This window comes from Panthera onca, chromosome D4 (genome assembly GCF_046562875.1).
Source record: "Panthera onca isolate mPanOnc1 chromosome D4, mPanOnc1 haplotype 2, whole genome shotgun sequence".
Classification (NCBI taxonomy): domain Eukaryota; kingdom Metazoa; phylum Chordata; class Mammalia; order Carnivora; family Felidae; genus Panthera; species Panthera onca.
In genome coordinates this window covers 24,763,743-24,907,921 of record NC_138351.1, presented here as the reverse complement: position 1 = coordinate 24,907,921, position 144,179 = coordinate 24,763,743, and the positions used below count along the sequence as shown (strand labels likewise).

General features: G+C 40.8%; 1 protein-coding gene across 3 annotated transcripts; it reads left to right on the top strand.

The window, feature by feature from the left end:
• Positions 1 to 25,293: 25,293 nt before the first annotated feature.
• RASEF (RAS and EF-hand domain containing) lies at positions 25,294 to 104,280 on the top strand. Of its 3 annotated transcripts, XM_060609984.3 has the most exons (17): positions 25,294 to 25,973; positions 59,057 to 59,203; positions 62,375 to 62,465; positions 67,726 to 67,821; positions 71,269 to 71,346; positions 73,908 to 74,023; positions 76,084 to 76,152; positions 77,991 to 78,075; positions 79,474 to 79,562; positions 82,832 to 83,066; positions 83,368 to 83,505; positions 83,611 to 83,758; positions 85,062 to 85,143; positions 86,801 to 86,915; positions 91,702 to 91,821; positions 94,435 to 94,511; positions 101,020 to 104,280. In XM_060609984.3, the coding sequence occupies exons 1-17, from the start codon at positions 25,543 to 25,545 to the stop codon at positions 101,123 to 101,125; spliced, it is 2,223 nt and encodes a 740-aa protein (XP_060465967.1). In that variant the 5' UTR covers positions 25,294 to 25,542; the 3' UTR covers positions 101,126 to 104,280. The 3 variants fall into 3 exon arrangements, with proteins under 3 accessions (XP_060465967.1, XP_060465968.1, XP_060465970.1); XM_060609985.3 differs by lacking the exon at positions 76,084 to 76,152; XM_060609987.3 differs by lacking the exon at positions 91,702 to 91,821.
• The last annotated feature ends 39,899 nt before the right edge of the window (positions 104,281 to 144,179 follow it).

Below are 144,179 nucleotides of genomic sequence, written 5' to 3'. Positions count from 1 at the left end.
GCCACCACTAGTGAAAACACGGGGGACAGAGTAACAGTTGGGAAATCCATCAATATGCCACCTCTTTAACAATATTGCCTTCTAGGGGTGCCTAGATGGCTCAGTTGATTAAGCATTCAACTTTGGCTTGGGTCATGATCCTGTGGTTCGTGAGTTTGAGCCCCGCTTTGGGCTCTGTGCTGACAGCTCAGAGCCTGCTTCAGATCCTTTATCTCCCTCTCTCTGCCTCTCCCGGCTCACACACACTGCCTCTCTCAAAAATAAATAAACATTAAAAAAATAATAATATTGCCTTCTATCTGATGGGCACTTTCACAGACACATATATTTAACCACCATAATAACTCTAAATGATAAAGTTATTCCCATTTTTCCCCCAAGGGGAACTGGGGCTCAAAGGAATTGAGTAACTTGTCCACATTTGCCTAATCAGTAAATGGCAATGTAGGCCTCCACACCAAGTCATCTGGCTGTACATCTGTGCTATATTTTCCCTAGCAGGAGAACTGTTTTAATCTTTAATATGCAACATAAATAGATAGGGGTACCCTAATTTGATGGAAGTTTGCCTTGTAAGGACAAACGAATGCATCAGAGGACAAGGGCATGAAACCAGCATTTTTTACTCCAGCACCTGAATCCGTCTAGTGGGTTTTCCATTTCTTAAGAATGTCTGCTTTCCTTTAGAAGAAGGAAAAGGGGAGAAAAGGCAAGCAATGCCATTCCTGCTGCCATAAATGCACCCCTTGTTATAGGCTCCTACTGATGGCTTCCAGGCAAGCCCGGCAGAGGCATTCAGAATTGTTTATTTGCTTCCTTGGAGAAGCAAGGCAGGTACCATATGGTGGTTTCTGGAAAGACTCTAGAAAAGAAGACCTTGGGGGTGATTTTTGTCTCATAGGCTTGAAGAGTTATAAACTGACTCTCCAAGGTGACTTAGAGATTAAATTAAGAGATTAATAACATAGAATACAAATAATGTAAATAATAAGTTAAAATATAGTTGTTATTATATCTGTGTAGACATTTCTATTACAAGCCCTTCTCTATTATGAAAGCTGAAGCTGTTTTTGCTCTTGCAAAAATTCGACAATGATTTCTCAAATAGTTTTTCATTTAGAAAACTATTCTTTTTCTTGATTTTGATACTTAAAAATGCTTAAATGAAAGCAGCAAAGACATCTGATCTTTATTTGAACTCTGGTCCTGGAAACTTTATATTATCTTTAATGCCTCTTAAAATAACTCTCATGATCAGAACAGTCTATGAAATTCTAGGTAAGACTTAACTTGTTTAGATACTTAGAGCTCATGGTACTTAACCAAGTAGATACGGGGGGCACAGTAGACACAGTTCTATCTCTAGGAAAGTAAGACTTGGGTAAAGAACAATGTGATTTAAATTGCTTTGTTATGTGTTTTCTTTATAAAACAACAAATTCCATTGAAGTGTCTTCTCTCAGCTACATAAATACGAAGCTAATATTTCTCCATATAGAAACACCAACTCTTAACCTGCTAGTTAGGAGAGGGTAAACTGAGGGTGCCAATTTATGAAAAGCCCCTACTAAATCCTTTTTATTTAAACTCTACAGGTATCTTGATGTGAGTGGATGCCGGCAGATAACCAATGCAGGAATCCATGCATTGGCAAGAGGCTGCCACCAGCTCAAATATCTAGACCTGAGCTCTACAGGAATAAGCAAAAGAGGGTAGGGAATTTGCAGATTCTTTTTTTATCCCGTTGCTTTAAGAAAATGAATCATGAATTAATTGTCCATTTCAGTTCATCATTTTAAGGGTACCTATGAGTCTACAATGTAGACTATGATATGCTAGGCCAAAAGGAATCTCTATAGATTCTTGTAAGAGAAAATCCATGATAAATGAAAATATGAATAGAAGAGATTTATCCAATCAACTGACAGAAGAGTTGTTTCCCAAGAGGGATATATACAAACGATATGTATAGTCTGGTATGAACTACTTCACAAACTTTGAATTAAAAATATGGTCGTAATTATTTACATTTCTTTTTAAACATTTTAAAGTTTATTTATTTTGAGAGAGAGAGAGAGAGCACGAGCATGTGAGTGGGATAGGGGCAGAGAGAGAAGGAGAGAGAACCCTAAGAAGGTTCCACACTCAGCTCAGAGCCTCACGCGGGGCTTGATCTCACAACTGTGAGATCATGACCTGAGCCAAAACCAAGTGTAGGTCACTTAACCAACTGAGCCACCCAGGTGCCCCCATTGTAATTAATTTCTTGTTTAAGCAATCCCTGCCTCATTGATAAGAAATATATTTTCTTCTTCTTTGGTTGGCCTCCTCACTAATTATCCTGGAACCCTGAAGGCTTATATAATCAAAAGAGGAGGGAGTTTATCCAGCTTCACGCAGGTGAAAAGACCGGAAGCCAATGAGCCCACTATGGCCATTGCCTCCTGCTGCCACAAGGGATGATGCTGAAGATGGTTCAGTGGATTCCAGTGTCCTCTACTGCAGTGATGCTTATGATTCCAGATCCCCACTGCTGAGGCCAACTGAGTAATCTTTGATGGAGAATGATCTCAATACCTTATTTCTAAGCAGTGTGCCCCAAGACTGACATCTCAATATTTTCCTGTTGGTGTTTAGTTCCTTCAATTCCTTTGCACAGCTACCTCCCAGGGAATCATTTTACTGATTACAACTGGTCCTGACACCCGTCAACTCATAGTTCCTGAATTGCCACCTTTCTTTTCTCCCCAGTCAGCATTTCCTCTTAAACTCTTGAATCATAATTACCCTTCCCCAGAATATTGGAACTCACAGACCAGTCTTCCCATGGAGGCTATATTCCAAGGGTCCCAACATTTACCAACCTGAGGGAGAGTGTCACTTATGCCATGGTGTGGGGTTACCTTCATTAATGTTGAATAAAGTCAATGTACAACATATGTAATATATGTAATATATTATGTATCTATCTATCTACACACACGCACACATGCACATATATAAATGGTATATTCAGAACCACTGCTCCCTTGTGACACTCTGGCCTTACAGTATAGCTTAGCATAGGCTAACCTACTGCTAACTTAGGGTGTGCATAGTTTGCTTGGGCTACCATAACAAAATACCATAGATTGGGTGGCTTGAACAACTTAATTTTATTTCTCACAGTCTTAGAGGCTGGAAAGTTCAAGATCAGTGTAGCAGAATTGGGTTCTGCTGAGAATTCTCTCTTCCTGGCTTGCAGATGCCTGCCTTTGTGCTGTATTCTCATATGATGAGGTGGGGGGAGAGCAAGCAAGCTCTCTGGAGTCTCTTCTTATAAGAGCACTAATCCTATCATGAAGGCCTCATCCTCATGACCTAATCTGAACCTGTTTACCTCCCAAAGGCCCCGTCTCTAAGTACCATCTCATTGGGAGTAGTGATTCAATATATCAATTGGGTGGGCGGTTATGATTCAGTCCATAGTAGGGTGCCTTCTTTTCATTTTTGTCTTCAATGTTTCTCTCTGTAATTTTGCTTCTACTGCAATGCCTGCCCCTTATTGGTCAGATATATCTACTGTTTCTTATTGCATTTCTGGGCCCCAAACAAGTCAAGGGATGTAACAAAATACCTGTATTAGTGACACTTAATATTCGATCACAGTTAATATTAGATAGATCATATTCTACCATTGTAGTAGCCAGCTCCCAAGGTAGCCCCCAATGATTCCCAGCTCCTGGAATTCATGCCCTAAGTAGTCCCTTCCAACACTGTATTAGCATTGGTCTGCAAGATCAACAGAACACAGCAGAGGTGATAGCATCTCACATCTGAGAATAGGTGATAAAAGACTGAGACTTCTATCTGGGGCAGCTTTCTCTCTGGTTTTCTGTCTCTTTCCCTCTCTTATTATTTCTTGTGCAGAAAGCCAGCTGTCATATCATAAGGACACTCAGGCAATCTAGGGAGAAGTCCACATGGTGAAGAACTAAATTCTCTGGCCAATAGCCAGAAGAGAACAACAGCAATGTGCCAACAACCAATGTGAATGAGCTTGGAAGCAAATGTTCCCTCAGCCAAGCCTTTAGATGAGACTATAGCCCTCCCAACAGCTTGACTAAAATCTCATGAGGCACCTAAAGCCAGAACCACTCAGCTAAGCTGCACTTGGATTCCTGGCCCAGAGAAACAGAGATAATACATGGTTATTATTTTAAGCTTCTAAGTTTGGGAGTAATTTATGATGCATCATACAACTAACACACATGGTAAGTGTTCACGGCTGGTATTATTATTTCCACTTACAAAGTAGGACACTGACGACCTCTGGACAGTTGCTGCCCAAGCCCACACATCACGTCTGGTCACTTTTGTGGATGTATATTTTAACAAAGATGTTCTTGAGCTCTGAATGGTCATCTTGTAAAAATACGATTTTAAGAGATTGATTCTACTTCTTTACATCCCTCATAACACTTAGTACATTTAGTATGCCACAAGGTCATTAGTGGGTAAGCTCTACCCACTTGGTTGCTTAAAGCATCTTCTTTGCCAAAGATACCTGAAAATATTTTAAAAAATAAAAATGTTGAAATAAACATAGAGGGGGTATTGGTTTGGAATGTACGCAATGTGAAGGGTCACATGCACATCAATAATTACTGTTGGAAGTTCTGCAACATTTTAAATGATGCTTAAATTATTTAATATCATGAAAACTGACATTTTATATCTATAAAATAATAACAGTTCAGAATAAGCAAACTTATAGAGAATCAACTTCCTAATGATTATAAGAAGTCAATGGATTCTCCAGCTTCTAGATATGACTATTACTATTCTTAGTTTGTAGTGAAGCAGGAGGGCATAGTGATGGCTGTGCCTTTACTGGAAGCAATTTTACTTTCCTGGTAAAATCAGATAATGTTCTTGTACCTATTTGCCATTACTGGTACATATCTTTAAAATTTTTCAAGTCAAAGATTGCTTTGTGGTTAAGTCTTCATTCCCTAGAATCACAAAGCTGAATATTCCTGGAATAGATGCAACAATGCAGTTCCTGTCATTTAGTTTAATGGATCATTTTAAACATATAATAAATTCAAAATAATTAGGTGAGCTGTTTGCAGTGAGGGATAGCAAACAGTATCCAAGACAAGTATCTCCTCCAAGGTACTTCTCACCTAATTTTGAGAAAAAATAAATGGCATACACATCCTTTGAAGAAGAGATTTCTGTAGCCTTAAGAGTGGGGTGACTTCTGGAAAATAATACTTCAGATAATCCTTGAAGCATTGGGAGGATTTAGGTGGGCAGAAGGGAGGAAAAGGAAGTCCAGGAGAGAACAAGTTCTTCCATATTGTGATTTTTTAAAAAAAACAGGTTATATTTGCCAAAAGCTTCCCTACAAATCAGATACCACAATCCAACAATGTGCTTAGGGCAGGTGTTGTTAATAGTTCCACTTGCTGAATATGACATAGTAAGCCAGAAAGAACTTAAGAAGAACTTTGCAAGTTTGTTAATATAAGAGGGGGCTTGAAAAATTGTAGCCAGCTGCCTGTTGTTGTTTTTTTTTTTTAATGACCTGCAAGCTAAAAATGTTTTTTTTACAACTTTAAATAGTTATATTTTAAATGCTTATATAAAAAGCCTATATGATATCTTTGATTTTACTTGTTAGCCTGTGATTAAATACAAATTAAAACCTGCAAAACTTCAAATATTTACTATCTGGCCCTTAAGAGAAAGTATTCTAACCGCTGTCTTAGGATCTTCAAAATAAAACATTTTTAGTTTATCATAGTAAAATCAAGATATGTCACTATTACAATACACTTAAGTATGAATCATCTCATAAATACAGTTTTGTGTCTGTTGCATTTCCATGTAAAGTTATGCCATCTTCTAATTAACCATCATCTTTCCAAAAACACTATTCTGATGTTTGCTTGATATCCCCTTACATAAATGTGATCTAATTAATTTAAATATTATCTTATTATTGGGCATATAGATTGCTTCTAATTTTACTTATGAAAAATAACACAGTAAAAAATATCGTTATACCCAAATATTTGCATCTTTGATTTTTTCATTGGTATAAGCCCTAAAAATAGAATTGCTAGTTCAAAAAGTTATGAAATTAACATTTTTAAGGCTTTCTAGTGAATATTCTGAATTGCTCTCCAAAACACCGTACAGTATATTCTTCCAATAGCAGCATATAGAAGTGCCTGTTTTGCAGCACCACTGGAAACCTCAGTGCTCTGTCACATACATAGCCAAATTATGGAGGGCGTATCTTATTTTGATTTGTTTTGCTGCTGATTCTTGATATTAAGTTTTTATTAATATTCATAATGGCATTTTGCATTTCTTGATCTATTTTATTTTTGTGTGTGTGTATGTGTGGGGTTTTTTTTTTTGCCCCTCTTTACTATTGAAACATATATCTTGCTTCATAGATGTATAATAAATCTTTATAGATATTATGGTATTAATGCTTGGTTTTTAAAAAATTTTGTGGGGATTTGTCCAAGTATACCATTTTATGAAAAGCTTTCCAGTTGATTCTCTTAGGTTTTCCTGATATATTGCATACATTTTAAAGTAGAATACATGAATATGTACAAAATATACATACTTTACAGTATGTTACAATAATAAACACATACAGTTCTATTTTTCTAGAGCTAAACTGCTTGAGGTATTTATTATTAATTTTTAAAATTAAAAAAAATGTTTATTTATTTTTGAGAGAGAGAAACACAGAGCATAAGCAGGAGAGGGTCAGAGAGAGAGAGGGAGACACAGAATCTGAAACAGGCTCCAGGCTCTGAGCTGTCAGCACAGAGCCTGATGCAGGGCTCGAACCCACAAACTGCAAGATCATGACCCAAGCTGAAGTTGGATGCTCAACTGATTGAGCCACCTCAGGCACTCTTATTATTAAATTTTTTTATTGAGATATCATTGATAAATAACAGTATATTAGTTTCAGGCATACAGCATAATGATTCAATATTTGTATATATTGCAAAATTATCTCCACAATAAGTCTGGTCAAAATTTGTTTTTTAAATTTTATTTTTATTTTTACTTTATTTTTATTTTTAGCGTATATTTATTTTTGAGAGAGAGACAGAGACAGAGAGAGAGAGACAGAATGTGAGTGAGGGAGGAGCAGAGAGAGAGGAGACACAGAATCTGAAGCAGCCTCCAGGCTCTGAGCTATCATCACAGAGCCCATGTGGAGCTTGAACTCATGAATCGTGAGACCATGACCTGAGCCGAAGTCGGACACTTAACTGACTAAGCCACCCAGGTGCCCCCAACATCTGTTAAACTTCAAAATCTCTGATTAAAGATAATATATGAAACAATCATGTATCAATCTGGGAAAGTCACACAAAGCCCTTTTTATGGAACTCACTTGTTCTAAGGTGGTGTTTTAGGGTGTGGCCCATTGATGTTCTAGAAAAAATACAAAGATTATACTTGGTTTCTTCCTGTGAACCTGCATACACACACACACACACACACACACACACACACACACACACATAAATGGGTCTGAATGGAAAAAATAGGGTCATATGGAATAGACAGAATTCAAACTACCCAGGAATTTTTCATTCATTTACTACAGATGTATTATCTGTAGTACATACAGATATATGTCTGTTTACTTGCAGATCACTGGGCCCATGCACTTCCATTAAATTTACAGAACTTCTAAGTGATTTAGTCAGGCAGAGAAAGACAAATACCATATGATTTCACTCATACATGGAATTTAAGAAACAAAATAGATGAATGTAGGGGAAGGGGGAGAAAAAGAGAGAGGGAAGCAAACCATAAGAGACTCTTTTTTAAAAAAAATTTTTAAGGTTTATTTATTTTTGAGAGAGAGAGAGACAGAGCATGAATGGGGGAGGGTCAGAGAGAGAGGGGACACAGAATCTGAAGCAGGCTCCAGGTTCTGAGCTGTCAGCACAGAGCCTGAAGCGGGGCTCGAACTCATGGACCGTGAGATCATGACCTGAGCCGAAGTCAGACACTCAACTGACTGAGCCACCCAGGTGCCCCCAAGAGACTCTTAATAAGAACAAACTGAGGGTTGATGGAGGGAGGTGGGGGGGGATGGGCTAGATGGGTGATGGATACTAAGGAAGGCACTTGTTGTGATGAGCACTGGGTGTTGTATGTAAGTGAGGAATCACTAAATTCTACTCCTGAAACCAATTCTACTCCTGCACTGTAGGTTAACTAAAATTTAAATAAGCACTTAAGAAAAGAAAAGATTTACAGCACTGACATGCTTCCTCTCCTCTTTGCAACTTCATGAATATTATCCCTCTTTCTAATTACACTTCTATCCATGATCTACTTCATACTTTGCAGCAGTTGGTTGACAGAGGACACTTGTCAGAGTCCTACAGATTTTTCTATGAGAAAAATCAGTCAAAGCAAATAGAAAGGAAGACATCATGAATTTACTTCATTATAGCCTTGAAGCCTACTTTTCCTTTAGGCCCCATTTGTTATTTATGATTAAGCCAAGTTACAGATGGAAATTGCCTCTCTCTCTCTGCCTTTCTTTCATTTGTCTTTCACCTAGAAATACCTGGATAAAGACTGGGCTCATCATCCCATTGATCAGCTTACTGTACATGTTTGAATTTCACTTACAAATGTCTGACTGAGACATAATGAAGAAAAAAGTGAATATATGGTATGGTGGAGCTAATGATAAGTCACTGTCACACTTCTACTGATTTTTGTTTATGAGACAAAAGTAGCTCCTTTGTGATGTGGAACTAACAAAAGGGTGATTCAGCTAGAACCATAGTCTCGCCTGTCTTACCTCTGGTGGTGGGCCTACGTGAATCATAGACAGCTCTGGTCAATGCCCTAATTAGGAGACTATCTTCATTTTAGAAGGATACTATGTCTCTAATTACACTAATATGCAACAGAGGCTTCAGAGTGAGTTTCATAAGGATGAAACTTACTAACAGGCAGAATTGAAGACATTTTTTTCATTCTGGCATGTCTCCAAAGGCCAAGATTGTACTAATTAAAGTACAGAGGAGAGAATGACCCCAGACCTAAGAGCTTATTTTGCTTATTTTCAATATCTTACTGACATGGAGATTGTAGGCTGTGTGTGTGTGTGTGTCTGTGTGTGTGTGTGTGTTTCTTGGTAACTATGGCAACATCCCCATTTTTGTTGGCTCTCCTGGCACTCTTACAGGATTATCTGTTTCATGCCTCCTCAGTACGTTCCTTTTATATTTTACTTCCACATCTTAAATAAAATATTCAATTAATTCAAATGTGAATTCAAAACCAGTTACATTGCATTCTTTGTTGCACCCAAGCCAGTACTTCAGTAGCTTAATTTATAGAGAAGTGACCAAGTAGGTAAATATATGACAGGCAGCTAGACACTCTGTGTCTTATTGTTTTACTGCAACTCTTAGAGCATGGGTACCTCTACAGTAGAGCCTATTTTAGCAGGATTTATTCAATTATAAGAGAAAAGAATGATCTACTCTAAAAGCGATGGGTACTTCCAATGGTGGTTGAAGAATTTGAGAAAGAAACATTTCCAGCAATATAAAACCTGTCCATTCATTGCCTTCCTCACATAAGTGAATTTGTTTTCTTAGAAGAAGATGTGGGACACCATTCTTGTGCTCATGAAAACACTCAACAGGAACCTGTGTCTGTATCCTGGGGTGCAATCATGGGGTTTTTATATTATCCTCAAGGTTTGGGCCAGAAACGATCAGGAACAATTATCAAACAGAGTCTTGCCCACTCATTCACAAATAGACTATCAAGAATGAGAGGCAGATTACTTTTTTCCTGTGAAGCAATAAGATTTTTCACCAAAGTGTTCAGGAAAACACCCATTTAATTCTTGTGAAAGTAGTCTGAATCTTTTCTTTCATTGCAGAGGTAAGATTGATATAGCATGGACTTTGGAGCCCAATTCTCTGGCCTAAACCCCAGCTCTTTTATTGGCTGGGTACGACACTTAAACCTCTTTGTGCCTCAGTTTCCTCATCAGTAACATGAAGATAAAAATAATGGCTCCTGTCTCAGGAGCCTTGTGGGGATTAAGTGAGTTAACACAGGAAAAGATTTAGGGGCCTGGCACATGAAAAGCACTCTGTGTTAGGCATTATTATTTGTTTATAAATACCATTAAATTTTTCTTTATTCAAATAATAAGTATTACTCATAGACCTAAAATCATGTTCCTTATTTTGGGTGTCTATTTTTTCTCTCAATAGTGTATTATTAAAAAGAAGGCAAAAATTATCATTACTCAATTTGAATAAACCCACTATGAAGAATTTTGAATTTTCATAATTATTATAGGGGAGACTTAGTTCTTCGATAGCACTGGCCTAATCACTCGGTGGAATCCAAAGAGATATCAGAATTTCAGTATTTATGGATATCATCATGACATTTAAAGTCCTCCAATTTTTGTTATTAATTGGAAACTAGAGAAAAAGTCCATTTTAAATGCAAGGACAGAAATTAGAGGTTTTATATGTATATTGCTCTCACCATTATGAAACCTGGAGAAATATTTCAAGGACAGTCTACAGCAGCTTTTCCTTGCCCTTGTTAACATCAGGAGCACTCTCCATGGTGTGCTATGTGAAACACTCACAATCTCCAACCCACGTCATCTTTGATAGTGCATATAGGCCACACATACCATCCGGGTCTATATCTGGAGAGCAAAGATGATAACACTTAGGATTTAAGTTTGAAATTTACTTTGTCTTTAATGTTGGCATGGCCATATCTATACGAGACCATCTTCTGTTTCTGACATTGATGATTGTCCCATTTGTGCAATAGTTCTGGGTAAGTGGAAATATGTTTGCTACAACCTACTTGCCCTAACTTGCCTTCCTTCTTGCTATTCTCTGCTCTTACCTGCCTTCCTACAGCTGCCCCCCCCCACCCAATTTTTCTATGAAAACCTGGTAACTGGACTAACAGGAAAGGTTGAAATGGAAAGAAGAATTAATGCTTTTGGAGGCCATAAATACTGAACGTGGATTCTATTAAATCAGAATTACTATTTTTAGGAAACCCGGCGATAAGGTCAATTAAAAGTGCTGCTTACCAGAGATTTTTGACTTTATAGACTTATTCTCAACAGTTTGTTTCTTAGAAGTATAATTTGTTTAGGTTGGTAGAATCACTGAGAATGATTCCCTGGCATCAGCATTTGCTAATCATGTCAAAGATGCATCTGATATGTGGCCAAGGCTGTGAACCACTGTTCAACGAAGGTCAGTTTCTCAATGTTTATGTGCGTCAGGATCACCAGGAAGACTTGTTAAAACACAGACTGGGAGCCCCACCCCTATAGTTTCTGACTCAGTGGGTCAGGAGTGAAGCCCTTGTGCCTCTCCCCACCCGAATTTCTTTTATTTTTTATTTTTTAAATGTTTATTTATTTTTGAGAGAGAGAGACAGAGTGCAAACAGGGGAGTGGCAGAGAGAGAGAGGGAGACACAGAATCCCAAGCAGTCTCCAGGATCTGAGCTGTTAGCACAGAGCCTGATGTGGGGCTCAAACCCATGAACCGTGAGGTCATGACCTAAGCCGAAGTCAGACGCTCAACTGACTGAGCCACCCAGGCACCTTGCTGATGCTGATGCTGCTGGTCTAGGAGCCATCCTTTGAGAACTAGTGATTTATGGTATACAGGGATCCCTTGTCCTAGAAGAGGCCTTTTTACCCCCAAGATCTAGGTAAACATCTTGAGGTTGTCAAAATTCTATGCCCATGATTTTGACAAATTCTGGGGGAGACTTATACCCTCACGTTCCCTCTTGTCTTGCCTTTTGGGGTCCTGCTCCCTCTCACATGGACAACAGTAACTCAGCCTCTTCTTTGAGCTCATCTGTGAGCAAAAGTCAGGAGAAATGTTTCAGGGAACCCTAAGAAGGGCCTACATCACTTTCACTAATCCTCAAGGGTCTCAGCAACAGCCCTTCTCTCTGTTTTTCTACCTTCTATCTCTCTCCCCTCAATGGTCTTCTTTACCCACATATCAGGGGGAAGAAAAGCCCATCCCGGTCCCTGAAAAGTGGCAGAACTATCATGTGCTGTCCTGTAGATTCTTTCCTCTACAAGTCTAACATTATCCCAAAGATGGTTCCCTTCTGGGAGTAATTCTGGTGTCAGATGTTAACATAATAATTACTTTTACTTCATTATTATTAAATACACATCAAAATGATAACACTCTCTGGACTTATCTACTATTACCATTTCTCTAAGAATCTCAAAGTAAAATCTACATCTTTAGATCTTTGTTTCTGTCATCTTTACTGTTTTTGTTTGGTTTTGGTCTGGAAATTTTATTAGGTGTGTTCATTGTGTGTACTTTTTTCAGGGAGTTCTTTTTGGAGTCTCAGCCTGGTTGGGAGGGCAGGACCAGGAGGTGAGGAGGGATAGGGTAGGGCTAGTGGACTTGCAGGGCCAAGGTAAATTTGAGGGCTGAATTTTTGAAAACTTTGTAAAAAGTGCATTTAACTATCTTTTCTAATAACTTTTTATTCTCTTTTTCCTTTCCAGAGTTTGTTCATTGGCTAATTATTGTCACATTTAGTTTGGAATGTGTGAAACTCAGTTTCTGCAAGAATGTCACCCTGGATGTGGTTAAAAAACTTTGCAAAAACTGTAGACGGTAAGAGAATATTGATTTTTGCCCACTGTGTCTCTTTCAGTCTTAAATGTCATCATAAAATAAAGAGGAAACTTGATATGAGCTGTGCACTGGTTTATGCTTATTTATAAATCCCCAGGGTTGTTATCATTTTATTGACACAGAGTTCTAGCAATCATTAAATATTTCCCAGAAAATAGCTTCTGGTAACTTTATTTAAGACTAAACCAAGTTTTCATGACCTCTCTTATTGCAAAAATTATATTAGTTCCTTTGTACTTTAGTAGTCATTAAAAAGTTCAGGAAAAAATACTTAGAAAAACTTAGATACCTTTCAGTTATGTTGGCCTCTGTCCTTGGAACACCATTTACCAGAACAATATACAAGCCAGGGAAAGAAAAATATTCGAGGAGTTATCAGAGTTGAAATTACCATTTCATATGTCCCATATTTCAAGAACTATTTGGTTAATCATAGTCTAGTCCATGAAATCTGAGCTTTTTGAATGAAATCTAAGATTTTTTGTAAGGAATTAATCTTTCAGGAAATAGAGGAATCCATAGAACAAATGGGGGAATCCCTAGAACAAATATTTCTGTATGGAGTCCTGGAACTTTTCAGGTTTTGAAACAAACAAAATAATGGAACAGCCTGAGGAAATCTGGTGTGCGGATTGTAATATCTTATAAAATATTAACTAATTGATTACTAGGAAATATGAGTTGGGACCTTAAAAGATATAATGGAATCTACATTATTTTAATAAATCATCTCTAAAGAAATGGTATTCTCAACAAATATGTTGGTTGGCAAAGAATTCTGTTTTCTTCCACTATCTCACTGCAAATGTGACCTCTTACTTTTTACTTTATTCACCCATCTTCTTTAATATTAAAGATTTTCAAATTAAAGAATACATGTAACAACGTTACAAATCCTGATTCTGTATTTCCAATTACTACATTAGTAAAAAAATTAGTGTCCTAGTTCACTGCTAAGCCGAGACTCCAGGGTATCGGTGAAAAGAGCCTTATTTGAGTATCTCATCATTTGAATACTGAATTACATAACGCTTTCCAAAGGAATAGGAATGGTTTTAGAATTTTATAGATCTCTATCTGACTGATCTAGTTTGTCTCACTTTGTACTTTTGGTAACAGGAGCTTTAATCTTTCTTAGTCTAAAAAAAGATTAATATTTTAACATCTTGCATTATAAAATCGGGAACTACTTTCATATCACATAGAAATGTACATTTCTCCATTATTTTGGATGAATGTAAATGTATCTCTGATATAACAATGCACACATTGCATTCCCTGGAGCTAAAAGTAATTTTTGAGCATTTGAGATCAAATTCATAGGCTTTCTTAGGAAGAAATCCATTGTGGTCTTAGGACATGATCTGTCTTTTGTTAGAATACAAGTTTGGGGAAAAGTTAAGCCTGTCCTAAGCAGCTCTAAAACAAGTGGTAAATTAAAGGAAATATTGACATGATTATCATTCCAATATTGCCAACATTAAAATGCACACAACTGCCTAATAGGTGTTTATAATTATTCCTAATTATTCATAATTTTAAGTCCTGCCTACTTTCCAAAAGGCTTTGAGACTTTTTTATAGCTAAGTGCACACATACACACACACATGTGCACACACAAGCACACCTCTCAACAATTCAAAATTATATTTAAAAATGATCAGAAACCAGGTGGAGAAAAAGGAGAAATGGAACTGAGGTTAAGGTGAGTGCCACAGTTTAACACTAAATGTTAAGCTGGAATTTCTGGCAGGGAAGGAAAAATGGAAAGCACCATAAAATATGGCCCTTTTGCCTTCTAAAATGATGCCTGGTAATTCTGAGAAGAATTTATCATAGGATTCTTCTAAAATACTGAGAAACTGAAAACCTTAACAATGAGACAAACCAGACAATGGCACAAGATTCTGGTTGGTCCGTGTTCCTTTATTTTAAAAAATGTTAAAAAAATGTTAGGGGCACCTGGGTGGCTCAGTCAGTTGAGTGTAAGACTCCATTTTGGCTCAGGTCATGATCCTACGGTCATGGGATTGAGCCTTGTGTCGGGCTCTGTGCTGAGCACTGACCCTGCTTGGGATTCTCTCTTTCTCTCTCTCTGTCTCTCTCTCTCTCCTTCTGCCCCTCTCTCCTGCTTGTGTTCTCTTTCTCATTCTCTCTAATAAAAAAAAAATGTAGGGGCACCTGGGTGGCTCAGTCAGTTAAGCATCCAACTTCAGCTCAGGTCATGATCTCATGATTCATGGGTTCAAGCCCTCTGTTGGCTCTGTGATGACAGCTCCGAGCCTGAAGCCTCCTTTGGATTCTGTGTCTGCCTCTCTCTCTGCCCCTTCCTGCTTGTGCTCTGTCTCTGTCTCTCTCTCTCTCAAAAATAAACATTAAAAAATTTTAATAAAAAATTTTAAATAAGTCACCATCAATAGAATTTCCATTCTTCCTTCATGCTACCACTGTTCCCTTGTGATGACTACACTTCTTTTCCTGTCTGTTGAAATATTATGTTTTTATTGGATCTGCGGAATTTTTAGAGGCATAAAGGTAGGGGAGTAGTTTGACAAGAAGGAGCTTCTTTGCCAGGGCATTATGTTAACTTGTGCTATGAGAATACGTGAAACATGTCCTTCTCTCACTTCTTCATGTAGAGCGGGGTTGGAAACATTTTTCTGTAAAGGGCAAGAGAATAAATATTTTGGGCTTTGCAGGTCATATGTGTTTGTTGCAACTCCTCAGCTGTGCCCTTGAAGCATGAAAGTGAACAGGCATGACTGTGTTCCAATAAAACTTTATTTATGGACAGTAAGTATCCCAGTAGAACTGAACACACCCTTTCCTTCAGAATGCAGCTGGTCTTCAACTTCAGATATTCTTACTATTCCTCACTAATGTGACAGATTTTTAAAATGTACTTGTTATTCTCAAATTTGATGCTATCTTTCCCCTTGAGAAACATAAAGTACCAGTCAAGGTTATTTTAAAGACTTTTCATGTGCTTACCATGCTTAGGATATAGGCTCCACTTATTCACTCCACATAATCTGGGGTCTTGTCTTTTCCTTTTTTTTTAGGTTGAAAATTCTCCATCTTTATGGCTGCGCCATCGCTTCTGACCTGTGTAAAATAAAAGAGGCTTACAAAAGAGTCAAAGTATTTCATGACACTTCTGCCCTTACATGCTAATGTTTTCAGGAAAATAGAATTTCTAGCAATAGTCAATGAAAATATTCGAAGTAAAATATGCCCAGAAAATTCTCCCGCTTAAAGTGAGATATAAATTATTTTTGAGCTAAGGTGGAGATAGATAATCAAGGAATAATTCCATGTGAAGTGTTGGCATCTCATCAAAAATAATACACTTTTGTATGCCACACAATTATACCCCCCGTAATAATAAAGTAAAAAAGTACAAAATTTTAAATATTGGTATTTTTCTTGCTTGTATTATTCATTTATAATGTATAATTATAATTTATGATGTATTTAATTAATTGCAATCCCAACCTTCTGGGAGGGATATTTTCTCTTTCATATCTCATACATATTTAATTGTATGCACCATTGTTTTATATGTAATACAGCAATGCCAAATGTGTTGATTTCTTTAGGACTTGTGTCAGGGCGTTGTGGTGGCTTCCGAGGGGCCCATGTATCCCACGGGATCCTTTCACAAACTCCAGACGAGGCCATGCCCTTTGACTTGAGTCTCTATAGAGAGTATTTCATGCCAGGGAAGTAGTTGTGCATGGCTTTGGCTGGGTTACCTGGACACTGGGATGAGGATTCATGTGCATGTGGAAGGCGAGGGGAGTGGGGTGGGTAACTGTGAAGGGAAGGAGGATAAGCAACGGTGCAACACTGACACCAAGCAGTGTCACCCAGTGGGGGACTTTGTCTCCGTCCCAATGCTGAAGGTTGTGCAGGTCAACTCGGAGCTGTTCTACATAGAGAGTGAGGGGCCTTGAACACCACTACTTTCAGAGAAGATACAAATTTCCCAGGCACCTGCAGCTCTCTAGACACACAAGCCAAGCAAACTCTAGCAGCCTGAGGGCAGTCCTCCAACATGTGACACAGGGGCTAGCTGTGAACATGCCCAGGGGAATCTAAGGGGATGGGGCAGAGCAAGACAGCATTTGCTACTTGCACTATGGGGGGAAACATGCAGCAAACTTGAGTAAGATGATCTGGGTTTGAATGCTAGTTTTAGTAGCTGTGTGATTTTAGTCCTGTGATCACTTTGTCTGAGATTTAATTTTCTTGTCTCTAAAATTTGGAAGTCTAACCTCGTGAAGGATATGTAAAGGATGAAATATGATTGTATGGTGAGGACTCTTATTGCGAGATGAGGACTACTTACCTTTCCTTTGAGTCTGGGTTGGCCTTAGTGATTAGCTTGGTGAATAGAAGGTGGCTGAACTAATATTCTAAGACTTCTAAGGCTAGATGAAAGAAGTCTTGCAGCTTTGGCCCAAGACTCTTTGAATGCTCATTCCTGGGAGTCCTGAGGTACCATGTAAGAAGTCCAACTATCTTGAGGGAGAGACCATGTGAAGAGTCCCTGAAACCCTATGAAAGTAAAAGTAGGGTTAGAATTGGAAAATTCATCAATATAAGACATCACATTAACAAGATAAAGGAGAACAAAAAACCACTATCATCTAAGTAGATGCTGGATGCATCTAACAAAATGTAAAATCCACCCGTGATAAATATTTTCAGCAATGTAGAAATAGAGGAAAAATTCCTAAGCCCTATAAAGAACATCTACAAAAAAAAAAAACCCTACAGTTAACATTATAATTAACAGTGGAAGAGTGAATGATTCCCCCCTGTGATTAGGTACAAAGCAACGAGATCTGTTCTTACTACTGTAATTCTACATTGTACTAGAAGTACAAACCAGTGCAATAAAGTAAGGAAAAAAAACCACATACAAATTGGAAATGAAGAAGTAAAACTATCCTCTTATTCCCATAGAAGAAGCATAGCATATGGAGAAAATGCTAAGAATTCTACCAAACAGTGACCAGAACTAATTAGTGAATTTAGCAAGGTCTCAGAATACAAGTTTGTGATAATTCCAAAATCAATTGCATTTTATATGCTGGCAACAAATAAACAAGAGATACATCATATTCTCTGATAGGCAGACTTAATATTCAGATATCAGTTATCCTAAAATTGACTTACAAGATTCAAACACAATCACAATGCCAGATATATATGTATAAATTGAAAAACTGATCTTAAAATTTATATAGAAATCCCTAAGACCAGGAATATCCAAAACAAATTTGAAAAAGAATAACAAAGCCAGAGGACTTATACTACATGATTTTGAGACTTGCAATGTGATCAAGACCATATGGTATTGGTGAAAGGGTAAATGTACAAACCAATAGGATAGGATAAAAAGTCCAGAAATAGACCCATACATGTATGGTCATTTGATTTCTGACAAAGGTGATTCAATGGGGAGAGGATTACTTTTTTCAAAAAGTAGTGCTGGAAGACCTGGATGCCCATATAGGAAGAAATAAACTTCAACTTTAAACTCATCCCGTACACAAAATTAACTTGAAATGGATCATAGATGCAACAACAGTAAATGAGAAATCTGTATTTCTAGAAGGAAACATAAATATCTTTGCAACTCTAGGTAGATAGAGGTTTGTTGGATGGGTCACAAAAATATAAATACAAAATACAATATTGATACATTGGATTTTATCAAAACTAAAACCATCTGCCCTTCAAAAGACACCATCAAGAAAACGAAAAGGCAAAGCACAGAATGGGAGAAGATTTTCAAAGTACATTTAAATGACAGAGGACTTGTTTCCAGAACACAGAAAGAACATGTACAACTCAGTAAGATGGCAACCTAATAAAAAATGGGCACATGATCTGAACAGACATTTCATTAAAGAAGATACAAGAATGGGTGATAAGCATATGAAAAGTTATGCAATATCACAGTCATCAGAGAAATGCAAATTTAAAAAATGCTTTTTCAACGTTTATTTTTGAGAGAGAGAGACAGAGTGTGAGTGGGAGAGGAGCAGAGAGAGAGAGGGAGACACAGAAGCCAAAGCAGGCTCCAGGCTCCGAGCTGTCAGCACAGAGCCCGACATGGGGCTTGAACCCACAAGCTGTGAGCTCATGACCTGAGCTGAAGTCAGCCGCTTAACTGACTGAGCCAACCAGGTGCCCCGAGAAATCCAAATTAAAAGCACAATGGGATACCAGTACACATCCCATAGAACGGCTAAATTTGAAAAGACTGATAGCATTAAGGGTTGGCAAGAATATGGAGCAACTAGAACTCTCTTATACTGCTGGTGGGAATGTAAAATTCCAATCACTTTGGAAAACACTTAGTCAGTTGCTTGTAAAGTTCAACATAAACCTACCATGTGATCCAGAAATCTCACTCCCAGGAATTTACCCAAGGGAAATGGACACCTATGTTTCTTCTTACAAAGATTTGTACAGGGATAGTTACAGCAGCTTTATTCATAATAGTCAAAATCTGGAACTATACCAAATATCAATCATCAAAATAATGGATAAAACACAATGTGGTGTATTTGTATAATGCAATCCTATGCATTACCAGAAAGGAATGAATTACTGAAATATGAAACAATATGGACGAACCTAAAATAATTATGCTGAGCAAAAGAAGCCAGGCATGTTAGAGTACATGCTGAATGATTCTATTTACATGAAACTCTAGAAAAGACTAATCACCTTAAATCTAATCTCTGAGGTCCTAGCCATGGAGTCCTGTCATGACATGGTGGCTACTTCTTCAAGATGAGTAGGAGAATCTCACTCCAGACTGCCCAGTCTTATATAACATAATGTAATCACAAGGGTGATTATCCTATCATATTCATAAGATCTGCTCACTGTGAAAAAGAAGGGATTATATGGAACATATACAGCAGTGAATGGGAATTTGGGGGCTGTTGGACAGTTCTGTTTATCACAGTTGGCCTTTTTTTTTTTTACTGTCCAAAATTTGAACTGAGATGGATGTATTTTCACTGCACTGAATTTCTCTTTCCATTACCTGCATGTATAATATAAAATGCAAACTTTTGTCTCGACTGAGTGAAACAAGATGTACGTATGAGACAGTTTTTTTTTAATGTGGGAAAATGACATATGAGCTTTGCTTGGTCATCAAAAAATGGGATCAGAAGTTTGAAACTCGACACTTCTCACCCAATTCTAGTACCGAATGGTCTACCTTGCTCTGGTTTGTGAAATATTTTTATACTGTTTAGAGCATTATAGAGATATTTAATTTTTTTATAATGAAAGACCTACCAAAGCCTGTTAACTGCCACATACACACACACAACAATGCTGTATACTGATTACAGAAACAACATACAATCAAAGAAGACGTTCAACTGGTTCTGTAATGCTATATTTTCTAAAAAAAAAAATAGATCTGATAAAATGTTCACATTTGCAATTTCTTGGTATATGGGTGTTACATTATTCTTTTCTTTTTTTCAAGTTTACATAACGATTAATTAAGTCACCACGATGTAAATTTGCTGACACATTCTTTTTTGTAAAATCTTCAAAAATTTCCTGTAACTTCCTTTGGAACAGCAAGCCATGGCAAGTATTCATGAGAGAACGCAGACTCAAGGTCTCGCAGGGTGCATATGTTTGAGAGACTGTCTGAACCTACTAATTGGTCCCTCAGTGGTATGCCATTACTTGGATATCTAGTTCCATCTTAACAGGCTTACTGGATCTTTCTGAGAGTAACTGCAGTGTTAAGTGACTTTGAGGAACGCTCTTGTACCTGAAGGAAATCCTATAGGATAGATAACAACAGGCTTTCATTAAAAACCTCTCCCATTTACTGGGTGAAGAGGAGGTTAAGGGGTGGGGCTCATTCCCCATTATAGGAAATTGGGCCAATTTTGATACTGTGGCAAGGGAGAATTTCTCATGATTCATCACCCTGGTCATTGTCTATCGAGAGGTTTCCCAAAGTATGTTCTCAAGATCGATAACTTGGTGGAGAGCCCTCAGAAATTGAAACAGAACCAAAACAAAACCAAAAACCTTACTTCCATAGTCAAATACATTTAGGAAATTTTAGATTAAACAAGTATAAACAGCTTTCTTTATCTCATCCAAGAACAGATATAGGATTCTTTTCCAATTTTTTTGGTGTGTATTTTAGAACTGTATTTGCTCACAATAATATCTTTTAACTGTTTTGAGAAACACACTCTAACAAGATTATCTCTGATTTTTAAAATCCTTGAGCAGACACCGAGCAAGCTGATCTATCTCAAAGTCATGCTGATAAATACAGGCAAGCTCTCTTTACCTACTGATTCACTGGCCTCAAAGGTTGCTCTGTTATCTCCAATTTCTCACTAGCTGTTTCTGGATACTAAAATAGAAAAGAAATGCTTCCTATTTCTTTCTTCCCTCTCTTTCTTGAAAAATTAGAGACAGATTATATAACCCTGGCCTTCCCCTGAGTATATTGCTGGTATATTCAAAAGCATTCCTCAGTAACTTGTTGAGTGGCTTTGCAGAGGCATCTCACATTTTAGATACATAGGAGGTTCCTTACTCTTCCCATACATCAACTTTTTTTCTCACTGATTTACATGACAGTTTCAGATGTATTATCAATTTGTGCTTGTGCCTCACAGATTAGTCCTAAGCTTCACTGCCTCCTTCTCTTTTCCATGATCTTCTCTGCCATGTACTTACTGATGTATAAACAAACACTTAAAAATACAAAAGACGATCCAATAGGAACTTTAGGAATATTTTTGTAAGCCGAAGAGTCCTTTCAAAATATGAGTGATTCTTTTTTTTTTAATTTTTTTTTTTAATGTTTATTTATTTTGAGACAGAGAGAGACAGAGCATGAACGGGGGAGGGGCAGAGAGAGAGGGAGACACAGAACCGGAAGCAGGCTCCAGGCTCTGAGCCATCAGCCCAGAGCCCAACGCGGGGCTTGAACTCACGGAACGTGAGATCGTGACCTGAGCTGAAGTCGGACGCTTAACTGACTGAGCCACCCAGGCGCCCCGAAATGTGAGTGATTCTTGATAGAACAGACTAGAAAGTCCAGAAAGAAACCCAAATAGAAGAATTAAGTATATGCTAAAAGTGACATTTCAATCCATGGGGAAGAGATAGTGAGAGTTGAGACACTAGGTAGAAATCCAGAACAATAGTGAAGTTAAATCTACAAATCACTCACACCTGACCCAAATTAAATTCCAGATGGATTACAATTTTAACTTGAAAAATAAAACCATATTTGAGCTGACATAATACAAACTAAGCAATGTCCTTGTAAGTGACAGGTCACAGTGAAATTGTGGAAACTTTGGTAGGAAAAGCAAGATTCAACTCTTCCACTCAGTCTGGGAAATGGTTTGGTAGACCAAAGAGAGGAAAGCTAAAGGGTGTTTGATATTTACATTTTGTGATGACAATAAGACACTATTAACATAAGTTATGTAATCAAGGGTGGCATATTTGGGGATTGTAGGAGCCCTGGTGAGAGATTAAAGGTAGATAGAGGACTATGAATGACCAGATGAAGAATTTACCCTTGGTTCTCTTTCTACTGGGGAACCTCTGGGATTGTATGAGCTAGGTTTCTTTTTTTTGGAGGGGGTGTGCAGACTTTCTTATCCGTATTGATATTTTCGGCCAGATAATTCTTCATCATGGGAAACTAGCCCTGTGGATCACAGGATGCTTAGCAGTATCTGTGGCCTCTACCTACTAGATGCGAGTATCATCTCCCCCTTTACAATTGTGACAACCAAAAAATGTCTCCAGACATTGCCCAATGTCTCCTGGGCAACAAAATTATCATAGTTTGAGAACAACTGAGCTCTAGAATGACAGAATAATTGGCATTTTAAAAGGACTATCCAGTTGTGGTTATGTAGAATGGACAGAAGGACAGCAGGACAAGAACCTGAGAAAATGTATTAATGCTGTCCCAGCCCCCTAGCTATGGTATATTGTAATAGTAAAGGGCCTCTAATAAAGCACATCTCCCTGTATCTGTGCCCTTGCATAGTCCCCTCCCACACTGATGTAGGGCTTGCCATGTGACTTGCCTTGATCAAGGTAACATCAGCAACCATGACACAAACCGAGACTGGAAAGGCATTTGTGCATGGGGACTTATTCTCTCGGAACACTGCCACCATGTAACAAAGCCCATGCTAGCCTCCTGAAGACACATGGTCCAGCTAAGAGCCAGCACCAACTTCCAGCCAGACAGGAGTGAGGCTTTCTAACACCACGCAGCCACAGTGAAGCCACCATGACTACATGATCCCAGGAAAGCCAGCAGAAAAAGTATTTACCTGAGCCCTGACCAAGCTGATGACAATGAAATTATGAACAAATGAAATGGTAGCTGTTTTAAATCACTAAGTGTCTGTTGTGTTGTTATGCAGTGATAGATAACTTGCAGTAGGTCTGGAGTAGATCACTATCACTGGAAATGAAAATATGTGTACACAAGGCATTTGGAAGAATCCGTATTTCTTGATGATTCTTCAGTGAAGAGACTCAGTGAAAGGGCAGAGTAGGTCAAAAAATATGTGTTTATAAACCGGGTGCAAAGGTCAAGGGAATTCAGGAATGAAGTTGCATGAAGAGTTTTCAAGAAAGCACTTCTATCTAAGCAGTTATGAATATTAACTCATCTGTTTTGAAAACTACAGCTATTTAGTAATTGCTAACAGTATAATCATAATAATACTTCAAAGATTCAGTTTAATACATATATTTCTAAAGCTTTAAAAGCATTACCAAGCTAGCCACTTTTTACTTTATATGGAAAAATCAATCTTTAGACTAAACAGGAAAGAACATAAACTCAAAATCAATAACAATTTATATTGCACTGATGATAAAATTCATTTCAATGTATTAGCTGTCCACTTGTATGGAACTCTATTCACTTAGCAATTAGATTGCTAAGACCGGGGCCTCTAATAGAATGCCTCTCATAATTTACCAGTTGGATTTACAGATGGCGATTATCAGTGGTATTTACGGCTTGATAGATGCTGAGTGTTGACCCTGTTTATTGTACTATTCAGGAATTAACAGTTTCTCAGAGGGTTAGCGCTTAGCTTTATGTTTAAGAACACCAGCCTGAGGGAATGTCAGTCAAATCCCCTACTTTATTTTAATCATATATAAAAAATCAAAGTAATAAGCAATAAAGAAAATCCATAATGAGATAAAATGGAAATACAGACTCATAACTAAAAGAACTGGCAGTAAATAAAAGAACGTGTAAAGCATGGAGGGAATGGACAAAGTAAGTAAAGTAGGAATAACCAAAATGCATTTTTACAGGCTATTAGAATCACCAAAGGGAACATATGCATAAGTCATATAAGACAGTGAGGGTCTCTTGGAAACAGGACAAGATTTAAAAAAAAAAAAAAATCAAAATGACAGAATTTTAAAGATCTTGTACCCATTAAACAGTCAGTATTAAAGAAACAATAGTATTGTTGAAATAAGTGTTTAAGATCAAAGGGTAACATGCATTTGGATATAGAATTTCCATAAGATTTGTTTAAAAAAAGGAAAAAAGCAACTCCAGTCTTTGTTTAAATGTTGCTGCCTGCCAAAGTATTTGGGTTATTAAATCTTTTTTTTTTTTTTTTTTTTTTTTTTGAGAGAGAGAGAAAGAGCATTAGCAGGGGAGGGACAGAGAGGTGGGGGGGGGGGGGGGCACAGGATCTGAAGCAGGCTCCAGGCTCTGAGCTATCAGCACTGAGCCCCACACAGGCTCGAAGTCACTGAGGGTGAGATAAGGACCTGAGCAGAAGTTGGATGCATAACCGACTGAGCCATCTAGACGCCCCGGTTTTTACTGTTTTCTCAGGTTGAGGAAACAAGGACTGAGAAAAAATTATTTGGATGTGGGTATCTGGAAGATCTATGTGATTTCTAGTGTGTATTAACCAGTTGTACCTTAATGTTGGAAGGACCTGGGTTAAGGAAAGCTGGTAAAATCAGAAAACGGGGTCTTCTGTAAATCGTCTAGTTTACTTTGTCAAAAAACTTGTATATGCAGAAGTTTACCAATTTTCCGGAATTACAAGAGAATAAAAATACACATAACGTTCACCAACTTGGAATCCTACACCTATCTTCCTTTTCTCTTTTTGTCCGATTAGCTTTGCACACCTCTGCCAGCTCTTGGCTTTACTGAGCAGTGTTTACGCGGAAGGGCCTGGGGACTCTAGTGCCAGGGTTCCGGCCGGGCCCCTAAACCAAAGAGCCCCCCAACCCAGGTTCCGCCGACTGGAGCTTGGCGCGGAAAGCAGAGCGGGTTCCGGAGGCGTGGGAACCGGAGCCGTGCGCTCCTCCTACCTGGCTGGGCGGAGCCGGCCGGCCCGGAAAGTGAGGGCCGCCGCTCCCCCGCGCTCAGTTGCGGGCGGGGCTGCGCGGTGCGCGGAGTTGGGGGGGCGCACTTAACACTGCTCCTGGGCAACTCCGCGCACTTAACACTGCTCCTGGGCCGGTAGGGGCAGCGCGTGGGACCAGCGTCGAAGCGCGCCGCCCCCAGCCCGCCCAGGAGCCTCGCCCCGTCCGGACATTCCTGCAAGTGGCCGAACCAGCCGGACGAGCCCGACTCTCCGCGGTTCCCGGCGGCAGCAGGTGGCCCCGGAGTTCCTGCCGTCACCTCAGCCCCGGCGGGCAGCGCGCCCCGTCGCGCCCCGGAGCTGTCTGGGCTGTCCCCGCCGGGCGGGATGGAAGCGGACGGGGACCAGGAGGAGCTGGCCCGCTTGCGCTCCGTCTTCGCTGCCTGCGACGCGAACCGCTCGGGGCGCCTAGAGCGCGAGGAGTTCGGCGCGCTGTGCGCGGAGCTGCGAGTGCGGCCGGCAGACGCCGAGGCCGTGTTCCAGCGTCTAGACGCCGACCGGGACGGCGCCATCACCTTCCAGGAATTCGCGCGCGGCTTCCGCGGGGCCCGCCGCGGGGGGCGGCACCGGGGCTGGGGGCCTCGGGAGCCCGCGTCCACTGCGGGCCAGGTGGAGCCCGACCGCGAGGACGGCGAGGAGGACGAGGGCGACGAGGACGCTGCGGAGACACTGGCGGCACCCTGGGGTCGCGCGAGCCCGGTCCAGGCTTGGCAGGACTTCCAGGCGCGACTCGGGGAAGAGGCCAAGTTCATCCCCAGGTGCGTGTGTGGGTTGGAGGGCCGAAGGTGAGGATGGTGTTTCCTGTATTCCGGGTCCACGGACTCTAACTTTTTCAAGTCGAGACCCCCTAGAGTTGAAGAACGGGAGTGCGTTCAGAGTTCGGGTTTGGGGAGAAAGTTTTGCTTGCTCATTTCTGAGCCCTGCACAGGGCACTTTGTTAATTACCTGGGTCACAGTGAATTCCGCAGGGTCCAGAGTTTCTTCCCAGGCAAGGGTTTGGGAGCGCTCTCTACATTTAATCGCACTTTTTACCAAGGCCTCCAGGCTGCACCCCGGAGCGTCGCTGCGATCTGCATACTCTACAAGTAGTTTTTGTATTTGTTGTTTTCTTACAACTACATAGAAGATCAAACATGTTGGGCATTTATATTCCTGGATTCGCATATTCATTGATGCGTACTATGTTTTAGGCATTTTACAGAGTTCGTTCATTTAATTGTTGCAACAACCCTGGGAAGTGGGTTTTCTTATTTCTGATTGTTGGAGAAACTTAAAGACTCAGAAATTTAAACCTGTAAGACATTAAGGGACTTGACTAGTTAGTAAAAGAGCAGGGACTTGATCCCAGATATTGTTGAACTGAAAAACTGGTTTTATACAATGGAATCAAATGATAAAATCATACAATTAATTCTCTACTCCTATGGCTCCGACAGAAATAATATCAAGTTACTAACTTACTTCTTAGGGGTTAAGGGAATGCCTGCAGGGGCAGGGCAGGGAAAGAAAGATACTCAGGTTTTATGCAAGAGTAATTTGCATGTGTCCCTGCTTTCCTGCCATGGTATGTCTTGAGCTGCCAGTTTCACTTCTTCCTCTGGCACTACAAACACGTGAATGCTGTAAAAAGTGTATTTCTGCTCTCTGTTTGGATTTTTGGTTGAAAGCTTATGGAGCTGTGTCATTATTAATAACTGAAAGGTGTCATTCTGACTGGCAATTCACATATCTTAGACTTAAGACTCAGAGAAGCAAGTAGCCCTGGGAGGGGACAGTGGTCTGGCTCACTCATTCACAGCGTGCACCTGCAGACCTGGAGACCTGGGTTCCACTTCCTCCTTTGCCCAGCTCCTCCCTCCAGTTTGGAAAGTGAGGCATGGAGAGTGACTCAGTGCAGTATGAGACAGATGTGTAGAGAAAGTGGGTGTGATACCCATTTTTCTGTTATTTACAAATGAGTTAAAATGCAATGGCTCTACCAGGAAAGTAGAAAAATGTAAACATTGCTATAAACAGTATTCTTTGCGTTATCTCTTATCTGTAACTTGGTTTAGGTCTGCCTAATGAAAAGTAACAATTTTAGGAATAAGGAAAGGTGAACCCATGCCATGCTTTATATCCACACGCGGATCTACTTTTCACAGTTGTGAACTCTCAGCAGTCAAATGTATGACACTTAACCATTAAGTGATTTAGATTGATCTTCTTAGAGTCAGTATACAAACCAGGATTTAATATTGGTGATATTGTTATTATCATTTCCAAACTCTTCAAAGGTTATTAAATTTTATGGGCACCAGTGTCACCAGTAGACTTGTTTTAAGCCCCACCCCCTTCTGATTGGAGATTAACAAGTACAATATTTGTCTTCCTGTACTTGTTCAAGTGGAAAAGAACTAAACTGAGCTGCTGCATCTGATTGTTACCATGGCAGCCATTAACTGTTTTTGGTAAATTGAATTGCTTCCATTCCACTTTCCTCATACAGCTGTTCACCTTCCGTTCCTCTCATCCAAATGTGATAACACTCTTTTGTTATTGATAATGCCATCAGCATTATTTCAGCCAAATTAATTCTGCAAACATTATTGAGTGCTTATTTTGTGCCAGGCACTGTTTTAGGTACTGTTCTAGGTCCCTGGGGACAAAGAGAAGTATGTAGTGTAGTTCATGACTTCAGGAAATTTATAGTGCAGGTGAAACATTTCTCAAAAAATTCATGAAATAACATTTAAAGGTGAGAGGGTTTTTTTTGCAAGAAATTCCATACATAGAGGACAGTCCAACGGACTACTATAACCAGGAACTTTCTTTGAAGTCTTGAGTTTTTATATTTAAAAAGGTCATGGGGGTGCCTGGGTGGTCAGAGCATCTGACTCTTGATTTTGGCTCAGGTCATGGTCCCAGGATCATGGGATCAAGCCCGTCATTGGGCTCTGCACTGAGTGTGGAGCTTGCTTAAGATTGTTTCTGTCTCTCCCCCTCTCTGTCCCTGTCCCCAGTTAGTGCCTGCACGTGCTTTCTCTTTCTCGCTCAAAAATAAAGAAACAATAAAAAAGGTCATGTATTTGTTCATTTTCCCCCATAATACATTAGGGCTTATTTTAATATAAAATACTATATTTTCCTCCAGTGGGAACATTGTTTTTGTAGGAGGATGTGCCATTTTGCCTGGTGGCTTTATCCCATGCTTACCCAAGGGGTTTTCATGCCTAGTTTGAGAAGAACACATATAGATGTAAGAATGTTGGGCTCCTTTAAAGGCACAATGTGGTAGTGTTGACAGAGTTTCCCATTTGTAAGACCATTTAAGCTCCTGGTGTAAAATATTAAGCAAGTTTGGGTTAAACTCCCCAGTCGTCAGTAATTGTGATCTTAGAGAAGAAATAATGTTGCACTGTCTGAAAGGATGAAAATGGTCTCTGGGATGTGTGTCAGCACACTCACAAATTGGTTTTTACTTAGCAGATTAAAGGGGACTGTCCAGAGTAGTCAAGTGACCTGTTAACCTGAACTGGGCAGCTGTAAATGGTCTTCAGGGTCAGGATGGCCATCACCACTTCCTAGAGAACTGGAATTAGGTCAGCCAGCAGGTGAAACCAGAATGGGCATGGCCATGTGGTTATATAAGAGAATCCAGGAAGGGAAGATTGTACAGGGCCAAGAAAACTCCACGAAGTGGGAAGAGAAGGTTGGGTGAGAGATAGAGAATAGGCTTGTAATAACCTAGCCTGGCCAATTTCTTGTGCCAGGTGTGTTATGAAAGAGAGTTTTGTACCTAGTACGTAATAAATGTGCTCACTAAATGTTTGCAAAAACGAATGGAATAAACCTCTGTTCTTTGATTCCTTGGTTCATATATTGAGAATGCAGTTAGTTCATGTTATGTGCACTTTCTTCATTTGTTTTGTTGATTCCTTTTTTTTTTAATATCTGGTGTGAGTTGTTTATGGTGTTCTAAGATCAGCAAAGAAAGAGAGAAATAGGGTGTGTGTGTGTGTGTGTGTGTGTGTGTGTGTGTGTGTGTGTGTGTCTACATGCATGTGCCTGTGGGTGCATTGAGCATTTGACCAGGGGTGGGGGGATGGCAGAACTCTTTCCTCTAGTTGGAGCTGAAGCTTTTCAGAGCTTCCTTAACTCCATTTGCTGCGAATTGTGTTGTGATTTGATTTCACATTGATAAATCAGTTTAGAGCCCCATGTTTTCACAAACAGAAACATGAGGATCCAGCTGCCACCAAAACCACAATGGATTTGTGCATGGGCACAGGTACTACAATGGCCAGATCAGGGACAGACCCAAGGTGGTGCTTGTAAGGTAACAGGTGTTAGTGTGATTGGTGACCCACTAGGCAGGACAAGGATGCCATTTGTTCAGGCACCCAAATCAGTCCTGTGTGGTTTCTTATGGTTTGTGGCCTTTCTACACACACGGTGTTGAAGGGGAGACTTTTATATTGACAATTTAGAAAGAATAAATTTAATTGAGAAGAACTGAAACTACCGACCTGTGAGTTGTGTATGGGGTGTCAAAAACAGTGTACTTTAGGGACCTCTGGGTGGCTCAGTCGGTTAAGCGTCCAACTTCGGCTCAGGTCACGATCTCGCGGTATGTGAGTTCGAGCCCCGCATCGGGCTCTGTGCTGACTGCTCAGAGCCTAGAGCCTGGAGCCTGTTTCAGATTCTGTGTCTCCCTCTCTCTCTGACCCTCCCCCATTCATGCTCTGTCTCTCTCTGTCTCAAAAATAAATAAACGTTAAAAAAAAAAACAAAACAGTGTACTTTAGCATCTCCATATAACTGTAGGGATGATTATGGAAATTGAGAGAAAGATCCATGGCTGAACACCAATCCCATTTAAGCAGGACATTTTTAAAACATGTAGCTACAAGTAGGCTGAAGTATAGTTTCCCTACTGCTCAGGGTTTCTTTTACATTTCCCCTTCTTGGGTTCCACGTTAGCCCTTTCCAGTCTGGTTGCATGCATATATATATATATATATATATATATATATATATATTTTTTTTTTTTTTTTTTTTTTTTTTTTTTTTTTTTGAGAGAGAGAGAGAGCATGCACGCACAGCTGGGGAGGGGCCGAGAGAGGGAGATACAGAACCTGAGGCAGGCTCCAGGCTCTAAGCTGTCAGCACAGAGCCTGATACAGGGCTCAAACTCATAAACCGTGAGATCATGACCTGAGCTGAAGTCAGATGCCTAATGGACTGAGCCACCCAGGCTCTCCGTGGTTGTCTTCTTTTAAAATAGCATGGTTGTTTCATGCAGCCCCTTCCTTTCCATGGTCTGGTACAAGATCACAAGATGGGGAGGCAGAAGAGAGATAAAGGCAGAGAAAGAAAAACTCAGAGGGCTGGAGACTTGGAGCAAGAGAGGGTACAGGTGAGGGGAGAGGAAAGACAGAGATCAATAGATAGATGGACAGATTGGATAGTGCCTCAGTTTCCCCTCTCTTTCCACTGAAGAGGCCATGAGCCACCTTGAGACGGGAGAGGCAAATCAGCTTTGCTCAATCTAATTTTAGCTCTTGAGTATCTCCAAAATGTGGGTATCTTGGTGCTTTGGACTGTGTGTTTGTAGATAAGTATATGTTTTTTACTCATGTGGCCAGGAATATATCTGGTGCTCATCCGGGGAGATAAAGATTTGTTCTAGCCTTGAGACATGACAGTGGGTTGGATCCTAGTCCTGGAAAAGGATTAAGGGTGATTTTGCCTGTGTCTGATATTTACTTCTGGGGCTGGCTTTGGGATCTATCAGTGTAGTAGCCACGGGCTTTCCCGAATTCTCTGCCTTTTCTGGGTTCAGAAGTGGGGTGTTTATATGTATATTTATTTTCTAACTGTTGCTGGTCTTTCGCTTTTTGTTTTCTCCTCTTTAGTACATCTTCTGTTGTAATTCAGTGTGTCATTTCCCTGCTGCTGAGCGGGAGAAATGTGTCTGTTAAGAAAACTGCAGCTCAGCCTCGAACCTTCCGAGACTTGCTCCTGGGCTTTGTAGGGGTCTGCTGGTGGCTTGGCTTTTATGGACTCTACTTGATGATGGTCCCTTCTGGTTTTGATATTTGAATTTCATCTCAAGGTGATAATTTCATTTAGGTCTCCTGGCCCCAGAAATGTATTCTGGCCTTCCTGTCCTTGGAAGACTATCTGTTCTGGCCATGTGGTTAAGTGGCCTGCTCAGATTGTGAGATCTCACTGATTGTTCAGGTCTTTATTCTCAGGTTTTGATAAGAGATGATTTATCCCGCCCTTATGAGGTGGGCATAAAGAAAAAGGCTTAAAATGGGGTGTCCTTGGGAAGACTGCACTCCAAGAACCATAGACTGTTCTCTTAGCTTGTCTTTTAACCTGAAATTTTGATTTACTCCTCTCCCAAATCACTGTTCAGATTCAGGGTCATACTACTCCTATCACTGTACATATAGATATCTTTACCTGTCTCTGGGGGCACCTGGGTGGCTCAGTCAGTTAAGTGTCCGACTTTGGCTTAGGTCATGATCTCACGGTTTGTGAGTTGGATCCCTGCATTGGGCTCTGCAGTTCGTGTGGAGCCCACTTCACATCCTCTGTCACCTCCACTTTGCCCCTCCCCTGCATGCACTTTCTCTCTCTCTCTCTCTCTCTCAAAAATAAAGAAAAAAGAAAAAAAAATAAATCTTTACCTGTTTCTTCATTTCCACCCGGGTTACACAATTATTTCATTTGAAAAATGGAAGTAGCGCCATTGCACTGACCTGCCTCCAATGGAGGTTTGGAGGCTGACAGCAGAAACGGGACCCTGTAGGTATGGGAGAGATCGGAGCGCCATGGGCATTCAAATGCCTGGGTTTTTTCCTCCTAAGATGGTGTATGCAGTACACATTCTTGGTTCATGTGTAACTTGTTAAAGCTGAGGCAGCTCCTGACTGCAGTGTGTAGTTGGAAGGAAGAAGCAGGAAGAGATTCTTTATCGTGGGCATTCAGGCTGCTTCTGTTTTATGACATTAGTCTTCTATCAGGTTGTAAAATGGAAAGTAAACACTGCTTTCTACAGGGAAGTTGTAATGGGGGAATATATGTATGACACATGATTTTCTTGGAGTTAGTTACTCAAAAAATTCCATTGCTTCAACTTGTAAATATCCAGGATTTTCCAAATTATAATTGCTTTTGTCAGAGCAGTTATAAAAGGAGAATAGTGAATTGTGACCTTTAAGGACTTAGTTTGTACGTCTTATAAAAAGATAGACAGATGCAGTAACTCAAACATGTTTCTGTAATTCTTTCTCTCATTCACTCAGTGTGCCTGCCAGTGTCCTAGGCACACTAGAGAGACTTTGTAGGCTTGACCCTGACCTTCAAAGAGCTTTTGTCCCACCTTAAATACATAGGAGTTTCTGATACCTGAAGGACCTGGGATGAGGTATAATCTGAAAAAATACCTCTTGGCACATACCCTACGCTGTGGACGTTTCATGTCAAGAGTGTTTCTGAAATCAGACCCTTTGAGGTCTTTCCATGTGTACCTGGGAGTCTTAGAATCCTAAAGGTTTTTGTTTTCATTTGGATGAAATATAACACAAACTGATTTGCACACGTTTGGAATCACCTGGATGACTCCTACGTCAGAGATTTGGCCGCTCTGTTTCAAAGCCTGCCTTTGTGGTTAAGATTGTGTGGCATCCCCAGCACTGCATTCATAGGCAGAACAGTGCATGGTGACATGTTCATGTCAAGTGGCTGACAACACAAAGCAAACCTATGCCTGACACTTGAATTTACCAGGGTACCTTCTCAGGTAAGAAACAGAGGATGCGCAAACTAGAAATGGTAGCTTTCCCAACTCTGTGCTTTGACCTTCAGAGTCTGAAAAATTGGAATTTCCACTTCAAATCTGAATTTTTCACCATCTTTTATAAGCTGGCATCACTCACAGCACTGAGCCTACATCCAGCATGACAGTTCACTCATGAACTGTCCAAACTGTTGGATTGTCTGTGGTCTCAGTAGAAAGTGATGGGAGAGTGGGGTTTTGGTTGTATCAGTGTGTTCCAAAGAGCCACGTGCAAGCTGTGCTACCATATTGATGCTGGCTATGGTGATTTAGTTTCAGACGGAAGTGTATCCCCTGTCAGATTAGATGAATGTTATTAATTCTGACTTCATTGATTCTGTAAATGCATGTTTGTCTTCTAAGTGTTTTGGAGCTATAAGTATAGGAAGTTTATATATGGTTTATGTTTGTTCCTGGTTAAGCAACATGGTATAAACAATATTTATGTCAACCCTGGAACTCATAGGAGATATTTTTAAGTAAGGTCTGCATGTTAATCAAGTGTGAGATACACTGTTCTAAAAAAGACTTGAAATTCTCAAGAACAATGTAGGATTGGAAATGTTTATTTATCATTGCTTATCGATCTTGTCTGTCTCTTTTTAATTTTTTTAAATGTTTATTTTTGAGAGAGAGAGAGAGAGAGAGAGAGAGAGAGACTGCAAGTGGGGGAGGGGCAGAGAGAGAGGGAGACACAGAATCCGAAGCAGGCTCCAGGCTCTGAGCTGTCAGCAAAGAGCCCGACGTGGGGCTTGAACTCACAAACTGTGAGATCATGACCTGAGCCTGTCAGATGCTTAACTGACTAAGCCACCCAGGCACCCCAGTCTTGTCCATCTTCTAACTTGAGGGCATAATACTGTTGAAGAAGTTCATCTTGAATGGTTCCCAATCTTGTCATTTATCCAACAGAAGAAACTTACCTTTTTCTATGTCTGTCCATCCTTCCTCCCTCTCTTCCTCCCTTCCTTCTCCTTCCTTCTCCTTCCTTCCTTCCTTCCTTCCTTCCTTCCTTCCTTCCTTCCTTCCTTCTGCCCATCCTTCCTTCCTTCCTTCCTATAACATGTTTTTATATCCACATGTGCCTGGGACTGGGCTAGATACTGGGTGTTTTAAAATAGTACCCTGTCAGGGGCGCATGGGTGGCCCAGTTGGTTGGGCATCCAACTTCGGCTCAGGTCATGATCTCACGGTCTGTGGGTTCGAGCCCCACGTCAGGCTCTGTGTTGACAGCTCAGAGCCTGCAGTCTGGTTCCGATTCTGTGTCTCCCTCTCTCTCTGCCCCTCCCCTGCTCAAGCTCTGTCTCTGTCTCTCTCAAAAATAAATAAACATTAAAAAAATTTTTTTAAATAGTATCCTGTTAGAAATCAGAGTTTCTTGGCCAGTTTGTCTCTATTCAGAGGTGATAGCATCAGTGAGGTTATAGAATGGGAAGAATCATGGGTGGATGGTCTGAGTTCAGCTCTTACTGGTGGTCAGAAATCAAACAGGTAAACTAAAATTCAGAGTTTCTTCCTGTCTTCGATACAGAAGTCGTATCCTTCTAGCTCCTATGATGGTGTTACAGTTCCATTGAGGGACTCTAGGCACCTGTCAGATGACCTCCAGGTTCCCTTCTCTTACCATCCTGTGGGTTGTGACTGATGTCATGGAGGTAGGGGTCACAAACTCAGGGGTCTGGGGCCAGATGAGTAACACTGAGCTGGTGGAGAAGAGTCCGGGCCCAAAACCAGCCTCTCTGAACTGTCATGCTGGATGTAGACTCAGTGCTGTGAATGATGCCAGCTTATAAAAGATGGTGAAAAATTCAGATTTGAAGTGGAAATTCCAATTTTTCAGACTCTGAAGGTCAAAGCATAGAGTTGGGAAAGCTACCATTTCTAGTTTGCACATCCTCTGTTTCCTACCTGAGAAGGTACCCTGGTAAATTCAAGTGTCAGGCATAGTTTTGCTTTGAGGATCCATGTTGATGTGAGCATGTGATTGCACGGTACCCTAAATTAGGACTTGGGCTGCTGCTTCCACTTCCCAAGTTTGTGGGCAGTATTTTTTGACCCAAAGATAGTCTCTCTCTACCACTGTTTTTTTTTTTTTTCTCCTGGATATTGTTGTACTTTTCGGAGTCACCTTGTTCAGGCTTAACAGATGTTGCTTGTACGATATTTTCTGCCTCCAGGTTTTGCTGCCATGATAGGTGCATCCTTGGGGGAGGAGGGCTGAGTTCTGAATGCATTGGGATGTCCAGAACCCCTTTTACCCTAATGTCTTTCTCTTCATTTGAAGCTAGAACAACATTTAAGGCATGTCACAGTTTTTAAGCATATAATTTTTAAGACTTGTAACAAAGTCAATCAGAATGGAATGACTTCTGATTAAAAATAAAGGAATTTGGGTATAAGAGGTACTGCAGTGGTATTATCTTTTACTGTTGGAATACTTTGTCCTTCAGACAGAAAATTTTTCACAGATGAAAAGATGCTCAACATCACTAATCATCAGGGAAATGCAAATCAAAACCACAATGCGATACTGTCTCACAGCTGTTAGGATGGCTATTATCAAAAAACCAGAATAACAAATCCTAGTGAGGATGTGGAGAAATGGAACCCTGGTACCCTGTTGGTGGGAATATAAAATGGTGTAGCCACTATGGAAAATAACATGGAGGTTTCTCAAAAAATTAAAAATAGAACTACCATATGGGGTGCCTGGTTGGCCCAGTTAGTTAAATGTCCAACTCTTGATTTCCACTCAGGTCATGATCTCATGGTTATGAGATCAAGCCCCATGTTGGGCTCTGTGCTGATGGCACTGGGATTCTCTCTCTTTCTCAATCTCTCTCTCTCTCTCTCTCCCTCCCTCCCTCCCTCCCCCCCCCCTTTCTGTCCCTCCCCAACACGCATGCACACTCATCCTCTCTCTCAAAATAAATAAGTAAACATAAAAAAAAAAACCCCAGAACTAGCATATGATCCAGCAGTCCCACTTCTGGGTATGTATATAAGAGAATTGATTAAAATGAGGATCTTAAAGAGATATCTGCACTCTCACGATTATTGTAGCATTATTCACAATAGCCAAGAGGTGGAAATAATCTAAGTGTCCACTGACAGACGAATGGATGAAGAATATGTATATAATACAATGGAATATCATTTAGCTTTAAAAAAATAAGGAATTCCCACAATGTGGGACACCGTACATGAACCTTGAGGAATTACACTAAGTGAAACAAGCTAGTCACAGAAGGACAAAGACTGCATGATTCCACTTATATCTTAAGTATCTTCAGTAGTCAGACTCTTGGAAGGAGAAAGTAGAAGGTGGTTGTAGGGGCGGGGGGAGGTGACAATGGAGAGTTGCTGTTTGATGGGTATAGCCTGTCAGTCATTCAAGATGAAATCATTCTGGAGATTTGCTCTACAATAATGTGCAGTACAGGACTGTCCACTTAAAATTTTGTTAAGAAGGTAGATTTCATGTATGTTTCTTACCATGATAAAAAAAAGTTAAAGAAATATGAATTTTTTTCAGACAGATAAGAAATTTGAAGAGTTATCAAAGCTCTGTGCCTTGATTTCTGTTTGTATCATTTGTTTCTGAGCCATCCCAAATACAGGGTCTGTGAAGCTTTGCCCCTTGAATGTACTCATACTGGCTGTTTTTAGGCAAGCAGGCAGAAACACTTGAGGTAATGACACATTCTAAGAGCACTCTCTCACCACACACATACACCAAGGGCAGTCACTATTCAATTTCAATTTTTTTTAAATTAGTTTTGGGACATTTTATGAGAATGTTCAACCACGATACCCCATTGTGATTATTTATAATTATAAAATTATGGAGCATGTTCAGGTGGCCATTTTGTCATAATATTTTTGACCAGGAATATTTTTTAAATGTCTGGATATAAAGCAAACATGTGCAAATGAGTTATTCATTTTGAAATCCGAATGCAGTGGTGAGAGTATCACCTGCTGGCAGAGGTGGAAGGGCTCACGGGAGCTAGTGGCACATCCACTGACTTGTGGCTCATCTACGGGGCATGGCGGCTGTGCCATTTCATCCCTTGACGTGACACGATCACTTCGTAATTCTTGCTTCCGTAGAACAGAGTTATAGTCTGCTCTGGGCTGGGGTGGAAGAATTCTGGGAGAGTCCATCGACATTTGCTTAGAAAATCCATGTTTTAGGATGTTCATATGTCATGTTTTCTGACTGAAATGCTATAAACCAGTGTTGGTGTTTGTGATGCAAAATATTTTTTCTTTCCTTCCTTGGGGATCCCTGGCACAGCATGTACTTCACAGTCTGGCAGAAATGGTTAGCTTGGGGATGTTAATGAATGAATTACAGTACCGGCATTCAGCTCTACCATGGTGTATGCATTCCAGAAAGACATAATATTCTGCAAACACATAGGACGTATGAAGAAGGATAGGATGGGGCCGACCACTCAATATTGTACACCTTTGTAACCAGAACACTGGAAAAAAAAACCAGTAACAACTCTAATAAGATACCAGCACAATAAAAAAAGAAAGCCATGTTAGATTAAAAAAAATTTTAATGTTTATTTGTTTTTGAGAGAGAGATAGACAGAGTGTGAGCAGGGGAGGGGCAGAGAGAAAGGGAGACACAGAATCTGAAGCAGGCTCCCGGCTCCTAGCTGTCAGCACAGAGCCCAATGTGGGGCTTGAACTCATGAACCATGAGATCATGACCTGAGCCGAAGTCAGACGCTTAACTGACTGAGCCACCCAGGAGCCTCAGTCATGTTAGAGACATAGACATGGAAATACAACAGCCCAGGAATACCTGCACATGTTTTAAAAAACAAAAATATAGGATATTACAGTTTAATTTTTTTTTTTTGAAGATTAAGGTAGCTTGATGGAGGAGGTATCTGGTTGTGGCTGCTGAGTTATAGGGACAAGGACAAAATGCACAAAGCTCTGAGAGAACCAGGACAAAGCATGTGGACCATCTGTGCCAAGAGGAAGGCCCCTGGCCGAGTGGGCATTGTGTCGGCTCTGTATTTACCTAAGCTGCTGCTGCAGCTTGGGGAATGGACTTGCATTTGGTGGCTGTTACTTGGGGGCACAGAGCCTTAATATGCTGGGAAACACAGCTTCCACTTCAGCATCACTCACCTGTTGACCTAGGAAACAAGCTGGTTGGTGCTATAGGAACACGCATTGTGGTGGAGCAGTCCTGGTCTTCAGTACAAATTCATGAGGGGGCAGGGCCAGGCACAAAGCCAGCGCTGAGTGGGAGGTTGGTTCTGTGTGTACAGATTCAGAGGCTTTGTACTGGTCTAAGGGGATAATGCATTGCCTTGCTGCTAATAGATTATAGTGAATAAGCTGTCTTTAGGCCAATAAAAATCCATCAGTCCCCAAAAGTCTGCAGCTTTTTCAGACAGGTTATTACAATCCTAATGAGCCCTGTGACAATTAAAATGTTACGATATAGCTGAGCATTTGGAGCCCTTAAAAAGTGACCTACTCCATCGAATGACACTTAAAGTTCGTATTTGCCAACTGAAAAATAATTCAGTTCTTACTGAATTCAATTTATTCAACTGAGTAAGTTGAATAATCTTATTCAGCTCTTTTAGGCAGTGCTAGCTTGTATATGCTATGAAGCTGATATATGTTTGTTTATGTGTGATTAGCCCCAAAGTGCAATGATTTAAACTACCATATTATTTAGGGTTCCCTAGAGAAACAGAAACTATAAAGTGTGTGTGTGTGTGTGTGTGTGTGTGTGTGTGTGTGTATGTGTATGTGTGTATAAGAGAGAGAAAGGAATTTATTTTAAGGAATTGGTTCTTAGATTGTGTAGGCTGGCAAGTCCAGAGTCTGCGGAGGTAGACCAGGAGGCTGGAGACCCCGGGAAGAGTCATTGTAGGCAGAGGGAAGGGCAGAATGCCTTCTTCCTCCAGGGAGGTCAGTCTTTAATCTTAAGGTCTTCAGCTAATCGGATGAGGCCTGCCTGCATCATGGAGGGGAATGTGCTTTACTCAGAGCCTACTGATTTAAATGTTAGTGTCATTTACAAAATGCCTTCACAGCAACATCCAGACGTGTATGACCAAGTGTTTGAGTACAGTAGCCTCACCAAGTTGACACATAAAATTAACCACAGCCACTAAGAAACTTTTTCAGATGTTCCCAGTTTCTGAGATTCCCGATGTCTTGGGAATCAGTTTTGAAAAGATCAGAGACCATTTTAAAAATGCTTCTAGGTTATAAAATATATACCAGAAAACTTGTGGATATTTACTTGAATCTGGAAAAAACCCCGGTACATATGTTATATGCCTCCCGCACCCCTTCCAAATGCCTAAACAGTCCAAAACAACATACCAAATTTCTGTGACAGCTTTCTGTGGTTCCTGTTATTTTTCTGTCTGCCAAGAAAAGGCTTGCCCTGCATGTGTTTTTGGCTCTGAGATGCCCCCGGGGGGGAAATGGGCTTCCTCTCTACCGCTCCGTCCTTACCCTGCAGTCCCACTCTTCATCACAGTATCAGTGAGTCTGAACCAAGCACCAGAGAGAAGAGGCATTTTGGATTGAAGCAGCCTTGGCCGCATCAAGCCACGCCAGCATTCCACACTGTTGCCCTTTCCCGGGCAAACCATCTGCTTGCTTGCTTATGTCTTCCTTCTCTTCCTTCGCCTTCTTTCCCTCCTTCCCTCTTGCAGATGCTGTGGAAAAGTCATTATGCCAAGAAGTCCAAAGATAATGGGAAATATTATGAAGTTCCTTAGAGTAGGGAAGTAAGTAGAGTTCCTTAAGTTCTTCCTCTACTGTCCCCAACTACTAGTTTTAGTCCCTGAATTGGTAGCTCCTAACAAGGATGCAATTTGAGAGGCATAGGGAATCCCAGAAGTGTTCCACCAGATAAAAGTCCTAAAATTCAGCCATAAGAAAGCTGCTAGTTGCATGCTCATTTTTCAATTCCCAGGAGCTCAACAGACACTGCTTTTGTTATTATTTTTTTTACTTTTTTAAAGTTTATTTATTTTGAGAGAGAGAGAATATCCCAAGCAGGCTGCTGGCATGGAGCCTGATTCGGGGCTTGAACCCACAAATTGTGAGATTGTGCCCTGAGCCGAAAATCAAGAGTCGGTCACTTAACCATCTGAGCCACCCAGGCACCCCAGCAGATGCTTCTTTTAAATCACACCTTTTCTCAGGCACTGCTACTCAGCAGTGCAGACCAGCAGCACTGGCAGCACCTGGTAGTGGTTCTAGAACCGCAGACATGAACCTGCTGAAGCACTTGCATTTTAAGAGGGTCCCTGGGTGATTTGTGCACATTTTAAACTCTGTTAGGGAGGAGCACCTGGGTGGCTCAGTCCGTTAAGCGTCCGACTTGGGCTCAGGTCATGATCTCACAGTTCGTGAGTTCTGGACCCGAAATAGGCTCTGTGCTGACAGCTCAGAGCCTGGAACCTGCATCGGATTCTGTGTGTACCTCTCTCTTTCTGCTCCTCCCCCACTCGTCCGCTCCCCTCTCCCTTCTCTCTCCAAAATAAATAAATATTTAAAAATTGTTTTAACTCTGCCAGTAAAATGAGAAATGAGAGTATGGGATTTAGCCACTTTTGCTTGGGAGTTGCTTATAAAGAGGTAGAGAAGACCCAGAAAGAGAATGTTGAACTTAGGTAGAAAATAAGAACTTGACGTATGCCAGAATTATGCCTTGTGTTGCCCCTGGTTGTCTGAAATCTGAATTGTGAAGTGTTCCTGACAGAATTTACCATGAAGATAAGTAATTGATACTTCACTGAATATATTGTGTATTTTGTGAATGTATTCTTCAAAGACGTACACATACAGAACAGTTCACAGAGCTTAATCTTCCTTGATCTTCCCAGATGGAATGCTCACGTAATCGGCATCCAGATCAAGAACCTGAACATTTTACCAATTTTTCCAAAGTCCCCAGTGCTCCCTTTCAATCCCTGTTGTCCTCAGCCCCAGAACAGTCATTATCCTTTGCCTTTTTTTTTTTAACATCTATTTATTTTTGAGAGACAGAGAGAGACAGAGCACAAGTGGGGGAGGGGCAGAGAGAGAAAGAGACACAGAATCCGAAGCAGGCTCCAGGCTCTGAGCTGTCAGCACAAAGCCCGACATGGGGCTCGAACCCACAAACCGTGAAATCATGACTTGAGCTGAAGTCAGACACCCAACCGACTGAGCCACCCAGGCGCCCCTGCCAGGGTTTTTTTGTTTTTTGTTTTTTGTTTTAATTTACATACAGGGCCCCAAACAGCGTATCTTCCTTCCTGTGCTCCACATTGCGTTCATGAGCTTGGAGTTGTACATCTGTCACTTCCATTGCTATAGAGTATCCCTGTGTGTAGAGTATCCCATAAATAAATGGATTTACTTATCCATTTGGGAAATTTCTACTTTGTGGCTGTTACTGTACAATGAGCAGTCTGTTACATGTCTTTGGTAAACACATGGACACATACAATGCATTGCTCTTAATAACTGCAAAATGATTTAAGATTTCCTTGCTAACTCAGGGACATCATCATGAAGTCTGGTTTCATCCTGGGCTGTAGTATAGTGATATCCCCAGGATTTGTGGAGATGGTAGTTCAGCGTGGCTTTCTGAGTTCCTATATACATTTTCTCTTCTAGCTGTCAGGCTACCCGGTGACACTTCATGACTGTCAGTTCTTCCTTCCTGGGTACCTCCATCTGCTGAAGATTCACAAAGCAAATGATTAGAATTGTGTTTTCAAACCTCTGTTTGAATGCAGGTTATTCCTGTACTGAGCAGGGGTGTCGTAGAGGCTGTTTTTTATTCTTTCTTGGCTTTCAACCTTCTTTGGATTCTTCTTGGTGCCAGATCCCTGAATTTTAGGTGGCTGGAGCGCTGTTGTCATTTTGAAATTATTATTATTATTATTATTATTATTATTATTATTATTATTATTTGCAGTCTTAATTTTTATTCCAGTTAGCTCCTTTTCCCATGTTCATTTTGAAAGTTCTGCAAAGTAGACCTGATAGTTCTAAAGTATCTTTGTAGAAATGATGATACTTGGATAAGCACAAACATTCAATTTTATTATTATGAATACATGTGAGAAATAGGTGTCTAGTCAAGAGTAGGAGTGGGCATATGCTTGGATGAGCCCATGGGAGTCTGGCCAGGTGTAGGGGCTTTCACCTGTGTCATGGGCCTCCAGGCCAATAGCTGGTCACTGAAATTATTTTTCATGCTCTGTTTTTTTGAAGTTTATTTATTTATTTTGAGAGAGAGAGAGGCTGAGAGGGGAGAGAGAAAATCCCAAGCAGGCTCCGTGCTGTTAGCACAGAGCCAGGTGTAGGGCTTGATCTCAAGAACTGTGAAATCATGATCTGATCCAAAATCAAGAGTCGGACGCTCAACTGACTGAGCCACCCAGTCACCCCTTTAATGCTCTTTTTTATGAGTCTTGGGGAAATGCTACAAAAACTATCCATGGAGGTAAACACATACTACAGCTTTGTGCATTCTCCTTATTCACTCATACGAATTTTTATAATAATTTCATTGCTTATGTCATTTTATTAAGCCCCTTCTTTAGTACTTGGATTGAAAGCAACCATTCAACATCTATTTCCATTTTATTTAGTAGCGTTTGGGCCAATTGTATTGCCCAGAGGGGATGTTTTCCACGCACATGAGAGCAGAGGGCAGCTCATACCACAGGGAACCAGAACTACAAACCAGGGAAGAGTAAAGGTTTGGGATGAAAAATATAAACTGAGATAAATGTAAATACACAGCTCACTGAGATTGCCTTCTTTTTTTTTAAATCTGATGAACCAGTGAGTTAAGATGATGACTCAATTAAGAGGCCAGTTGTTCTTTTCTTGGCTCTCCTGAGGGGCTGAGGTCAGATTCCTTTAGTAGATCGTGTTTGCAAATCTGAAGGTTGTTTGCTAGTGGGCTGTGGCTCTGGAAACTCCTAAGTGGATTTGTTTTCAGGACAACTGATCCTGGTATAATGTGAAAAAGTCAGATTTTGATAGGATTTTTGGCTGCTTTCTTTTTTTTTCTTTTTTTTTTTTTTTTAAATCACATTCCAGAAAATCACCCTTTGGGTGTTGAGAAAATCAAATGAAAAAGTAATTAAACTTTCCTGCAGGATGCTGGGAAAGCATTGAAATGGACAGTTGATGAGCAGTGGAGTGTATCTCGGGAAGCTTCTCCCTTGTGGAAAACACGCCCCAGGCACCACTGAATGAGACCAGCGGTCTCTCAAAAGGTCTTAGCTGTTGAAATGTCAGATTAATGCTATCAGCAGCATTTGACTTTAAAAGGGAAATGTGTTCACAAACATTATGAGGAAACCTCTACAGCGAATTTAACTTTAGTTTAATATTTTGGATCCACCTCTTTGCGTAAAACAGAGAGACTGGAAAGCCATTATTGACTTATCTTTATGTTTGATGGTTAGGTAAGAAGGTATGTAGGTAAAAATCAATGATACTTTAAAAGAAGTAGATTAAAAAATTCTTTGCTATGCTTTTCATACAGTAACTAAACAAACATTGCCATGTATACAAATAGTTTTAAGGTAGTTCAAGGATGCCGTAGAAAAAGCTTTCTTATTTAATTACATGATCTTTCAGAGAAAACTGTAGTAACCCTCGAGAGAGGTTTTTAAGAAGGCCAGAGCGGGTTGTATATGATGTACAACAAAATTTCTTGCCCATATCATCCATACACCGGCATAAGGTCAAGATTTAACTGTTCAAGAAAACGTGACTATAGCTTTGGCACCAGTTATCTTTCCATGATGTCAATAATAATTTAGCATTATATGAATAATCAGTAGTAGGTTTTTAACATATACTAAATACAAATTCAAGAAATATGTTTGCTGCTGAGTAAACAGGTAGGATGCACTTATATCCCAGAATATGCTAATTTTAGGAGAGAAAAAATATGCTCTTTAGTGGTACTCATGATTCTGAAACCAAAATGTACATGTTCGTTTGTTACAAATGCATCCTTGTTTATTAATGAGAAAATATAGTCAGGATTCACAACATCAGTTCAGCCATTCAGCTGGAGTTCTGATTTCAGCAACCTCAGAACACAGAAAGGCAGATCTGAGGTGGATGGACAACGAAGGCACCTGTGCCTATTAGAGATATTAGTGACAAACCTCTGCAGGACAGACAGTTTCTGGAGTAGACAATTTTGGACTCTTTCCTAGTATTATATGGTAAATATTGGGCACGCCCCCTGTTAGAAACAATGCAAAATGAGAAAAGGGAAAAATAAATGAAGGGCAGCAGTGGGTTTAGAGTAACAGTGTACGCTCTTGCCTGTAGGGTTGAGATGTGCTTTCTGGAAAGCCCTGCTTTCTCACAGCGTTCAGGAGGGGATTGGCCCTTCTTCCCTGGCAGTTCGATTTCCCTTAGTTAGTCTCATCTCTGACTCTGTGACCAGCAAGGTTCATCTGCTCCCTCCTCAGCATGGACTTCCTCAGCCAACCTCAGATCCAGCACAGAAGTCCATATTCTCTTCTCCTCTTCAGCTCCCACTGAGTCCTCCTTCTCTAGGCTCTGGCCTCCTTTATTCGTTGATGCAAGATCTGTGTCAGGTCAGCTCTCTGGTGCTGCAAGGGATATGGAGGCTGATAGGGTAACAGGGAAGGTAAACATTCACAGAAAACAGTCCACAGGGGCGCCTGGGTAGCTCAGTCGGTTGAGCGTCCGACTTCGGCTCAGGTCATGATCTCATGGTCCGTGGGTTCGAGCCCCGCGTCGGGCTCTGTGCTGACAGTTCAGAGCCTGGAGCCTGTTTCAGATTCTGTGTCTCCTTCTCTCTGTGACCCTCCCCCGTTCATGCTCTGTCTCTCTCTGTCTCAAAAATAAATAAACGTTAAAAAAAAATTTGAAAAAAAAAAAAAAAAAAAAGAAAACAGTCCACAGAGCTTCAGGTGAAGTGTGGCAGGGGATCTGAAGGGGAAGATTTCTTGTGGTTGAGACAGGGCAGGCTTCATGGAGGAGGCAACTTTTGGGAGAGCCTTGACTGATATGCAGGGTTCACTTTCTGAAAGAGCTTTTTATTTATTTGTTTGTTTTGAAATTTATTTTTTTGAGAGAGAGAGAGAGAGAGAGCGAGCACGCAAGCAGAGGAGCAGCAGAGAGAGAGAGGGAGAGAGAGGAATCCCAAGCAGGCTTCATGCCATCAGCAAAGAGCCCAGTGTGGGGCTCGTTCCCGTGAACTGTGAGATCATGACCTGAGCCGAAACCAAGAGTTGGACATTCAACCAGCTGAGCTACCCAGGTGCCCCAGGGTTTACTTTCTAGATAGGAAATACAAAGGGTTTTGATTTGATCAGAGAGCAATATCAAAGTACACTTTGACCAGGAAGGGATGCATGTGTTTCCAAACCCTTTTTCAGTCTTAAAATTTGAAAAAAATGGTTAAGGAATGGGATGATGTGAAATCAACCAAAGTGACATATTTGATCTGAACATTGTCTCCTTTGTTGAAAATTTATGTATTACATGTTGAGCACTGTCAAAAATATTTGAGGACAGTAAGCACCTAAGAGTGCTTAGAATATGAGCAGGTTGAAGGAAATGAGGTAGGAAGTAGAGTGGTCAGAGAATTGATCCTCAAACCCAGAATTTTCCTGTGAATAAAATGAGAGAAACGAATATGCTTGAGATTATCTAACTTTCTTGGAATTGTATTTTATTGTCTGACAAATTGCTTTTATTATATATGTGGTCCTTGAAATAGTTCTACTCAAAAAGTTTTAAAAATAAGGTTATTTCTAAAACATATACACATTATATATACATTAAGGCAAAGAAAATCTTTTGATCAATCTTGTGACTGTTAAAAAATTGTGTAAGTGGAATAGTTAGTTTTGGAAAATACTTCAGCACTTTAATCAGTTACTTATTCATCTCTACTTCTTATATTTCCACGAAGAATATATCTTTCTTCATTGTGGTCTTTTATGCTTTTTCTGCACCATAAAATTGTTTGTGATCTTCTTTAGAGTTCCATTTTATGATTATCAAATTTGAAATTATTGACATCAGCATTGAGGCTTCTTTGAAGGTCATCATGTTTTTAATTGAGAAAACATTCTCTAAGCGCTGAGGTACAGTCATAGAGAAAATTCTGCCATAAGCTTAGAGCAAATTCTGATAAATGGCAGATATTCTCAATTGTATTTAGTTTTAGTATGGGGAAGTGTAAATATTGACATATGTAAATATTTCCACCCTTGATGGTCACAAGTTCTATGCTTTCTGTCTTCAAAGTACTTTCAAAGTACTTTCTTTGGCAAATACTTTGACAGATTTCTTAAGTTTTACAAGATAAGACTTGTCAGATGAGTTGTCTCCTACTATGATTCTTAGGAATGTTTTTCAGTACTGAGATGCTCCAGAATTGTAGGCCTTTTCAATTTCATTTTATTTTGGTACAGAGTATAAATTTAATCAAGTAAAAATAGGAGGTGGAGATATTCCAAATCAGAATTATGGAATTTTAGAATTTAATTTGTGCAACATTTGAGCTCTTAATCTGTTTAGTTCATCAGTGCCTTCCTGTTTTCAGGCTTATTTTTCAGTGAATTCCAACCTCTAACAGCTACAGAAGCTGAAGGTAGTTTTTTGTTTTTTTTTTTTAATTTTTTTTTTTCAACATTTTTTATTGATTTTTGGGACAGAGAGAGACAGAGCATGAACGGGGGAGGGGCAGAGAGAGAGGGAGACACAGAATCGGAAACAGGCTCCAGGCTCCGAGCCATCAGCCCAGAGCCTGACGCGGGGCTCGAACTCACGGACAGCGAGATCGTGACCTGGCTGAAGTCGGACGCTTAACCGACTGTGCCACCCAGGCGCCCCTGAAGGTAGTTTTTATAGCTCCCATTGTTAACTAATTTGATAAAAGTTTTCCAGCAGCTTTTGAACAAAATGTAATGCCAACTTAGGGGACAGGTTTACAAAAAAACCATAGGATGATTTGTTAAGTAGTTCTCGAAAGGTTCAAATGCTTCCAAAACTTGAATGATGATAAGCCACGAAAAAAAGTAATCTCCACAAAAATGTTTAGATGCTGTAATGATATGTGTGAATATATTTGAAATTCTGATAGCTACAGCTTCTCTTTCAGTTGGTAAGAATATCAAAGCCTGTTTGGGTGCAGTCATATGCACCACTGACAGTTCCACATGTATTTCTACTCCATACATTTCTTAATTTAGTAAAAATTTAATTTTTAACTAAAAGATTTTTACTAAAAGTGCTTTCGTTTTATATTGCACTGAATTTATAGTCACATTTGTAATGAGTTTGGATGTTTTACCTTCAACAAAATGAAGTTCCAAAAGCTTTACTCTGCATGAAGTGGATGGAAAAAAAAAATCAAACCATTATTGGAATTAACTCCACTGATTTTCTTTTAGAAGCATTGATGACACTGATATAAAACTGGCCTCATTTATCTCTGCAGAGTTCCTTTTCTGCTAACCAGAGACACATAAACACTTGTTGCGTCACCATGTGCATTTGTACAAGAAAACTTGGAAGTGAAAATACACAGAATCAATTTAGAAAGATAGTCTTTTGATCTAAGGGAAGGGTCATGCTTTGCATGCTTTCATTCTGCAGCTGCATGAATGAATTGTAGACCCTGAACAGTTTTCTTAAAAGATGTAAATGCGGGGCGCCTGGGTGGCTCAGTCGGTTAAGCGTCAGACTTCGGCTCAGGTCATATCTCACGGTTTGTGAGTTTGAGCCCCGCATCTGGCTCTATGCTGACAGCTCAGAGCCTGGAGTCTGTTTCAAAATCTGTGTCTCCCTCTCTGTCTGCCCCTCCCCCTACTCATGCTCTGTCTCTCTGTCTTTCTCAAAAACAAATAAACATTAAAAATTTTTTTAAAAAAAGACGTAGATGCTTTTAGGAGATTTGTTATTTATTATCTTCTGGATTTCTTGCGGTTAATGGTATCGGTCTGGTCCACCATGGTGGAGGCTAAATGTTGACAAACTTTTTTTTTTTTTTTACAAAAACTTCTTTTGTTTAGAATGTTTTTAGATTTACAGAAAAGTTGTGAAGACAGTACAGAGTTTCCTTATAACTTGTACCCACTTTCCCCCAGGATTAACATCTTGTGTTGGTGTAGTACACTTGTTAACAATTAGTGAACTGATCCTGGTACATCCTTATTAACTTAAGTCCATACTTTATTAATATTTCCTCAGTTTCTCCCCAGTGGACTTTTGTGTTCCAGCATCCCATCCAGGACCACATTCCGTTTAGTTGTTATATCTGCATCGGTTCCTCTTGGCTGTACAGTTGGCGAACATGATGATCAAGTTACACATTTATCACCATCATTTTTGTAGAAAGGAGATTTGGTACTTACCTTTTTAAAGCATGAACCTTTGTTCTTTGAAGGCATTGCTGCTAGAAGGGTGTATTGCAAAATGTAAAGGCATTACCATTCAATAAAATAAGTTATACATGTAAGTTTTACTAAAATGGTTCAGTTACAATAGCAAGAGCATTCTAGTTACTTTCTGTTGCTGTGGGGCAGGGTGGTCCGACTTCTGTTTTCTGTACCAATTTCATGTACACTGTGCCTTTAATTTCCTAATTTCCCATTGATTTGGCCACACAGCCGCCTGGCTGCCCTGTGCATCTTGCAGATAGTGGCACAATAGGCTGGTTGCCTGGATGGCCAGCAGGGCAGCTGTCCCCAGCCTTTCTCCACCACCATCTGAGATCCACAAGAGTTACCTGTCTACAGCTTCTCTTGTCTGAGCCTAATGTGTCTTATCAGCGAGCATTCTGTTCCTTAGTCCTGAAAGAAAAGGCTTAGTTACACTGTGTCTGAAAAGGATCAGGAAAGGAGAGATGGGCTTATCACTGATTGTCTTCTGATTTAGCCACCTGTTGGTGAGAAGTTTCTCCACTGCACGGGTGGGGTATGTCACACACCACTAGGTGACAGCAAGAGGTAAAAGGGTACAGATCCACAGCTCACCCTGGCTTATTGTAATGCAGCTGTTAATAACTTCGGTGCATAGTTAGTACATAGTTTAATAATAGTTACCTACTGTTAATGTAGCTTTTTGATTAGCATTTATCCAGAATTTTCCTTTTTTTTAAGTCAAGACAGAATACAGGACAACAGGATAAACTGAGATTGTCCCAGGCAAACCTGGGAAGGTGACAGATGTCTTCTAAAGGAAAATTTTGAATAGGAACTGATGTGGCACTCTTTTATTTTCTCGCTAACTCCCATCTTTCTTACCAAAACAAAGAGATTTTCAGTGAAAATACACCAGTTTGCACTAACATTACTAGATTATGCCTACATTTAACTTGATGCCAGGTAAATTGATAGAAGAGAAATACTGGGGGTATGAATGTGCAAGGTCAGTACTCTTAAGTAAAGAGGTATGTATTCTCACATACACCTGCACACATATAGAGCACGCTGACAATGTGATATCCGTATATAAAAAAAATTGTTCTGCACCTAGGGGCAAGATGTGAACGAAGGCCCGCCCGTTCCCTTGTGTATAGAAAGCTAGGCCTGCATTGCCCCATGCTCATTACTGTGCTCAGGGCCTTCTGTTAATAGACTTATAACAGGCATCAAAGGAAGGTCCATTGGCCCTCGGCCTGTTTGTGTAAATAAGGTTTTATTGGAGCATAGCCAAGCTCATTCATTTATGGTTTGTCTATGCCTGTTTTCATGCTACAATGGCAAGGTTGAGTATTTGCAATAGAAATCGTAAATGTTTTCTGACTGGTGCTTTACAGAAGACTTTTACTGACTCTTTTGGAGCACTTGGACCCAATTCCAGCATGGGTGGGGGCTGACCTCTGCACCCCCTCCCCCACCAAAACCAAGCAATCCTTGAACACCAGCAGGGTGTTCAAGAATTCAACTCAATTCTGACAGTTGGAGATAACATCAGATGCCACAGGTTAAGGGTTCATCCCCCATCCCCACTGCAGATGCCAGTCACAAGCCCCAGGCTGTTACCTGTGCTTCTGACTGGTTGGGTTTCAGTTAATTCACTAGAGAGGCTCACAGAACTCGGGAGACACCTACTTAACATTTACCAGTTTATTAAAGGCTATGACATAATATGTATCAGCCACGTGAAGAGATACCTAGGATGAGGTCCTAACCAAAGGAGATTCTGTCCTTATGGAGCTTGGGGCCCACCCTGGTGGCACATGGAAGTGTTCTGGCTTTCCCCAAACATGGAAACTCTCTGAAAAGGAGCAAAAAGATGTTCTCTTGGGTTTTTATGGAGGGTTCATTACACAGTCGTGACTGGCTCAATTGTTGGCCATTGGCGCGTCTCCTCTCCCTGGAGGTCATGGCGTGGGGTGGGTGGGGCTGAAAGTTTCAACTCTTTAATCCTATGGTTGGTCTTCCTGGCAACCAATCACTCCCCTAGGATGGGATCCAAAAGTCACCTTCGGTGATAAAAAGACTCCCATTTCACCTTTATGGCTCTGCAGCTTTTCAGGAACTGTGGATGAATACCAAATCTATCTAAGAAATGTATTTTGGTCACCCGAGTGACCAAATATATATTTCTTATGAATCATTACATCACACGCCTGGACCATAAGCTTTGCAGACTGACCTCGGGCATGACCCAGTTCTCATTTTTTAGTTTCTTCGGCACTGGCACCCATAAGACAGCAGTTCTGTCTGTGATCTGATGTGGTCCACATCACACCACTTTTTCCCTTTTGGCCCCTTCCCAAAACACAACCCAGAAGCACACAGGAGATAACCCCTAGTTCTTTCTAATGCATTGGGGTAGAGGGGTCAAGAGCAATAACAGACCATAATAATGGCCAACATTTATGGATTCCCTGCAGTGTGCCTGGTACAGTTGTGTGTGCTTCAGTAGGAGTTAATGGTCGCATTATGTGGTAGGTTCCATTACTGTCCTCGCTCTATGTCTGAGGAAACTGAAGCTCAGGAGGTTAAGCGTTTTGCCCTGGGTCACGAAGCCAGATGTGGTGAGGAAGCATTTGATTTCGCCAGGCCATTACACTTCCCCCACGCACTATTCATTCATGACTGAGGCAGGCCTCAGCTGTTGGGAGCGTGCCCTCCCTAAACCTTTAGCACAGTGCCTCTTGCTGTTTCTGTCTTCCTCCCTCCATTGGTAAACTCCCAGTAACTAAATGTCAGTGATTTCAAATAGGAAGCAATTTACAATTTGAAATGTTTCTAGACTTTGAATCGTCTCCCAGGGAGTTTCCATTTTAAAATCTTTGCTGGAATGTTACCCATATAAGTGCTTAGGGAAGTAAAATACTCGTCAGGGTGATGGGAATCCTGAAGGAATTTTATCCGTGGGAGATGTATTTGGGAGGGGGCCTGGATGAGGCACTGGTAGTTGAACACCCAGACTAGATCATCCTCTGCCTGAGCAGTAGCAAAGCAGAGCCAAGGAAAGGGCAGGCCAGTGGACTGGCTTCTCTTTCTGTCTGTGGGATGGTGGGACCAAGTTGAAGAGATCATTATTTTTTTTTTCCCCTCTGGAAGGGAGAGCCGGAAATAATTTTGTAACTGAGTTAATGTTCTCACCTTTTGTGAGAACACCAGCGGGAATCACTTCCAGTCAGAGGCGGCCGGCTTCAGGCGGTTAGTGGGCCGAGAGGCACACCCTTGTCTGGAGAGAGAGACACGAACTTCACAGAGAGAGCTAATGCTGCCTTAGGGCCAGAGCTGGATTTGGCTGTTGGAATTTATTTTCTAGTCATTTGGGGTTTACTCTGAAATATGATGTACTACGTAATAAGAGTACATTTTGAAGTCAGTACCTTTTACCTAACTTGTGTGGGGGTAAAAGGATAAGCCTTTCCACTTACTGACCAAATGACAGTATGGGTGGTTCAGGGCATCCAGAGAGATCAGCTGGTGTCACCTGAATAGGAATATACCCATTTTTATTACCCCCAAAGAAAAATAAAACTATCTGATTTTTAAATTAATTTTTATTTATTTTTTATTTTAGAGAAGGAGAGAGAGCAAGTGGGATAGAGGGGCAGAGGCAGAGAATCTCAAGCAGGCACCATGCCCAGTGTGGAGCCTGACATGGGGCTCGATCCCATGACCCTGGGATCATGACCTGAGCCGAAATCAAGAGTCAGATGCTCAACTGACTGAGCCACACAGGCACCCTGAAACTATCAGATTTTTTTAAAAAAGATTTAGTTTTTAGAGCGATTTTAGGTCCATGGAAAAATTAAGAGGAATGTGCAGAGATCTCCCATATACCCCCTGGCCACACACTTGCCAACTTCCTCCATTTTCCAGAACTCCCATCAGAATGATACATTTGTTACAGTTGATGAACCTACATTTATACATCAAAGTCACCCAGATTCCTTATTTTACATTAGGGTTCACTTGTGTACATTATGTGGGCAAAGGTACTGTGACATATACCCATTATTATGGTACAGAGTATTTTCATTGCCCTAATGAAATACTGTCTCCAGGTTTTACCTTTTCCAGAATGTCATAGAATTGGAATTAATATGTAATCTCTTCAGATTGGTTTGTTTCATGTAGTAATATGCATCTAAAGTTCCTCAATTCTTCTCATGGCTTCACAGGTCAGTTTTTTAGTGTTGGGCACTATTTTGTTGTCTGGATGCACCAGAGTTTATCCACTCACCTACCCGAGAACATCTATCTGGGTTGCTTCCCAGTTTTGGTAATTATGACTGAAGTGGCTATATGGATTCATATGCAGGGTTTTGTGTGGACATAAGTTTTCAACTCCTTTAGGTAAATTGCTAGATTGTATGGTTAAGAGTACATTTAGTTTTCTAAGTAACTGTCAAACTGTCTTCCTAAGTGAATACCATTTTGCATTCCTGCCAGCAATGAATGAGAGTTCCTGTTGATCCACATCCTCACCAGGATTTGATGTTGTCAGTGTTCTGGATTTTGGCCATTCTAATAGGTGTTGTCGTATCTTTTGTTTTCATTTGCATTTCCCTGATGCCAAATGATGTGGAGCAGTTCTTCATATGTTTATTTATCATCTGTATATCTTCCTTGGTGAGGTGTCTGTTAAGGTCTTTGACTCGTTTTTTAAGTCAGGTTGTTTGTTTTCTTACTGAGTTTTAAGGGTTTTTGAGGGGTATATTTTGGATGACACTACATTATCAGATGTACCTTTTGCAGATATTTTCTCCAGTCTGCGGCTTATCTTCTCATTTTCTTGGCACTTTCACAAAGCAGTTTTTAATTTTAGTGGAGTCCAGCTTCTCAGTTCTTTCTTTAATGGATTATGCCTTTGGTGTTGTATCTAAAACTTTGTTGCCATACCCACGGTCATCTAGGTTTTCTCCTTTCTTATCTTCTAGAAGCTTTATAGTTTGGCATTTTACATTTAGGTCTGTGATCCATTTTGACTTCATTTTGGCGAAGGGTATAAATTCTGTGTCTCTGTTGGTTCTTTTGTAAGAGGAAGCCCAGTTCTAGCACCGTTTGTTGCAAAGACTGTCTTCGCTCCATTGTATATTACCTTTGCTCTTTTGTCAAATATCCATTGACTATATTCATCTGGGTCTCTTTATGGGCTCTCTGTTCTGTTCTTGTGATCTGTTGGTCTATCTGATCAGATTTTACTTGTCTATAATTTTACACATTCTATGGCAAAGGAAAGTAGAAGTTCATGAAAACTTCTGAAGTTGTACATTTCTGGATTCAATGACAGTGGACTTAGATTTACCTTTATCTCTACAAACTTGTTTCAAAGTCCTTTGCTTAATTACCTGCTTCAGCCAAAACGTTGTGAAGATGGAAATAGGAAAGATGCATGTTTGATTAAGTTATCACTTCATTTTAACACTTCCGCTGGATTCCTACTCTCTCAGTAACTGCCCTGCACCCCCACCGTGTCTTTGCTGTGCTTTCAGGCCCTGTGAGGTCCTCTGGCTCCTGCTAACTTCTCAGGCCACATCCACATCTGATGCTGCTGCTGTCCCTCCCCCACTCTGAGCTGTCCAGCCCCACCAGCTTCTTCCAGTTACCTGCTCCCTGCCCCCACCTCTTCAGCTTATGGTTACAGGTGCCTGGGACAGGCCACCATTCCCTCACTTCTTTCCTACTTTCTGCCTAATTGACATCTACTCATCCCTCAAGTAATCCCCTAAAGGCTGGTCATGTTCACCTGTCTATGCTGCCAGAGCATCTTGTACTTAACCTTCAAATGAGGGAAGGAACTCAGTCTGTTTTTTAGCATTTTACTTTCAGGATGTAGCATGGTGCCCCTTGCATGGCATGGATGTTTTAATTTCCCACACTCATATATTAGTGTCATAATGTCAGTTTTCTTATGGCAGTCGCTAGTGTACAATGATGCAGACATTGGTACTTAATGCTGTTAGCTTTTGTTCATAGCAAACTGTTTGGGCTTTAGATCTGTTTAACTTAATAGTTTGAATGAATAGGTTAGCTCCCTATTTTAATGCTTAAGGGAGCAAGACTTGGAATCTAATGGAGTCTTTTCCTAACAACCTTATTGGATCACTGTGTTCCTTAGTGCGGAGTGGTGTTGTCTGTGCTTGGCTGTTCCCAGAGGTGCCCTTATTATTATTTTTTTTAATGTTTATTTATTTTTGAGACAGAGAGAGTGAGTGAGCACACAAGCAGGGGAGAGGGAGAGAGAGAGATTGGGAGAGGGAGAGAGAGAGATTGGGAGAGGGAAACAGAATCTGAAGCAGGCTTCAGGCTCTAAGCTATCAGCACAGAGCCCCACAAGTGGCTTGAACTCACAAACTGAGACTGTGACCTGAGCTGGCAACCACCTGAGCCGCGCAGGTGGCCCCCAGAGGTGTCCTTAGACCAGAGGTGTGCAGGCATTCTAAATACCAGCTCTGCTACATTACATACACATAAAGGTAGATATAGACGTGCTCTTCTAAGTAAAGTGTTAATCCTGTGAAAATATGTGACCCTTTAAAAATTTTTGCACATCTTAAGCATACCTGTTTTTCTTCCAAATTCGTGTAATAGCCCTTTCAGCTTCAGTGGGAATATTTGTGATTTAAAATGCATATTTCCCAAGATAATTTTATTTTGGTTTTTATTTTTTATTTTCCCAGGGACAATTTTAAAATTCTAAGTTGTAAATTTTTCGTCAGTAATTAGCCATCACCGCTGTCCTTTTTTTTTTTTTTTTAAACAAATGATCTTGTAGTTTATCAGACAAGAAGATGAGTAGGCTCAAGTTTTAAACATTTAAAGCTGGTTGATAATTCAGTGTGTGTTGTTCTCTGATCTGATGTCTTTCTCAGCCTTTCATTTGATCTCTTTCCTTCAGACATAAATTAGATTACTTTTAGTGTTAGGGGCTCTCCCAGCACTGAAGTGCAGAGTGTGTGTTTTGTCTTGGCTAACTAAAGCATATGATTCGACCCTCTGTTGGTACCGAGTATTTGTCAAGCACACCTATAAACAGGTGTACGTGGTACTTGTGAATCCAAACGTAATTGCCTGAGATCAGTCCCTGGACTTAACAAATTAAAAGAGCTTCAGGCTTGTCACCACCGGGCACCACACTCAGCACCCACCTGTGCCACCCTGGGTTGGGCTAGAAAAAACCAGATCTGTGTGTGTGGCATTGTGCATCCTCTGCTTGTTTAACCTTTGATGGCAGGAGCAAGGACACGGGGGAGGCCGGTGACTGTGGCACTCTTAGCAGAATAAAGATCGTCTTGGCACCAAATAGTGGCACCAAGTCTGCTGTGCTGAAGAACCCACATGTGTTTAGCTGCCTGTGCGCGGGGCACAGCATTGAAAGCTTGCATAGAGGGACCAGGTATCATCTCTTGTTACAATAAAACATTTTTTGTCTTTGTTTTTTTCCATGAGGTGTCAGAATTGCCAGGTACTTTCTGGTGGCTGTCTCAGCATAATCCAGGTGGTTCTCTGGTTTCACAGATAGAGACCAAATGAGGCACACAGGAATATGGGGGGCGGGGGGAAGGTCGGAATGTGCCTTATTGTCTCCTAACGTGCTTTCCCCAAATAGCTTTACGCAAACCAAATTTTTTGAGATTATCTCATTTTAATCTTAGTCATGCCTTCCTTCTTTAAAGGAGTCTCTTTGTGATGTGGACAATCCCTGCAGCGATAATATACATCCTCCTGCAAAGTAGGTTTTTAAAAATCTTGGTATGTTAAATCTTCTTCATGCCCTTGGGACCCCTGAAGACCAGCTCAACATCTACTCTTGGCACGAAGAGCTAGTTTCTCCATGGGGAGCTGGACTCGAGCCAGAGGGGCTGAGCTGGAATCCTGGCTTTGCTATCAGGACAGTGCTTACCTGTCTCTGTCTCAGTTTCCTCTTCGGTAAACAGGATACTAGTGGTAACTTCTTTATAGGGTTGCCAGGAGGGTTGAGTGACTAGTACATAATAAATGCTAAATCACTGCCTGGACTACATATGGAAGGTGCTTAGTAAGTATCTGCTTCAGTATATGAATGCTTCAGAAGAGTCTTTTGTTTCCTTGAAAGAGAGGGGGTGGTGGTGGTAAAGACTTAACCCTGGTCATAGAAGCTTTTACGTAGTAAATACAAAGCTAGCACGGAAGAGGATGAGGAAGTAATTTAATCTGGAAGAGGATGATTAAAAAAACAACATAGGAAACTATAATGCCAACTTTTTAAGTTCAAACTGACTATAACAAGTTCCAAGTCATAGTGGCTTGGAACAAACTTACAAAATACAAACTTATTTCTTTCTCGCGTGTCATTCAGATTAAAGTGGTCAGTCAGCCCTGCAGGGCAGGTGACCTCAGTGTGGGGACTCCAGAATCCCAGCGCACTCTATCCTGTGTCTTTGCCATATTAGACTTCTCCACTTAAACTATAAGGATGAGGAAGAGAGGTGGAAATAGGTAGAGGAGTGGGAAGAGAGGGAGAGGGAAAGGGGGTGGAAGGAGAGACACAGAGAGAGAGACAGACAGACAGACAAAAATGAGGATAAGCTGAGGATTTTATGAAGGATTTTAGGGAATAAGCCATGAAGTGGCAAACACACCATTTCTCTTCCCACTCCATTGATCAGAACTAGTCACATGGCTCCGGTGTACTTGCCTGCGGTTCTGGGAAGTAGCTTCTCCCTGTGTGCCGGGTAAGAAGAAGCAGGACAGATGAGCATTCCAGTAGTCTGTAGCATGATGGTTAACTATAGAACCTATCTTCTGATGATGGCAGATATTTTCTAGAATCGATCTGTTTGTATACTTCACTGTAAACCATCCGTAAACCCTAACTTCTTTATAATGTCAAGACCAGCAAAGGACTTGAGAAGATTTAGAAATCATTATGTGTCTTTCTTATTTTTGAAATTTGCAGAAAGTCAGGAAATCTGATCTCTGCTTCTGAACATTTTATTGTGCTGTTAGCCACTAAACTAGGACTCTAGGTGACAGTATCTTAATGGCCATCTCTGACAGGCAGGTCCCTATTAAGGAGAAAGTTTTTATGTTTTGTATTCTGCTGGTGATCCGTAAATGACAAAAGGCAAAGAAGTTAATGATCCAGTTATGCACTGAGGTTGCATGGGACAATATAAGAGTATTTTTTGTTTTGTTTCCTGCTCTAGTAAGTACAGTTCACTATTGCAACTAGCATTTGTACTCCGCTCTGATGGGAACGGTGATGACTGCTTTCTGTCTTATATCAAATAAAGTGACTTAATCCTGCAGGTTTATTAATAACATTTCACTTGAGCAGTTCTTTTGAATCATAATTGGCATCTACACAGATTGAACAGTTTATTTAAGACCTAGGGGATTTTATAGCCACATGGGCACCCCTTGAGGCCATGCTTAACTAAGCTTCTAGGTTAATATATACCTCAGATTTTTCACTGTTTCATAGTTCAGTGGATTAATTTTGAATCCCGTTTCTAATGCAAGGTTCAGATGTCTAACATAATTGGGAAGCAAAATAGTGTTATGGTGGATCATGTGGTCTTCAGCCTCAGACTGGGGTGGCATCCCAGCTCTGTCACTCAGTCACTCAGGGACTTTTTATCGTTGGCTCTGGTTGCCTAGGTATCTCTAGTAACAAATACCAGACTGGGTGGCTTCAACAACCAAGATTTCTCACATTTTTGGAGGCTTGAAGTCCCAGATCATGGCGTTAGCAGGGTTAGTTCTTTCTGAGGCCTGTCTCCTGGGCTTTTAGATGGTCACCTTTCTGTGTCTTCACAGGGTCTTCCTTCCTTCGCGCACCAGGTCCTGAACTTGAGTCAGGGGCACCGCGAGCCCCCCTGACTCACTCCTTTATCCTCCGGCAGGCAGGCTGCCAAGGCGCATCAGTTTTTCTTTTGAAATGACTCTGGAGTATTTGTCTTTTAATAAAAGTTAATGACAAATAGAATTGTCACATATAAGTATATATGAATTTATATGAAGTAATTTTTAATGGACTATCAAGTAACAGGTATACTCACTCTTCTGATCATAAATGCTGAAATATGTCTTATTAGAGATTGGTGGAACACGTTATTAATCAGTTTAATGGTTAACTCACTTTTTTTCTGTATATCTATTTTTTACCTTTCTGTTAAAGGAAAAAAAAGAAAAACAGCAGTAACTCCCTATCATTCCCTCCCTATGCACTGGTCTACATCTTCTAACACTAAATCATGACCTTATAAAACTAAATATATACAGTTTTTATTTATCCAGTCATCCCTCAATAAATCCAGGAAAAAATGAGCTTGCTGTTCCACTTAAAAAAATAATACGGAGAATAAGGCAACGGCATCTCTTCCCTCTCTTCTGGTCCTTCTATTGTTGCTTTTTTCTTCCTTGGTTCTTACGTATCTTATTCCTCAAAGTATTGTGAAAATTTGCCGTTTTATTTTTTACTTGGTTTAATTTAGTTTTTAATTTTAATTAATTTTTTTTTTTTTTTTGGCAGAAAAGAGCAAGTCAGTACCTTGTATCTAAACATCAACCTTGTGGAGCCAAGACTAATTCAGCCATACGAACACGTTATAAGGAACTTCATCCGTGAGATCAAACTGCAGAGCACAGAAATGGAAAGCCTGGCCATTGCAGTGAAGAGGTATTAGGACCTTTCCTTTCTCTGTGGCACGCGGGGGTCCTTTAACTGGCTCTCTGACCAGGTGGCACGTGGACTGAACTGCACTGTCTCATCATGTTGTGGGTGGGCTTCCTGAGCCTCAGGAATCTGGAGCTGCCTAAACTCAGCCAGCTATGAGGGCAGCTGTGTCGGGCAGTACTTTGTAGGGGCGGCCAGCAGCCCATCAGTAGGTCGCTGTGACCCTGCCATATAAACTTTTCAAGGCCAATGATTCCATACAGACCAGTTCAGAGAGATTTGTTATCTTCTATCCAGCCACTTGAAACGTACGGGAAACTTTTCATCCAGAGAGGCAGACAGGACTCCCATTTGAAGCCTGGCCTCGTCACTGACAGGTGTGTGATAGGCAGGTTTCTGCATCTGCAGAATGAAACGATAAATATTCACCTTCTCAGGATGTTGAGATGCAATCGATGATGTCATGGCTGGAGCCCCTGGCGCAGGCTTAGTGGTGGGACTCTTCCTCTCTCCGGCCCTCCCCACCCAGCCTGAACTGAAAGCCAAAAAGCTTTAATCGCGTACTGTCACGCAGACAGTTTGTGTAAGCCATTCATCTTATTGGTTTTACCAGCAGCCCAGTGCAGAGAAAGAGCTTAGATATGTTACAATCCAAACATCAGCCTTTTTGCCCCCTGGAAGGACCACAGTCCTTTGGCAGTAGTGGGAAAGAGGGCATGTTGTTTGCCCTAATTCCTGGGTGTTCTGCCCCACAGATGCTCGTTGCTGCCATCTGTTTTACCAACATCTCCGAGCGTGCAGCACGTCCTGCTGGTCTCTGCCAGAACTTGTGACAGCCTCTTTGATAGGATGTGCCCCATGTGCATGGAGGCAGGAGAGGGCTATTCCTCTGTCTCTTTATTCTTTCCTTCAAAATGATGATCAAACTATCTAGTTGACTCTCTGCAGTAAGTGAAGGGAATTAACGTATAGAAGAGTAATGTTTTGAAACATTGATGCTAAGTAGGACTTTGTATAGTGCTGGGGTCACGCAAGAGTTGTACCATTCACAGGGGGTTTCTTAGAAGATTTTCAGTTCCTGACCCTGAACTTCTCCCTCAAGTTTGCCTGCTAGGGGCTTTCAGTAGGATAGGAGGGTGGTCCTCTGCATTCCAAATTCTGTAGAGCATTATGGAGCTGGCGGTGATTCACAGACACACATGTTGAGATTTTAGAGTGTCCAGTGAATATGTCTTAAAACAGACTAACTTCCCTGTACACACACACACACATATACACACAGACTCACACAAAACCATGTGGAACACACACACACACACACACACACACACACACACACACATTTACATGTGACCTTTAAGGATGTTACCATGTAAACCCATCGGGGAAAAAAGAATGGGATTCTTAATGTTCTCATCAGCAGCCAGGCTGCTCTGCTCCTGTGGAGTGAGTGTGTCATGTGTGTTGAGCTGTGTTAGTGCTTCTCTCCTTCCTGCTTCTGTGTTGTCTGGGTGGAATCCAAAGTCAGGCTCTGCCCTAGCTGTCTGAGACGTCGCTGAAGGGCTTACATGACAACTGTGCAGTTATCTTATGTTCTTACCTGAGGGCCATCCGTCCTCACCTGGGCTTTTTGGTTGGGGGAGGGTCTCCATCTTTTCGCCCTGCACTTGGACCTGAAGAATGGTCCTAGTGTCTGGATGGGAGCCCTGGACTAGGTTAGAGTGGACAGTCTTCATCTCATTAGACATTTCACTAGGAGTTAGGAATTGCTGGGGGCAAACACTGTGTCATTATAGAGTACCCCAATTTACCAAAAAAAAAAGTTGCTCAGAAATGAGGAGGCAGAAAGAACACATTCAGGAGCAGTCTCAGATGCCCAGATGTTTAGAAGGAGCATCTGGATATCTAGAAGGGGCAGTTGGAAGAATGGTCATAGAGGGAGAAGGGATATGTGGCTTGGCTGTTTACATTCCCAGAGTTGACCAAATCAAACCAAAGTTGCTCTGGAGATATGTATTTCCTAGATTTCAGACAGTAAGTATTTATAAACGAACCAGAAATAGCTGACTTTCTAAACCAGGTTAACATACCTTTGGACAAGCTGTAAGGTAAGGATGAAGAAAACACAAGCAGGAAGTAGTAGGAAATCATGAAAAATTTTATTCTGGGCCCTTCTCCCAACCCCTCAGTGTTCATTTGGAACTTGATATAGAAATTAAACTATAGCATGAACAGACTGCTAACCAGGAGTAAGTAAGTGGAAAGCGGGTAGGACGGTATGGCAGAAGCCTTCAAACTGGAAGATGGGAGGTCTTATATTTAGGTCCTGGTCTCTACTTTTTATTAACAGCATGTCATTGATCGTCTAAATCTCACGCGGCTGCTTTCAAGTCTCTTGTAATCTAGTTGAGTAGGCAAGGCTCATGCAGGATAAAATTTAGATAATCAGACCTGCAGCAGAGAGAGAACAAATGATACTTTTTCTAGGGCTTAATCTGAAGCCTCAACCATTGTAAAGTGGCAGATGTCTCCATACTAGACAGTTGCTCAAGAAAACTATCCCAGAACTCTTTTCAATGAAATGTTCCCATTTCTGACTTTTTGGCAAATCCGTGTGCTCTGCCTCTAGAGAGAGGTGATTTAGTGATGACATTAATAAAAGAAACAGAATTTTTCTACAAGGTAAAGACCATATATCTGTATTCTAGAACTTTGGGAACTGATTAGAAATAGTTGTTGAGATTCCTTTTTTTTCCACTTCTAACTGTAGTACTGTGTGTTTCATAGAATAAAATCTCAAAATTATATCTAACCATCTGTTTGCCATGGGGTTCTTTTTTTGTCCAGAGTTGTCACTCAGTCATGGCAGTAAAAAGGATTTTCAGAATTTATTGACAGCTTCCCAGTGATTTGGTATCTTTATCTGTACTTTGCCACAGTCTAGTTTAATACTGTTCTATCTAATTTATACCATTTATTTAATGCCTAGTTTTAATGTCATTTTACACCCAAATGGTCAAATTGCCAATCTCATTTTATTATGTGGAAGGAACAGGGAATATTACTTCAAACGGCGGGTTTCTCCTCCTCTGTAAAAATAGGGGTTGGAATAGCGGAGGTTGAAGTTTTCTCTGCATGTTGCGGTGACAAGGCGTGCATCCTCTTGAATTTCAGAGCCCAGGACAAGGCAGCCATGCAGTTGAGTGAGCTGGAGGAGGAAATGGACCAGAGGATTCAGGCGGCAGAGCACAAGACGCGGAAAGATGTGAGTGTGTGGGATCGGCCCCTTCTTTCCACGAATCTTGAGGGAGCACCTTTTGTAGACTGGGCGCCAGGCAAGGTGGTGCAGCAAGTCCAGGTTCCGGGGGGCTCTCAGTGAGGGCAATTTTTGGTGGTGGTGGCTTTGTGGGGAGAGTAAGGAGAGAGAGAGAGATAATAAGTAATCAAATAAGGCAGATAATTTCAAGCACAACAAGTGCAGTGAAAAGCAAGTGTGGTAGACCGCAATGGGGAAAGGAGGCGGGGAGGCCAGCAGCCTCTTTGTAGAGGCGATGTGAGAGCTGAGGCCTGAGGACGAAGGCAGAACCCTCTTTGGTAGAGGAAGGTGGCTCAGCTTTTATACCATTGTCACTGACCATGTCCACTGCCAACTTTAAATCTAGGTTGTGGGGAAATTAAAATTCTCTCTGCAAACTTCAGTGTTTTATAATCGAATATACTTTTTAAAAATTTTTATTTATGTATTATTTATTTATTTTCTTAGAGAGCGAGAGAGAGAGTGTGTGAGTAGGGGAGGGGGCAGAGGGAAAGAGGGAGAATCTTAAGCAGGCTCCATGCTCAGTATGGAGCCCGGCATGGGGCTCGATCCCACAACCCTGGGATCATAACCTGAGCTGAAATCAAGAGTCGGACGTTCAACTGACTGAGCCACCCAGGCCACCCCTTAATGGGATGTGCTTTTTATTCATCATAGGCACTCTTGTGGTTGAAAGTTACTACACCTTCAGTGATTCCCGGAGACACAGTAATTGTCTTTTTTCCTTATGTAATATAGTTAGGTGATTAATGTTTACTGAAAACAGAAAATAGATATATCTTTGAGGCTAACGTTCAGTTGAACATTCTATTTTCTTTTCCACTCATTTGCTCTGTTACCACTGAGAGGCAGCAGTGGGGAGTAAGAAGGCCTGAGCATTGGCATTTGACAGGCCTTAGTGTGCTTCCTGCCTGGGGTAGGTAGCCCTGGGAAAATAACCTGCCCTCTGACGGTTGTGGTTCCATCTTGGAATGGGGTAATGTCACCTACCTGCTTTGTGGAGGTTAAGCCTGATGATCTGGCTATGTGCCTAGCACCGTGCCTGAGGTATGGTGGGTACATCGTACCTGGGGCCTACCCGCTCTTTCCTGTTGCTTTGCGTACTTTGCCTTTTTTCACATTCTTTGCCTAAAACTGCTCTCTCACATGCATGACTTCAGGTCTCTTTGTTGTCTTATTTCTTAATGACATATTTAATAACTACTGGGAATTCATAGTCAACTGAGTGAATGGCTCAGAATCCACAGGCCCAGCTTCAGTGCAGTGGGGATCCCATTCTTCTGTTAGCACTTCATTTGTTGTAGTCCAGAAACAGAAAAATCGTAAATTCTTTTCCTTTTTTCCCTCCGTCCGTTAATGTGTGTGCTCACTCCTGCATCGCACACTTATTGAGCACATAAGCTATTCTGCCGCCAGTCTCCCTGCTTCTTCCAGCTAAGTACGGAACAGACAGATTTGTTGTTGGTATTGGAGACCTTACCATGGCCCCCACCCCTTACAGCATCAGGTTTGGTTAATTATAACATCTGGCTCAGCTCAGCTCCCTGTGATTCTTCACCACACAGCTCTGGTCCGGCTTTGCTCCAGCTCTTTTCTTTGCCTGGGTAACCGTTGCCCCACTCCTTCGCCTTTTCCTGAACTTGGCAAAGTTCAGGGAAAGTCTCCTCTTCTCCTTGATGCTCTCTCCCAGTCCTCTGGCCTGTATTCCACTCTTCCTGACCTTAGCTCCTGTTGTATGTATAGTGTTATTCATTGCTTCAGTTAAATTTTTTTAGTTAATGGCTTTCTTGCAGTATAATTGATATACAAGAAGCTGCACGTATTTAAAGCATAGAATACAATAATAGTGGGTATATCTGTATACTCTGAAACCATCACCACAGTCAAGATAATGGGGTGTATCCATCCATCTTGTGGGTTTCCTCACACCCCTTCCTCCCTCCTCTGCCCTCCTTGCCAGGCCACTGCTGTGTATCTTCTTTGGTGAAATAGCTGTTAAAGTCTTTTTCTCACTTTTAAAATTAGGTTGTTTCCTTGTTATGAAGCTTTGAGAGTTCTTATATATTCTGATTTTAACATTCTCTCCCACACTGGGACTTGTCTTTTCACTCTCCTAACAGTGTATTTTGAAGAGTCGAAAATTTTCATTTTGATGAAGTCCAATTTGTCAGTTTCTCTTTAATGGATCATGCTTTTAGCATCTAAGAAATCTTCGCCTACCCCAAGGTCACAAAGATTTTCTGCTATGTTTTCTTCTGTACTTTTTTTTTTTTTTATGTTTTATGTTCTACATTTAGGATCCATTTTGCAAGGTGTGGATCAAAGTTCATGGGTTTTTTTGCAGGTAGATATCCAGTTGTTCCTGTATCATTTGTTGAAAGATTATTTGTTTTCCACTGAATTGCCTTTGCACTTTGTCCAAAATTGGTTTACTGTATTTGTGTGGGTTTATTTCTGGGCCTGCTGATTTGCCCCATTGATTGCTTTAGGCCAATATTACATTATTACTTTATAATAAGTCTCAAAGTCAGGTAATGTTAGTTTTTCAAAGTTGTCTTGTCTTGGCTATTTTAGATCCTTTAATTTCCATAGAATCAGCTTGTCAATTTCTAAAAAACAAAACAAAAACCTGTTGGGGGTTTGGTTGGACTTCATTGCATCCATAGATCAATTTGGGGAGAAATGGAATCTAAACAATAATGAATAATTTGGTCCATAAGCCTGATGCGTTTTCCATTTACTTAGGTCGTCTTTAATTTCTCTTAGCAATGTTTTGTAGTATTCAGTATAAAGATCTTATAAATCTTTCCTCAGATTTATTCCTATGTATTTGATATTTTAATGCTACTCTACACAGTGTTGTTGAAGATTCCATTTCTGATTGTGAATCTACAGAAGCACATTTGAGTTTTCCATGTAGATCTTGTACCCTGGAGCCTTTGTTTACCTTGTTCACACTCAGTAGCTTGTTTGGTAGATTCCATCAGAATTTCTAGGTAGCTGGTTATGTAATCTATGAATAAAGACAGTTTTACTTCTCTTCTGATGTGAACAATCACTTTATTGATTTTTCTCTCCTCACTTGCAGTGGTTAGAAGAAGAAAAGTGGTGAGACAGCCATCCTTGTCCATGTTGTTCATAGATGCCCTTTACCGAATTGAGCAGGTTCCTGGGTGGCTAAGAGTTGTTGTGCCAATCAGGAATGGAAGGTTGGATTTCAGCAGATGCTTTTTCTGTCTCTATTGAAATGACCATGGTTTTTCTCATTTCTAGAATATCAGTGTGGTGAATCACATTGATTTTCGAGTATTAAAACACACTTGCACTCTGGGGATAAACCTCAGTTATGATGTATTTTTGTTTTCATATCTTGTTGAATTCATTTTGCTAAATTTTCTTTATAATATCTGCATCCATGCTCATAAAAGATACTGGTTTATAGTTTCTTTTGATGTGTTTGATGTGTCTAATGGTGGTCTCATAGAATGAGTTGGGAAGGCTTCCCTCCCCTTCAGTTTTCTGGAAGTTTGTGATGAGTTGGTCCAAACCACTGCCACGTCTCACGTAGGTTGCTGCGATGACCTCCTATCTGATCTCTTGACATCTACCTGTGACAGGTTGGGAATGGAGAGAGCTACACAGTGATAATTTCCTGTATTGAGCTCTGGATGAAATATTTTTAAACTGTAAAACTTGTTATGTTTGGGGTCGTGGCCCTGGATTTAGTGAGGAGACTTGCCTAGTGACATCTGGGTCCATTTTGATGGCAGGAAGGCTGTCCAAGGTGGTGCCTCACTGGGAGTCTGCACATCTTCATCCCACCCGTGAAGTGGCGACACTGGCTGCCTCACCTGTAAAGCTGGATAAAGTCGGGAGGCTTACTCAGGCAAGGGTTATGATGAGTGAAAATGTTGCTCTTCTCCTATATATTTTCTCCTAAGCATAGAATATTTAATTTATGTGGGTTCTTTGATTTATATGGGTTATTTAATTTACTTGGATAATTAATACAGTCCTCCCCTTAATCCAGTAAGGCACCAAGTAAGTTGTCCCAGCTAGACAGCCAGTAAGTGGGCAGCAAGACCCTGGATCTCAGGCAGGTGTTTAGACATGGGGTCAGGTCTCCTATGCAGAGAGTGCCCTACCTTACCCCCATCTAACTCACTTCCTGTCACATCTCATCGTTAGCTTCTCCTTAGCAGTACTTCCAGAGGTCATCTTTGTTTCCTGGCTTCCCCCACCAGGATGCATGTTTGTCTGCATTGCTCCTGCTTTGTTCCTCTGTGCCCAGGACTGTTGGTATATAATAGGCTCTCAGTGGATATTTGTACACTCAATTTCACTGGTTATTAACATAAAACTTGATTTGAATACTAAACATAGGATATAAAGTTACATACTTTGTTAAAAGAAAAAGGAAATCTGAAGATACCTGGGCTCTTGGGAGGAGCTGACCTCCTGGGGTGCCCCTTGCCATTCTCTGACGCAGATAAGGACACATTTGGGAAGTATGAGCCCATGTGGAAGCACTTAGCATAGCAATGTGTAGGTGATGTGATTTGAATTCAGGTAATGTGTGAGCTCTTGGAAAAAGGACAAACCCACCAAACCTTCCTAGGCCCTGATGACATGCTAGGGTTCAGGCAAGCACTTGGACCCTTGGCTGTTGCCATATCTTTTAATTAATAACAGCAACAATTAATTTAGCTAGTTAATTGATGTGCTATGGCCTTCCATCACAATGTGGGTAATAGTCATAGAGGTGTCTCTTCAGCTGATGTGTGCACGTAGGCTCTAGTGTTCCACTCTTCTTTCACTCCTGCAGGTTCTAGTTCCAGAAGAGTCATTTGATTTATTTCTTCCATCCTTTCTCACACTCCCTGTGTGGGAGACTTGGGGTCAGCCTTAGTTTGACACAAAACATTTCCTGCTTTATGAGGTGTTGAAGAACCTATTTAAATCAATAATTTTTGGGCACCTGGATGGCTCAGTCAGTTAAGCATCTGACTTCACTCAGGTTGTAATCTCGTGGTTCATGAGTTTGAGCCCCGCGTTGGGCTCTGTGCTGTCAGCTCAGAGCCTGGAGCCTGCTTCGGATTCTGTGTCTCCCTCTCTGTCTGCTCTTCACCTGCTCACACTTTGTCTCTGTCTCTGAAAAATGAATAAATGTTAAAAAAATTTCTTTAATCAATAATTTTTTTTTTTTTAGGAAAAACGTAAAGCTGAGGAAGCCCTCAGTGACCTCAGACGTCAGTATGAAACAGAAGTAGGGGATCTACAGGTGACAATAAAGAAACTCAGAAAGGTAGGTTTGTGGCAGTGAGGCTTCTAGGAATAGTCTCAGTATATCGGTGTGTTTAATTATTGGCAACTAAAAACATTTGGAATCATATTAAAGCAGCAGTTGGAATCAGATTTCAGAGTCAAACTGCACTCTCTGGAAAGATGTTTTTTTTGAAGATCCCTGATTTCCTTTTGTGTTTCCAAGGGGAACCTATCTTCTGCACACAGATCTAATAAATATTTCTGATCCCTTGAACAGTTGTCCATCAAGCCCCAGTTTTCCTTCCTCAGGTGCCCTCAATTCTCACACGTTCAGTGGACTGTGCTCATGACAGGAGGGGTACTGTCTTTACTCGTCACGTATTCCTGTATGCCTATCCCCAGCTTACTGCAAGGTACACAGTCAGTATTCAGTGAACATTAAATGAAGTAAATACTTTCTTCTACGTAGAAAGTTCCAGATCTAGGGGACCTCAGATCAGTAGGAGGTGGGAGAGAATTTGTTGAAATGTGAGCAAAGGTGTGACTGGTTTTGGCCTTTGCTGTGTTTGGTTTCTAATGAGTAGGTTAAGTGTCACCGAGTCATGTGCTGGTAGATACTTAACAACTGGTTCTGGAGGCAGAAGGGGGAAAGGGAGGAATCTGCAACATTTGCCAATTTCTATGCTGTGAATACTCCCACCATGAATAGTTTCAAATCACTGAGTGCAGAGTTTGCAAGAGATGCTTAAAACAGGCTCTCACCTGTGGGTACGGGTTGTCTGCAGCACGGTACGGGATCCGCTTCTCGCATGTGGATTGTCTCCATAACTAGTGGAAATATCTTGGCTAAAAGGCAAATGGATACTTAAAAAATAATCATCCCTGAAAGTAGTATCGTGGATTCTGGCACATCACTTTGCTTCTCTGGTTGTTGATACGATAACCTTTCAAGCTCTTTCCAATGTTTATATTCATGAGATTAAGGGACAGTTAACTGTATTTTGTGGGCTATTGCAGTTCAAACCTCTGGAATTATTAAAAATTTTCCCCAATAGCCTTCTTGGGAAATTATTATTGATGTCAGCCTTTTTCTCTGATTTCCAAAGGTCGTTAGACCATACATAATGCTTGCATTACAGAATTTGAATGGACCAATCCTTTGTTTATGCCAAAATCACAGATTCTCCTAGCCCCTGTCCTCAGTTATCCTCATGCCTTCCCAAATCTTTAGGCTAAGAGAAAGTTACACAAGAAAGACACAAAATTTCTTACCATGATAAGGCATATGATGAGGACCAAATAGTCAGCGAAGAGCATGAGTCAGAAGCCTGGGACCTGAGTTCTTATCGAGACTATGCCACTTTCTGCCTGTAACACCTGGGACAATTGGCTTCTTTATCTTATCTTTAGTTTCTCATCTGTAAAATGGGGTTAATCATTGGCCGTCTTGCTTAACCGTAATAACCAATACTTTTTTGACTTCATGATTTACTAAGCTCCTTTTCATAATTTTTAAATCTAATTCTCAAACTTTCTCTGAGGATAGGTAAATCTCCCACTTTCACAGGTAAGGATGCTGAGTTCCTTGTGAAGTGAAGTAACTTGTCCAGAGTCACAGAGCCAATAAGCAAGGGAGTGGTCTTGGTACACAGTTTGTGCTTTCTCACACCAGACTTCTTGCCTGCTTGAGGGTTGTTCTGCAAGAGAGCAAGCAGTGATTTATGTGAGGGAACATTAAAGGATTAATTTATTTTTATTGTTATTTTTTTTTATTTTCTAATTTACATCTAAGCATATAGTGCTATGATGATTTCAGGAGTAGATTGCAGTGATTCATCCCCTACATATGACACCCAGTGCTCATCCCAAGTGTTCTCCTAATGCCCCTTGCCCATTTAGCCCATCCCCCCCATCCACAACCTCTCCAACAACCCTCAGTTTGTTGTCTATATTTAAGAGTGTCTTATGTTTTGTCCCCCTCCTCGCTTATATTATTTTTGCTTCCCTTCCCTTATGTTCATCTGTTTTGTATCTTAAATTTCTCCTATGAGTGAAGTCATATGATATTTGTCTTTCTCTGACTAATTTCACTTAACATAATACCCTCTAGTTCCATCCACGTAGTTGCAAATGGCAAGATTTCATTCTTTTTGAAATAATACTCCATTGTATGTATATGTGTGTGTGTGTGTGTGTGTGTGTGTGTGTGTGTGTACACACACACATACATACAGATACATACCACGTCTTCTTTATCCATTCATATGTTGATGGACATTTGGGCTCTTTCCATACTTTGTTGTCGATAGTGCTGCCATAAACATTGGGGTGCATGTGTCCCTTCAAAACAGCACTCCTATATCCCTTGGATAAATACCTAGTAGTGTCATTGCTGGGTCGTAGGGTAAGAACATTAAAGGGTTTAAAGAACTATGGAAACGTTTACAAATTGGTTACAGTCGCCATTACCTTATGCCATTGATGCTGAGGAGCTAGATCCCCCCCCCCCCACACACACACACAGTTTTTCTTCTCTGAAGTTGACATCCCTCTTATAAAATCAAGAGCTCTTCTTAGTTACAGTCGTGTGGTCTGCCATGCGGCAGTCACGGCATAGTTGTGTGAAAATCTTTAGTTGATGATGTCTGGCAAGATGAAGAAAGTCCAGCATCAGATTACTTAGCCTTTGACTTAGACTTGATGAAATACAGCATTCCTTTAGATCAGTACCTAACTATTCAATTAATGGAAACCCACAAATCCCTAAGGTTCCGGGTAAGTAAGCTGTTTGTAGGGAAGATATTTTTTGTTGTCCATGTTAGAGATGCTCCTGAGCCAGTTTAGTCTGGTAATACTAACAAGTCAACAAGAAAGCAAAGCTTGTGTATGTATTCATATAGTTTGTGTATGTATTCATATACTAATAAGTCAGCCAGAAAGCAGAGCTCAAGTATGTATTCATTAGCCTTATGTCATACTTACATTTTATTGATTTCAGTTATTTTAATAAGCATTTACTGAAATCGCTGTGAAGAAAACAGTTGAATCTGACACTAACCCTCTTTTAAAAATCTTAGACTCTGGTAGAATTAAGGCCTTCATAAATAATTATAATAGAGGATAGATAAAAAGTACAGATAAAAGTTCTTGGGGAATATAAAGGTCCAGACTCCTATGTAGCATAACTGAAAAAGCGAAGGTAGGTTGCTGAATATTTGAAAGGTTTCCCAAAAGGACTTTTCAGTTGTTTCGAAGGAAGTTCATTAAACGATAAAACCCCTTTTTCAAGTTCAGGAACTTGAAATTATTTAAATTATTTAAAGCAAGTTTTCAAATCCTCATGAGTTATATGTAGTTTAATGACTGATAAAGTTGAAAATTGAAGACTTTCAGAATTCCTGTATCTACACTTACGGATATTCAGAAACTTAACTGAAGCAATTCAAAGCGAGTTTGCAAAATGCACAACTTTTATTTGCTTTTTCAGCTAGAAGAACAGTCAAAACACATAAGTCAAAAGGAAGATGTGGCTGCATTAAAAAAGCAAATTTATGATTTATCAATGGTAAGAATCAACTTTCACTTACAGAAATACATTTTCTCTTAGATGACTGTTTCCTAGACATAATCATGCTGTTATTTCAGTGTTCCAGGGATGGACACATAGAGAGAAATTAATACCGCAGTTAGAGAAAGTCTTTGACATACCTTTGACCAAGGGTGTTACTCAGGCTTTTATCCTCAGTGATATTGTGAACTATTGTGAATGTTTTTTTTTTTAAGTATAAAGCAGTGCCTTGGACTTTAAAAAAAATTTTATTAACATTTAAAATTTTTGAGAGACAGAGCACGAGCAGGGGAGGGGCAGAGAGAGAGGGAGATACAGAATCTGAAGCAGGCTCCAGGCTCTGGGCTGTCAGCACAGAGCCTGATGTGGGGCTCAAACTCATGAACCATGATATCATGACCTGAGCCAAAGTCAGACACTTAACTGACTGAGCCCCCCATGCACCCCCATTCCTCTGGATTTTTAAAAAATATTTTTTATTTAATTTTGAGAGAGAAAGAGAGTATGTGCACACGTGTGCACCAGAGTGGGGGAGGGGCAGCAGGCTCTGAGCTGTCAGTGCAGAGCCCCACATGGCCCCAGGCTCGAACTCTGAATGGAACTCACAAATCGAACCTGTGAGATCATGACCTGAGTCGAAGTCAGACGCTTAAGTGACTGAGCCACCCAGGTGCCCCCTATTGTGAATGCTTTTACTTTTCATTCAAAGCAGTAATGGCATCGCCCTTGAACTTGAAATTGTTAACTCTGTATTCTTACAACTTCAGCTCCATCTGTGTCCCTGGCTTTGTAGGATGACTGTTATTGCCCTTCTCTTCCTCCAGCGTTCCTCTTTTTGTCCCTTTCCCATCTTTTGCTGACCATACCTTTGCTCTTTCTGTTGCCGCAGTTGACAGCATTTGCATCTGTTTTGTTACCATCCTTAAAATTGTCTTTATTTTGTTTTTAGGTGGACTCTTGAAAGCCAGTAGTGAGCATTTCCTTTATTATGAGTCTAAATATTCTCATTGCAGAGCCAGAAGTGAGCTGGCTGTGCAGAAGTGCCTTTCTTTCTCTGTAGTCATTACTCTGTCCCGTTCAGAAGGGAAGCTCCCAGCTTTATGGTCAAAGTGGAATGCACCAGCAGTTCCAAATTTTGCCACATCTTAGTTGGCTTTGTACTTGGATCATGACTTTCTTGTGGAATTGCTTGTTTTTCTTGGATTTTCTGGTTGAGTTTTTGGTTTCTTGTAAAACAAACAAACAAAAAAACCCAACTCTGGCATCTTCATGATATCATCCACTGATGCCTTACAGGTTCTTATTTATTGTTCCCAATGCATGGAGTTTGTTTTTCTCCTTGAAAATATTAATTTTGGAGTCCATAAAGTTTCAGTTCTTATTGGAGTGATTGTTTTTCAGACTTGCTCCCCTTATGTCATCCTGTAATTTCTGAGCATTTTAAAAGGTCGCTGGTGTAGGATTCCTGTGCAGCTAGGTAAATAGATCTGTTTACCTCAAGGCCTCTTCCCTGAAAGAGAGTCTTCCTAGGAGCTCTGTGTGTGAAGCTGACTGTCAGACTGTGGGACCCCTGATTACCGGAATGAGTGGGGTATGGATAATCGAGAAGCTGTAGCTAACAGTATCAGGGTCTTCCAGTTATTTTTTAAAAGACATGCCCTGTATTACTGCCTTGGGAATCAACTATCTGCTATTATTTGCTAGTATAAAGGGGATGGCCTTGGCGGGGGGGGGGGGTGTGCCTTAATATAAAAATTTAATCTCTGTTTTTAGCCCCATTTCCAACTGTCTTCTCCTTTGCCTCCTCCTTTGTTCTATAGCAGAACCTTCAACTCTGCCTCTTCTGTACCTCCTTTGCTCCTGTTCTCTTCCCTTTAGCATATTTCCATCCAGTTTCCATTTTCCAAAAATGTGTTTAATTCACTGAATGGTTGAGGGACCCCTCCTCCGTTCTTTTAACTTGTATTGGTTTATTTCATGTTATTTGGTATTTCATGTTAATGGGGTCTCAAAAGGGAAAGAATAGTGCTCAGTCCATCATTTTAAACCAGAAGGCCCCAATGGTTTGGGGGTTTTTTTTGAAAAATATGGACATTTTTTAAACCACACTAGTTTATTTTTAAGTGCAAAACTTACAAACATTAGGTGATAGGATTTATTATAAAAACTAGGCAGTCTACTTGGTAACAGGTACTAGTAATTTCACAGAATATTTGTCAGCATTTTTGTAGCTCTCATTGAGTAAAACAGATGTTTAAGTATTTGATTGGAGTTTATTTGCCAATAACATGTTAAAGGACCTCATGATCAGGTCTTGACTATTGTTTGGCACCAAATGTCAAGCATTAAAAAAAAAGAACAGCTTCAAGGATTTAGTTCTTTGAGATTTTAATACTTTATAATAATTTTAAATCACCTTGAATTGATAGTTTGTTGGAATACCAAGATTGGAAGAACGGTGGAGGGGTAAGGTTGGTGCGCGAGGCTCCCCTGCACTTGACTCTCTCAGGTGGAAGACACTCCTGAATCTAACTGCCCATGCTGTTCCTCTTCTCCAGGAAAATCAGAAAGTTAAGAAAGATCTTTTAGAAGCACAGACAAACATAGCCTTTCTTCAGAGTGAATTAGATGCTTTGAAAAGTGATTATGCTGATCAGAGTCTGAATTCAGAAAGGTATGAAACTCTCCATTTTACTCTTTAGTTTGAGTGGAATGTTTGTTTTGATGACCATTCATGTGAATGAAGCTGAGCTGTGTAATAACTGAAATAAATAAAGAGTTATTTATTAACTTTTGCTGATATGTTCTTTCTAAAGCTTTCACTTTCAGTGTCATGTTTCCTGGTGATTTTTGTGTTTTAATTTTTTTAACAAACATATTAGTTTAGTTATTGAGTGCTTAGGACAGTGCAGGACTTAATAAATACTTAAATTATTGGGACCAGAAGAATATGAAGTGTCAGGAGTCAGTGCTAATTAAAGTGCTTTGAAGGTGGGAATCCTGGCCCTTCAACATATGAAAGGGGAAAAAGTAGCATCTTATTAGTAAGTCATTTCCTTTTGATATGCTTTAGTTTTATTAGTATGGTGTTAATAACACAAGACCTAACACACACACACACAAACACATGCATTTATATATATTTGTATATTTATATAGGTAAAGGTGTGCAAATGTATAATGCATGTATTTGTATACACACACTTGCATGTGAATGCATATATGGATATATGCACAGAATACATACATGTATGTATGTGTATACACATACACATACATTCATATGCACACTCATATATATAAAACATGTACACTTGGGAAAACTATCTTGCTTTTTGTTTTATTTGCTTGTAAACTTTAATCAGAATTAAAGTCCTGTAATGAAAAGCAGCGAAGCAAGTACTTACTGTACACAGGCTCCTAAACTAAATAAGGAGTTATGAGTGTAGAATACATAAAAAAGCAAAGATGTGGTCTCTGCTCTGTGAGAACATCAAATGTTGTTGAGAAAGATTCAAAGCCAAAAGATGACAGAGTTAATGTGAGAGCTAAGCAGTGTCAGGAACAATACCAGCAACAGTGTTACAGGTGGGCTTCACTGCCATGTGATGGTAGGCAAAATGTACTTTTTATTCAGAAGAAGTGAAAACTTTATTAAAGAGGAGACATTGAGGTTGAAAGGAGTTGGGTTGTGGTGGCTGAAGGGGCAACATCAGCAAGTAACAAAAGTAGCATTACCGTCTGCCGGGCCCTGTACTTAGTACTTTACTAGTATTAACTCTTTCAGTCCATAGAATATCCTATGAGATAGGGACTTTTAGTATTCCTATTTCACAGATGGAAAAAGAGAGTCTCAGAGATGTTCCAGGTGAGGCAGTAACCAAGGCAGAGGCACAAACATAGGGACAGATAAGACTGTTTGGGGAACAGTGCTCAGACGTTTGGACAGAAAAAGATATTTTGAATGGAAAGATAAAAGTTAAACAAAATTAAAAATTTTAAAAGCTAACTTAAGGCTATGATGTAGGGGCCCAGAATTGTTGACTAAGGAACTTAAATTCCTATAGTCCATTGGGAAACTTTGAGCTTTATCATCAAGAGAGTGAGCAGACAGGTTATTGTGAACAAAAGTTGAGAGCCTCAGAGTCTTTGGAAGCTTAGGGATTTGTCCACTTAGGAATGGGGGTGGAATATGGGCTGGTGGTGAGTGGCTGTTTTCAGTGGACGTTATGGGGAGGCAGCCAGGGCTTTGTAATAAAGCAACAGGAATCTCTGAGCATAGGTTTATAGCAGATGAAGAAAGCCTGGTCCTGCAGACTCCTCTGCGGTCCAGGGTGAGGAGGGGAGGCCCAGGCAAGGAGAGGAGAAGGAATCATAAGGCAGGAGAAGGTAGCTGGGTTGGGATTGTGTAAGGCAGGGAATAAGCAGGGAAGGGTCAGAGGTGAGAGAGCAGGCTGGATTGAAGGGACTGGTGATGAGTGCCTGCGGAGAGTGGACTTAGCAGAAGGGGAGGGGTCATGATGTTCTGGGAGGAACACAGCCAGAAACTTGCACAGGAAGCAGAGGGGATGTGCTGACGGCACAGAGGAGCCGAGCAGGAGCGCGGGAAGCGCAGGGAGCTAGAAAACCAGGGCCAGGGACACATCTTTGAGAAAGGGGGTCTGGGAAGAAAGGTACAGGTGAGGCAGGACTGAATACCTAATTCTTGTTCAAACATAAAATATGATTTTACAGGGATCTGCAAATAATCCAAGAGTACACAGAAGATCGAAATAGTCTTGAGAGGCAAATTGAAATACTCCAGTAAGTTCTCATATAAAATGCTCATTACATCTACATTTTCCTAATGTTTTGTTAATAAGAGCCATGCCACATCTGACACAAGTTGCCATATACTGGGTTTGCGGATATATGCTCGTTTCTTCTCGCCATGCTGCCTCCAGCACATCCACTTAGTTTTCTCATGCTTTTAATCCTAAGTAAACTATTCAAATCCAGAGGCTAGAGTATAATTTTCTAAAATCCCTCGCAAGTCAGGTGGTATGTTATAATACCTCTGTAAAGACTAAGGGCTGTGACCTCAGAGGTTTCCTCTGCAGCCCAGCAGAGGTGGTCAGGAGTCCTGTTAGCTCATGCCACAGCACCAGGTACAAAGGATCATTCTTTCCCAGTGTATTGTTCTTGATGACACGGCTATTTTTCTTAGGTTTTTTTTTTTTTTTTAACCCTACTGGAAATATCATACCCACCCTGTCATCTTCGCTCCTGAGTTACTGTAATTCTAGCCTGTGAGGGCCTTCTCCACAAAACCTTCCCCTCCTCCACCCTGCTCTCTTTTCTATCCAGGTATTTTCTTCTGGTTTGTCTTCCCAAAGGAAGTAAGGTCAGGCTTGCCAAGTTTTGTTGTTGTTGTTGTTGTTGTTTGTTTGTTTTTAAATTTTTTTAATGTTTATTTTTGAGAGTGAGAGAGAGGGTGTGAGTGAGGGAGGGGCAGAAAGAGAGGGAGATACAGAATCTGAAGCGGGCTCCAGGCTCTGAGCTGTCAGCACAGAGCCCAATGCAGGGCTCAAACTCACGAACGTTGAGATCATGACCTGAGCCGATGTCGGATGCCTAACTCACTGAGCCACCCAGGAGCCCCTGTTGTTTTGTTTTGTTTTTTTCACCATTTACAATGCTTATTAATTCTCACCTGTAGCAGGTACAGGGTTGACATAGTAACTCTGTTCATTCATTTATTCATTCATTCAGCAGATTTACATTCATTACCTTTTATGGGTCAGGTGTTCCAGGAGCTGAGGATGGAGTACAAGTAAAAAAAAAAAGAGAAAAAAAAGTCTCTCTAGATATGGGGCTCATCTAGGGAAAGAGAATGGAAACTGATCAATAATTATAGAAATAAACATAAAATGCTGGAGAGGAGGTGGGACAGGGGGAAGGGACGTGTCCCCTAGGGGCATACAGGACAGAGCTTCCTCCTAACCAGGAAGGTCCAGAAAGTGTTCTGGCAGGTGCAGCAGTTGAGCTGAGATCTGAAGGGTGGATAAGCCTTCAGTAGGAAAAGATTGGCTGCTCTCAGGCAGGGGCTCTGTTATTGTCCTCATTTTTTAGAAGAGGTTGCCGAGGCTTTGACGGCTTAAATGACTCCCATAAATTATATGGAAAGTACATGCCTGTGTTGGGATTTGAATCCACAGTCAACATTGGAACCTTAACTGGTACCTGGGCAGTGGCAGGCCATGAGTAGGATGTGGGAATAGCCAGGAGGAGAAAGAAGTGTGATAAAACACATCGCATCCACACCTGGCTGGGACACGCGCAGGGGGCCAGCTGGGTCCAGGCACTTAGGGAACAGAGACCTGCAGGAAACCTACTCACACTGTGAACCTACCTGAGGGAGGGGATTCCACAGCATAGCTAATTCCTTCCTTAAATGCCTCCAAACCTTTAAAAGAGAGGTGATTCACCAAGTTGTAGTTCTAGTAATGAATTATGATCTCAGTTGATGAGGTTTGAAGGGGAGTGGTACAGAGTTGCAAGAGGTGGTAAGTAATTCCATAGAATGAACATGAGAGCCTGCAAAGGCAGTGATTTTCACCCCCACTTTCCTTATCTATCTATCTAATTTATCTGCTTTGTAGAACAGCTAACCGGAAACTGCATGACAGTAATGACGGCCTGAGGAGTGCCCTTGAAAACAGTTACAGCAAGTTCAACAGATCTTTGGTATGCAAGTAGAATTTTATTTTATTTTTTTTAAATTTTAACATTTATTTATCTTTGAGAGACAGAGAGAGAGTGTGAGTGGGGGAGGGGCAGAGAGAGAGGGAGACACAGAATCTGAAGCAGGCCCCAGACTCGGGGCTGTCAGCACAGAGCCTGATGTGGGGCTTGAACTCACGAACCGTAAGATCATGACCAGAGCTGAAGTCAGATGCTTAACTGACTGAGCCACCCAGGAGCCCCGCAAGTAGAATTTTAGAATACATTTTGTTCCTTCTTGTAGTGGGATATTTTGATGAAAATAATGTATTTTCTTTTTAAAGTATTTTGTTTGTTTATTTGTTTTGAGAGAAAGAGAGCAAGCATGAACAGGGAGGGGTAGAGAGAGAGGAAGAGAGAAAATCTCAAGCAGGACCCCACTGGCAGGACAGAACCCGATGTGGGGCTTGGACTCATGAACAGTGAGGCCATGACCTGAGCCAAGACCAAGAGTCAGACTTGCTTAATGGACTTAGCTGCCCAGGCACCCCACAAATCATGTATTTTCTTAAAGGGGAACTTACAATAATGAGAAACTATTCCATTTAATGAGAAGAAGCAACATTTTCCCAAATTAAAAAATATGCCACCCCTCTGTAGACATAAATACCTAGATGTTAACTGACTCTCTGTTAGATGTTCAGGGAAACCAGAGAAAGATGTATAAAGTGTGACCTGGGTCCCGGAAGAGTTTATAATGTAGTGGGGAGTTAAGATGTGCATGGATGGCAATAATATAAGAAAAAGTGGGAAATCTTATAGAAGTACAAAGAAAATACTGCTCATTTCTGAGGAGGGAGAACGTACTTCTGACTGAGGCATGCATTTAGACACAGTAAGTATTTTCTATGGTGGTAAGATTATCAGAGTGGAGGTATTAGTTTTAAAACCCTGCTGTGGAAACAAGCTAAGCCCTTCTTGGAAATTTGGGGAACTTCCCCAGAGGGCACATGCCAGAAATCCTCCTCTCCCACTTTTGGAGGTCAGCTTCCAGTTTGGGGTTCCTATGCAGTAGCTTTACATATGGACAGGTCAGTCACTCGGCCAAATTATGGTTTGAGAAGAGAGAAATCCAAAGAAGTTGGTATTGCAGGGTCCTGGCAGATGTGGGGAACCGGGATACCCCTTTATCGCTTATGCAGTAAGGCTTGGACCGAAGACACAATGAGGCAAGGGTACTGTGTGCAGGTGCCTTGTTGGAAGTTTTTATCTCAGCGTCCGTACTCAATACTTACTCATGTAGGACACCAAGATTTGAATTACAGCGGAAGGTAACTAGTGTGTTGTATATATGTGTATATGTATATGTACTATATGTACCTGGCATAACAAAAAATTGCTTATATATTTTTTGTATTGCAGCGCATAAATAATATATCACCAGGGAATACAATTTCTAGAAGCAGTCCCAAATTTAATGGTCATTCCCCTCAACCTCTGGGCTATGACAGGTATGTTAACACCTACTTACTTTTTGTTTGAATTCTGGATCAAAGTTAAAAGGAAAGTCAATTTCCTTAAAGGTGAATTAATAAAATAGTAGAATCTACTTTGGGCACAAATTTCTATTTTCTGCTATGTTATTTTAAATTTCTGAAACCTGTATAAATTCCAAGTAAAAATGTCCCAGAGAGGGCAAAGTAGTTTCCTTAAGATGTTATCATGACTTGATTTTACATGTGCTCCCCATTACCTCATCCCTCATCAGGTCGTGTTCCTTAGAAATGGACTCTGAGTGCTGTTTCAGGGAAATAAATGGAATTACAGTGTAAGATGTTGATGTATGTGTGGTATATGATTTTGAGACTCTTGGCGTGATCTGTAAATGTTTAATAGCTCAGCATAATATGTAAGCTGTGTTCAAGGGCAGGGAAACTTTAAAAACAAATAGAAATATGACTAGTAGGTGTTGGTGAGCTATTGTATTGAAGCTGAAGTGAGAATTTACCTCTATTCTGAATCATATGAAGTGAAGTATTGGTCCTAGCTTGAGATCTAGTGATAAGGACTGAAAGGTTACATGTATGTATACATGTGTGTACAAACACATATGTTCTTTGTTTTACTTAAAAAGTTAACTTTGGAGTGTATCAAAGTTTGTGAATAGAAGTGAGCACATAAACTCTAGGTTTCCAGCTCTCCATTTCCAGTGCAACCCTCCAATTCATGTTCATTCCCTTTGCATTTGAGAACTTTTGTTCTCAAGAATAATGTACTTACTATCCCGGAGATAGCAAGATGGTCAGGTCCCCTTTCAGAAAGGTTTGTTACCAAGGCTTATTGGTGGTCACTTTTAGGAAAATTCTATCCAGGTATCAGAAGTTTTGTTGCTCACTGATTTGTGAAATAATAAATGTGGATGGTTTATAGACTTGTAGGCAACTTGGTTGCTCTGTTACTAAGCAGTAGACATTTTTTATCTTTATTTAAATTTTTTTTTAAATGTTCATTTTTTGAGAGAGAGAGAGAGAGAGCAAGGGAGGGGCAGAGAGAGGGAGAATCTGAAGCAGGCTCCAGGCTGTGAGCTGCCAGCACAGCTTAACCAACTGAGCCACCCAGGCTCCTTCTTTTTAACAATGTGTGGGTGCAATGTGCTTTTTCTGGACTGATATTTAAGATCAATTCTAAGCACATAAGGGAAAAGATACATAACTGAAAACTATTTCAGAAATTTTACCATAGTTCTTTCTGGAAAAGATTACACACTATGGGTAAGACTGAATAGTACTGGACTAAGAACTCCTCAACAGTAGGTTCTAAGGGACAAAGTCATCACACGCCTGTGGCTCAGAGAGATAAGAGCATAGCACTCAGGTGCTCATCACCCTGAATAGGAACCAGTGGGCCAGTAGGGTCTGGACTGATGTCCCCTTTGGAGGGTCATTAATTTGATGTAAGAAATCAACATTTAAATTTACTTTTTGATGCTAATATAAAAACTCAAAAGCACATTGTGAATTTTATTGCTTTTGTGGCCTTACTGGGTTTTAACTTGTCTATTTGTTTTAGTTTTGTGTTTTCTCTAAGATCTGTAACAAAAATATGACTTGTTCTATATTTGTACATATTTAATTATGATGAAAATATTCTTTGGGGAAATAAGAATAGTTTACTTTTAAAAGAGTATGTCTGGAACTTGATTTTGAGAAAGTCTGATCTGTACCTATATTTTTAATTTGGAGTCTAGATATTCATGGAAGTGATTTCTCAATTCAGGATTTCACTTCTTCATTCCTTATCAAAAATCTGAATAAGTTTTTAAAAAAAGTTCTGATCAATAATTACATGGAGCTGAAGTAGTTTGTACTATATTATGAGTATGGTTTTCTTAGTTTCCTTATAGTGTTACCTAAATCAGTTTTAGAAGGAGAGTTTCATAAATTATAAAACAACAAGAAAATGTACACACACACACACACACACACACACACACACACACACACACACACACACAGATAGCTAGCTACAGATATGGTGTGAATACATGCCCCAGGATATGAGCAACATATTTAGGGAGAGTTTGGTGGTTTAAGTTATTACCTTTTTAATTAATTTGACACATTTGCTAATGGCACCAAAATATTTTTGAGTTCTCAGATTTATATGGCTTATATTTACTTATATTTGAGATCACCTTCTGTTTTCTAAGCATATTAATCTCTTAATATTTTTATCTCTGTACACTTATATACCCTGCCCATTTCTCCATTCTGATGAGATGGTCTATTCCAAGTGGCCAGAATGGTCCCCAGAGTATAGTGGTGACTAAATGAGTTATAGCCCTTGCTTTTATTTCAACATAAACTTAGGTTTTTGTGAAAATCAAATGGAAAAGCAAAAGTATTTAGGGAAATAATGTGGTTTCTTTTGATTCTCCTGTTTGATGTTAATTTCTGCCTCACTTATAAGATGTTAGAGAGTTTGATAAATGGAAACATCCATAGAAGTCAGGGGATCTAGCCTTTATCCAAGTACCTTTCCTATAGGAGTCTTTCTAGACTCTGTATCAACACCTACTGGCAGAAAGCTCCCAGGTCATATTACAGTACCATACCTTTCTAATTGCCTGTCATTTTTCACCATGTTGTTTAGAAGTATGACTCCTGGAAAAGTTTATCAGTTGGCCCTTATTTTGTCTTGTGCAACTTGAGAGAATGTATTCTTCTTCATTATGTGTCAGCTCTTTGAGTATTTGAGGAGAGAAACTGTTAAGACTTAAGCTGAGTTCACGAGACTTAAGCTGAGTTCACGGAACTATTTCTTGTATCTGAGTCTCATGTCACCATAGATGCCTTCGCTGTCCAGGTTCTCAGCATCTCTTTTAAGTAGAGAGTTATCCAGAAATGGACAAGCTGTTTGGAATATGTTCCGAACACATCAGAGTAAAAAGGTTCACATGTTCTGCATACATTTTTCTTAACTCAACTTGAGATTGCATTTATGCCCTGGACACTGTAATTCCTTTTGTATCAGGAAATAAAGTGATTTTAAAAACAGCTTCATTTTTGTTAAATGTTTGATTTGAATATCTTTATGTTAACTGATTGTTGCATGGAATGAACTGATATTGCTTTGAACATTTTGTTTCCCCTGATGCATAATCATGGAATACACTGTGGTTCTTGGCCAAAGCTAGAGTGTTGATCTTCTGGAGTCCACTGCTGTGTGGTCCTGAGCTTTGTGAGCTCTCCGGTAAATCTCTCTTCCCCTTTGTCACCAGGTCATCCCGCTCTTCCTATGTGGATGAGGACTGTGACTCGTTGGCCCTCTGTGATCCAATGCAGAGAATGAATTGTGAGGTTGACAGCCTGCCTGAGAGCTGCTTCGACAGCGGCTTGTCTACCCTGAGAGACTCCAATGAGTACGACTCAGAGGTGGAGTACAAGCACCAGAGGGGACTTCAGAGGTCACACGGCATGCAGGAGAGCTTTGCGGGCGATGCTTCAGACACAGACGTAAGCCCCAGAAATCATGGTCTCCTGGGCCTTACCTTTGATAGAAATCTGTCACCCCGTTTGACTTGTATCCGTCATGGGAATACAACTTAACGGTTATAAATATGAAACATAGTCAGCCGAATGGTTTTTCCCTCCACCAAGTTGGGAAGATATTCTCACAGATTGCCATTCGGGGCTACTCTGTTCCCAACAGCACTGACTATAGATTCAGCTACTTATTTTTCTTCTCTCTAATCCATGATGTATATGTGTAATGAGAGACTTTGTTTTTTAATCGCTGCCTTAAAAAAAAAATTAGGTTCCTGATATAAGAGATGAAGAGACGTTTGGTGCAGAAGGCGTGGCTTCCATCTTGGACTGGAAGCCCCAGGGGCCCTCTAGTGAAGGCAGCATTGTCAGTTCTTCAAGAAAGCCCATCTCGGCACTGTCACCACCGGTAGGTAGTTGCTGAGGTATTTTATTCATGAACACTGTGTCATATAACTTTTCAGGAAGAAAACTGGCATGACCTTTATCACCCACTGTGGCTTTTGTCCCCTAGACAGACATGGTGGATGGTAACCATAAATCTTCCAGCTCACAGAAGGCTTACAAGATTGTGCTTGCTGGAGATGCTGCAGTGGGGAAGTCTAGTTTCCTCATGAGACTTTGCAAGAATGAATTTCGAGGAAATACAAGTGCCACTTTGGGTATGGTTCCTTCTTCAGTTGATAATGGGGAGATGACCTTGTTTAGCTTGAGTTTATTTTCTTTAGAGATTAGATACACAGATATACAGATCTCTCTCTGTATACGTACATGCGTGTGTGTGTGTGTGTGTGTGTGTGTGTGTGTGTGTGTGTGTCTCCTTGTCTGTAGAATGGTCCTCTTCTGTTTTAGTGAAGGCCCAACTTTAGGAAAAGAAGACTGACAAAGGACAAAGATAATCTACTTAGCCGGTCAGAAAAACTGAACCAAGTTCAGAGCTAGAGATTCATTTGTTCAGCAAACATTTCCTGGGTTCTGCTATGAGCCAAATGCAGTTGTAGGTGCTGAGGGCACACAATGAACAGTCAACTAAAACCTAGCCTCGAAGGAAGCTACATCCCAAAGGACGGGAGTCAGTGAAAAACAAATAAAAAAATATGAGGTTTGGAGAGAGGCGAAATCTCACACAGGGTGGCCAGGGAAAGCTTTTCTGATAAGATGTCACTTGTTGATAAAGTGACATTATTAATGGCCAGTTTGTCATGGTCAAAATCATAGGCAGGTGTATGATCCCTCCCCTCCTTTACAATGGAATACATGAGTAAATACTTCTGAGAACAAGAAAAGAAGTGTCCTGATTTCCCAGATTTGCATAATAATCAGTAAATAGGGTTGAAGATACGCAAATTATCATTCACTTTTGTTCTTCATCTAAGAGTTCTTATTTTGATAACTGGAAATATTAGAACAGATTGATTACCCTCTTCACAGTGGGTGTCTTTGTAAATTTATGGTCCTTTGTTACATACCCTTCAAGATAACAAAGCTGAAAGTTCACTGTAATTTGATTCATAAAAAGACTGCAGTGTTTTGTTCAGTTGCTAAAGAGCATGGCACGTATGTGTGTCTTACCCGTATACACACTCATACACATGCACATACATACACATATGCACATGTTTATGTGCACACAAGCACATACACATGTACACACACAAACACAGAGACATAACTGAGTTCGTCTGATTACCCAAGCAAATAGAACATAGATTTTCCTTTTGTCCATAGATTAAATCCTTCCCCAAGTCAGCCAACCTGCAGATGGTACATCTGTGTGCACACGTGTGGTCTGACTTGTAATTAGTATCTGAAGGTCAGTCTCCTTGAAGGCCACATTCATTCCTGTTTACCTCACTGAGCTTGGGCTTATTGGCTTTTGTCTTATCCCAGTAGTGCTTGAGAGTAAAAGAACAATAGAATTATTTACATCATGTTCCCTCATGTTCTCTTATAATTCCTTCTTAGGAGTTGATTTTCAAATGAAAACTCTCATTGTGGATGGAGAGCGAACGGTCCTGCAGCTCTGGGATACAGCCGGTCAGGAGAGGCAAGTGCTTTGTTTGGTGCTTCGGGCTCTGCTTAGGTTTGCCTAGACAAGCCTCCTAAGGTGCTTGGTGTTTTTTTCTGCTCGTGATCATGTAATTATATTACAATTTCAGGAATGCACACTTTTTGCTACATTCTTCCCTCCTTCACTTACCTGTCAGTTGTCCTTGGCGATCTTTAGGCTTCCTCTGAGCCTGTGTTGACTTGGGAAAAAGAGAAGAAGGGAATTTAGGTGACCCAGCAGTCCAAATGCAGTGTCAGTGGGGGCAGGTACTTAGTCGGGTACAGTAAGTGATGGAAAAGAGAATCTGTCCGCTTCCTTCAGTTCAAGGGCAGAGGCACAAACTAAATGGAAGACTCATGTTGGGTGGCATTGCCTTATCTTGCATTCATTGCCAATGACCATAAGTATTAAGCACAGGTTTTAATCTTGTCTAACTCTTTGGAAATAGAATCTCTCCAGTTGTTCAACTAAGTTTGGGTGCTGCCTGCCTGTGTACCAGGCACTACTCAGGCTGCTAAGATTCAGCAGGGAACAGACACAGATATGTAAAAGCTGTTCACCCGGAGCTCATATTCTGGAGCAGGCTGAGTTTCAACGTTTAAAAAACATCATGGGGCGCCTGGGTGGCTCAGTCAGTTAAGCACCCGACTTTGGCTCAGGTCATGATCTCGCAGTTCGTGGGTTCGAACCCCACGTCAGGCTCTGTGCTGGCAGCTCAGAACCTGGAGCCTGCTTCAGTTTCTCTGTTTTTGTCTCTCTGTATCCCTCCTACTCACGCACTCTCTCTCTCTCTTTCTCTCTCTCTCTCTTTCTCTCTCTCAAATATAAATAAACATTAAAAAATTAATTAAAAAAACAAAAAAATATTTGTGGTTGGGATGCCTGGGTGGCTCAGTTGGTTGGGCGACCGACTTCAACTCAGGTCATGATCTCACAGTTTGTGAGTTCAAGCCCCGCATCGGGCTCTCTGCTGTCGGCATGGAGCCTGCTTCAGATCCTCTGTCCCCATCTCTCTGCCCCTGCCCTCTAAATGTTAAAAAACATTTAAAAAATATTTTTTAAAAAAAGGAATAAAAAACATTCACGGTTGATGTGGCCTTACTGAAGATAATATAAAATAGGGCAGTTGGCTTAGAGTTGGGACATACACGTTGAGGTATATGCTCTTCCCCTCACGAGCTGCCCCTCACCTTGTGTGTACAGTTTCTGGCCTGTTGCAGCCATTGTTCTTCTTTCGTGTGACCCCCCCCCCCCCACCACCAAAACAGAGATTTTCTCTCTTGTGCATCTCCCTCCCTCTTCTGTGTCCCACGTGTAGGTTCAGGAGCTTGTTGCCAAGGCTGAAATTTTTAAGAAATTATGCTTCAACCTTGTCCTGGTTATGTTTTGCGGTTTGCAGACATTCTTGGGGTAGTTTGATGGAGAAATTGATTGGCTCTTGTAGATTAGCACCCCAGATTGTTGTCCAGTTACCTTCCGCTGAGACATCCCAGTCCTTGGAGGTGGCTGTTTCACAGTGATGGTTGCCGTTAGAGTCTTCTCGGGGGAGGCTTATTCTAGAAGATGAGAAAAAAAGCATAAAAGAGATGAAGGGGCAGCTCCTGCCCAATGGACGGATTAGAACCGTTACTTAACATGCTTTTCTCTTTGCCAGATTCAGAAGTATTGCCAAGTCTTACTTCAGGAGAGCAGATGGCGTTCTGCTGCTGTATGATGTGACGTGCGAGAAATCCTTTCTTAATGTACGAGAGTGGGTAGATATGATTGAGGTAAGACCTCAACACAGAAAAGCAAACCAAAAATTACACAAGAGAGTCATAGGCCGTCTTGGAACGTGCGATTTCTTTTCTTGGTTGAAGTGCACACCGGTAGAGACCATTGGTCCAGGCTGTCACAGGAAGGACTGGGTGTTAGAGGGAGTTTCCAGTGACACTTGGCAGTATTGGTCTCTTCCTCAGTAGCTGGGTAGGTTTCCACAGAACCACGGATACCACTGAAGGGAGCTTCTGGGAATGAAACTTGGGGGTGTTCTTACAGATGAAATCAGAACCCTTTTGGAAGTAAATGCACATGTAGGCAGCCTGAGAAGAAGCTGCTTTTACACATGGGGTAGTGTGTAGAATGACTGGGTGTTGCACAGGGCCTTCCATGCATGCCGGATGTGTGGGTGCCGCATCATGGATGTGAGCATGTGCACGGCCCAGTTCTGTGGCACCTGCGTTCTCAGCCTTGTGGTGGCAGTAATTTGGGTATCACTGAAATACCAGTTGGTATTTTATTTATTTATGTGTTGATTTAAAAAAATTTTTTTAATGTTTATTTATTTTTGAGAGAGATAGAGACAGAATGCAAGTGGGTTGGGGCAAAGAGAGAGGGAGGCACAGAATCTGAAGCAGGCTCCAGGGCTCCGAGCTGTCAGCACAGAGCCTGATATGGGGCTCGAACTCACGAGCTGTGAGATCATGACCTGAGCCGAAGTCGGACGCTCAACTGACTGAGCCACCTGGGTGCCCCTCCAGTTGGTATTTTAAACATACGTGGTAACATCTGTGCTCTTTTTTTTTTTTTTTGGTTAAATGAGATGATGTCTTTCATCTGAGGACCTTTCTTTGGTTTCATGGTGAATAATTTCTGAAAGTAGGAAATGATTTTGACCATAGTTAGTGTGCTGCCAGAGGTCATTTTTTTAAGTTTTATTTATTTTTTTAAGTGTTTATTTATTTTGAGAGAGAGAGAATCCTAAGCAGGCTCCGTGCTGTCAGTACAGAGCTTGATGTGGGGCTCGATCCCAGAACCATGACGAGATCATGACCTGAAACAAAATCAAAAGTCAAATGCTTAACCCACTGAGCCACCCAGGTGTCTTGCTGTCAGCGTTTATTTTTTTTTTTAATTTTTCTTAATGTTTATTTATTATTTTTGAGAGACAGAGCATGAATGGGGAAAGGGCAGAGAGGGAGAGGGAGACACAGAATCCAAAGCAGGCTCCAGGCTCTGAGCTGTCAGCACAGAGCCCAGCGTGGGGCTCAAACTCATGAACCATGAGATCATGACCTGAGCCAAAGTCAGTCGCTTAACTGACTGAGCCACCCAGGAGCCCCCAGCAGTTATTAATCAACATAAAACTACAAGCTATGGTTCAATATACTCTTTTAATTTTTTTTTAACATTTATTTATTATTGAGAGACAGACACAGAGCGTGAGCAGGGGAGGGGCAGAGAGAGGGGGAAACACAGAATCATAAGTAGGCTCCAAGCTCTGAGCTGTCAGCACAGAGCCCGACACGGGGCTTGAACTCACAAACCGAGAGATCATGACCTGAGCCGAAGTCAGTCGCCCAATCAACTGAGCCACCCAGGCACCACTCAATATACTCTTTTAGAAAAAATAAAATTAAAAAAAATAGTGGCTGATATAATTTTTCAATTAAATCCATTATCTATAATTTTTAACAGGCATGAAATAGTACAGTGGTGACTAAACACAGAACTGATTGCTGTATGATACCAGGTTAGCCTCTAGATTCTTCAGTTGGGCCTATTTAATACCCTATCAAAAATAGAATTAATGATCTCTTTCTAACTAAAGAAGTGATGTGAGAAATGACAAAGAAATGTGCATTTTGTTCTACTGAAATATCATGACTTAAATTTGTTATAAGTAACGATGTAAGTGTGTTGACATTTATGTAGGATTTTTATTTCACAAAACTTTCCACATGTTATATTCATCTCTGTAATGTATCTGAGAAAAGAAGTAAAAAGTGTAATGTTTTTCTCACTTTTTTATGTGAAACTTGAGGTAGAGAAAGAATAGGACAATGGCTTGTGGTTATTTAGAGGTTAGGGGTTGAATGGGGAATTGGCTCTCCTGATTCAACCCTGGTTGCTACTGGGATAAAGTGCCAGAGTAAGCAGTGGGTTGAGAAAAGCTTTTGAGGTCCAGAAAGGAATTCCAAGGTACCATCAGTCAACAGAGGAAAAGCAGCTGCTCAAGGGAACAGACAGACCTCCCTGGGACAGAGCGATGAGTCCAGAATGACATAATCCCAGCAAACTCATACCCCACAGAAATTCAAAATCTATAGCAAAACTTTTTGTTGTTAAAACTATCAGACTTAGTCTTTGTTTTTTGTTTGTTTGGTTTTTTAATTGTTGTTGTTGTTTTTAGACTTAGTCTTTGTTTTAAGTCTTTGGATTTATGCTCAAGGAAAGGAGGCCTAAAGGCAAGGTCAGCCCATGTTGAAACGGCCCTTAGTGACCAGCCACAGCATGTACCAGGACCTCATAATTTGCCATGATTTGCTAATCACCAACACATGATAAGTGACCTTTTTCGCTCTTTGGATCACCTTTCACAGGGTCTGAAAAGGATGAAAACTGTATTGAAGATGAATGATTGAATTTGCAATCGGGAAAAATTAGATACCAGTTGGCATTAGACTTTCACCTTCAGAAAAAAACAAAGCATGATAAACCTTTGCCATGGCTCACTCTAATTTGAGGAAATTCTACAGGGACAATTTATTTATTTATTTAAATGTTTATTTTTGAGAGGGAGAGAGAGAGAGCAAGCAAGAGCGGGGAGGGGCAGAGAGAGACAGAGGATCCAAAGTGGATAGGAAGCAGCCTCTGCACTGATAGCAGAGTGTCTGATGTGGGGCTCGAACTCAGGAACCATGAGATCATGACCTAAGCTGAAGTTGGCCACTTAACTGACTGAGCCACCCAGGCATCCCCTGTAGGGACAGTTTATATGGCCACTATAAATATGGGTAGAAACTCAGATTATGATTGTTGGGGTAAGCCAGAGGGTTGTAGAACTTCAGCAGTGAACAGACCCTCTGAATTATTAATGAATATACTTTGATAAAAACCACTGGGTTACAAAATCGTGCAACAAAATTAGGGATAAAGTTAAATTTTGGCCATTTACTTACCTGTCATGAATAATGTATTGATTGAATAATTGGGTGAAAGTTGAAGGGAGGAGACACTTGAGATGTGGGATCTCTTCCTGACTTTTACACGTTCAAGAGCATTTTGGGAGTGCCTCCTTTGTGCACATACTATTCTAGAGCCTGCAGCGTATCCATTAATAAACGGAAAGCCCTATCCTTACGGAGCTTGCACTCTAGTAGGGGAAACATAACCAGCAATAAATATGTAAAATAAATAGAATGATAGAAAATAACAAATCTTGTAGCAACAAGAAGAGGGCAGGGGAAGGGGCCTGATGATGAGGCACTGGACCGCAGGTGGTGTGGTCAGCATGGCCTCCCTGGAAGGTGAAGTTTGAGTCAAGACCTAAAGGAACTGCCAGTCTTTACTGGAATGACTTTGGGAAGTCATTTGGATGCTTGGGTTCTTGGCTTACTTAAGTGAATATTTGTTTAATGGCTCCCAAATGGTGCCCCCTTGGAACCTGAGCAGTTTGCCCAAGAAGCACAATTAATTAACACGTTAGTGGATGGGGTGCCTAGTTTCTGGGAGGGCCTTTTATTTCCTTTCCCCCTCTGCTGTTATCGCACTCTGGTTCAAGGAAAATGGTCTGAAGAGAAAGGAAGTCAGGTATAATGTCATCATTTTTAATGCTTATTTCTTGATCTCGTGACAGGTAGGGCACCAAACTGAAAGAACAACTTGTATCTTAGACACCGCAAAGGGCACGTCCCATGTGCCTTAGTCGGGGCTCCTGCTTCTTGTGCTTAGGAACCAGAACCCTGTTTTTCTGTGCTGGTCAGGTCATCTTCCTCTGTTCTCATCAGCACCTTTTGAGGTCACGTGTGCTCTTACTAACTCCTTCATTTTATAAGTGGGGAAACTGAGGCAGAAACATGAAGAGATTTGCCTGATTTCACACACCCACACCGGCAGCCCGGTGGTGGGAGCGGGGGGCCTCAAACTCAGCTGTGCTTCTCTCATTTCACGCTCTGCCAGCTCGTGTGGTCCCAGATGGTGGTACAGTTTGTGTAAGTTGATTTAGGAGCATTATCCTTACAATTGATTCCTTTGAATGATTGGTAATTAACTCTTGTAAGAAAAATGAACCTTTTAGAACCTTCATATTTTGCTTTTGTTGTAAACCAGACAGCAGTGCATGTGGAGCCCTCAGGCTCTGTTTTTATCCCATTATGGCTGAGGGATTTCCTGTGTGTTTTGTACCTGAGATAACGAAGTTGACTGGTCATCACCGCTCTTTGGAGTGAAAGCTGCAGAAAATGCTGTGGGCGCCACAGCCAAATATAATTCTGTGGTCATGCCTCTTGAGTTTATATTGGTTTGTACGGTGGCAGGGGGGATGGAGTGCATTTGGACCGTGGCCTGGGCCTTTACAAGTTCTTATTTGGCTTCTCTGAATTTCAGTGTTCTCACTTGGCAATAGGAACAAGTCTGACTCTTTTTAGAGATATTTTGAGGCTTAAAGATCGTCCCTCTATGTCACTTGGCACCCGAGAGGCATTTGGAGAAGGGAAGCTGCGGTTGGTATTGCTGCTCTTGTCAGTGGAACTTGTTCGGTGTTTGATGAACACACAATTTTATTCTTTATGGCAGGATGCAACCCAGGAGAGCATTCCTATCATGTTGGTGGGAAACAAGGCTGATCTTCGTGATGCTGCTGCAGCAGAGGGACAAAAGTGTGTCCCAGGATACTTTGGAGAAAAGCTAGCCATGGTAAGGGTAAAAGTGGGTCTATTGGGATAGACCTTAGCAGTTCATGAGCTTTGTAGTTTATGGCCCTTCACTTTTGTCTACATTCACTTTAAGAGGTATTTTGGCAAACCTCCATCCTTTTTTAAAACTTTTTTTTAAACGTTTATTTATTTTTGAGAGAGAGAGATACAGAGTGGGACTGGGGGACGGGTAGAGAGAGGGAAACACAGACTCCGAAGCAGGCTCCAGGCTCTGAGCTGTCAGCACGGAGCCCGATGTGGAGCTCGAACCCATGAATGGTGAGATCATGACCTGAGCCAAAGTCAGATGCTTAACCAACTGAGCCCCCCAGGCACCCCCAACCTCCATCCTTTTTGATGGGTCTCCTGTCCTTGTCCAGGCAGAACTCCGCTCACCTCCCTTTAATGGATGTAGTTGTACCAAGGATTTAAACCTCTCATGGAAGTAAAATGACCACTTGGTCATCCTCCAGTGGAGAACATTGACAAAGAGTAGCCAGAATTATCCTGCCTTCCTCCCCACTCTCTACCAGTTCCTGGACTCCTGTAGTTCTGGAATCAATGTCAAGGAAAAAGAAGGGTTTCCTGTTTAGAAAACATGGTTGAGTTCCAGAAGTTTACTGTGCCAAAGGGCAGTGTGTCACTTGGGTAGAAGAGCATTGGGAAACTTGTTGGTTTTTTTCTCTCTCTCTCTCTAAGATTTGTGCTTAGTTGAATAGTCTAAATTTGGTTATGCACTTGAATAGAGGATGAAGCCCATGTCTATCCAGCCTGTTACCATGGGAAGTGTTTATTCTGCCATTATTACCAGTGTGTGAGAATGCTCCAGGGCCCTCTCACGACCTGTCCTTCCCCAACAAGGAATCAGAGGTACTTGGGTCGGATAAATTCATGCCCTAACAGTCTGATCTGATACTGTGGTCATTGTTGTCTGTCATCAGCACCATGGAAGGGCTGCCCTGTAGCATGGACATGCAGGCTTGAACAATGAGTTACAGTGTCACTATTTTCAGTTGGAAAATCTTTCTTGATTTAAATCTTGGAATTGTGAGCCTAACATGCTAAACATCAGAACCAGGCAGTGAAATACAGAGGGGATTCATTCAACACACGCTTCATTGTATCCACTTCATTGTGTGCTGAGCAGAGACTAGAGCACAAAGCAGACAGTCCTTGTCTTCATGTAGTTTATTTCTGGGGAGATCTATGTAAAACTTACATAATCCGCGTGCCACATTGTCCCACACACCCCCTTGAGAGCACATCATTCCTGGCCATATGCCAGGTTTATTCCCATCTCAGGATTTCTGAGTTCCCAAGGTTTGTTTACCTGTGTGTCTTGTGACCCCTACCCCTGTGCATCTGTGGAGGCAATCTCTGTTTCACCTCCTGACATCCTAGCTCTAGAACTCAGCAGCAGCGCTACCCATTTCCACTAGAATTTTGTGGTTTTTATGCATTTTCTGTGGAATCCACAGGGGCTCATGGGTGAAGGTCCCACTGTGGAGTGGAATCTTTCCCCATTGTGTCGTTCTCTCTCTCCATGCTCCAGAGCAGCCATTACATCCTCCCCTTGTCCCACATGGACAGTGTTGCCCACACCCAGGCCTTTCCTGAGGGAAATTGTCTCCAGGCAAAGACACAAAAGTAACTTCATCCATTACACTTGTGGCAAGTGCAATGCAGGAAAACCACAGAGGGCTGTGCAGCAACTTGTCAGGGTGAGAGAACACTGAATCTTAACCTCCGGGGAGGATTACCTGAAAACCCCAAAGGGTGGTAGGAGTCAGCCTGCAGAAGGGGTTTGATGGGGGAAGGGCATAACCCAGGTAAGGGAAACAGCAGGTGCACAGGTCCCGAGGTAGGAGGGAATTTAGAACATTGGAGAAACAGAGGGAAGTTCAGGGTAATTGGAGCATTGTGAGTGAGGGGAGATGATGGCAGGTAAAGCTGGGGGGTGGGCTGGGACTGCATTGTCAGCCGTGGTGAAGCACTTGAGCGTTACTTGAGGAGGAATGAGAAGCATTGAAAGGTTTGAAGCAGGAGAATATGATCAGTGATCATATACATAACTGCTGGGAGGTTGAATAATAGAGGCCTAGAAGATGTCCATTGGTTTTAGCAACATGGAGGTTGCTGAACCTTGATAGGAAAAGATGATAGTGTGAAGAGATGTGTGTTAGCTGCTGGCCCAAAGGACACATACTTTTGATGGACGTTTAATTCGTGAGTGGTTACCTTAAGCTATCATTTTTACTTCTCTCAGATGATCTTTTAGAGAACATTTGTAGCAACTGCGATAGGACTGTGGGAAGAACCTTAAAACATGAAATTGTGTACAGTGCTTACTTTTAAGGCAAAATAAAATTCCTCTGACTAGAAACTGTTTCTGGCATAACTAGATTCAGATTCACTCTTTCTTAAAGCATTGAAACTCTGAATCCAGTTTCTTGGCTATTAGCATCCTCAACAGAAGAGTATTTTTATTTTATTTGATGGTTTTAAAAGCTAAAATCCCAGGAGACCTAAGAAAGAGACCTGAGAGAGAGAGAGAGAGAGAGAGAGAGAGAGAGAGAGAATTCTTCATTTAATTGTGTGTATTTCTTTTCTACAGACCTATGGGGCATTATTCTGTGAAACCAGCGCCAAAGATGGCTCGAATGTAGTGGAAGCTGTTCTCCATCTTGCTCGGTAAAGTGTGGCCTCATATTTGGAAAACTGGAAGTAGGATTGAATTTTCGTGTAGTTGGTGCATATATCAAATTTCTTGACCATAACATGAATATACATTTGAAAACACAGTCTTGTATTTAGTAGTGGTGAGCGAAACAATTGAGCACAGATTTTATAAAAACTGGTAATGCTGCCTCTGCACTGTGAATGTTGGCAAAGTACCTTTACTGCCAAACAAAACAGGTGCATCTGAGGTGTCGTTGACATTTCTGCAAAATGTCACTGCAAAGCTAATAGTTGACTTGTATGAATCATTTCCAGGAACCAGATTTTAAACACAAGAGACTATTATGAAATTATCTATTATGACATTTTCCTGGGTAAAGGGGAAAAAAAAAACCTCAACAAAGCAAATTGTATATCATGCCAGTTGGAAGCACCTTGTTAAAATTATTAGTCAGATAATTACTAAGCTAAGGTAATGGTGTTAATAATAAATAACACTTTGGGATATAGATTAGAATGAAAATTATATCATTGAGGAACTTGAATATAAATGTGAGTGTTTTAATCCTTGGAGTAAATTTAATTTTTAGGAAATAACAATATTATCTGTTAGATCTCTCTTTTTTGCCTAGTTTTCTGCCACAAATGAAAAGTTGATTCTTTACTGGCCTAAAGGAATTAAATATCCAAAAGAAAATAGGAAGGAAAGGAAAGAAAAAAAGAAAAGAAAGTATACATTAACAAGATTCAGGCCAGTGATCTTTAATTACTGACAAAGCCATAATTTTAGTGTAATTTGTGTAGGTTTTTTTTCCTGGTCATTTGTGAGGTTTTACAAGAATCTTTTTTTAAAATTTTTTAAATGTTTTTATTTATTAATTTTGAGAGACAGAGACAGAACACAAGCCGGGGAGGGGCAAAGAGAGAGGGAGACACAAAATCTGAAGCAGGCTCCAGGCTCTGAGCTGTCAGCTCAGAGCCTGACGTGGGGCTTAAACCTACGGACTGTGAAATCATAACCTGAGCTGAAGTCGGATGCCCAACCAGTTGAGCCACCCAGGCACCCCTACAAGAATCTTAATTTTAGAAGGATAGTTGGCTTGCTAATATACATTGACAAGTAAAATACCTTGCAGTGTTTTAAGTGCTGCTTTTATATTGATGACTTGGTGTTTCTAGTGCTTATTAGCTGCTTCGACTGGGGCCTTGGGCAAGATCCTTGCCCTCACTTGAGAGAATCAGGAAATGGGCCCCAGGACTTTTTTTTAAAGACTATTTATTTATTTTGAGAGAGAGTGCGCAGGCACACACATGGGGTGAGGTTGGGGGTGGGGAGAGGCAGAGAAAGGAGAGAGAGACAGAGAGAGACAGAGAGACGGAGAGAGAGAGAGAATTCCAAACAGGTGCCACACTGTTAGCATAGAGCCTGGTGGGGCTCGATCTCATGAACCATGAGATCATGACCTGAACCAAAAATCAAGGGTCAGATGCTTAACTGACTGAGCCACTCAGCTGCCCCAGGAAATTAGCCCAGGACTTTAAATGGCCTGTCTTTAAAAATTATCTCCTTTGCTATCAGTCCAAGATAGAGAACCACCTTTCCCCACCACACTGGAAATCATCTTTGTTTAAAGCAAAAGCAGTGCTAACTTTGAGTGTGACCTAGAACAGGGAGAAAAAAGGTAAACATTAAACATTTGTAGATTCAGGGGAATTACTTGGTTTTCTGCCTGTGATTCGCAGGGAGAATCATGGGCTAGTATTATATTTGTCAAACAAGAACCCAAGTAAAACCTTTGTAAGTTGGGTGAAATAAGTGACTTCGTGCACCTCTGTGTGCATAGGGGCCTCCAGCCATTTTGACCAAGGAAGGCTCACTCAGTAGAGGTGGTGAGAGATTCAGCGAAATGCACTAAAGATGGATTCATTGCTGAACTATTAGGTGTTTACACTTTTCCAGGTGGTCATATGGTGTTTCACTGCAGCATACCCGGGGATTCCAGGGTGGAGGTGATGCACTTGCTGGGCTCGATGGGTGTGGGAAGGGCCTGCCTGCAGGTCTGCAGAACATTGCAGGGCCCGAGGCTGACCTGGAACCCCAGGGGAGGTGGAGGGAGCCTTAGCTTTGGCAGTGGGGAGAAAAGGATGCTGTATGTCAGGCCCCCTGTGAGCCTGTCGTTTGCTGCCTAGCTTATTGGAAGACTGTAGTGTCAGGAGGCTCAAAGTCCAATCTTAAATCTGCCCTCGCACAGCCATGGAGTCTCCTCTCAGCCTCTCTAATCTGTGAAACGAGGAAGGAGCCTGGAGGAAACGACCCCCAAGGTCCTTCCCATTCTGACAGTCCATGGTTCTGTGTATAATAGCCAGTAGTCCACTGAATCCCATAATCACCGTTTAATGCTGAATTGTCTTCACGGGGTCATATTAAAGTTAAATGACTCCAAATTGCCACAGTCACACCCAGAGCACAGAATCGATTCCCTTTATTGTATTGTAAAGATGGGAGAGGCTGTGAGCCTCCTGTGCCTTTTCCCCATCTGCTCCCGCCCGGCGCCTGTTTACCATGCAGCTTCCACACAGCCATGTGCTTCTTTCCTTAGAACACCTGTGTGCAGAGGCATTTTGATAACGAGGTCACTTCTCGTGAATCACTTATCAAGGAGTTCTTTTATTGTTGTTATTGCATTGTAGCCTGGTGCAAGGCCTCTGGTTTAGTTATGTTAACGATGTGTTAAATGTGAAAATTACAAGTAGGGCAAACATGTAAATGCTTGAATTTGCTTTCTATCCTGCCTTCAGATTTGCTTGTCAAAGTACCTATGTCTTGAAATGGCAGAGTCACCACAGGTGAAATTACCATTTTTAAAAGTTTTTCATCCTTCAGAAAGCTATGTATCATCCAAAGCATGTCACATTCTCGATTTGGATCTCACAAGATAATTCCTGTTGTGGCCCCTTTCACACTGTGTTACATCTTAAAACGTGTACTATAAGAGTTTATGAATTTGCACTGTCTGAAACAGAATTCTGTTTTGAAAGGAGGCCATAAATGTCTGGTTAACACCTGCAACTACTAATACTGCTTTTTCTGGAAACCTCTCAATCCCAGGAAAAGTTTCTCCTAGAAATGCAATTTCCTTGTAATGTTGACGGGACATCTGTCACAATCATCATCCCTTGGCAGGTGAATTTGCCATACCAGGACCACAAGCTTTAAGCATTTTGCACTAGATTCAAGTTCCAGGGGCATTTAATTGATCAATGGCCTGAAAATTGAAAAAAAAAAAAACCCACAAAAAATGCTTAGGTTGATATTATCAGTTCAGCCCAGGAGCTGAGCCTGTGGGTGTAAATCCATCCATGAGACTGACTCACCTAAAATGCAGCTGTTAACCATGTGGTAGTTTTTGGAGAGATAGTCTAGTTTTCCCAGCCTTAACCCTGTTGATTTCCTTAAAGTGGGACATGCCTGCATTTATGATGGATTAAAGAAACCCGAAGGCCAGATGAAAAATGTGGGTACATGTTTTTCCTCCTTAATATTTGTTTTCAGGTTCTATAATGTCTGCATTATGTGAGCACTCAGCCCATGGAGGCCCCATACATGATTCAGTAAAGATACCGAGGAAATAAATATGAGACAGGCCATGCAATTTAACATGAGAGGAAGAGGGGCGCCTGGGTGGCTCAGTCGATTGAGTGTCCGACTTCAGCTCAGGTCATGATCTCGCGGTTCATGAGTTCAAGCCCTACATCGGGCTCTGTGCTGACATCTCAGAGCCTAGAGCCTGCTTCAGATTCTGTGTCTCTCTGTCTCTTTGTCCCTCCCCTGCTCATACTGTCTCTCTCTCTCTCTCTCTCTCTCTCCCCCTCCCTCTCTCTGAAAACAAAAAAAAATAATAACATGAGAGGAAAAGAAGAAACATATGACCAGGCAGCCAGATGATTGTAGCTGATAGAGGCCATTGGAACCCCCAGAAGGAGAGACATGAGTTGTCTTGTGAAGGTGCTATGATTATTATACCCATTCTACAGATCAAAAAATGGAGAACCAGAGTGCTTGATCAACTTGCTCAAAGTGACACAGCTACTAAGTGGCATCATTGGGACTTGTCACGTGAATCTGAAGCGTAGACTTGTCACTTCAGTGTTGGCAGTCTCAGGATTGCATTCCACATTCTCTTCTTTACTCTCTCTCCACCTAATGCCTTCTGTCCCCAGTGTTTCTAGAACTGTCTCTAGCTGGTGACTTCCACTTTCTGTATTTTTAACCTCCACTTCTTTTTAAAATTCCATAACCACATCCCCAACCCATCAACAAGTAGAAATTCTGAAGGCATGACTGTATCCAACATGTCTAAACCCTCACAGCCTGGCCTCACCTACCTTTCTGGTGGCATCTCTTATCTTGCTTCCCAAAGGAGTGATAATCTGTGGACACAGTCAAACTTTATTTCTAGTTGTGGCCAGGCTCTTTTATGTTTCCTTGCCTTTATGCGTGCTGTTCCCTGCACCTGGACTCTCCTTTCCTCATTAACTGAAGGCCAATCCCTGTCCTTTTTTTTTTTTTTAATTAAAAAAAATTTTTTTTACATTTATTTATTTTTGAGAGAGAGACAGAGCACAGGTCGGGGAGGCACAGAGAGAGGAGACACAGAATCCGAAGCAGGCTCCAGGCTCCAAGCTGTCAGTACAGAGCCCGACATGGGGCTCAAACTCACAAACTGAGATCGTGACCTGAGCCGAAGTCAGACACTTAACCAACTGAGCCACCCAGGAACCCTTCAATCCCTGTCCTTTTAAGAGATCCCTCCATTGTCAAAGTCTCCATGAAGCTGTCTCCATAAAGCCTTCCTTTCCTGCAGGCCAGCACGACTGTGGTATACCCTTTGTATTCCCACATCACACTGTGTATGGGCATTAGCAGCTCTCTCAGGGCCTTGTAATGATTTGTTTAGACTTTCTCCCCCTCAAAACTCACAGAGAGGGTCCCAGAGTTTGTTGAATGACCAAATGTCTGAGATGATGCAGTTGGAAGTTGTATCACTTTCCTGTTGTTGCTGTAATGAACCCCCACGAACGTAGTCCCTTAAGCAGTACAAATTTATCATGTTCCGCTTCTGGTGGTCAGAAGTCTGAAATGAGTCTCATGGGCTGTTCTAGGTTGGCTCGTGTTTCTTCCTTCTTATCCTGAGTCTTTGTTTCCTTACCTGTGGAGAGAGGATAATAGTACTCACCTGTCAACCTGTCAGGGTTGCATGTGTGTTTATGTTGTGTGCATGTGAATGTGCATTAAATAAGAAAAATGTAAAAACGTAAAGCCTAGCATTTATTAGCTGGCCTTCAGCAAGAATTAATTTCTCTCTCTTTTTTTCTTCCGCTGAGGCATCTTCTTTCCAATTCACAGTATAGTGGTTTTCAAAAGTTATTAGCACAAATGAGCACCTTCTGGAGTTGTGCTGACCAATTCGGACATTCCAGAAGTGTGGCTAACCCAAATTAAGTGTGCTGTAGGTATTAAGTATATGCTGGATTTTGAAGACAGTATAAAAATTATAAAATACTTCATTACTGTTTTTATTGATAATAAATGCTGAAATGACAATATATTTGCTATACTCATTTAAATCAAATGTATTAATAAAATTAAATTTGCATGTTTGTTTTTACATTTTTTGATGTGGTCTCTAATAAATTTAAAATTGCATATGTGGATTATATTCTATTTCTACTGAAATATATTGCTGTACTAGGAATACGCCAGTCCTTAGTAGTTTCAGGTGGGACTTCAGGGTCCCTGCATGTTTCACGAGCATCCCAAGGAATACACGTGGAAGGATCTTTCCCTAGGAGACTTTTGCAAGATTTTACAGATCTTTTGTCATTGTTGCCTCTAGCTGTTAATTCTAAGAGAAATTTAGGAAGATTTTTCTTTTTCTGGATTTTAACTTAAACATTCATCACGACATCCGTGATCATGTATAATTAAAGAATGGTTATAAAGTTATCGTTGTTTTCATGAAGGTCAGCGAGCATGAGTCAGGGATGGAAGCCAGGTTCCAGAGTATTAAGGAGTGAGCTGTGCATGTGGGAGACAATAAAGTATATGAAACCACCAGAGAGAGCAAGAGTAGGCTGTGTGTGTGTGTGTGTACCTATGCACATGTGTGTGTGCCTGCCTTGTGCACATGTGAGTGTAGCCTGGTGCTCAGAGCACAGCTCTGTGTCTCCTCCAGCTGCCTGACCGAAGGGAAATTTCTTAACCTTTTTTTTTTTGCCTTGGTTTCATCATATATCAAATGGGGCACAACAAATTCATATGGTCCTGGTGAGGATTAAGACAGTCAATACCTATAAAGCATTTACCACAAGGTCTGGGTGGCACACAGCAAATGCTTGGCAGTGTTGTTTTTATTTCTACAAAGCCATTTGTGGTTCGGTTTTGTACCTCGATAATTCATTCTCTCTCTCTTTCTTTCTCTCTTCCTATCTCCCTCCCTCCCTTTCCCCCTTCCCCCAGGGAAGTGAAAAAAAGAACCGATGAGGATGACAGCAAATCCATTACCAATCTGAGCGGGACCAGTTCCAAAAAGTCAACCCAAATGAAGAACTGTTGCAGTAGTTAAATCCCACACATCCTTGGCCTCTCAAGTCCCAGAGCGCTAAGTTTCCATGACCTGTTTGCTTCTTGCAGAGTGGTACATCCTACAGACACTGCCTGTGGGAAGTTACAGTGTGGGAGTCTGAATCGTGCTCTAGATCTCTCTGGAGCCCTGGCTTTTTGCTATGTTTCAGTGAATGACTTGGGCCCCCTGGTTAAATATACTTGTCCTTGCAGAGTCTCCAAGATAATGTGTAAAAAGTGATAAAAAAAAAAAAAAGTCACCTGCTCAGATCAAAGCTGTAGAAGAAACTGACATAATTAGATTCATGTGTAGCTGACTTCGTAGATAATCCATGACAAAATTTTATTTCAAATATTCGATAGTAGAATATTGGTAAAAAGGGGTTACCATCCTAGCTTTACTGCTAACTAGCCTGTGGCCTGAGATCTGTCAGCAACCCACATTAGATCTGTTTCCTCATCTGTGAAACAAGCATCTTGGCCTTGCGGGCCTTGACCTCTCAGATTTTGTGTGCTGTATGGAGCGGGAAGGAGCCCCTGCTGGCCCACAGTTAATAAGGACTCTGGTCGGTTGTACTTTTTAAATATTGGGGATATTGACTTTTCTCATTTCTGAAACAACAGAACTTGAGAAAAAACATGGTAATGTGTTAGGCTCCAGTGGAGACAGAAAAATCTATTTTTTTATATGTATAAAGAAAAAAACATTTTTTTGTGACAAAGAGTTGGAAAAAAATGGTACTGTAATCTCAGAATACTTACAAAATCCATGGTTTAGAGTCAATGTTAAAAATTCTAATGAAAACTTAGGAGGCCACATACTACTAAAAATGCAATGCCCAGGAAAGTTGTCACTCTTTACTTAAAAATATATACCAGTAAGTCATGACCATGGATTGGGGACACACAGGAACTGGGAGTGACTGCTAATGGGTATGTGGTTTCTTTAGGGGATGAGAATTTTCTGGAATTACATTGTGATAATGGTTGTACAACTGTGAATATACAAAATAACACTGAATTATATACTTTAAAATGGCTGAAGTTTATGGTATGTGAATTATACCTCATTAAAAAAAAAAACACTACCAGTAGGAACAATTTAACATTTTGCCAAATGAAAATGTGCATGCTTGATTCCTACCTTCCCATGGTTTACAAACATAATCTCCAATACAGTGCAAATCCCTCAACTCCCTAGTTGCCAGCATTTGCTTCCTGAAATAATGAACAGTGATAGAAATGTGTGGTTTTGGAAACCCAACTCTTCAAAAGAGGAATTGTCCTTAGGAATGGGAAGTCCAAGTCCTTTGTTGAATGTGACTAGTGACTCCTGCTCACCAACAGCTTGGTTGGCCTTGCTCTTCTAGAACCTGCGGTGCCTCCCAGATTTCTCCACCGAAATGTCGCTAGCAGCTGAGAGAGTCGACACCTGACCCTAGAGAGAAGCCTGGTTTCTGGTGTTTGGCTTTCAGTGGTCTTGAACCAATTAAGTTATTTCCAACCAGACGTTTGAACTTACCTTGGTTCATATAGGTCCAGGTTCCAAGCAGTCTGCTGAAAAAACTTAAAGAATAGTGGTTATTTGTGGTATTATGTGAGCTAATAACGTTCCTTTTTGTTGAATTAAAAGAATCCCATGTAGCAGTTTTCTCCTGTTTATGATTTTTATGATCAAACCTTAAATTCCCTACCTTCATTTTTTTTTTAAATGAAAACTGACCAGATATGTTACACACACAGGTTATAAGTAACCACAGCATCCTTTAGCTTTGAAAAGCTTGCCTTTTCTCTATTGACATCTAGCCCCCCCCTCTCCCCCCACTGGAAAGTTTGATCTATCCTCAGCAACTCTACCATGCATTTCTGTTGTGTGGTTTTGGTTGCAGAAAAAGAAGTTTATATTTTTGACTGAAAAGAATGCCTTGCTTGTCAAATGGAACAGGGCAGGGAGGTGGTTATTTTGGGACTATGGTGAGATGCAGATTTGGCCACTTCTGTTTGTCTCTGTGGCATCTTTTGGAGCCCAGGTTAGAAAGGATCTTCTGTGTTGACATAGGGGACACATGTTCAGGTGTTTGGTGCAGTTGCACAAAACTGTGTTAATATACATGTTGTATTGCCTTTATTTATTTTCCCCCAAAGTGTCTCTCTGTGTTTGTATGACAGTCTGTACGTAGAGTATACCTTTGATACAGAAGTATTATCTTCGCTTTTGCCTCTGGATTGTATGGTTAGTACACCCATAGATTCGGAGATTATAAAGGCACCTTTAATAGACAAAGCAATCATCTTTATTTGAACCTAGATAAATATTTTGGCAATAAAATCCAAATTAGAGACTTACAGCTTTGGTTAGCAATCTTGTTTAAAGAAAAGCTACTTGAAAGTTCTTTCAGCTGCATTGGTGGAAAATCATAATTATTACTCACATTTGATTTCATGAAGGTGTTCTCAAAGTTACAGTGTATTTTTGGTAAGAAAAAAATATTTAATGTTTTTAACTTAGACTTATTGTGACACATTGGCATAGTCCTGTGCAGCTAACTCATCTTGACTCAATTTTTCCTTTGAGAGCTTTTAAAATCACAATTCTATTATGCTCCTTTTTTTATGCATCCTGACACATTGGATAATATTTTAATTTCATCATGGAAAAGAATGTTGGATAAGGAGACATTTTTCACTGTTAACTTTTAGCCTCATGCATTTTCATAATTTATTTTTTCCACTTGCTGCTTTATATGACATATGTGACATTTGATTATTTAATACCAAATGTGATTTGCATAAACCCAAGTCATACAACCCTCTTGCTGAAGATAAAGTTGAGGTTAAAAGATAAAGATTTATTTTCATATTTGTACAGTGATCGGCTTCAGAGTGAAGGCTTTTGTGGGCTTTTATTGTATATGTGTGTAAGAAATTTCGTATGTATATATTAAGTAGGCCTCTGGGTATTGAATAATTGTTTCATGATTTTGATTTATATGGTTTACATTTTCATAGTATTGGCCATATTTCGTTTATACTGTTTATTTCTCTTCAAACCATTAATAATTATACCATAAAGTGTAATTTTTATAGCAATGCAAATGTCTAAGGAACTACAAATATTTTCTGCATTGTAAATTCAGTAAAGCATGCTTCTGTTGGCCTTTGGGGTGTTTCCTTCAGCTTTCCTGCAGGCATCCCTAAATAACTTTAATTCTAGGATGTGCCTACATGAAATCATGCCTCTAAAACACTTGCCTTATCTGGCCTGGACAGCGGCTGGCTAGAGAAACGAATGAACACATGGTTTATTTGGTGCTACGGTACAGCCATGTCACCTTGGCCAGTGGGGCAGCACGTCAACCAGCTTGGGATGTGACAGCCAGGAATTGGGAGGCTTTGCAGGAAAATTTCAGGGCACGTTCTGGCCATCCTCATGACCTCAGGGGTTAGTGCCTTTCTCCGACACTCATTCTGCTCCTTCCGTTCCCCACACTGCCTAGCCAACTCCTGCTTGTCCTTGGGTTTTAGCAGAAACGTCACTTTCTTCAGGAGTCTTCCCTCTCAACCCCCTAAAATAGGATGAGGCTTCCTGCCCTCACTTGTGTAGCATCCGTTGGAACTGATTGGCATCCTTATTGCCCTTATATTTGTTTAACTAGACACATGCCCTGAGCCCTTTGCTGCTGCCTCCCTTCTGCTGCATGCAGTGCTTAAATAGGGGAGCAAATAATTAACTTTAAATAAGGCAGGCTTTGCAAAGGGTTTCTGCAGACATACACAGATGCACGTACACAATAGTCATGGACCGTGTAATCAAGAGGCAGCATATTTTATTTTTTATTTATTTCGAGAAAGAGCATGAACTGGCTAGAGGGGCAGAGGGAGAATATTAAGCAGGCTCCATGCTCAGCATGGAGCCGGATGCAGGGCTCCATCCCACGACCCTGGCATCATGACCTGAGCCGAAATCAAGAGTCATATGCTCATCCTACTGAGCCGCCTAGGAGCCCCAAGACAACATATGTTAGTGGCCATAGGTCTGAGCTCTGCAGCCAGCCTGCTTGAGGATGAACCCAGCCTCATATACCTACTAGTGTGGTAACTGTGAACAAGGGGCTTAACTAACTCTGTGGACCCCAGCTGTTTCTTTGATAAAACAGTGATAAAAGTACTATTCTCACGGAAAGTTTATGAAGACTAAATGAGTTAGTGTATTTAAAGGGCTTGGAATACTACCTGGCACTTTTATCACCCTCACTTTGAAAGTTTTGAGGGGCGCCTTGGTGGCATAGTCGGTTAAGTGTCTGACTCTCCATTTCGGCTTAGGTCAGGATCTCACAGGTTCATGAGGTGGAGCCCCGTGTCAGGCTCTGCGCACTGTTTGAGATTTTCTATCTCCTCTCTCTGCCCCTCCCCCACTAGTGTTTTCTCTCCTTTCTCTCACTCTCTTTCAAAATTAAACCTTAAAAAAATTTACCAGATTACTTGGGGGATAGGGCATTGTAGAGGACTCACTTTGACATAAGTTTATTGATTACTTCCAATATATGTTCTTGGTATTTCGATGGACATGAGGTTGGGTATCACAGGGGATAGGCTATTGTGTAGATGAATTAAAAGAGGGGGAAATCATGGAGAGAAAAACGAAGGTCTGAAAATTAAAATGGAAAATTGTGAATGGAGTCCTTACAGGTGTGGAACCTCCATTTATTAAAGTCTAATTGTATCAAATAGTTAAAGGGATGGAGAAAACACCAGAGCTGTGATTGAGAGTGTGAATCTAAATGACAGTAGACAATGGTGGTGGGTAATGATGTTCTCAAACTAATTAGAGAGTAACCTTTATGTTTATACCATGATAGGTAGCCTGTTGAGAAGGATCTCTGATGGATATATGCAAATGTCCACAAGATGGGAATTAATCCTTAGGAAAGCATATTGTTTTACAAGCTTTAAAGTAAAAATAACATCTTTTCTTTCCAGATCTAGATGTTAGCTTCATTTTCATAGCTGAAAATGGAAAACAGGCAAAAATGCTTCAACTTAAAATTGCAGGGTAAGGCAAATTTTCAAATGAAAAATCCTAGAAATAGTTACCCAGTTTCCTTTATTTTTTTCTGTATCTGCATATCAGGTTTATTTGTGAATTTATATTTCTTAAATTTCTGTAGAATGGGGATTTAGGTGCAAGGTCCTTTAACTTGTGGCCTTTCAGACTGGCAGTTCACAAACCACATTTCATAGCATTTGACATATACTTTAGTGGAGTTTCTCACTGTCCTTAGGATTTTGGCTTTCTGGAAATTTTTCCATGCAGGTTTTCTGGCACATCTTCCCATTGCTGTGCAGCAAGGCAGAACTCAAGAGCTGGACAAAGATCCCTTCAGGGCATATCTTATGAATAATTCCAGTGTGGGTTTAGGAGTTTTGTGGGGTTTTCTGTTTTTTTGTTTTGTTTTTTTTTTGTTTTTTACAGAGCCTGTGTGAATGGAGGAGGGGCAGAGAGAGACGGAGAGAGAGAATCCCAAACAGGCTCATGCTCAGCATGGAGCCTGATGCAAGGCTTGATCTTATGACCACAAGTGTGGTATCAAGAATTGGACACTTAACCATCTGAGCCACTCAGGTGCCTCAGGAGTTTTTTTAATTCACCACACCTATCTTCTTTTCTTGATCAGTCATTCCAGAAACAGATGTTTTTACCTCTTCGATAAAATCTAAAAACTTTACATGATCTCTGTGGCTCTCTGTGATCTGACTCCTACCTGTACATTTGCTACGATTCTAGACACTGGAGATACAGGGTGAATAAAATAGACTCCCAAGCAGATTACATTCTGGTGGGGCTTGATGAAACGTGCAGACAAATAAAGAAGATCCACGTTCTGCTTCTTCCTCACCTCTCTCTACTCCAAAGTCTACCTTTGGGCACAGAAACATCTGTTCTCAGATATGCCAGCCCTCACACCCCCACCCTTTACTCAGGCTCTGCTTTCTGCCTGGAGAACCATGTGCTCGTGTCCATTTGCCCTACCCAGTTCCTGTCCGCACTGCTCGTCTCAGTTCCTCCTGGCAGCTATGCCTGACACTCAGGTCTGAGCCAGAGCCTCCTCTCCGTGATGTCTCCCTGCAGTGCCCATCGCAGCCCTTCGTCATTGGTTGCCATGATCAGCTGACTTGTGCACCTGGCACGCTGGATGATTTCTACCTCCTGCGGCCCTTTAAACGTGACTGAGTGGAAGTAAGCTTCCTCCACCCTGAATGTACACTTCAGCAGGTTCATGGCTCTTCTGGATCAGTGTCTCAACTTTCTTATGCCATGGACTCCTTTGAAGCCCAGGAACCCCTAGGAATAATGTTTTTAAATGAATAAAACAAAATACAGAGGATTGTAAAGGAAACCAATGCTATTGAAAGACTATTCCCAAGATACTTAAACAATGTGATAATATGGTGTTTATGCTGTTTTATTGGCACAAGATCTCGTGCAAGATCTGGTGATGGGTCCGAGTCCCGATACTTGTGATGTAGTCATGAAAGTAAACTGTGTGTTGAGACATCTGCATTAATCTAGAGTAAATTATGAATATCTGATTTTGTGGACAGGGTGGTCACAGGTACCAGTAATACTACTGCATTTCATTGCCAGCATTTTATATGAACTGACATGCTAAATTTCAGTTAGAGTTTAGTGAAAATAAACATGTAATTTTTGTCCCATTCAAGTTAGATGGGTTTCTATCTGTGGAGGCAATGGATCCATTGCTCCAAGTAGGAAGCTCAGGCCCTTGATGAGAAGGTATATCCAGATGAGTATTCCCTTAACATGATCAGAACTCCAAGTTTGCCTTAGTGGTGTTAGTTTTCTCTCTGTTCCAGCTCAGGCTTGCTTCAGCCTGAAGCCTGACATGGGAAGGGGCTCCGTCGCCCTTGTCTGTTCCGCATCCCTGATGTACTACTCACTACAGAATCACTCCCCGTAAGGTCCAGGGAAGGGAAGCATGGTGCTTACAACATGGATACTGCTTCACATGTTAGCAAGATAGATCTCATGAAAGAAAAAGAAGGCACGTGGCCTGCCGTTCCTGACCATCCAGTGTGCTGACACTGAAGGATAAAATATGCCCCTTGCAGAAGTGTGTTGGAGCCCACCTTCTGCCTCATAACTGCAGCTGTGAAACTAGCCTGCTTTCATGATTCCTCTTATAGCCATGAATGCTGGCTAAGAAGTAAGGAAGGCCTAACGCCCTCAAAATAAAAGCAAAAATAAAGCAAATTGACAGCAAAACCTCCACAAGTTGGCACATGACTGAGGATAAGACTAGGTTAGGAATCAGAAATACTGAATGTTTTCAGGGGTGAGAGAGCATATAAATTATCTCCTCTAAAATCCCGTTAAAACTAGAGTCATATAGATTTTCTTTTAAAGATAGTTAGACCCACAAGGACAGAAGACAGTTACAACAAAATTGTGAAGCTGCAAAGTAGATGGAAAATGGGAACTGAATGAACAACCTAAGGAAGCTGAATCCTTTTTTTTTTTTTAATGTTTGTTTATTTTTGATAGGGATAGAGAGTGAGCAGGGGAGGGCAGAGAGAGAGGGAGACAGAGAATCCCAAGCAGGCTCCACACTGTCAGCTCAGAGCCTGATGCAGGGCTAGAACCCACAAACCATGAAATCATGACCTGAGCTGAAATCAAGAGTTGGACGCTTAACTGACTGAGCCACCTAGGCACCCTAGGAAGTTGAATCCCAAACCAGTAGTGGGAGAAAGCTGAGAATAATCTAGATTTACACTGTGAATTTCCCAAAAAGCTGAGGAACTAGGGAAGCAGATACCTCTGTAACTGGTGTTTCAATGAAAGGTGGGATGAAAGTTTGAGAAGCAGTTCTATCCTAAAGTATTGCTCTTTAATGCTATGCCACTACTACCCAGACCAACATCTGGAGATGTATTTTCTGGAATAAAACAGAGGGCTGCTAAATTGGGGGATGGGTGCCAGGCATAGTTGAGTGTTGGTACTATTCAAAAAAAAAAACCAACAACAACAAATGGAATTAAGTGACAATATACATTCTGGGTGCTTGGTGCTAAAAGGCAATATTCCTCATTCAGCTTACAGGACACTGACACCTTTATCTTTCTGAGGTTCAAAGACTTTTCCCTGGAGTATGACCAGCCAAGACGGAAGACCTTAAGACACTAACATCAGACATCTTCCCAACAAATATAACCTCCATACCATCATCCTACAGTAAAGTTCAAAGTTGGCAAGTCACGCCCCACACTTTCCATCAGGATTTTAGCTCCTCTGAATAACCCAAGGATCACTGGATATTTGTGGAAAGTCTCTAGCATGGAAGATGGAGACCAACTAAAACAAAAATATCAAGTTGGGGGAGATAGAGCTCATGCAGAGAAAAGAAAAAAAAATTATCATGAATATATTTAGAGAGATAGACAAAACTATTGCAGCCATGAAACAAGAACAAGTTACTGTCAATAAGGAGCATTTAAAGAGCAAAAGTAAGCTCTTAGAAATTAAAAACATGGGAGAAGTATTAAAAAAGTAAACAACATAGAGTTTGGAAGACAAATTCAAGGAATCTTTCAGGAACACATAAAGAGAAATCAGAAGGAAGTCCAACATCCAAAAATAGCTATTCCACAAGGAGACATCAGAGAAAACAGGACTACATAGCCAAATAAATCAAGACAAATTTCTAGAACTGAAAGGCATGAGTTGCTAGATTGAAAAAGCTTATCTAAAACCCAGAAGCTTGGGTGGTTCAGTCAGTTAAGCACCCAGCTTCAGCTCAGGTCATGGGTTTGAGCCTGGCATTGGGCTCTCTGCTGTCAGCACAGAGCCTGCTTCTGATCCTCTGTCCCCCTCTCTTTTGCACCCCCCCCCCCCCCGCTCATACTCTTCTCTCTCAAAAATAAATAAGCATTAACAAATTCAGAAGAATGAATGGAAATAAAGCATATTGTCATTTGGGCCCATTGCCCAGTGAAAAAATTCTCCAAGTTTGCAGAGAGGAAAAAAGAAATTAAGAAACAGGAATTAGAATGGCTATGCATCTTTCAACAGAAATACCAGAAGCAAAATGACAAGCAATGCCTTTAAATTTCCAAAGGAAAATTATTTTCAACCTGTAATTCTATACCTAACTAAACCATTGATAAAATGTCAATAATAATGACATTTCAAGACAGTCAGGGTCTCAAAACCTTATCTCTCATACACTATATACCCTTTCTAAAGAAGCTTGAGGAGGACTTGCTACAACAAAGGAAGAGTAAGTGACATGGAATACAGAAAGTAAGACATTCAGCACAGGAATGTCCAATCCCAGGGCAACAGACAGTGAAGGAAGAGCCCAGGCCGAGAGACTTTACCTGTTGCAGAGGATACTGGTCCATATTAGAACAGTGTGACTTAAGAGAGCTGTCGCCACAAAGTGCCATTCACCACAAAGTGGTGAATCATCTTTTTATCTGAGGACAGAATGGCAGGGTAAGCCTGGCCCTGATCCACATCTATGCTCTCCTGTCCTTGCCCTGTGCTGGTGAAGTTTCTGCTTGCTCCTTCGTGCCCTGCTGCTTGGATTAGCTGCTCATTCTACCCCATAGGAGTATTCTGTTTTTACCTTTCCGTGGAGGTGGTGGGAGGCCATGGGGAACTAGAAAAGAAAAGGGAGGGGGGAGAGGGGGAGAGAGAGGAAGAGAGAGGAAGAAAGCTGCACACTCTCCCTGCCTATATTGCTGCAGACATCCAGTACCCAGCTCACTAGATCCTCCCAGATTGCCAATTTTGGGTAAATACTGTTTCCAGAGACTAACGTGCCAGATTTTCAAATGATATACCCAGAAGCAGGGAAGAGAAGGTAAGAAGGAAGGAGGGACAAAAAGAGGAAAGTGGAACACTTTACATGGAACAGAATTTGCAAACATTCTCTAATTTACTTGAGATTAAATTATTTATGTTTTTTATAACTACAGATGAATGGGTCTTCATGACAGTATCTTAAATTTCTTGATTAAATGCTGTGCTGGATAATTCAGATGATCAGAACCAGTGGTAGACATTTGTCATTTTCTTTCCTACCAGCCATCTGAACACCCTTCTTTATCCTATACCATGTGAATGTTAGTGAGAAGCAAAACTTTGTGGATCCTGAGAGAAGCTGAAAGGAACAAATATTCCCTCCCACCATCCCCTAAAACCTAGGGTGTAGGTATATAATATAGACTTACCTTATCCCTGCCTTCCCACCCATCACTGTGCTGTAAAGGAATGACACAGACCTGAAGGCAGTTAAGAAACCACAGTGATGGACCCCAGACCCTTTGGGACATGGCTGTACTTCCCAGGGCCTAGCTTCCCTTGGTTTCTGCTTATCATCTATAACCCACACTGGGTTCTTGTGCCTTCTTAATTCTGTGTTTCCCATAGCCTTTGGATAACATCATTTTGTGCTAAGGTTCAAAAATAAAAAAAAATGTAATATGCAATTAATCCATCGATCTTTCTGGTTTGCTTACATATGACATCTCTTAATTTTGATTTCAAACTCCAACATAGTTAGTTTGTTATATGTATTATGTCTGGTTTTTCTCTACTTGACCTGACAAATTACCATTAACTTTATGACTTAAAAGAATACTAACTTATTTTATAGCTCTGGAAGCCAGAATTACAAAACTGGGTTTTATGGGCAAAAATCAAGGTGTGCATGGGATGTCATTCCCTCAAGAGGCTGTAGGGGAGGATCCACTCCTTGTCTTTTCCAGGTCCTACAGGCTGCTTGCATTCCTTGGCTAATGGAATGACATCATTCCCCCATCCCCTCCAGCAATGACATCATTTTAGCTTTTTCTTTTCTCTGGTTTCTGACTGTCCTCCCCTGCTCTTTCTCTTATAAGAACCCTGTGATTACACTGAGATGACTTGAATAATCCAGGATACTCTCTCCATCTCAAGATCGCTTATCACATCTACAAAGACCCTTTTGTCAATAAGGTGACATATTTACAGGTTCTGTGAATTAGTGCTTTGATAGGCTATTATTCTGTCTATTGCAACATCCACAATAATTTTGTCCTATTATCTTTTTCTTTTCACAGTCTGCAAGTTATTACGTGACGTAGATTTTTAAAAAGAATGCTTTACTCTTGAATAGTTTGCCCTTTAACCTTTTAATTTTGAAAACCTAAATAAGTACACAACCCCAAATTTTCACTTTTTAAAAAACATGATGTGTGTTGGCAATTTAAAAAAAGATTCCTAACTGCTCTTTGAAAACAGGAAATGAGCATTTATCACTTTGAACATTAAGTTTGTCTAAATGGCCACAACTTGACATAGAGTTGGCTAATTAAACATTGATACAGCACCTGTTAGGGGGAGTACTCTCTGGAAGCCTTGGCAGAAGAAAAACAAAACAAAGGTACAGTCCCTCTTCCTGAAGAACATATAATTTAGTTGACAAGATCACAAAAGAGGCCATTTCATCACCAACTAGAGAAAAGGGAACCATTGAAAAATTCCAGCTGTGTAGAAAGGCAGAATGTGTATTCCTGTGGGTTTCTCCACCAGCCACTGGGTTGATGTGTACTATGTCCCTGTTACCATTTGAGAGGCTGTTCAAATGGGTGTAAACAGATATGGCCCTTTGAGGAGTTTATAACTCCTGAGATTGTAGACTTGATGGAATTTCAGTGGGAACAGTGAACAAGTACACAGATGAATTACTAAAAACATACATCATAGCATGTATAACTGACCTTGTACAGATGGTCTGTCCTAAAGAGTGCTAGATATCTACCTGAGGGTACCAATGGAGCATCAACCAGACCCGTGGTCAGCTCAGATTTGGGCAAGTTACAGAGAGAATGTATATTCCTTATTGTCAATAGGAAAACTCATATTTTCTAAGTGTTTATTGTGTCCTACAAGCTTTCTCATGTTTTCTCATGTTATCCTTGCAGTAACTCCTATTTTAACAGATGAGGAAATAGGTTCAGGGCCTAAGTGGCAGAGCTGGGATTCCAACCCAGGTCTGTTTGAGTCCAGTATGGCTCCCTATCTCAGATAGTGTAAGTCTTAAAGGTTACCCAAATTTATTGAGTCTAAAAAATCTTGGAGAAAAAAAAAATCTCACAAGAAAGAAGAAGAAAGAAAGAAAAGAAAGAAAGAAAGAAAGAAAGAAAGAAAGAAAGAAAGAAAGAAAAAGAAAGTGAAAGAACAGGAAACATCTTTTCTTTCTATTGTCTTGACTCACTGAGTTGAAGTGCCCATGACTAGATAACATTGTACTGTGGCTAATGTTCTAATTCAAATCCAAGAAGCCAATTGAATGGCTTTTTCCCTGTGGCAGGCCAGGACTCTTAGGGTTCTTGTTTTAGAATGGGGATGGTTTGTAATGGGTTTTTCTCCCTCAGTCTCAAGCATTGGAAGCTTTCAAGTTCTCCTAAGAACTGTTTCTTGATTTCCCAACTGGATACTGAGAAAAATAAACACTATCCTTCTGTGGACCTAATCCAGTGAGTGGACATCCAGGATAGAATTAATGTCAGTGCTGAGCAGATGTTTAAAGAATATCCATTCTATGCACTTTTGTAACCAAACCAATGTGAGTTCCCTCCTTGGTGAGTCAGAAACTGCACCAAGTTGAGCTGTCACACAAAGAAAACTTTATTTGCAGCAAGTAAGGAGATTACGGGGAAAGGGGAATGACTTCCAAAGCCATGATTCCCCAAGCAAGGGTGGATGGTTTCCTTTTATTTAGAGTTATGATGAATATTTAGATAGAGAAGCCTTGTCCTTGTATGTACAGGCGGGCATAGGTGGTGCATGTGCCTTAGGGAAACAAAGCCTATACACACATTGTATGTTATGTAAATGAGGCTTGTGCTCCTCTTTGGGTGGAGATTTCAGTATTATAATGACTTATAGGTAGTTGTAGGGTCCTTCTAGAGGTCACTCCATGGTCCACCTGCGCAGGTCTGGGCCGGCTGGAGGTCTTGTCAGGGCAGTTGCTATGGCAAGCAATGGTTTCATTTTCCACTTGCCTTAGTTAAGAGATAAGCTGGAAAGAAGAGCTTAAGGAAAAATGTGGGAAGAAGGTCAGTGAATACAAGCAGGTGAGCAGTAAAGGTTGGGTCCTGGGGTCTAGCTGGTGACACTTTGTTTTTAATTGGTGAGGTAACTGGTGTTCAGGGACAGCCTGTGATTATCTGTGTGGTTTCAGAGCTGGACCCAGAGTCCAGGTCTCCCGTCTTCAGGCCAACAGCTCAAGATGCCACACTTGTTCCTGCTTTTTAAGAATGGAACCTGAGAATTCCTTCCTTCCTTCCTTCCTTCCTTCCTTCCTTCCTTCCTTCCTTCCTTCCTTCCTCTGTTGCGTACGGAGGTGAGGGCACGAGGGGTGGGAGAGAATGACAACTAGAGCCATGTGGTCTGGTCACTGGTGACACCCTTGTTGGCATAGAAGTAAAAAATTCTTTTCCTCAAAAGCAAGCAAACAAGTAAACAGGATCCTAACCTACTATACTCTGGGTATTTAATGCAAAGTACTTACCATCAGATAATTAAAAAAAAAAAAAAAAGCCTTGAATAGGCAAAGACTTAGGAAATAAACCCCTTGTCTTAGGGGGAAAGAACTTCATCTGAGCCAGTTATATGAAAGAATACAAATCGCAGAGTAACTCACCAGAACATCAATTCAGAAAACCTACTTGACATGGCTTTTTTCTCCTGATATGATACTTCAAGTTTTATGAAAAATACAGTTTTTTCCTTCCCTCCTTCCTTCCTTTTTAATTTCTGTCCTTCTTTTCTTCTTCCTGTGAAGTATGCACTTAGTTAATTGCTTATTTTTTCCCATTAAGTCACCATTGTGGATTGAGTTGTATCTCCCTAATGTATATGTTGAAATCATAAACATTGACATCAGTGAATGTGACCTTACTTGGAAATAGGTCTTTGCAGATGTTCTCAGATTAAGATGAGGTCATACTTGGCTAGGGTGGTCCTTAATCCATTGTGACTGGTGTCCTTATAAGAAGAGAAGACAGACACGCAGGAAGAACTTCATGTAATGATGGAGTCTGAGATTAGAGAGATGTGTCTACAAGCCAAGGAACTCTAAGGATTGCCAGCAGCATCAGAAGCTAAGAGAAAGTCTGGGACAAATTCCCCTCTTAAGCCTTTAGAGGCAACATGCCCCTACAATTCCTTGATTTGTAGGACTCCAGAATTGTGAAAGAATAAATCCATGTTGTTTAAAGTCACCTACTTCATGGTAATTTGTTACAGTTGCCCTAGGAAAATAATGTAGTCACCAAACATTTCAGAATTCCTGCTGTAGCCAGGAGCATTGAGTAGGGGATGAGGTGGGGAGGAGAGAACCTAACAGGTGATTATGATACAATTTTTTACCCTCTAGGAATTCACAGTCTAGCAGTTATGTTAGAAACCTTAGTGATTTCCCCCATCCCACCCACAGGCATATCCACTTTTAATGGCAGTCAAGGATAGGTGACATCTATGGTGACATCTCTGTGTTATACTTTCAATGAAGGAGATTGATCATAGGCAAAACTGTAAGGAGAGGAAATGTGAATAAGTCTTCAGAGCCAGGCAATAATTTAGGTTGGCTTCAGAGAACTGAAAGCCAAAAATTTTAAATTGTTAAAAGAACAATGGTAATATTTAGGGTTCTGTTTTGGATTGTTTAGGGTCCTTAGCAAAGACGGATAGAGCTGAATAAATAAAACAGGAGAAGATAGGAAAGTTCTGACTGAAATGCTTCTATCCAGGATTCGAGGGGAAAATATGGTACAGAGACCATTAGCTCTCAAAGACCTACATACACATATCCTTTCACCCAGAAGTTTCCCTTTTACAGATATATTCACACACATCTAAAATGCATACCATCACAACATTATCGGATATAGCGAAGTTTGGAGTGGGAATTAAATATCATTTAAACATGGGTTAAATAAATTATGGTGTTTCTGTACAATGGAATATTATGTAGCCATCAAGAAGAATGACCCAGCTGTATATATACTGATATGGAATCATTTCTAAAACATATTCTTAAGTGAAAAAGAAAGATACAGACTGATACATATAATGTGATATGGCTTGTGACATAAAGGTTGTAAAGGTTGTAGATCTGTATATGCTTATGTATCTATCAGGTCCAGGCTACCTCTGAGAGTATCCCCTCTGAGATTATCTGAGATAATCAGGGGAAGAAAACTGGGGAAGTAGGAGACAAGGATGAGAATGAGGTTACCACTCAGTATACCCTTTGGAACACTTTGAGGTTTGCTTCATGTACATGTATTACCCATTAAACAAAATCGCAAAGCAGAAGAAAACCCAGCCAAGCAAAATGCTTGTGGTCTCGATGCTGGCAAAAATGGCCTTTCTGCCCATCTATTCCAATCTGCTTGGCTCACCTTCTCTGGCTTGCTGGCCTTTTGGATCCTCACCTTGGCTCTCTCTTGACTCCCAATAGTCACCACCAGCCTCCTTTGTTCTGACAACCCACTTTAGACAGGCTCCTCTGGCTTCCATCTCTGGCTCTTCTCTTGGGCATGATGCCATGGATGCTCTCCTGCTCTTTGCAGCTCAATGTGCTGGAGCCCGCCAATGCCTGGCCAGGCTAGCCAGGTCACTAGACAGCATGCACCTGGCTGCAGACACTGCTTAGGTACAAAAAGAGAATGGCCCACATGGGTGTCCATTGTATATAGGAAGTAGTGGGGCTGCCTCTAATGGCATTCCACCTTTAGTTGGCCCAGAATATTTTGGTTCCTTCATTAACTTGTTTCTCCATTGGCTGATTTGTGTGTTCTTTTGTTCATTCTTTTGTTTATTCAGTACTTCTGAACCAGGTAGATAATATGAGGGGTGTGCCAGGAGATTTCATAGCCCTCTACTTTCCTTTTCCCCAACCCCATGGATAATTTAGATTTTATTATGTCCTGATAGCATGAGATTTAATAATTAAACCAACTGAACATGTTGTACGCAGAGTGGCAGCTTCTGGGAATCACAATCAAATGACCTCTCTTTCCCCCTCACCAGAAAGGATCTAAAAGGTACAACAAAGAGGCATTTAGTTTAATGACATTTGCAGATGAGCCTTATTTCCCTTGGCTGATTTTTTTTATTTATTTCTTTTTTTTTTAACCAGTAAAATTCTTATTATTGAGTCTTTTTAGTGTTCCAATTCTCCCAGAGGGCATCTTAAAGAGAACAATGAATGCCTGCAGGCAATTGACCATTTTCCATCTTCAGCCACCAGGGATCTTGAGTGAGGTTAGAAATGCTGCCAGGAACTCCATCAATATTGAAAATGCCTCTGGCTTGATTAAGCTTCAGAAATACCTCCATTGATTCTATTCAAATATTTATTGAACATCTACCTCAGACAGGGTATACTGATTGACTTCAGAAAAGTCACCTTCGCCCAAGGCCTGGGAAGGGGAAGGCTTGCATGAACACTGGGCAGGAAAGGGAAATTCTTTGTGGGGTGACTGAAGAATGGGCTGGCTCAGCTCCAACCAGAGAAGGATCCAGGAGAAAAAGTCATTAGGTTCTAGAATACTGATAGGGCTTATAGCTCCTGTGATCAGCGAGGCGTTCTGACCTGAATGGTCATCCAAGCAGTAAAGGACATCTACAGAGTGGCAGCAGGAATGGTCCTCAGGAGGCACCATCTTGAACAACCCCACAGCAAAAAAGCAGGTTTCTTGAGTTGCCTTTCCACTAGAAAGTGTTCTTTAATGAGATGGTTTAATAGCATGGTATTTAAGAGTACAGCATCTGAAGGCAGACTAATTACCTGGGTTTGGATTCAGGCTCTCCCTGTAAGTTTGCTTAACCTCTCTAGACCTCACTGTCTTCATCTATAAAATGGGGATATGATAGTACCCAGCACATTAGGGTTGTCTGAGGACTAACTGAGTAAATTACTAAGATAGTAAAGGAATCCTAGCAAGTATTCAAAAATGGAAAGAGTTATTTTAATTGTAGCCTTCTGAAAATGACCATGTCTTCCAACAAGTAGAATTACTAATTTGCCTAGTTTTGAATTTTGTTTTTGTAAGGGTAATAAGATTTTTGTGCTGCAAAATACATTTTCCCCCTTTTTGTCACTTATCTTTGTTGGGCTTTTCACATCCTTTTTTTTTTAAATCTCAAATGATGCAAATGAAGGTAGCATGTGGTCTGTAGTCCCCAGAGTGTGTTACTGAATGTACATATGCTCCTTAAATTAGAAGAGGAGCCCATCGTCATTGGCTTAAAATGTCCCCAAGAGGTTGCAGCTGAAAATCCCTGAGCTCTTGAATCTGAGCTCTCAGATTTCTGCTCCTCTTGTATTGAAAGTATCATTAATAATTTGACTAAATCATTTTCTTTCCCAAAGCCTGCCTGAATTATCTTTTCCTTGACCCCATGTGTTCATTGTGGTCACCATTTGAAAATAACTTCCTCATGAAACAAGGGTCCTTCATGTTTATTCAGAATGGTTTGCATTGTGTACAAGTTGGCATTGCCTGAGGAGAAGTTACAACACCTTGCCATCCATAACAAAAGAATTTTGAATTTGCCCTTGAAATAGTGACAATTAAGAATATGCTCATCAAACCCTCTCATTTGTAGAACTTAAACTCTCACCAAACCATCATTGGCCTCATCCTTCTTTCTCTCCTCACAATATACTTCCTGGCTTCCGAGTAAAGCCTAAATAACTTTTGAATACATTTCATTTTTGCGATTGAATTGTAGTTCTGACCATATGGACATATTCAGACTTTTGTAACAATCCACTGCTAAATGACTTTCTGTCAATTCAGTTCAAGTTACAGGTCAAATCTAACGATTGTGATGAAAATAACTTCAGAGAAAAGCATTTTCCAAGTGCCAGTTGCAACTATAACTTAAAGGGCCTCCCTCTTTAAGGCCAATAATTTTTCACTGAAAACACCCATGGTCATGCTTTTTGCATAATATATTTTGTTTCAGTGAATTGAGGGAATCATTTCAGTTCTTTGAGCCAGCCAGGTGCAGTGTTGAAAGGCCCCCCTTTAAAAGCAATGCATCAGTTCTTGAACGGTACCTCTAGGTGGCACTGCAGCCCAAGACAACGTGCCTGGTCGTTTGCTTTCTCCCCTCCCCCTCATTCCTGGTTGCCAGCACAGGTTGGATTGGCATGCAGGGAAAATAATCATTAAAAATAAATGCAATCAAAAGAAGTAGGTTATTACAGTGGCACATTGGAACTGCTTTGGTTAGAGGTCTGTTGGCCTCCCGTTAGAAATGTCGTTTGGGAGGAGTTTGCCACTTGGCTGTGAAAATTGGCTAGAGGTGAAAAGTGACATTCTCTAGGTCTCAACCTTGTAGCCTATTTAATCCTAAGAAGTGTGATTTCAGATGGTCGAGTGGCTTTGAAGTAGCACACAAAGACACACAGATGGATTTGTTTTCCTTAAGGCAATTCATAACTGTTTTTGTGACCTTGAAATGCACTATGACCCAATGACATATTGCAGTTTTGTTGGCCAAAATGAGGGTGCATGTCCTTAGTAGGATCTCAAGATTAAATTCTGAAAAATACTGACGTGTGAACAGGGAAAATATTAGAAAGTGCAGCTTAGTAAAACATTTGGGTAGGTTTGGCTACATCTCCACCCCCCACTTTGTCTGAGGCCAATCCCTTCCCTCACACCTTCTTCTGACACCATGGTTTCTTCCATGTTAAAATGAAGAGTCACTCTTGATGAACATTATCATCAGAATGTGTGCGTCAGGATGTTTTGGGGTTATAGTATGGTAACAAGCAACCCCCAAGTCTGAGTGATTTACCACCAGCCGAATGTGTTCCCCACTCATACAACTTGTCCAATTTGGTTGGCAGGAACCCTGCTCCACACTGTCACAGAAGTTCTACCATCTTGTAACTGCACCACTGGATATGTGCTCTTAGACTTTCTCTGCTCTGTTCTGGATACACATCACTTCTGCCTTGGTTCATTGCTCACAACTAGTTATGTGGCTATGCTCAACAGCAAGGAGTGGGGGAAATATTGGGTAAGCATCATAGCCTCCAGCCTATTACATCACTGTGTATTTTCTGATTCTATAATTCTGTCGGGATCTATCTTATTTATATTTTAATGCCCTTGACCATCAATACCAAGTGCATGTTAATTCCTCAAAACCTGAATTTAATTAATACCTTGATCTCCCAAGCCCCCATCTAGGTAAAGGCTATGTAATTTTTTTCTGAGGACTTTTTTCTTCTTTTCTAGGCAAAATTAACTGCTTCTACTCTGTGCCTTGATGGCACTTTGTTCATGCTGATGGGTTTGCATTTGTCACAGTCCAATTTGTTGCTATTCTGTCTCCTCTGATAGAATATAGTCTCCCTGATGGCAGGCACTCATTTTTATCCATCCTTGTATTGCTGATGTCTGAAAAGATATAGATAAAAAGAATAAATGTAGAAAAAAAGTTAATTCTATGAAAAATGATAAAAATAATATTTTTGAGTTCTATATTAAGTTTTAAGCATATATAATATGCATAGGTGCCTCATCTCTTTCAATTCCTATAACAATTCTATAAGGTAGGTAGATGAACAAACTGCATTTTTATAGTAGTCAAATAACCTTCCCCAAATTTATGAGGTAGAAAATGCTAGAGCTGAGATTTGAATCAAAGCCTCTTTGATTGCAGAGTTGTACTTTTGAAGCATTATGCTATAGTGACTTATATGCTGCTTTGTATGTTTTAATAACAAAAACATAATTAAAAACATAATTATGATTGATTTAAAAGTTCACCGTGCAAAGTGGTGTGAACTTGGAGTAAATCCTCCCACACATGACAAGAGACCTGGATTCCATTTCCCACACCAGTTCTACACTTACTGATTGTATGACTTTGGATTAGGCTCTTCATTTGCCTTGTCCCAGTTCCCGTATCTGTCAATTGAGAGTCAAGTTTGAACTATTAATTTTCAACTTTACTCTGCATACCGGAGATCTTGTTAAAGTACAGATCCTGATGCAATAGGTCCAGGGGGCCGGAGATTCTGCAATTCTAACAAGCTTACTGGGGATGCTGTTGTTGCTGGTCTGTGAAGCACATTTTGAATAGCCAAGAGCTAGATGATTGCTAAGTGCTAAGGCTGTGTACTATATGATTCTACAAGTCATTAGAAGGTCTTGAAAGAACTTCTTAATTTACATAATTGGCACAAAAATATGAAGTAATTGATCTGGTTATCTTCATGTACATTCACCTCAATATTTATTCTCTTGCAGCGATAAATCTAGAGTTTCCCTGGAGATTTTCTCCAGTCATCAGTCTCTGCTTCAATCTCTGTGAATTTGGGAGGCATCGGTATTTAAAATTTTCTGGCCACAACAGTTGGTTCAGGGAGTGTCTTGAGACATATTGACAGCCAGTAAAATAGAATTAAATGTGTTTCTGAGAACTCAGGGATAGAGTCAGAGACATTTTCCTGCTGGCCTTGAACTTGAAGGACTAGAGGTATCATGACCATCTTAATTTATCACCATGAGCGTAGTAAGGTATCCACAGAGAGAAAATAGATCTAAGACAGGGAGAGAAACCTAAGCCTGGGCAAGTCTTCCGAGCTTTACTTGTAAAAGTAACATGGCAGACTCACCCATACATGGTTAGGTACATTGTGTGTGTGTATGTGCCCTTACACATGTGTGATTGACCAATTAAAGACTTACCAATTGTTTAGCCCCAGGATCTGGGCTCAGCATCGGAGAATGAGCCTGAGGGCTTAATCCATGAGAATTCAAGGTTGAAGCCACCACTGAAAACCAAGCATAAAATACAACAGAAGCATGGATGAAGCAGAGAGGTAGGAAAAGGAACAGACAGGACCACACTAGAGATTCAAGGCCACAAGACAAGGGACAAGAATGGAGCCTGCTGAAGTCTGGCTGTGATCTCTTCCATGGGCAGAGTCTGGCGTCTGCACTGGGTGAGGAAGGAATCATGAGATATGCCAAGCCAGGAGGACATAGAAAGTGATCGTGTTGTTCTCTCAGGCCTTAATAAGGTAAAGGCCCAGACTACAGACTGAAATTTGTTTGGTCAGGAAGCTGCTGCTTGCAATGCTTCTCTCTCTCTCTCTCTCTCTCTCTCTCTCTCTCTCTCTGTGTGTGTGTGTGTGTGTGTGTGTGTGTGTGATTATTTATTTATTTTCTGACAGAAGCAGTAATCTCAAATAGTCTCTTGAGACTGGGCAGCTATTATGGATGTCACAGATGAACTCCTCGTAGGATGGCCGACTTCACTTTGACCTGAGGCAAAGCTATTTAAATTTTATTAGGGAAGCAGGCCAACCACCCTATTAGACCTTTGGGTGATTAAAAGAAAATCATCCTATAAAACGTTCCATTATATACATCTGTTAACTGACCATGGCTTCTTGATGAATTTAAAATATCTGAGGGGCAGATAGCATAACAGTAACAATTTATCTGAATCAGACTAAATACACTCAGTTCTATGGAATATCATGGGATCTGTGTTTTTCCTATTTCTGAGCAATCCCCTTCCTTTCCCCCAGTCCCCCAAACATGGTTGCTTCAGCATATTCTGAAATCCATGTTCCCATGATTGTTTCTGTCTTGCTTCAGTAACTCCGGAGCATTTATCCATGTAATAGCATGGTCTTCTGCTCCACTGCTTACATAGCCCTCACGCCTCAATGAATTTGCTTGATGGGATGCAGACAAAATGCTGCTGAGTATATTTTATGTATCTAAATGAATATTTATAGCAAACAAAGGAGGTAGACATTTTAAAAAATATATAATCATTTTGAGGCAAATGACTAATTAAGTTTTATCATATATAATAACTTACGTTCTGTATATCCTTCATTGGCCTTATAGGATGGTATGTTGTGCCATATTTGATTAAAGGGTGGATATTGACATATTGGTTTATTAGTAAACCAAACACATCCTGAAATCCCATTGTGGGTTAATTATTCTGCAATAGTCATTTACTTATACAAAGATATAATATGTAGAGGGGTATGCTGAACAGGAGGTTTTTGATTAGGGAAAATTAGACCAAAAAATTATCAAAAGGATGTCCAGACTCATAGAGGAATCTAATACAGTTACTAAGAAAGAATGAGATTGATCTATACCTGCTGACCAGGAAGGATTTCTAAAAACAAAGACAATTTTGTAATGAATACATAGCATAAACCCATTCTTATGAAAATATTAATAGTATAAATAATACATAAAACTGTAGAGGAAACTGCACCAAATTGCTTTCACATGAGAAGATACTAAGGTATTATCTCTTTAAATTTATTTTCATATAATTTTATTGTGGAATTTACAGTAAAAAACCCCAGAGTAAATGGATTATTCAAAAAGGATCCCAGCTTAGTATATGTAGAGATAATTCTGGTGTACCATTGGAAATCTGACCACCAAAAAGTGAGCTCTAAGGTAAAATGAAGCAATTTCTATGGACATGTATAGAAGGAAGGACTAGATGCTTCACAATGATAGAAATCCTTGAACTTCCAGCATGGCAGGAAACATAGCAACAGCAAATCCAACACATCATTTTGAAGATGGGGAAAATGAAAGATTGGCAAGGTTAGTGTCTTTTCTGAGCTCAGGCAGCCAGTGCATGATGAGATGGTCATACATGTGAGGTTCCAATGAGAATTTTCTTTCCACTTTAAGGTTGATAATTCTCAAGTTTTGAAATATGTCTGCCATTGCATTTGAAAGCTAAGTAATACTTTAGCTCATTAACTCAAGAATCCCAAAACACCTGTGTCTTCATTGCTTATATTTTATTGTGCTGTACAATTCTGGTGTCGAGTGTGGGAAATGAATTAATCATGACTTTTGCCTCACAGCCCTGTGAAGCAGCGAGCCCTTATTATGGTACCTTCATTTTCCAGATGAAGAAACACGGCACCAAAAGGGTAAGTGATGTGCCCTGGGTCACAAGCTGGGTCAGTGGCAAAGTTGTTAACAGTAAAGCCTGGGTTGGAGGGTTTTATCTCCGATTCCTTTTATCCTTTTGCATTAAAAATGGCTTCTGAAAATCCAGGACACTTATTGTCAACTTACAGATTTTGGCATTTTGGAATGCCAAAGATTCAATTTTTGTAGGAGGGGAAAAGAGACAAAAAGTGAGAAAAATAGATATATAACAGGGATATTAACAGGATAAATCAACCCCTTGCCATTGAGCCTAAATTTGCATATATGTGAAGAATGTAGTACTTATCAAATGCCTGTGTATAAACCATCTGTTTCCATTCCATGAGAAAGATACAGAAATGCTCTTTTTGTCTGCTTTGTTTCTATAAAAACGTCCACAGGGCCCATAGAAATGTTTTAGATTTGCCTATCTCAGACCTGTGTGATGTAGCAAGGAATTTGTTTTTATTGGACCATTCTGTGCATAAGAATATTTCAATTATGTTTTTTCAAAATCTAAATTAAATCCTCCATTAATTCAATGGGAAAGAGTCAGATAAGGTGAATCACATTAGCCAGACTCTCCTGAGACACTCACACCGTTGCTGAACCTATTGGGGCTCTCAATTCATCAAGTAAGTGTGCACTTGTGAAAATTCACAGGTGTTTTTTTTTTTTCCACTTTAAGTCTTTGGGGAGACTTTGTTTATCAGTGCAAGTGATTTGAGTCATGTACTTTCTTATGAAACACACACACTAACACAATTTTTCTTCGTTGGAATGAACTGAAGTTCCCATCCCCTCTACCAGGACGGAGACTTGGCGATCAGAGAGGTGGCGTGAACTTTGCACCAATCAGTATCTTAGATTGTCTCCAGGAGTTAATACGAATTTTTGTCATATAAAAACTGACTCAGGACAGCAGCAAGTGTACTTTCAGAATAATAGGGCCAAGGGAATTATCTGGGTGTTGGATTAAGTTGGGCTTGGGCTCCTAAGCAACTCCTTTGAGTTGCTTTCTAGGTTGAGTGTGGGTGGAGAACAGGGTCTTCAGAGACACCAGGCCAGGTGACTTCCAAAAGGTGATGACTCATGTTAGAGACCATCTGTGTTTGCCTCTGGGTTCCTCAGAAGGACAGCAGTAATGCTGGTAGAAAGAGGTGAATGGGGTTAATCACACCCTTTCTTTCAAGGAGAACCTCTTCCTTCCATACTGACTCTTAAGGAGCCTCCATTGGTACCAGCTGAAGCCAAAGGCAGTCGGGTATAGAGGTCTTGGAATGGGCTAGTCTTTAATAGCAAGGTGGGGCCAGTTTGGTGTGTCTTGAGGAAGGGCAGCTGACACTGTGAGGAAGGCTGAAATAGCATACTGTTGGAGAAGCTGAGAAAGATTTGGGGGAGTAGGTGGAATTTAGACATAGGAAGCATATTCAGGGATTATGTAGGGTGCCAGGGTCATGGGGAGGGTACCTACCAAAGACCTGTCATCTGGGCCTGTGATGGAGAAGGGTTCTAAGTAGAAGGATGAGCATTAACCAAAATGGAAAGTGTATAGCTATAGTATGACAGAGCTTGTGACTTGAAAGATAGTGGACAGTGTGGGATAATTACTCCAGAAAGGTAAACTCAGACAGATTGTAAAACTCACTTGATGTCTGTTCCTGAAAAAGTGATTCTGAAAGAAGTTAGCCAGAACCATTTAGAGTACTCATATGCCTTTTGGCTAGTATTGCCTACCACATTAGTAATAATAATATATCATGAATTAATAAATACAAATAGGGAGGAGGACCTATTTTTCTTTTTATGAGCATCACTTAGCTAGTATGATATTGTTTGTATAGCATTGTCTATACATCTGTTTATGCTAATTATCTACACTCATTGGAGGGGGGTATTTTAGGGGTTATCCATTTTATAGGTGAGAAAATGGAGACCCAGAGGGGCTCAGGAATTTCCCAAGCTAAGGGAAAATTAGTGGTGAAGCGAGGACAGGAAGCAAGATTCCTCAGCCCCAGGCTGACATTCTTCTCCATTGAGCTATACTGTCTAATATTATTTTACCCAGAATGCTTTCTTTGGAAAATATATCTCTCCTTCCCAAATATGGAAAGAAAATAAGATCAGTTGAGTGATGGGGTCATCTGGTACTGATAAGAAAAGACTTTGGATCATTTCTTGGTTCCCATCATTCTCAGCACAATGTATTTCCTCTCCTTTTCACTCCTATCCTCTCCCCACCTCCTACTCCCAGGGGCCAACCCTCTCCAGTTTATAGAGTAGTATTGAATGCAGCTTAATAATGTGTCTTGTAAAAGGTCTAGATTAGATTTATTTATCCTTCAGAAGGGAAATAATCATAGGAAACCATAGCATTTCTTTCATTTAGATTATAGCTTGTCACATTTAGCCCGAGAAACATTAGCTGAAATTATTTTTTATATGTTATCTGGACCCTGCAAAAAATTAGACATGTTTTGAAACATCATTGAACTTGATCTTTTCTTGATAGAGAATTGTCATTAACTTATGCATTTGTCAGGACTGGCAATCAAGCTGCTTCATGTTTGAGTGTACACTCTCTAGAGTGAATTCTTTTTGGATATCACAAGAATGCATAATTTAGAAATATGTAATGACAGAGATGATTTGCTCTTCTATTTATTTTCTCTCTTTTGGGACAATTTATTATTTTAAAAAAGAAGATTGTAGTGCAATCTATTTCATTCTCTTTTGACAGTAACCTTCTCTTGTAGGACAGATCAATTTTGAATGATACAAATTCCCTTCCCCCCATCAGTGCATAAACCTTTCAAGCTCAGAGATTCTAGCAGACGGTTGACAAAGCTTTAACTTTACTGAACGTGATGCTATAATTAAGGAAATGTGGACTTTGGAGGTAATCGTTAGTTCTTCTGTATGAACATCTAGCCTGGGATTTTGCCGCCTACTATGCTTCCTTCTTAATGACAATGTTGGGAGGCTTCCATGTAATTGAAATTGCCCCTTTTGAAGAATTGATGTGTTAAGTGATCATGTAATCTCATGATGAGCTAGTAATGGAGAGTTGAATAGAATTCATACACTGGCACAAAGTGGAAATTATAAATAGACAATCATATGGTAAATTTCTGTACCATTCCGCAAGTTTGTGCTGTAGAATTAAAGTAGTTAGGTGTTGCCCACTACTGCATAAATTTAAAAAGATGCTTTTAGACTCTTTTAGGTAGATCATGAATCACATTTCATGGATTCAGCCTTTGAGGGTAAAGGACTTTGTATGTCTTATGTGGGGGTGGGGGTGTGAAGTGTATTGCTTAGCTATTTCTGCAACAGTGTTGCATTTTGAGCATGCCCCAAACTTGCTCACAGATCTGTGGGTTTGGTGCACTTTGACTGGGGGGAAGCTGGACTTTGGGTTGCAGCCTACAGGCTGTGGTTCAGTTTGGGCTTGGGTCTGCTCCATGGGTTTTTCCTTGCACCTCCTTGGACCAGCAGCTATCCAGAGTCTGCTCTTCAAAAGTCAAATGGCAGGAATGCAGGACAACAAATGGAAACAAGTGACACCACTGAAGTTCTTAACCCCAGCTCCCACAATTCATTTGCAAGTTGCAGGGCAAAGCTCTGCTGAATGCAGCAGAACAGGATGCATAGAATGATCCTGTGTGTAATAATTGCAAATAGTGGTTAAAGTTACAGCAAGACCAATGATCTCTATTCCTACATAAGAGCTTCAGGTGGCTCTTATGACCCCATCCTTGAGAAGTATTGGATGTATTTTTTTTTTATTTTTTTTAACATTTATTTATTTTTGAGACAGAGAGAGACAGAGCATGAACAGGGGAGGGGCAGAGAGAGAGGGAGACACAGAATCTGAAACAGGCTCCAGGCTCTGAGCTGTCAGCACAGAGCCCGACGCGGGGCTCAAACTCACAGACCATGAGATCATGACCTGAGCCGAAGTCGGACACTTAACCAACCGAGCCACCCAGGCTCCCCAAGGATGTATTTTGTTTATTTGTGTAGTCTCTTTATGCACGGGTTTTCAAATCGGCAATGAACGTCAAACTATTAATACCGAATTCGCTTCAAATGAAAATTACAGAATGTACTATGAGGTGGGTATTTGCTCTCTGGAGGGAGAGTCTTGTTTGTTTCTTGGGTATCTGTTTATGGATACATATAAGGGCACAAGAAATGTATATAGACTTTGCCTAATTTAGTCACTAAATACCTTTTAGAAAATATGTAGGTGTCTGTTGTAGAAGAGTCCATATTATCAGTAAGCCCTGCTGTCTCTGGGAGGAGGGAGAGGTAACACTTCCCACATTCTCCACTCCCCTCTCTTGGATGTCTGGCCAGTTAGTAGTGAGGCGGGGGGGGGGGGGGGGGGGGGGGAGGCTACAACTGGCTAGCCCAAAATTAACCCATAATTTTGTATGGGTATGGAGTTGTGTTAGATTCTCTAGGAAGGAATTTAAGTATGGGATGTGTTTAACATCAAATCCAAATATGAGCATGTACAGTATTTTTGCCTGAAGGAGCACTCAGAAGTTCATATTCTTTAGCAAATTTTTCCATAAAGGAAAGGAAAAGAAAAAAGGTAAAAAAGAAAAAAACCTGTGTGTCCTTTCTGCCTTGTTATGCATGTGACCCTGCTGAACCTTCCTGTACTCCTTGCTTCACAGTATCCATTCACTGTATTTTCACATTGTCTGAAGACGAGTGTGTTTATGAGGCAGACTACTTGAAATAGGAACTATACACTAAGCCTTGAAAACATAGCCATTGAGTCTAGATCTAAGTTACTATTCTGGTGATCTCTTTCAAAATGTAGGATCTGAGAATGAGATTTTTAAACTACTTTATTAGTACCAGGCCCCAAATTACGTATAATAATTTCACAAATGTTTTTGGATTTTGCAATGATTTTGATTCAAATACCTCTGTGTTTCTGCCTGGAACATGGCTCAAAGGAGGGCAAAGGGCCCACAAGGTTGTCATGCCATCTTCAGGATATGAACCACTCTTTCAGGTTTCCTGGAGGACTGAGCACGAGAAAAGGTGCTCTCCTAATGGGGCACACAGCAGTGTCAGTGCTGGAGAGCCATCCTCAGATATTTTAGCTGACACCTGACATTCCTGTGGCTGCTGAAGTGGAAGAACAAACGGAACATGTTTTTGGAACCCATGCAGACATCACTGAGGATGTCCAGAAAGTACTGGGAAGACTCAGCCTATGTGTATGCAGGGAGACAAAAGCATTGCAAGAGCTATAAACCAGCAAATTTTTGTTTCCTTACCTGTTTCGAATTTTGTGTCCATGAATGAATAGGTGTAACCCAAGGCAATTTAGGTCATTCGTATATCAACGGATGCCTCTGACCAAGTGTATATGTTGAATACCAACTGCTGTTTTTGGCCTCATCCAAACAGTCCTCTGATGAGCGTATGCTCAAAGGAAGGTCATTGGTCCCATGGAAGCAACTCTGCCGTCTAATAAATGTGTGCCAAACCTGAAGATTGCCCTTCAGGCTGAAGTTCCAAGGCAAACCAAGAGGCCCTCTTCACAGAATGATTCAATCTGCTCTCTGTGCAGTGTCTTGGGGGTGGTAGTTTGCCAAGAACCATCTCTCCAATTGCTACAGTCCTATAGGACCCCGGAATGCAAGCCCCCCCCCCCCCCCCGAGCCACCTGATCCAGGCTTTTAAGAAGTGTTTCTTTGGTGGCAGCTGCAAAAACTGGGGTGCCAGATGTAAAAATCAGGGCATCAGGAGATACTAGAGCTCTGGAGTAATGCAGAGGGAGAGCACCAAGATTGCCCTCTGAGGCTCCTGTAAAGGATTATTATCAGCTCCTATATGGGTGTTTAATTAGAAGCCTGCCCCTCAGGCCGCAGTTATGATGATTAGCTAGTAGGCCTTAAAGAAGGAGCTCCTGGGTCGGCTGCCTCTGGCTGTGCTGTGGGGCTGGTAACTGTTCCAGAATGTTCTACACATGAGCATAAGCCCCAGGGGCCTATGGAGCCAGACCAGGTAGAGGTGTCCCCTGGCAGTAGGTGCAAAAATCAAGGTGCCAGACAGGGGTTTGAGCTCCTTCCTGGAGCGACTGTTACAGTCCCATGGGACTGAGAATGCAAGCTCCCCCGGCCTCCGGGGCCAGGCGATCAAGACGCATCCCCTAGGTGGCAGACGCAAAGATCAGCACCAGACGCTGCGCGAAGGCTCCTCTCTGGGAGTCTCCCAGCGCCGGAAACGGAGAGCGCCAAGATGGCGCCGGCCAGTCTGCGTGTGCGGGTGTTCGGAGGTCGGAGACGTGTGTGGTCGGTCAGTGACATGTCTGTCCCTCCAGTGGAGGCTTCAGTGTAAGCAGGTGAGCCTCCTTCACTTTAAGTCTGGGCATGAACGGTCTCCTCTGAGCTGGGTCCCGGGGCAGGTGAGTCCCAGTACATCATCCCTCGAAGTAAGTTCCTCAGATAGCTTCGGTCTTCCGAGTCTTGGGATGTGTGAGTCTCATTGGTTTTCAAAGCAAATTTCCTGGGGGCTCATCTCTCAGGGGCAGGTCCCAGAAGTCGACGTAGGCCATGTAGGATTCCAGCCCTTTGCTACTCAGGGATTTTGAGTTTTCTCCTGATGATGGGTCACCATGCCGGGGGTGAGGTTTATGACGGGAATGTGTCCCAGCCTCTCCTACCCTCCTCTATGTAGTTTTCTTCCCGTTTGTCTGATGTGTGGTTTACTCACCCAGCCTTTAGGTTGCTTTAAGAGGAAATTTGTCCATATGTAGCTGCAGATTGAGTGTGCCTGGGGGAGGAGGTGAGCCCAGGCTCTTTCTGCCTCGCCATCTTAAACCGGATTTTCTCTAGATTGAGGGTTACACACTCTTTAAGTCATGCAAAAAGGATGAACTTACTGCCTACAGGGTTTTAGAGAAAGTCCTAGGAAGTGAACTTTTAAAGTAGCATCAGTGCTGAAAGAGTTATCTGGGAGGCATAAAACATTGTCGGGGTTTTCCTAAGTGCTTCTTGAGACAATGGCGCCTCAGTGATTGAGATTTGAACTCCTGTGATCTGCTTTAATACTGACAAGGTTATTCTAAGGGCTTTGTGCTCTCAAACATGAGCAGCATTTCATTACCCCAGATTTCAACAGAACGTCTGAAATGCCAAGCGTTTGCCGGCTGTTCCCAAGGTCAGTGAAATATAGGCTGGTCCATCAGGTCAGAGGATCTTACCTTTTGGTTGTGGCCCATTGTGAATGTGAAACGTGAAGTCTTTATAGCCAGAGCATTTGAAATGGCCTTTTAGTTCTTTAATTAGTAGATGCTTTCTCTACCTTTGACTACCTGGGACTGATGTGAAGGAAAATTTGCCTACTTTGCAGGGGGGCCTGGGAGAGCCATGATCAATCACAGTGTGTTAGAAATGAAAGATTGCAGAAGAGATGATTAAAGCCCCAGCGGCTGCCTTCACAAATGAACTTCAGGAGAAAAAAGCAGTTTAGCGTAAACGTGGCAAGTCTTCATATTGGAGTTTGATGAAATTAAAGGCAACGCCGGGTAATATAAACCATTGTTGAATCTTTCTTTTATTAAAACTGGGCTAAAACAAGGAGTAGGAATTTGTCAGGTGCAGTAATTACTTTGGTTCTTCACTGATGAAAGCTCTCTTGGGCAAAGCCCTCCGCTCATCTATTTTCCATTTCCTCCTGGTTATACTTTCAGCTGCTAGAGAATAGGAGCTGAGGAGAGGGCAGCCTCACAACCTACCTATTTCTGGTTTAAATATTTTGAAGGGTAACCCTTGTGGTGGTTTTCTCACTGATTCATTTGCCCTGAATTACTGCCTTGAGAAAATTTCTATATTATTTGGTCATAGAAACATACATGTTGGTGACCATAGATATGGGGGAGGGGGGAATCTGGATGAGACAACATTTGTTGCATGTGAAAATACTATAGCCTTGGCATTATAGCTGGAGCAGGAGATGGAAGGAGGATATTGGGGCATTAATAGTGGGATAAAAAACTGCTAAGGAAGAAATGACAAGTCTGTCAGGTCCTTGCTACTTACAGTGTGGTCTTTGAAGTGGCATAAGTATCATCTGGAAGCTTGTTAGAAATTCAGAATCTTACGTGAGACAGGAAACCATCAAAATCCTAGAGGAGAAAACAGGCAACAACCTCTCTGACCTTGGCTGCAGCAACTTCTTACTTGACATGTCTCTGAAGGCAAGGGAAATAAAAGAAAAAATGAACTATTGAGACTTCATCAAGATAAAAAGCCTCTGCACAGCAAAGGAAACAGTCAACAAAACTAAAAGGCAACCAATGGAATGAGAGAAGATATTTGCAAATGACATGTTGGATAAAGGGTAGTATCCAAAATCTATAAAAAACTTACCAAACTCAACACCCGAAAAATGGATAATCCAGTGAAGAAATGGGCAGAAGACATGAATAGAAACTTTTCCAATCAAGACATCCAGATGGCCAACAGACACATGAAAAGATGCTCAACGTCACTCAGCATCAGGGAAATACAAATCAAAACCATGCTGAGATACCACCTCACGCTGGTCAGAGTGGCCAAAAATAACAATTCAGGAAAGAAACAACAGATGTTGGCGAGGATGTGGAGAAAGGGGATCCCTCTTTCATTGTTGGTGGGAATGCAAACTGATGCAGCCACTCTAGAAGTGGAGGCTCCTCAAAAAATTAAAAATAGAATTACCCTACAGCCTAGTAATAGCACTACTAGGAATTTATCCAAAGGATCCAGGAGTGCTGATTCATAGGGGCACATGCACCCCAATGTGGTATATGTGGAATATTACTTGGCAACGAAAAAGAATGAAATCTTTCCATTTGCAACAATGTGGATGGAACTGGAGGGTATTATGCGAAGTGAAACAAGTCAGTCAGAGAAAGACAGATGTATGTTTTGACTCATATGTGGAACTTGAGAAACTTAATAGAAGACCATGGGGGAAGGGAAAGAAAAAAATAGTTACCAACAGAGAGGGAGGCAAACCATAAGAGTCTCTTAAATACAGAGAACAAACGGAGGGTTGATGGGGGTGGGGGGGGTTGGGGGGCAGGGAAAATGGGTGATGGGCATTGAGGAGGGCCCTTGTTGGGATGAGCACTAGGTGTTGTATGTAATCAATGAATCATGGGAATCTACTCCTGAAGCTAAGAGCACACTGTATACACTGTATGTTAGCTAACTTGACAATAAATTAAAAAAAAAAAAGAAAAGGAAACGCAGATCTCAGGCCTTACCCCAAAGGTACTGAGAATCTGCATTTTAATGAGATCTGCTGGTGATTCATTTGAACATTATTAGTGTTTAAGAAGCTTTGGTGTATGGGCAGTTCTTGAACTGGGTGCTGTCAAAGTTAGGGAGACCTATAAAACCCAGAGGAGAGTCCCAGGTTCTCAAGAGGCATTTGTAAAGGGCATGCCAGTTGAAGGGATTACGCACTCAGTGCTGGTGAAAGTAGGAACCAATAGCTAGAGCACTAGCAAGTTACATCACGTTTTTATACTTTGAGCAATAAAGCTCTCTCCTTTAATGACTGAAGTTTTTACAGTAGTAGAGAAAGGAGTTAAAACTCTTTGCAGTAGACTTACTCATTCTAAAAAAAGGCACTGACTGAGTGGTCCAAACAAAGGTGGCATGGTTGAGTATCCAACGTGGAGATATAGGAAGCAGAAGAGATACACTAAGCATCAGGCAGCAAGATAGGATTGTGGCTCAGGATAAAGATCTCATCACTTTTGCTAGTAGTATTAACAAAAGCTATCAGTGAGGTAGAGTTAAAAATAAACTCAGACCGTGGTTATCCATGTTAATTCTTTTTAATTTACTGCATAATCTTCTCTATTCTCATGTGTATGTAAATTAACTCTGATAAACTCTACATGATTTGGGTTTTGTTTCTTCACAAGCATGGGCTTATTTCCCAACTCCACTTTTATAGGGTGTGTGATTTTGACAACATATATCTTACTGGGCCTTACTGCCTCAGTTTCTTCCCTGTAAGACGAGGGTAACAGTAGTATTCCCCTCATAGACTTGTTTGAGAATTAGATGAATTAGTACATGTTATCCACTTAAAAGGGTGCCTGACATATAGTCAGGGTGTGATAATTATTGGTTAGGATTATTATTTATGAAGTTCTGAAATAAATATTCATTCAAGTATTTTAAGGAAAGGGAGGGGAACCAGAAGGATTTATCCAGCATTTGAAGTCACTCTGCTAGTACTCAAAGAAGAGAGGTCACATCAGTCAGACCTATTATTTTTAGGTGCTCCTACCTGAAGTGTGGGTAATATAAAAATTAAATAGGATTTTTAAGTAGTCATAAGTGAAATTTAATGTATTTTCATATAGCCAAGATTGAACTCTTTGGAAATTAGAACATCTATTATTTTCCTTCCAAAAATCTTCTCTGTTTTCTTTGACCCTTTTCAGTCTCATTCACTTTGAAGGCCAAACCCATATCAGTAGTTCTTGGATAAATACTGATAGTCGAAGTAGTGTGGCTGAATTTGATTCTTTAAAAACTGATTGAGGAACTGAAGTTAATTTGCAGCTGTTATCATGCATCGTGCTCCATATGACAGGAATACTAGAATACAATTAAGATATGGTAAAACTGTGATGTATTTAGGATCGGCTGGAACTCATTAAGAATGAGATGTTTATTCTTAAAAACAGCTTGAGGGAAAAAGTGTTTCCCCCCAGCTACTTTGCAGCAGTGTTTCATGTCCATTTTGGAGATTTTCCTCCCCCTCCTCCCCCTCCTCCCCCTCCTCCCCCTCCTCCCCCTCCTCCCCCTCCTCCCCCTCCTTTCCCTGTCTCTTCCCCTTTCTTGAAGGGCATTTCTGCAAGGAAATGTCATTAAAAACGCAATTTGTCGTAGGTGATGGCAATAATCTCCAAAAGCAATGCATTTGAATAGCTGTCCTTGAGGAGGACATAAAAATGTGTAAAATAAATAAATTTGGCTCATGTTATAGACTGGATGTCTGAAACTATTCTTACTGGTTGTGATTCTGCTCTGACATTGTTGTCATTTCCTTTTCTAGGCCTCTGTGTCCTATGTGTGAAATGTGGACTAAAATGTAAAACCTTATATTCAACCCAACTTCAAATTCTAGGCCTCTATGATTAGGACCCTGCACAAAAGAATTACAAAAAAGTATTTCTAAACCAATTAGTTAAATTTTACCTGCTTTAGGAGAATTGGGATCAGGAGCCAACATGAGACTGCCCTGGGGGGAAATTCAAGCCTTTCCTTGAATATATCATTTTCCTGGGGTACATGTAATTCCTGAGAATAATTTCTAATTTTCCTTCAGTCTGGGACCATGTTGGTCAGCCTTTCTGTTATATGGATTTCTAATGTTAAAGGAGACTTCCTAGCATCTGCTTTCTGTGCCATTGAAGATGTTGACAGCCTACACAAAATCAGGAAAAGAGGTCTTTGGGATGCTAATGCATTACAGGCCTAGTCTTGGCCCAGGTGGCCCGGGTTTGGCATGAAGGATGTGGCAGAGATGTAGGGAAGTCCTGAGCCAGCAGGGATTACTGTAATTGAATTCCTGGGCAGCCCCTTGTTGTCTTCCAGCCCAGGCACACTTCTTTGCCTTTTTTCTGTTTTCTTTCTGGCTCCCATAAATAATCTGCAAAGTGGACAATTGGCAGCCAGAAAATCAATTGGCCCTTATATCTCTTCTAATTAATTTCTCATTGTCAAGTACTCACAAGGCATTTGTAGGCAGTAAACTGCTCTACCTGATTTTGATAGATGACAAAACAAAGATGGAGGGTAGAACAACAGTTTTGTAACTGAGTACACTCCATCTGGACTTTCTCTTCTGTAACCATGGAGGACAGTGTTTTTCAGAATAACAAATTATTAATATCAATAGTAGTTATTTAATTAGTTACCTTTTTTGAATTCTACTTGCATTACATTTTAGTGTTGTTACAAAAACAAACTATGGGAATTATAAATAAATAGAAAATAGTGTTGACAAAATGAAAAATAAGATCATAAAGTACATGAACATTCCTAAGGCTTTGAAACATGTACACAGGGAGCATAGCAGACACAGGTGCTCAAGAAATATTTGATGTATGAATGGAATTTTTTGGATAATAGATCTTATTTATATTTCTACCTTCCAGTAGCTTAGGAGCTAATCTATTTGCCTTATACTTGCCAATGCTGTTCAGTTCTTTTCATTTTTTAAAGTTAAAAGCAATATATTCTTACTACACACCTACAAGAATGGCTAAAATAAAAATACCGAAAATACCAAATGCTGGTGAGACTGTAAACCAACAGGAACTCTCATTCATTGCTGGTGGGAATTCAAAATTGCAACTTTGGAAAACAGCAACTTTGGAAAACAGTTTGGCAGTTTCATATAAAGTTAAATATATACTTATTGTAAAACTCAGCAAACATGCTCTTAGGTATTTTTGTCCAAGAGAAATGAAGGTTTATCTTCATGTAAAAACCTGTACACAAATGTTTATAGTAGCTCTATTCATAATTGCCCCAAACTAGAAACCCCCAAAATGTGCTTGAGTGTACAAATGGATAAACACTGCTGTATTCATGTGATGGAATACTGTTCAGTAATGTAAAGGAACACATAATTGATGCATGTAGCTACTTTGATAAATCTCATAGGCATTATGTTGAGAGAAAGAAGCTAACCTCAAAAGACTAGGTATTGTGTGACATTCTCAAGGAGTCAAAACCGTAGTGATGGAGGGGCGTTTGGGTGGCTCAGTCGGTTAAGCCTCTGACTCTAGATTTTGGCTCAGGTCATGATCAGACTGTGAGTTCCAGCCCCGGGTTGGGCTTTGCAATGAACGTATGGAGCCTGCTTGGGGTTCTCCCTTTCTGCCCCTCCCCCACTCACAATTTTTCTCTCTCTGAAAATAAATAAAACTTAAAAACAAAAAAAAAACAACCCCATTGTGATGGAGAGTAGATCACTGGTTTCCACAGGTTTGAGGTGGGGAGAGTGTGTGACTGAAAAGTGAGAGTAAGGAGGAGTTTTTTGGATGTGATGGGACTGTCCTGTATCCCAGTTGTGCTGGTGGTTACATGAATCCATACATGTATTATATAATTAACAAATTGTACATTAAGAAAGCCAATTTTATGCTATGATAATTTTGAAAGCAAAAAGATAATACATTCTTATTGAAAACTACTAGACAATAGGGAAACATAAAACTAAAAATGGAAGACCTTCATCCCTCAACTCCCTAAACTCATACCTGGTTGTATATTCCTTTCAAAGCTTCCTATGCTATTCTGAGAAGCTGAGAGTCAGTGGTAAGGACATCAGTACAGGAGCTACATGGCCTTGATTTGTGTCCCATCCCCTCCACTTACTCATTGTAGCTCTGTGCCCTTGGGCAAATTACTTAACCTCTCTGTGTCTATTTTCTTATGTACAAAATGGTGCTTATAGCAGTATTGTAGGCATTTGTACTATAATAAATGTGTTGGCCATTTTTACTATACACACTTATTACTTGCACTCATAAAATATATTTGTATTATTTAGATAGTTTTGATGCTTTTATTCCTTTGACATTACCTTATTAACATTTTTCCAAGTCAGTATATGAAGATCCTTCCTACTTCTATGAATTCCAAAGACTTCATAGTAGTCTATCATATGTATAAATTATATATAATATTATGTATTATATAAAATATATCTAATACACGTAATATTAAAATTTCATGTTATATATCTTGTTTAAATATAATACATACTTAATAAAGTTCTTCTTGATGAAGGCACTCTTTTTAACTTAAATTGGTTTTTAAGTTTCGAAAAATTTTCTCTACCAATTCAATTCCAATCTTCCATGATTTATTCACACATTACAGGTTATTGCTGATGCTTTTTCCCCTCCTCTCATCATATTCTTCCTCTTTCTCCTCCTTTTGAAAATATTTTTAATGATTACAGGAGGCCATGGAAGTGATGTGTGCTCAGACCACCATCTTGAACTGGAAGATCTGATGCTCTCCTAAGATCCTTTCCTAAACCCATCCTGTGGGTTAGGGGAAATACTAGGGCAGAAGGGAGCAGTTATGGAATAAAGCTGGACTCAAGCTGGGAACTTTGAGTGTGAATCCTGCTTAGCCATCAGTTAGCTGGGTGACTTTGGGAATTCACTTTATATTCTCTGGTTCTTGATTTCTTCAGCTGTAAAATGATATGGTTGGACTAGACGAGCTCTAAAATTCATTACTTCCATTTACAAAATGAGAACACTAGGGCTCACAGAAATGAGATGATTTGCTAATGGTCCTCCAGGAAGTAAGATTTAGAATTGAGTCTTGAACATGTTTTTTCAGATTTTAAATCTCAGCTACACCAAGCTGTTCTGAGCAATGTCACCTCAGAAGTTGAGGGTGAAGGGGGCACATCCTCACTGAGCACCATTTCCTACCATGTCTGGTACATGTGTGGAAGTGGGTGCATGCGCCCCCACTCAGATGGCTGTCCCGAGGTCTTTATCTCCTGGGCCTCACACCCCTGCCTCCCTGCCAACAGAGCTGTGTTCTAGAGCATTACCTGCTCCAGTCTCTCAGGTTGCAGGGGTTGGGGCACAGCTCAGGTTTGGCCCAGCCCCGAGAAGCAGCCCTGTACAGATGGTGGTGCGGCTGGTTGCACAGTGGTCGGGCCTCTCAGTGCTGGAGAGCATGGCTGTGCTCGTTCTGAAGTCGCTCTGACAACATTCCCCTCCTGGCAGCCATGTACTCTCTCCTCCAGTCTTGTGCAAGCAAATGGCTTTGCAGCAGCTTTCCTCAGTCCCCTTGTAAGCTAGGAAACCAGCATTAGGGCTGTGAATTTGCATGCATTTCACTTATTTGAATCTTTCTACAAGGCTTCCAGATTTCATGTCCTTCTTCCTTTCCGTGGCTTTCCCTTTGGGTTGTATGAACACAGTTATTTAAAAAACAAAACAAAACAAAACAAAAACACCTCAAACCAAAGAAACTCCAATTCCTTCAAACACAAATAAATAAGCAAATAAAAAATCAAACCAGTAAGTGTATGTCTCCTACAAACCCATTAAAAGTGCTTCTTTAACATGATCATATCAGCTTTTAATTAGGAGAGTTTGCTTGTTTATTACATGGTTTTAGAATCAGGTGTTCCTCTATTGTCACACACCTTTAACATGTTTGGATCCAGGCCTCTGGGATTCTGATTTGTAACTTCATTCTTTCCCATGTAGTTTTTCCTTCTCCACTTACCTGGTTCTGTCCATTCCCTGAGTTATACACAATTATACCATCTGGCCAACCTCTGTTTTACTCAAGACCACTCATTCTCAACTGGCTACATGTTAGAATTTTAATTTGTCTTTGTTGGATTCTAGGTATGCACATATTTAAAGGTAACTCAAGTGACTTGCAGGTAATGGGGAAAAAGAAATGGATAGCATTTGTAAATGGGATCAACTCCTCCTTTTCCCTATGTAGCTAACATTCCTGAAATCTTTCAGTGTTTCTCAGATAGGAAATAGGAGGTTCCAAGTGGGTGGTTGTTGGCTTTTGGGTCTGATGTGATAATGCACTGATCACTCTGAGTATTGTAGCCGACCCTATGGGTTTATAGGCATTTTCAGGAGTCAGGATGAACATGAGGTACAGCACGATTTTTTGCTTGCTTGTTAATTTTTTCTGTATCCTTCCCTTAGTCATAGTTTTGAAAACAGCAGATGAATTATATAGGATTTTTAGACTCCTCAATAAAATTAGAAGGGGAAAGAGAGCTCTGGGTGGCAGAAATTTGCATAGAAAGGCTTGCTCTAGTCATTGTACATTTCAGAATATATGGTACCAGTATTTGGAATGTTTGTGAGTCTGGTTCTTTTTAAAATACTCAGGGGCGTCCTGGCTATAGAAACACAAGGCATTTTGCACAGGCTGCATGTTTAAGCTCACGGGAAGAGAGTCATAAAGCATATCTTCCATGTCCACCTTCTGCTGGGTATTGAGAAAACTCTTTTCTCTTTGCCTGAGCACCTGTGTTGAATTTGGTAGCTGTGGTGTTTGGACTGATTCAGCAGTAATTAATCTCCAGGCTAATTATGAGCTCTGTTGTCATTTTGCTAGATGTAATTAAACTGCATAGCTGGAGAAAGTTTGGAAACTACGGTTTCCAAGAAAACTCTTCCCTGTAACTTGGCAAGGAGCTCGGGAGTGACAACATAATCAGCCAATTAAATATAAGCTGGAAGCCTGATGTCCTTCAGGATGAGTTTATAGGAAGAAGACAAATGTATGTTCACAAGAGGCACCTGCTGTTTTACTGCTGCCTTTTTGGAAAAAGCTTGGAGTATTTTAGAGATTTTCTCTCATTAATCCTTTTGATAGCTTTATTAAATGGGAAGTGGGACAAACATTTTAGTCCCTTTCAAACAGATGAGATGATTAACATGTGAAGGTCAACTGTCTTGACAAAGGGTATAGTGACCAGGGTCAGAAGAGATTTCAATAATGTGCGTCCTTACAAAACACAATGATTATCTACATAGATTCCTATAGCAACCATGAAATATATAAGAAAATTATACTTGTTTGAAGATATGAATATGCCCTTTGGTGAATAAATTCTTTAAGTCTTTTGGGGCCAAGGTTGTGTTTCATTTTTTACTCCAGGGCCAGGAGACCACATGCCAACTGTAAGCTAATGGAGGGGGGTGTGTTGCTGAATGATACTGGCCTTGGCCTTGCTCAGAAGAGCCACTTTGAAGAGATGAGTAAGAAGGTGCATTTGGTCCATATGTCCACAAAAATCAGCCCTGATGAGCTCTACTGACTGATATAAGTAGAAAAACATACTGCATTTTGCAATTTAAAATTCATTTTAATGTTTTAGTAGAGCTCTCAGCTGACTTTGCCTTGAATGTGCAGAGAATCCATGGTCAAGGAGAAATCATTTAAAGCATGGGACAGCGACTGTATTTGCAGGGTTTCTAAAAGTGTATGTTGGTGTATACATGGGCTGCACTAGTGGTGTTCAAGAACTCAGGCTGATTTGGGGTAGTGCATTGACTTATACAGGTAGAGTGAAAGTTGTCAGATATTTTCATAGTTTTATTTATGGCAAAGGGTTTTCAATAAAAATGACAGGAGAAGAGTTCCTTTTGAAAATAAATTTATCTTAGTAAAAGTATGAACTGTACAATATAAATTGTTAAATAAACAGTGACATGGGTGATATGCAGGTAGAGCCAGGATTGAAGTGAAGGTGGCACTTGAATGACTAACGTTTGGGGAATGGGGGCCTCTACCCATTGTCTGCTACTCCTGTTAAGAGGTCTACTTAATTCCTTTGCCTAATTCTATTTTGCAGAAGGTGGGTCAGATAAGAAAACTAATGCATGATACTATAAAGTCACAAATATGTATGCTGCTACTATTGTTATGATGAAAAAAGTAGTGAAAACTGCCACAAACTGCTTTGTGTCTCCTAATTAATTTTAGTGCCCAATCATGTGATTAATAAAGGCTTGGGTCTTATGAACATATGATTTAGTGCCTATATGAATGGATTATGATTATCCCCTGAGAGTGTTTATCGTTTGCCTGGTATACTTATAACTGTTCCTTTTTAACCAGTGACAAAGCTGTAAACTGTGAGAGGGCCAGGCTTTGCATGTTGACTGTGGCTTAGAAAATAAGGGAGACTCCAAAGGAAAATATCCCAATCAACGCTTCCCGAGTGACTGACATACAAAACAACATGGATAAATCTCATAGCCTTGTGCTAAGTGAAAGAAGCCAAACTCAAAATGTTACATATTTTTTGATACATTTATGTTACTTTTTAAAGATTTCTTCTTTTTTTAATGTTTATTTTTGATAGAGAGCGTGCCCGCGAGTGAGCGAGCACATGCATGAGCAGGGGAGGGGCAGAGAGAGGAGGAGACAGAATCTGAAGCGGACTCCAGGCTCTGAGCTGTCAGCACACAGCCCACTGCAGGGCTTGAACTCATGAGCTGTGAGATCATGACCTGAGCTGAGGTCAGACGCTTAACTGACTGAGCCACCCAGGCACCTTGATTTATGTGACTTTCTGAACAAAGTAAAAACTATTGGGACAGAAAATTTATTAGTAGTCTCAGGGGCAGGAGATTGACCTCCAAGGACAGGGAAATTTTTTAAGATAGAATAAACTATTTTTTATTTTCATTTTGGTGGTGGCTGTACAACTATATACGTTTGTCAAAATTCCTAGAACTATATGCTAGCAAGGGAGAATTTTACTGGCTGTAAATTATACCTCAGTAAACCTGGCCAAAAAAACAAATAAGTGTTTTTAGTGTTCCATAAGAAAAATTACAAATAAAATGTGAAATAATAGTCAAGCCAGAACGAAAGGCCACAAATACCTGCAAGTCATTTCTTGAGGGAGGAGAAAGTCAGACTCAACTTTTGAATTGATTTACACTGATAGACAGCCTCTTAATCTGTATGTCTGGAGTAGAAATGTCAAGTGTATGCTTTTATACAAACTGTTTCCATTCAATCATTTTGTTTCTGTTCATGACTAGATTCATTTCAGTCCTACTGCTCCTCATAGTTTGCAAAATGTTTAGGTCCTGGCAGTGTTACCATGGCAAAGAGTAGTTTCTTTGGTTTGGTATCAGATATAGTAAATCACTGTTAATGAATCGCCTGTAGCAGTTTTTCCATATAAGACACAGTCCCCTTTGCTTTCGGTACGTTAGAGAATCTCTACGAGTGGAAATGACAGAGAAATTAGGAACGTACATGCTTTTGGAGATCATGTATTCAGAGTTATTTGGGAGTGGCCAACTTATTTGGTAGTGTGATCAGGTGTGACAGGGTTTGTGGCCCCTCTTACTGTGCAGGTCCAGTGCTCATCACACTACATGGAGATTTTTTTGCTTCCCCTGTGGCGTCTTTAGTCTGTGAGTTCCTTAGGAGCTAAAGCTATTTTTCATTCATTTTTATATCCTATATCCTAGCACAGTGTTTTTAGGAACTAAAAATTGTGTCTAAATGAATAAGTGAAAAATGATGGCTTTATAATTATTCTGCAAGTCTAAAAATAGACTTTTGCATGGAATTGGGCAAGTGGCGTGAGTTGTGAGATGCCAAGACTGCCAGGTGAGGATATTCATCTGTGAATCTGTAGATGTAGCTTGTCCTTGATGCATGTAACTAGACTGGAAGGATTCTTGAAACTTATTCTAGTCCCTGGTTGGTTGAAGAACTAAGAGCTTTTAATACATTAATTAGAAGCTGTTTACGTTAATATGATAACATAAATGAAGTTATTTAACAGAAGAATAAAAATATATTGACACATTCTTAAAGGTTCCCCTACGTTGCAAACATAATGTATTATCAAAGTTGTAAGCATATTTTAATTGACATTGTTTTTACAAGACTAAGCCAGTTTATTTTCTTTTGAAGCATTGATATATTATTGCCAATTCAGATCATTCCATAGTTCAAGTAAGAGGTAGTTTTTCCTTGTGGCTTTTTAGGGAAGCTTTTCTTATGTAGCATATGAAAATCTGATTCATGTATAGTCTAGTTTTCATAATTGTATTTGTTGTGATCCAAGAACTGATTTTAAGATTTCTAATTCATTTTTTTAATTTTTCTTCTCGTTTCCTGGCAATTCAGACAGTTAACAATGTTCACCTTCTGATACCTGTGACACCATTTTCACATCACGGAAGGCAGAACTTAACCTTAGCAAAGCCTCAGGATTGTTTACCGATTACAGACTCAATTAATTCTTCTCAAACAGTGCAAACGGTCAAGATCAGCTCCTTGTTGTTGATTTATTTCCAAGAGGCCGTGCAGGATACTGCCCACCTCTGTGGCTTCATTTCACGATTTATCGTGGCTGTGTTGCCCTTCACACATACTTACTATCATCTCACTTATCCCAGGCTTACTAATCAA

Excerpts from the sequence above, each read along its gene's own strand:
- RASEF (XM_060609984.3), top strand. The coding sequence starts at position 25,543 with ATGGAAGCGGACGGGGACCAGGAGGAGCTGGCCCGCTTGCGCTCCGTC. Across the intron at positions 76,153-77,990 it reads AGGCAAATTGAAATACTCCA|AACAGCTAACCGGAAACTGC; the intron begins GTAAGTTCTCAT and ends TCTGCTTTGTAG. Across the intron at positions 91,822-94,434 it reads TTGGAGAAAAGCTAGCCATG|ACCTATGGGGCATTATTCTG; the intron begins GTAAGGGTAAAA and ends TCTTTTCTACAG.